Source organism: Gopherus flavomarginatus, chromosome 7, assembly GCF_025201925.1.
Source record: "Gopherus flavomarginatus isolate rGopFla2 chromosome 7, rGopFla2.mat.asm, whole genome shotgun sequence".
In the NCBI taxonomy this organism is placed as follows: Eukaryota; Metazoa; Chordata; order Testudines; family Testudinidae; genus Gopherus; species Gopherus flavomarginatus.
In genome coordinates, this window is record NC_066623.1 from 18,310,043 (window position 1) to 18,454,221 (window position 144,179).

The window sequence follows — 144,179 nt, forward strand, 5'->3', positions numbered from 1 at the left end:
CTCGCCCTATCTTTGAATTGGTTGTATTTTTCTTTCCGTTTTTATGATTGGCTGAGGTCAGTTCCGGTCTCCCCTCGGGTCACAGAACACGTGACATGGGTCGCCTGGGTCACTAAGGGGAGCGGGACGGCTTCTCGCAGCCAATCACAGCTTGCCTTACTTCCCCGTTCAAAGTCGGCGGGCGTGATGGCCAATGCTGGTTAGGTCCTGCCCATGCGCCTAGTGAGCGACGGTCCTGGCAGCCAATGACGTGGGGCGAGGCCTGGCGGCGGAGGTGGCGGCTTCGGCGGGGCTGGTGAGGCGGTGATGGCGGACCGAGGAGGCGGCGGCGGCGCTGGGGCTGGTGGCGGCGAGGGAGACGCGGGGGCGGCGGCGGCGGCGGCGGCGGAGCGGTACAATAATGAGATCAGGTAGCGCAGCCCGGCGTGGCTCCAGGGGCAGGGAAGAGCGGGGTTTCACAGGCCCCGCGCTGCGGCCTGGCCCTCGGGCCTCCCCCACCGACCGCAGGCTCCTCCCCCAGGGCCTTGTGGTCCCGCGCAGCCACCCTTCGCTCCCGGTGGTTTCGCAGCGTCTTCCGCTTCTCCCCCATAGCGCGCCGGGCAATCTCCCCGCCAGCCCTGGGTCCGGCAGCGCCTCCCCTCTCTGCCTCCCCCGGGCCCGCCATGCCTCTGTGCCCCCCTCCCCGCCCTCGGATCCTCCCCTCCCGCTCTCTCCGTGCTCCCCCCCTTTGGTTCTGCGCCCCGCGGACCCGGGCCCGGCGACTCGTTTGAGCCCCCTGCAGCATGCTGCCTGGGGAAGCGGGCGCTGCCTGTAGGCTAAGCACACCGGCGGCTCTGTGTCCCCTGGAGAGACGGACGGTGTCCAGAGCCTCAAGGGGCAAATGCAGCTGTGGCTGTCATGTTTGATTGTTCTCTGACTCGTGCTCTCCTTCCATGCATCCAGGGCAGATTGGCAGAGGCCCTGGAGGTTTTTCGCCTTCCTCTGCAGCGTGGGGCATGGGTCACTTGCTGGTGGATTCTCTGCAGCTTGAGGTCTTCAAACCACAATTTGAAGACTTCAATAACTCGGACATAGGTTAGGGGTTTGTTATAGAAGTGGATGGGTAGGGTTCTGTGGCCTGCTTTGTGCAGGAGGTCGGACTGGATGATCACATTGGTCCCTTCTGACCCTAAAGTCTATGAGTCTATGCATCCCGAACTGCAGAGTTGCCCCCGTGATAGTAACTGCATAAAAGCTATGAAGCTAGAACTAAAGCGTTCCATCCTTTGGGGTGAGAGTGGGGTCTTTGGGGCGGGGGGGTCATAACATCCAACACGCTGGTGAAATAAAAGTAACGCTCTCTGATGCCCGGTGCAACAGACAGGAACTAATGCCCACCTGAGTGGTAAAATAGCTTTCCTGGCCTTACTTAATTGGAACATGAGAACCTGCCATACGTTCAGACCAAAGGTCGGTCTAGCCCAGTATCCAGTCTTTTGACAGTGGCCAATGCCAGGTGCTTCAGAGGGAATGAACAGAACGAGTAATCATCAAATGATCCATCCCCTGTTGCCCATTCCTAGCTTCTGGCAAACAGAGGCTAGGGAAACAGCATGGCTCCTGGGAGCACATAACCTGGTGTTTTGGCGATAGGTGTTCTAAAAACTATAGTTCTGCTTTAACAGTACAGTTCATGGTGTTGCTGATAAAGCCCTATGCTGTTTGGGACCTTGCTCTCTCACTGTCATTTGCCTTGTTTCTGTCTCATCACCGTTAAGATTAGCTGGGATGCTGTTATGTCAGTTCCTAGGATGATGTGTTCCAGGCCTGACAGAAGAGTCTTCTCAGTAAAGAGTGCCCCTATGTTTAGAATTTCCTCCCTTTGGTGCTCCATCACTGTTAGACGTTGGTGATCTTTGGGCCATCATTCAAAGCACATTAATTTTGTTTTGCTCTTGGGCATTTCAGGGTTGGTAGCAATGGTCAGTTATGTACCACATAGTGGGTGGCCCCTATAATTTCCTTTTTTAAAACCTATGTAAAACAGCACCTGGTTTCTAAAACTGTAGGTGCTATATGAAACTTAAATCAGTAGACGTCTCTATAATCTGAGTGCTGAGTTGCATGTGTTTTGCCGTTCACCACCTTATAACCTTTGTTTTTTTCAATTTTGAGTCATCATGCCAACATTGGTATTGCACTGGCACTAAATGGTGGGCAAAATTGTTTTCCTGAGAGCATCAGAAGAGCGTTTGTTGGTTGCAAAGGTGAACGTTTTTTTCTATATATACACTTATTAAGCTGCCTGTGTAGTGGGCTGGGTGGCACATTGGGTTTAGTATATTAGCCTTTCATCATTGCAGATCAGAGTTCAAATCCTCCATTAGGTCATAAGTGAAAAGGATGCAGATGGTCTCATCCAAGTCCCTGGTGGACACTCATTCACATTATGAAATAACTAAAAACCTTGGCACAATCGGCAGCCATTGCTCGAGAGGCCTAAGATGTGACTATAGATAGACACGGTGATTCAGGTCATGTTTGAAGTGCTTTGGCAGAGCTGTGTGAGGGAAGCTTGCACAGTGCCTGTCTGTACTAAGATGATTCAGTCTAAAGGTCACTCATTTTCATGAGTGAAAAAAATCACATTCAGACTTCTAATGAATTGAAATTGTGAGGGGAGGAAAACCTATTAAAGTACTTGTATTTTTAATTTTATCTATTGAAACTTGACAAAATTTGTCACGTCCTTCTGCTTTTACTAGTTTCACTTTTTGTAACACAAATTAATCTATCCTGCAGCTAATCAGCAAACACAAATAGTTTTCTTCTGGCTTTACACACAGAATGGCTCAGCAGCAAGCACTGAGATTTCGTGGCCCAGCACCCCCACCAAACGCTGTCATGAGGGGTCCACCACCTCTCATGCGCCCACCTCCACCTTTCGGCATGATGAGAGGTCCACCTCCACCACCTCGTCCCCCCTTTGGACGTCCTCCATTTGATCCTAATATGCCTCCAATGCCACCTCCAGGAGGGATTCCTCCACCAATGGGGCCTCCACATCTACAGGTAAAGAGTGTATCGGTTTGCTTTTCTGTTTTTGGTGTGGATGGATGTAGTAAGAAGTCAGCAGCATTCAGAAGTGATTACAGCAGGAAAAGAAAAAAGTAAATTCTAAAAAAGGATAAGATCAAAACCCAATTAGTTTTATCACACTGCATGTTGTTCAAAAATATCTATAATAGAAGAACCTTCACATGGTTCCTAAAGGCAAACATAATGGAATCATGTGCACAGTTAAGATGAGTTCAGTAACAAAAAACTCCAGTAGTGCAGAGGTAAAATTCTCTGGTAGTGCCTTGTGTCCTTCCAGATCATCAAGTTCAACTGCACTCTAACATTCGGAAACCAGGTAATGAAGGGTAGAGCTAACACACATTTAAAACTTAGAAAACCATGAAAGTTAAGGTACATGCCACACCTGCAATATAACTGCTCCTTGGAGCTGGCCTTAGCCAGTTGAAATGGTTTAGTAAGGGTGGTGCTATAATAAGACATGAAGAATAAAAAGGAGACTGTCCCATTGTGGTGTGATCAACAGTTTTTAATTCCAACATTTATCTGCATGCGCTCTGGCTGCATTCCTTGAGTTAGATGTGGTTGTATTGAATGGTGGATCGATTAGTTGGAGCAGTTTGGAAGAGTTGTTACTGTAATATGAAAAGAGGTGCAAGGTGTGAGGGATCAAGCAAGCCTAATTTCAACATTGGTTCAGTAGAGGTGTGTCAGTAGTGGTGCACAGTGGTCTTGTCATATGGATTGTCACCAGTCTAGAGAAAGGATTGTAATATTTAGTAAATTTGGGTTGCTTGCTCTGCAGTGGGCTCAGTCTGTGTAGTTAGCTCCTGTTTGCTATGCCTGACTTAAACCAGAGTTTTGTCTTAGCAAAGAGGTGTACTTGTCCTATAGTGCTTGTAGGTGCAGTTCCCTGAGTGTTCTGCAGCATCTCCAAGGATAGAATGCTTATATGTGTGTTATGGGTGTGTTGCGGTATTGCTCGGAGAGAATGGAATTAAGATTGTGCTGTGGTGATGGCATATACCTTAACTGTGTATTTCCTGGTGTTTAGGAGAGTGAGCCTGGCACCTTTTCCCACTGCTGGAGGTAGCATGGGGAAGGTGGGGAGTTCTGGATTCTCAGGCTGGTGGAGGAGTCATGGGAAGGAATTGTAGGTGTATTTGTAAGGGATGGAGGAGGATTGTGCACGGATGATGCCACTTTTTTTCCCCTCCAAGCCTGTCACTGGAGGGGAAGGTGCCCAGCTGGCCACTCATTATGGTAATGTTCTGTTCATGCTTTTGAGCTGCCACAGAGCAAAGGTTTCAGAGGATGATCCCTTATTTGTTGAGGAATTCTAGAAAAAAAAATTTTTGGACCCCCTTTTTTTTTAATCAAAGCTTTAAGTTATCCAACTGGGTTTTCAAAAACATCGTGTTTGATCTCTTACACAAATAAGGGTCGGTATCTAGGGTGTTCTGGCCACTCAGTAACTGTGCCAGAGCACAACCCTGAGGGGCAGAGCCACCTTCTCACTCCCTCCCAACCCCCCATGGCACTACTCTGATTTATACACACACGTTCCATATTCCCTTGCTCTCCACCAAAAAAGTTCTAAGAATCAGAAGAAGTTATGATCAGTTCATGCTAGTGGAGCTGTGTATCAAGAACCCTTGACCAGATGACACGGGATATGCTTTCCTTTGATCGCATCAAGTTCCATTGTTCGAGAAAGGGTGAAGACCGAGTCATGATTACGTTACCCTAACCACTTACTGTCTTTCATCTTCACTCTCTTATTTTTAAGTTCTTGCCATTATTTTTAAAGTAAAAGCACAGTTTACATGTAGATTTCATAGCATTTTTAAAATACCACTTTTAAACCAGAAATTTGAACCTCGGGGTGGAATGTTCTAAAGAGCCCTGGAAAATGCAGGCAGAGAGCAAGGAACTTGCACAAAATGCATTTCCTGAAAACTGTCTAGGGTAAGCCTTAAACTCTCAGTGCCTGGGTGCAGCTAAGGTCCAGTGGTGACAGCATGTCCTCTTGAGCTACCTGTTCACTCTCACAGCAGGCTTCCTGCAGACCTGTTTTTACAGAGTCCCATGTCTCGCAGCATATATATGTTTAAATGCATCCATGATGCTTGTGCCAAGCTAGAGTTACAAATATTGCCCTCAATAACTCTTTCAGTATTGCTTCCTTTTTGGGGCGGGGGGGAAAGAGACACATGCTAAGATAAATCCTGAGTGACTAAGATCAGTCTGAGATGGATCAGAGCCTTAGTTTGAGTCCAGGTTTGCACAAAAAAAGTGGTCAAACCAGATGATTTTGTAAAATGCTGTGTTTTAGGGGGTCTGTATTTTGGGGAGCCCCTGGCTCAAATGACGCCAAATTTGAACTGCTTACACTATCTAACACAACAGATTTCAAAACAATCAGAATATACATATATTTGTTAGAATACTTAGAATAGTCAACCTTTAAACAGAAATGCTCAGTCTTACCAACAGGAGAGTTGTTGCTTTGCTATTAGGCTAAAACAGTGATACTCAGACTGAGGCTCGCAAGCCATGAGTGGCTCTTTAATGTGTCTCCTGCAGCTCTTTGCAACAAATGATATTAAAGCACTGTGATTCAATTAACAACCCATCAGGATGCTTTTATAATGTTAGCCAACTGTAATTGATAAAAATAATACCTGGTCAGTCATTTTTCTGTGAGATTAATATATAAACTAAATCAGGAGTTTTCAGAGTTTTGTATTGGTGACCCCTTTCACACAGCAAGCCTTTGAGTGTGACCCCACCCCTTATGCATTAAAAACACTTTTTTATATGTGCAACACCATTATAAATGCTGGAGGCAAAGCAGGGTTTGGGGTGGAGGGTGACAGCTCATAACCCCCCTGTAATAACCTCGCGACCTCCCTGAGGGGTCCCGACCCCTTGTTTGAGAACCCCTGAACTAAATATTTCCTCTGCATTACTGTTTAAATATGAATGTATAGTAAATGAAGCAATGAATTCACACTACTGAGGCTCTTTTGGGTAATGGTGATCTCTAGTTTGGCTCCTGAACCACTGAGGTCTGAGTATCACTATGTTAAAAGTTCACATACTGGGAGGGGGCATGCATGAACTAAGAATTTAGAATTATATTGAGGTGTATCAAATTAGTACTAAGCATTTTAAAATTAAGATTTTTTTGCTACTTTTGGACATTTTAGTAATAACTACCTAAGTTGAACTGATCCTCTGCTGCATCATCTGTTAAGTGCTTTACAAAAAAAAATTACAGCTGATACCTCTACTTTGTTGAATTTGTACACTTTTCCTTTAATGTCTTAATAGTAAAACATTAGCAGGTAGATAAATAAAAGGTATAATAGATTGTAATGAAATTGTCTGCTTCTGCCGTGGTACACCAGCTCATACCCCACTTTGTACATCTCATTGTATAATTGTCTTGTGGCTTTACATTGAATTCAAATGATTTCTAGCTATTGATACCTGGAAGACAGTTTTTCAGCACGTTCTCCCTCCTGTTTTCTTTCACTTGCATCTCCTGTAGGGATGTTTTATATTTCTCTCTTCAGTGAGGGGGGCATGATTCTTCTCTTTATACAGCCACTTCTTTGCTGCTTTGCATTTAGTTTATACCTCAGGCTTGAAGTATTTGTTAGAGCTGTTCTCTGTGCTATGGTTTGACTTGTCATAAGGTGTGGCCCTAGTCTTGGTATTGCTATTTGAGGCCATGGCTACCCTATGGGCACTACAGTGGCATAGCTGCGGTGCTGTAGCTCTGCCACTGTTAAACCTGTATTGCAGATGCAGACTGCAGCAGTGGAATGGGATTTTCTGTCACGGGAGGCATTCCACTTCCCTAAGCAACGGAGCTAGGTAGATGGAAGCATTCTTCCACAAGGTTGAGAATTTTTCATATCCCCTGAGTATGCTATGGGAATCTAAATTTTAAGTGTAGAACAGGCCAGAGATTGCAACGTTGTTTCGGTGGACTGTATTAGAATAGCACTGAACACTATTGCTACTTGTTTTCTTGCTGAGGCTGTGCAGTCAAGTGATACGGAATATGAACACAAACTGTATATGGCAGTCCTGTGACATTGTTACTGTTATATGAATTTACGCAGAGGCCGCCGTTCATGCCTCCTCCCATGGGTAGCATGCCACCACCTCCTGGTATGATGTTTCCTCCAGGGATGCCACCTGTCACTGCCCCTGGAACTCCAACTATGCCACCCACTGAAGAGATATGGGTAGAAAACAAGACTCCAGATGGCAAGGTAAGACTGGAACCAAATACAGCAAGGAGCTGTCAGGAACAGTGAGTGAATGTTACCACACGTGATCTTGTTTGCATTGGTGGTGGTGGTGTGTTGATCTTGGCCATCGAGGCTGCAGATTGAGTCTTTGTTTTTGTCATGCTGAATAGATACGCAAAACAGAGCAATTTCCTTTTATTAATACATATTCATATAGATATTAATTTCTGCCCTTCTAATTTAAGAAAGGGGGACTAGGCCATTCATTGTGAAAACATGCTATTGTTTGATAATGACTTTTCTACTCTATAGGTCTATTTCTATAATGCACGAACACGTGAGTCTGCATGGACCAAGCCAGATGGGGTAAAGGTTATTCAGCAATCAGAACTGACACCAATGCTTGCTGCCCAAGCGCAGGCACAGGCACAGGCTCAAGCCCAAGCGCAGGCACAGGCACAGGCACAAGCCCAGGCGCAGGCACAAGCCCAAGGTGCCTCCACACCAACAACCAGTAGTCCTGCATCTTCAGTGTCTCCATCAACATCATCAAGTACTCAGTCCTCCATGACCTCTACTACAACCACAGCCACTTCAATTTCACAGACCATTTCCAGTGAGTTACTGTGGGTTTCTTAGGCTTTGTGAGAGTGGGAAACAAATGCTACCTTAGAGGAAATACTGAGTGAAGTCTTAATATGACATGTGCCCCTCTTCTTTGCCAGGTATTTGTTATTCTGCTGCTGTTACCAATGTGTTCTCAAATAACTATTAAGTGTCTGTCTAGTTATTGATATACTTCCAGCAAAACTTGGGAATGCTTTATTAAGAAAAGGGCAGACATTATTTTGGAGGAAGGGGTTGTTCCACCAAGGTTTCCCATCTTACCTGTCTCCAGGATCCAACCTGCCCTTCTGGGTGAGGAGGTGGACATGTCAGTGCTGCCTCTGGAACAAGAAGAGTTGATTGTTGTAGAGCAGAACTTCTGCTTTTTCATTCTGCAGAGCATCCCAGTGCTTCACTTCCTTTGTTCACATGTACTGAGCCACTACAATGTTTCCAGCTCACAACAGCCCAAGGGAATAAGGGACTGACCTTGTGGAATGTATATATTTAGAGTGTAGCCATAGCAGATAATCTTACAGTTGACTCTTCATCTTGAGTCATATGTCATTATTTCACTAGATCTGGAAAGTGACTACCTAGCCTGTTCTCTTGATATATTTAAGTGTAGTGTGTAGGGCATTATTTTATTGGATGTGTAGCCATTTGTTAAATATGTAACTTTGGACAGGAATCAGACAAACGTTTAGGTTCCATTCCATATCAGCTTTGAGATCCATAGTTTACTCGCTGTAGTTTTCTCTGCTTTTGAGGCATATGTTTATACTGAGGCCCCTTTTATGTAACATTAATAGAATAATGTAAAAGTTGACTTGACTCTTGTCTGCCAAAAATGTAATTTGCTGAAACCAAGCACTAATGAATTTTGCCTTTGTTCTTAAGGAAGGTCTGTTAATGTTGATGCTTGTGGCCAGGTGCAAATGCTTGTGTTTTAAAAGATCAATTTTCTCAGCATTCAGAATCAGTCTGTAAAGTATTGGGGGTCAGAAGAGCGGGGTTCTAATTCTGACTGTGCCATTGATTTATTGTGTGACCTTGAGCAAATCATTTAATTGCTGCATGCCTCAGTTTCCCTCTCTTTAAAACAGGGATAACTCTCTCACTCTTTGAGAACTGCAGATGAGTATTATTAAATATATACTAAACATGAAGTATCTTTATATTGAAAAAGTGAGTTAATCACTTTATTAAATACTGGAGAAAATAATTTCCTTGCAATCTGTTTTTATGACATAAATTTAATATCTAAACATAATCACTTAGTACAAGAAAAGTGATATTTCTCCATCATTGCACTGTATCATCTTGTAAATTTATAACATTGCTTTCTAGAATAAAATAAATCAAAATGATGCCTAGTGTAAATTTAATTCTTGAAACGCATTGGCTGCCACTTTTTCTCCTTTTACCCCACACGTTCATATGCAACATTAACATCCTGTTGAAGGATAATTCGAATCATCCTGCAAGAAATGTTGAACTGAATGTTTAATATTCATTTACCCACTAGGAGGCACTGAAGGCTGCTAGAATTCTTCAAGACCATGACTGAGAGCATTTTCCTAAACTTTTCCTTGATTATATAAATTTTATGCGGATATTTCTCCACATTTGAATCACAGTTGCATGGCCACAATCTAAGAATATCACACTGTTGTCATGTACATGCACATGCAGAACTGCTGCCTTTATATTGTTTAAACAACAATATTCTTTGCGCATTAGTTCCTTCATTCAAGGTTTTGTACAACTTTCCCCTTCTAGTTGTCTCAATCTGAACAGAGGTTCAAATTTCACTTATCACCCAAACAGGTTATACTAGTTCTCTGGTAAACAAAGCAAAGAAACTTTTGCTACTGCCCTAGAGATTTGTTAGTTATATTATACAAACAAGGGGGCAAGGGAAATAAGAAATAGAAATTGACCTTTTTTTGGAATGATGTAATGTCACAGGGTGGAGGAAGGGATTTTTCTTTCCAGCGAGTGTCCTTTCCTTATGTGTGCATCAGTAAGAGATGAAATACTGTATAGTATGTGTAGGGAAATATTAGTAAGTGCTCATGTATTTACAGTTCACACGTATCATTTAAGAAAACTACAAGTTTTTTCTTCTCCTTTTCTATTTTTTTATCAGCACCGACAACACAAGACCAGACCACAAGTTCAGGTGTTTCAGTTGCTACATCTTCAGTTAGTGTTTCAACCTCCACTCCTTCTGCTACACCTGTGCAGACTGTACCCCAGCAAGTCCCACAGACGTTGCCTCCTGCAGTACCTCATGCAGTACCTCAGCCAACAGCAACAATTCCTGCTTTTCCACCTGTAATGGTACCTCCATTTCGTGTTCCCCTTCCTGGCATGCCTATTCCACTTCCAGGTAAATTGGTAGACTGTAGTTGTCTTGTCAACTATGTGTCCATGTTGTCAGTTTGTTTGCACTCATGTGTCTACTGTGTATGGAATTGCCTAAATCCTCTCTGTGTTTAGAATGTTTTCTGAAATAATTCAGGTTTAGTGGACAGACTTTTTAAGTAATAGTCACTTGAAACGCTTTTTTTACATATTTAATGTTCTGATACAATTATTAGAAAGTAGTTATTTAAACGTAAAATACTTGTTTTGGCTAATACAAATACATTAGAATTAGCATGCATGCACTGAAAATTGCATTTTATAAATGGATTTTTTTAAAGGGATCGTGCCTATACTCCAGTCCCATACAAAGTAATGAAGAGCTGGCTTAATTCTCTAAGTGACCCTGAGACTGTTAATCAATTGTAAAAATAGTTTATTGCCAGGATGTTCTAGCACTACATTTTTTTTCATATGGCAGAATTCATGGTTGGTATGTAATCATTGCTGTCACTTCATTACTTGGATTTAGAGCTTCAGTCTTATGCCCAAACATGCATTAGGAAATGAAATAAAACTAGAGAGGAGACTAAAAGTGAATTACATATTCTAGAGTCTCTCTGCTATCCGGGGACCGTCACGGCTACAACTACACTGCATACATATTCAGGAGCAGAAAGTATTACAATTCACTGATACCAAGTGTTCCCAAGCCTGATCACTTGCAGCCACCAGGCATAGTGTCGGAAAATGAGCAAAAAGACTTGAGCTGTAGGGGCTCATGTTGAAGCTTAGTCCACGTTCATAGATTCTAAGTGCAGAAGGGACCATTGTGATCTAGTGAGTCTGACTGCTCTATAACACATGCCATAGAACTTTCCCAAAGTAATTCCTAGAGTATATCTTCTAGAAAAACATCCAGTCGTGACTTCAAAATTGTCCATGATGGAGAATCCACAACCCTTGGCAAATTGTTGCAATGGTTAATTACTGTCCCGGTTAAAAATGTACACCTTATTTCTAGTCTGAATTTGTCTAGCTTCAACTTCCAGCCGTTGGATTGTGTTACACTTATGTCTGCCAGATTGATGAGCCCATTATTAAATACTTGTTCCCTGTGTACATACTTATAGACTCTAATTAAGTCACTCCTTAATTTTCTCTTTCTTAAGCTTAAATAGATTGAGCTCCTTGAGTCTATCACTGCAGGGCATGTTTTCTGATTCTTTAATCATTCTCATAGCTCTTTTCTGAACCCTTTCCAATTTATCAACATTCTTGAATTATGAGCACTAGAACTGGATCCAGTATTCCAGCAACAGTCACTCAGTGTCAAATGAAGAGGTAAAATAACCTCTCTACTCCTACTCGAGATTCCCCTGTTTATGCATCCCAGGATCACGTTAGCACTTTTGGCCGCAGCATTACACTGGGAGCTAATGTTCAGCTGATTATCCACCGTAACTGACCAGTCTTTTTCAGAGTTGTGATTAGAAAAAATCAACTTTGTAGGAGTGATGCAACACCACAATTTTGTTTTAAAAAGGAAGTTATAGGGAAGTCATCAGCTTAAACAAGACAAAATTATACCAGGTTGAGGACAGTACTCTGGTTGATACTGAATGTTAGGTAAGTAATTTAGAGGTCTGATTCTTTACTCTTGGTGGAATTCTGTGCCACTGCGCATGTGCAGAATTTGTATCTCTCTCTCCTCCCCCCCCCCGATTTCTTTGCTTCCCTGCAGAAAACTGACTTTCTGATGGGGAAGCAAAGGGAAGCCACAAGAGCATTCATGGGGCCCTCTCCAGCAGTATGTTTTGTGTGTCCAGGACAGCTGGCAGAGAGAGAAATCACTGTGCGACAGGGAACAGGACTGAGGAAGACTGGCTGGTGGCTCCTGCCCTGTGCCAGGGTCAGCTGTTTGTTTGACGGGATTTTCTCTTTCCCTGCACGGCATCTGGGGTCGGGTCAGACCCACAGCTAGATTTCTCCCCCAGCTGCAGGAAGCTTTGCAACCGCCCACCACACCCTCCTGGCTCCTTCACCCATCACTCCTCAGCTGCTGGGGGAGGGATCCCTGTACAGGGAGCTGCTCTCCCATCCGCCCAACCCCCATTTATCCAGACCTCCTCATACCCAGACCCTCCTGCTCACCCCCTGCAATCCAGACTCCCGTTGATGAACCCCATTCTCCTGTAGCCCCAACAAACCACCCGCACCTGGATCCCCACCCCACTGAGCCCCACTCCCCCAGCATCTGGACCCCACCTCAGACCCCTTCCCCCCTGCTGAGCCCCAATCACCTTCACCTGGACACCCCTGCAGAGTCCCATTACTGTTACACCCAGAACCCCCCAACAAGTCTCTGTGCATCCAGATCCCCCTGCATTCAGATCCCCCACTGAGCCACCCGCACCCAGATTGCCCCACACAGAACCCTCTCAACCCACACCTGGATCCCCCCACACTAATCGCCTCCACGCTTGGATCCTTCCTTGCTGAGCCTGCCTGCCCACACCTGGTGCACCTGGCATGGAGGGGCAGGGCCCTGAGGTGTTTCTGGAACAGGCCCGGTCCTTGCGCTCTGTCGGGGTTAGGTGCAGCCTCACCACTGAGTCTCTGTCCCGGGGGTAGCAGCTCAGTGATCTCCCGCCTTTGTGCAGCCCGTAGCCTGTGCTGCCCAATGCCAGGCTGGAGCCTCCACATTTATTTGACAGATAAAATGCAAAGAATTTTTATTTTTTTGGCACAGAATTTTTTTTTTGGTGCAGAATGCCCTCAGGAGTAGATTCTTACATATTTTGGGAAATTAAGGGAAAAGAATAACCAATTATTAAGTTTGAAAATGTGCAGCTTAAATCAGGATGAAGAAAGTTTGACTACTCTTAACTTCAATTCCTGCCTCCACCAGCAAATGATCAGTATAAGATGAAGGATCCAGTATTCTTCATGTAAAATGCATATTCAGCTATTCTTAAGTGTAAACTGGCAGGCAAAATTTGGATGATTAATGCAATAAGGAAACAATTTCAATATCCAAGAAACTGCCCATGAACAATGGACACCTGTATATTTTGTAAGTTTCCAGTGCAGAAACTCCCACACTGAACACTACACTGGAAAAGAAGAGAGAAGTGTGGAAAACAAACAAAAAACCATGGTTATCTGATGGAACGTTTTCCTCAAATTCTCTCAGAACATGAGTATAGTTTCTGAAGTTCTGGAAGACTTATACTTGACCCATTTTCCCTGGGAAATAACACATTGGATTGAACTGAGAGGACTCCGTGCCGTTTTGAATATGTTTTCTTTGATTGTTCTACATACACAATCTCTTTGATTACGGACCAAAACTATGTTTTGTTTTGTTTTTTAATTCAGCTAAATTTGGTTTGACTTGGTTGTACTTTTTTGGTGATGTTTCTAGAAAGCCTTGGAATATTCCCACCATAACTATAAAATGCCTGAAGAGATGAGTTTTTAAGAAACAAGCTAAAATGATCCAGTTAAAATATTAGCAGAATTTGAAAGACATATTGAGCATAAGTGTGTAGCTCTTTTGTGTTAGGCAGTGATGAGCATGAAGCCATCCAGAGAGATCACTTCATATTAAAAAAGAGCTGGGCAGTGCAATTGACAAGTGATCTTGACATTTAAAGTTCTGCAGCATATTGTGGCATGACACTAAATTAACTCTTCCATTGTGTTAATATTTTACGATATTAAATTTTAAAGTCGGTCTGCTTACTCTTAATTCATATATGAAAAGCTATCTATACATTTAAAAATGTGAAATTTGTCAGAGGAAACAGCTTTTTTGTTTTTTTGTTTTCTGTAGTTGCTAAGAAGTCTGTCTGCACTGCAGTAGAACCAATTTCAGTGATTGGACAGATGACATTATTTATCCTGATTTAGTTTTAGAACATACTGTAACTTCTTTAACAAAACAAATTTTTACATTCATTCAAAGGCTGTATCATAAAAACCCCCAACAAAACTAGACAAACACTTCATTCAGTACCGTTTGATTCAATGCTTCGGTATCCTGATCCATCCATACTACATAGAGCTATTCGAAATTTTAATAAAAGAACTCAAAACTAAAGAGCACTGAGATTTGGTCTTTTCTAAAAGATTTTTTTTTTTAAATAAATTGGCAGTATATTTAGTGTATTTTCTATATTAGATTTTTGATAAAGAAAATTAAAATTTATTTTGGTTATAAATACAAGGGTTTAATTTCATTTTGTGTTGTGGGAATTCCCACCTCTTTCATATGGTGGGAATGAAGCATTTTAAGTCTGGGGGTATATGTCTGAGTTTTTCAGTTAACAGTCTGAAAGTACTGGATTGATACTCAGAAATATTTTACAGTCATGACCCCTTCCCCCTAAAATGAACTGTCTTCTGGAATCCCTTTTTTCCTCCCTTTTTATTCTCACATCTTTCCTGTGATTTTTCATCTCACTGAAGGGGATTAGATGTCACAGTTTCCATACCTTTCAGTATCATTTCTTCAGTGAGCTAGAAAGCAGTCCATGGTGCTACCTCTCCTAAAGACTAAGTGTGCTGCCTTCAAAGCATTCCTAACCCATGCTGCTCCACAGACTGACAGAGCTAATACTTCCTACCACTGACCCACCAATGCAGCTTCTTTGTTTATGTATATTTCTTCACCCCTTCACAGCCTTTTCTTTTTGCCTCTTCTTTTTCAGCTTCAATGCCTTTCCCTAATGACCATCACCTCCTCTTTCCTTTCTGGTTGAAATTGTGCTTTCGCTGCTGCCGCTGCCACCATCACTCTCTCCCTTGTCTTAATTGATTAAAATTGTACCTCCACTGTTGCTCGCGCCTTCTTTCCAGCTGGGGTAGGAGCAGAATGAAACTGACAGGGACTGCATGAGTTTCTGTAGCTGCTTCTATTGGCGTCTTCTGGGCAAACGCTATGAGCAAAACTACCCTCAACACATTGTCCCACAGAGAGGGGTGAGATTCTACCCCACACTGAATTTAAACCCTTGAATCCTCTCTCAAACGTTTTTATAAAGTCCTAATGTATGTTACACTTTAAACTGCTAGTTCAATGTAAAACAGTAAATGTTGCTGTAACTTAGAACTAGTTTTATAGTTGATCTGGCACCACTTTTCATAATATATTGGAACAAAGAAGAATTTACATTTTCCTGCCTGGGATCTGTCTTTTCTATTGGAAAATGGCATTTTAAATTGTAGCAGGAAAATTCATATTATTCGGACTCCCAGTAATAGCCAACATACAATGGCAGCTTTCCAACATGCTTGCTTATCCATTTTACAGGTGTAGCAATGATGCAAATAGTCAGCTGCCCGTATGTAAAGACAGTCGCTACCACCAAGACGGGTAACTTTTAAAACCATCTTAGTTCATTTTGTCTGTAAGTTGGCATGGTAGTGAATGTTGTTGTTTATCTTTTATTTATTTATTTGCTTTCCCCAAGTGAGTGGATCTATATATTTTTATTTTCAAAAAAAGTCTAAATGAAAATATATTGGCCAGCAAATAACTTTCCTAATGAGTTGTTAGTGTTAGCCTATTTAGTACAAAAAAGCTACACAAACTCACATTATTTTAATCATTGATTTCTGCGATAAATGTGAACCTCCTCACGCCCATACTACTTAGTTCTATTTTTTGTGTGTGGGATATTTGTGTGTTTTCTATTTCCATTTGTACAGTGACATGACTGCTTGCATGTTAGTATGTATGTCGTGTATGCGTGTCTTAGTATAAATCTTCATTTCAAGGTTGTACATTGTTTGAAAATAAGCCATTTTCAGGAACAAATGTGTTTTCATACAAAAACCAATTACTTGTTTCTTCAATAATGTACTGTTTTGGTTTGGGTTTTTTTGTCTCAGGTTAAAAGACATTATAACTAGTACTTTATTATTAAACTGCTCTAAATAATGGCCACATTGTGTTGGTCCTATTTTCTTACTTGAAAGCAAATTTGCTTTCACTTTCCAAAAAACCTGGTTACCAGGCAAATGGTATAGTAATATACTGTACTGGCTCTTCATCTCTGGGTACTTGCTTGCCATTTTGCCTTAGGACATGAGCAAAATGGATTTGGTAGTCTGTCTCAAGTACTCCACAGAACCATCACCGCATAGTTCAGTATTACTCTTGTAAAAGCATTAAGTCATCAGACTTCATCTTGAACTAAAGTAGCAGGGATTTTGCTCTTGAAACACTGAAATTGAATGCCTAAAATGCTAACAACTTTTGTACTATGCAGAATTGGCTATTACTCTTTAGATCAGTGCATTTTACATAATTGTCCTTTGCCCAGTTGAATATAGATATTTGTGATTTAGAAACATGGTAGTACAATTAGTAACATCAGCTTCCAATTTTTTGGGGAAAAAACTTATTTTGAATCAGTTTACAGTAAACTATATGCTTAGTTGATTATCGTAAAACAGTATTTTGATGCTTTTTGTGTCAAAAAATGATACTTCATTGTCATTCACTCTTTTGTTTTTGTTTCTTACTGCTCCTTTATGTAGGTGTCTTGCCAGGAATGGCCCCTCCTATTGTACCTATGATCCATCCTCAGGTTGCTATTGCCGCTTCACCTGCTACTTTGGCTGGAGCAACAGCAGTCTCTGAATGGACAGAGTACAAAACAGCAGATGGGAAGACTTACTATTATAACAATAGGACTTTGGAATCTACATGGGAAAGACCCCAAGAACTAAAAGAGAAAGGTACAGCATTCGATTTTAGAGTCCAGCCACAACTAGGTATGATCACTTTTACGACTTAACATTATAAACATTGTTGGAAAATGTAAACGAGAATTACTTTAATCCTCTTCTCTCTTAATTAGGATTTCCAAAATGTGTTTCTAGTGCTAACTTTGAGTTGGGTATAGGTCTTAGAGTTAAAGCATATTTGTTTTCTGCTATCTTAATAGCTGTTCATTGCTGTCAAACCATGGAACACTTAGATGAACGATGCATTTATTTTCCAGTAGAAATAAGTTTTATTCTCATACTAGTATGCTTGAAAAGATCACTGTGAAAGGACAAAAAGTGGAAAGAATTTTTTAGTTTTTAAAATGTTTATATGTAATTTTACATCTTAGTGATAAACTCATTAAAGAATGGAAATCTGTGAAAGCACAAAGTTTAGAGTTTGGGATGGAGAGAAAGGGAGGGGATGAATAGGACAAAATTAAATTAGCAAAAAGAAAAGGTTATATTCCATAACCCCAAATTAATTTAACCCAAATTACATCCATGAGGAAGTCCTTTTCTCCCCCTACCTCCCACCCGGTGATCCAAATATAATGCCAAAAAGAAGACTAGAGAGTGAAAATCTCCTCAAACGTTCTATTCTAGTATCTACAAAATTTTTGCTAGTCTTCACCGGTCTAGTCAGGCACAAGTAGTTCTTCCTTTTCCCTCTTGGTTGAATTTTTTTTATATATACATACACATACCTGCTTAAAATAACTCTCAACCATGCTAGTTAAGACTGCTGCCCATGACCTTGTTGACAATTCAGTTTTCACTAACTCAGCTTACTTCTCTTGAAGTGAGAGGTCCTTAAGACAGAGAACGTCTGAATTAGGTTCCCTGAATAAAGAAGCATTTTCTAGATCCTCATAATATATAAAAATGTATTTTAAAGGAAAGTAATAGGTATAGAACAATGCTCAGAAAGCTGTCTCTCTGCAGTTGCATTGAACAGTTTTAGGCAAGAGCTGTCCATTCCGGAAACTGGACTGCACCATTCACTTGAGTATTCCATCCAAACTTCATGTATAAGATGTTCTCTAGTGGTTCGGGAACTCATGCAGAATGCTTGGTGTCCAAATGTGTGTCTGCTTAAAATTGCTTTCTTGTATTTCAGCCTCTTCTGTAATGTTCTTTAAAGTTCCAAAGTGCATTTTAAAACTTTCATTCTCAATTTTTAATATCTCTTGAATCTTGATAAATGTGTAGTTTATTCTAGAGAAGTTCAACAAACTGCAGGTTTTTTTGGAGCAAAAGTAACTAGCTGATCCTAGTTTATTTTGTAGCCCTTAATGCATCCAAAGAAACTGCAGACTTGTCATCTCCCTTCCCAAACCCATGGACTCCCTAACCAAATTTTAATGTCATGGTAGGGAAGGAAATAGACAGCAGCTGATCTTGCAGGAGACTCCTTTCTGAGACCTATTTTCACCAGACATAGTATCAAAAACAAACAAACAAACTAATCCAGAAAGCAAAGGCACCCTAGCAGTATATAAACAAGCTGTTTGTTAAAAAGGCAACAACCTTTAAGAAATAGCAAAGGAAGTCTATGCCAGGATGGTGTGCAGCTGATAGCAACCCTTCTGCATCATATAAGACCCACTAGAGCAGCCTGCAGTGCAAGTCACAGCATTCAAATAACTTCCTCTTCCCTCTCCCCAATAGTTTTGATTGGATTTTAGGTGGAGAAATGTTGGGACTAGAGAAATAACTCTTTCTATCACACACAATATTCTTTTATTAAAATTTAGTGCAACTTCAAGCATAATATTTGATGGTTAACATCCCTAACTATTCTTCCCAAATGACTTGTTTCTATTGATGTAACCTCCTTGTCTTATTTTTGACTTCTAATATTTCCTGCTGGCATTGGGGCTAAGTGTAAGAACAGACATGTAGGCTGCTAAAGGGCAGTTTTAATTACGATTGTGAAATCCTTGCGTGGAATCAGCTTTAAGAAATACGTGGAATCTAAGTTATAATTTATTCTACTAAACAAGGAATGTGCATGAGCACTTCAGGAAACTGGACTGAATTTGGAGCTCTTGTCACAGGAACACACCCTGAAAATCACATCTCTCTCTACTGTATTTACATGTAGCACTTAGAGTTGCTATAAAAGAAAAGTTGGGGGTGGGGCTGGGAATATTCTCTTACAGGTTGTTTACTTTGTGTGTTTAGCATTACTTTGCATTTGGTCTGTTTCCCCTGTATTGTCTGTGAGGTTCTTGTTTGCTGAAAAGGCCAGAATTTAAAATAAATAAATAAATAAATAATTCGGGGAATACACCTTAAAGAGTGTTCTGTCAGAAACTTACATTTTTAGAAATGAGCCAGTTTCCAAAATTAAAGTTGACTGTGTCACTTGAATCCTGTTAGGACTGTTATATGGGTAGCAAGGTGTTAGTAAGAGGGATTCCATTTAAATTATTTTTTACAGTGAATGGCCAGGATGCCTGCTTTTTGGGTCAGATTCTCTGCCCCGTTCCAGTTCCTTCACAACATCTAAACAACAGAGAGCAACAAGGATTTGACTTCAGCTGCAAAGTTGATAATTCTCTTCTGCCTTGGGGGCAGAGGGCATGGGGGTATGAGGGGGAAGAGTAGAGTCCACTACAACAATTCATACACCAACTGCCTTAAGTTAGGAAGACTAACTTACAATGGGGCTGGGATACTGTGAGATTAAGAGCCCTAACTGCCTCCCCTTTTCCCCATGTTGAGCAGATCCTGGCACAGGAGAGAATCTGGCCCTTTGAGAATGACACGTAATTCTCTGGAGAGAGAATAGTGCCAAATAAATAAAAGTACAACTTGAAAAACTACATTGATAAACTGAATCTGATGAGTTCAGTAAAAATGTTAAGTTACCGTAGGCAAACTTTAAAAAAAAATAAAATCCTTTTTCTTATAGAAAAAGTAGAAGAGAAGATTAAAGAACCTATTAAAGAACCTACAGAGGAGCCTTTGCCAATGGAAACAGAAGAAGAGGAACCCAAAGAAGAACCTATAAAATTGCTGATTAAAGAGGTAAAAGACCTTTCAACCAAATAAAATCTTTTTGTGTATAGATGTGGATGCAGGCATATTGATAAGAGATTATGGTTAGTAATTTGAGTTCTTAGATATTGGGGGTGATTTGAAAACAGTATTTTTTTCTCATGACATTTAGTAATTTTTTTATTTAAAAAAACTTTAAAAAGAAAAATAGAGAGAGATGAATTAGGTTGTAAGTTAGTAAGAACTTGAAAATGAAAACAGTCTTACCTCTAAATATATTCTGATTTATAAAAAGTCATTTCTCTCATTAAACTCGAAGTATTCAGCAGCTCAGTTTGCTCTGGATATCAGGATGTCTGAAATATTGAAAGAGAAGCATGTTTGCATATTTTCTTTATTTTTGTACTTTTGAGACAAAGGCAAAACTTCCTGTATACAATACAACCAATAAGTTTAGTTTGTCAGAAAGTCGTATCATAGAGAACCTCTGCAAAAGTAAAGTACATTTGTTTCCCTTAAATTACAATAACCAAACTAAAACTTTTCTTGTGTACAGTTTTTTTTGTTATGTAAGTAAGGTACAGTGATAAAAACACTAAGCTGCTCGACCAAAAATAACACTTTCTATACTGTTTGCTTACTAATCTGCTCTGTAGTTTTCTGGCAATAACATTAAAGCAAGTCATAATATACATACAGCAGTTTATAGTATTGGAAAGGCTACACATCCAATTTGTCATGCTTATTTTTGAAGTAGTCATTAATACTTTTTTGCTAGCTTGTTTGCTTTTTCCTATTGTAAAGGCAATTATATTTTATGTTCGGTACTTTATGTAAGCCAAATCTTGTCTATTCTGAAAGCTCAGTGACTTGAAAGACAACATTTCTTGAAATTTTTCTTTGTGGTAGATATCTCACCATAATCTTTTCATTTAGGCCCTGATTCGGGGAAACGTCCCAATTCAGGCAAGTGTTTAAGTATATTTAAATTCCATTGAAGTCAATGTTAACATGTGGCTTAAGGGCTTTCCTGAATCTGGGTTTTGACTTAAATAGAAACTAAAGCCTGTAGCATAATAATCAAAACATTGTTACATTTGAGAAGACAGATGAAAACTAAGAAGATACTAAGAAGGAGAGTTTTTTAAATCTACGAGGCACAAAAGAAAATCTTGCAATGTTATAGGCGCATTACTAGATGGAGATGGTAAAATTGTTAATGATTCAGGAAAGGCAGATGTGTTCAATAAATATTTCTGTTCATTATTTTGAAAGAAGCGAGATGTAGTCATATCAATTGAGGGTGAAGTATTTTCCAGTCCATTAGTAATTGAAGAGGATGTTAGATGACTTCTCTTACGAAGAAACATTTTTAAATCAGCAGGCCTGGATAATTTACTCCAAAGACTCGTAAAAGAGTTGACTGGGGAGATCTCTCACCCGCTTGTGTTAATTATTAATAAATCTTGAAATACTTTGGAAATTCTAGTCGATTCTAAAAGAATACTGCTGTTGTGCCATTATTCCAAAAGGGCAAGTGGGATGACCTGGGAAACAGGTCAGTTAGCCTGACTTCAGTCCCAAGCAAAATAATGGAAAAACTGATAGGGAACACAATAAAAAATTAAAGGACAGGAATATAATTAATGCCAGTCAAACCTGATTTCATTCTCTGAGGTATTACAAGTTTGATTGATAAACTTCAAAGAAGTAGTGTACTTACTTCTGTAAGATATTTGACTTAGTACTGCCTTATTATAGCTGTTTTGGTCCCAGGACATTAGAGAGGCCTGAGGAACATGAAAGCTTGTCTCTTTCACCAAGAGAAGTTAGTCCAATAAAAGATATTGCTTCACCCACATTGTGTCTTTAGTACTGCATTACATTTATAATTAGCACAATATATCAATGGAGCATATTAAATGGATTAAGAACTAGCTGACATATCTCAAAAAGTAGTCATCAGTGGGGAATCATCAGTCAATTGTGGTAATTCTAATAAGGTTCCAAAGTGCTTGGTACTTTGCCTGACACTACTTAGCATTTTAATCAGTGATCTGGAAGTAAATATAAAATCACTGCTGCTAAAATTTGCAGATGACACAGATAGGCAGAATAGATAATGATCATATGGACCAATCTGAATGGGCCCAGGTCACCAAGAAATCCAAACAAAATATGTTTTAATACAGTCAAATGCAAACTTACTCATCTAGGAATAAGGATACAGGCCATATCTACAGAATGGTGGACTATCCTGTGAAGGGGCGACTCTGAAAAGGATTTAAGGGTCATAGTGGACAATAACTCAGTGTAGCTAGCTCCCAGTGTGATGCTATGGCAAAAAGGGCTAATGCGATCCTTGGTTGTATAGACAGGGGAGTAGGGAGATATTTATATCAACATATAGCATTACTGAGAATGATAGAGGATTACTGTTTGATTCTGGTGTCCACATCTTAAAAAGGATATTGAAAAACTGAAGAGGATGCAGAACAGCTACAAAAATGATTTCAAGGGCTGGAGAAAATGCCCTACAGTGAGCGACTTTAAAGCGCTATCCTTTTTAGCTGATTGAGGTGACTTGGTTACTGTTCAAGTACCTTCACGGGAAGAAAGTACCAGGTACTAAAGTGCTCTTTAATCCAGCAGATAAAGAACTGGTGGCTGGAAGCTGCAGCCAGACAAATTGACATTTGAAATTAGGCACAAATTTTTAATAGTAAGAGTGATTAACCATTGGAACAAACTACCAAGGGAAGTGGTGGGTTCTCCATCTCTTGAAGTCTTCAAATCAAGACTGGATGTCTTTCTGTTAGACATGTTTTAGCAAAACAAAAGTTATATGTTAGTCAAAGACAAGTTATTGGGCTCAATATATGAGGAACTGGGTGAAAATTAGTGGCCTGTGAGAGAGAGAGAAAGAAAGAGGAGGTCAGACTAGGTGATCTAATAGATTCTTTCTACCTTAAACTCTGTGAATATAATTGAGGCTGTTGATTAACATTATTTTAAATAAATAAATAAATATGATTCCACATTACTGTCAATTGGATAGAAATGAAATAGCTGAACAGAGAACATGGGGTACTCTTACGACCTTTATTTTTTTTCCCTTCTAGGAGCCAAAAGAGGAAGAAATGACTGAAGAAGAAAAAGCAGCTCAGAAAGCAAAACCAGTTGCAACTACTCCTATTCCTGGAACCCCATGGTATGTAGTTAATTCTCAGCGCACACCTTTGGTATTCCAATTTCTTTCCCTGTAGTATGTTGCAGCAGACATCTTGTTGGTGAGGAGTGTTGGTCCGTTGTTGGAACAGGAAACTGGGAATCAGAACTCATGAATTCTTTCCTGTCTCTTTCACTGACTCTGTTTCCTAGAGCCAATTAGATAATTTGCTTTGTCTCTTAACTGTCTGTTAAATAGTTCCAACGCTGTACCTGCCTTACAAGGGGAATGGAGCTTAAGATTTGTAAAGTTGTTTTAAAATCCTAAAATGAAATATACTTCAAAGTAACATTAACAGTATTATTGCAAGATCTCTAAATTGAGGGAAATGATGCCGAATCTCTGGAAGCAAAAATAGGACTGTGAAGGACAAATCTCTGTAGATCTTAATGTTAATAGGAATTCTGGGAATATTGTTTGACATTTGGATGTGTATTTGTCAACCACATTGGAGCCCTTCAGTTTGGAATTGTTGCTGGTCAGTGTGCTAATATGAAAGTAATCATGCTGTGAAATAGTAGATCATTGAACCTATTGAACGAAAGAAAATCATGGGTACTTGGAAGGATCTGTCTGCCATTTACAAGAAATGTATACACAAGTATTCCGAAAGGGCTTCCTGATGTGATAAAAAAATATGGCAGATATACACAATACAGATTAGAAAATATGGTGGGAAAACCTCTGTACCTCTGCTTGGTTTTTTATTTTTTTTAAAACATTTTCTTTTTCAAATGGTTGTCCACAAGATTCCATTTTTGGTCCACATGCACTCAGTGCATGGGAGATCAGATTCTTTGGTGGCTTTTGAGACCGCCGCTACCCCCCAGGTGTCCAAGGAGATAAAGAGAAAAGTAGGCCCAAGCATGTCTCAGTTCCTTCTTATTGCCTGTGGCAGCAAGAGAGAACCCTTACAGAAGTCATGCTTCTGTACGACTTTGTTGTAGACAGTTAGTGGTGAGTTAGTGTAGTTGTTACATTGTTAACTTTTAGTTTGACTATTATTGTTTTTTGTATTTTTTACTAACTTTTTTCATTGATAGTAGGCTCAGAGCCACCAGGAGTTATTCCTTCAGAAACTACTTTTTGAGCAGGAGAAGGCATGGGTCTTAGAGGATATGTACACACTGAGGTTGGAGGGTCCCAGAGCTTGGGCTGCAGCCTGACTGGATGTCTACACTGCAGATAAACAGATTCTTAAGCTGAGCCCTGTGAATCAGTCAGCCGCAGGTATCTAATTGCAGTGTAGGTATGCCCACAGGGACAAGGCCCTCATTGTCCTCCTCTTGTGTCCACCAATGTTGTATCCATATGTAGAAGCGTCCTGTTGTATGCAACCATATTCCCACAAGACAACCTCCTCTATCCCCATTTCAAGGGGTTAGATCCTTTTCTCTTAAGAGAGAGGAAGATCAACAGGCAAAGGTGGAGGACCAGTTGATCTCACAAGCAATTTTGTCTTCTTCCCCTGATGAGGCAGTCATCTCACCTTGTCCAACAGTAACTTTAAGGCATTTTGACGTCCACTGAAAGGAGCAGTTCAACTGAAGTTCAGAACATTCTACAGGAAAGTCTCAACAAGATTGACTTAAAAGCTAAATGGAAGAGGTTTCCTATTTGGACATCTCAGCATCAGTTATGTCTCCTTCAGCAACACCCATTTCAGCAAAATTGGACTATTTACTATCTCTGAAACCATCTTGATTTTTTCAGGTAGTTCCATAAAGTGTTCATCTCGCAGCAGTATATGCACATCACTCTCCTATCTAGGACTGCACTGTATTTTCACACCCTAGAGTGGGTATATTTCTTAAGGGCCTTATTCATGTTTTTCACCCAGTTTGTGAGACATAAGTATAATACTAACGGTGTTGATGGGTCCCCCATGTGAGCCAATTGCAACCTGCTCCCTATACCACCTATCAGTGAAACCTTCTTTTTTAGAAGACCTTTCACAGACTCAAAGGGAGAGAAGATTCAGGCCCTCATGGAAGGTACCCCTTTATATAGTGTTTCATAAGGACAGGTTTACTTTCAGGCCTCATTCCAAATTCCTAGCCAGAGTTGCTTCAGAGTTCCATATGAACCAGTGTATTCTTCTCCTAGTCTTCTTCCCCAAGCCTCATTAACCCCAGGGGATGTCATATTCTTGATATAGTAAGGGCATTGCCCTGTTACCTTAACAGGACGGAAACATTTAGGAACACACCTAGATTGTTCGTGACTTTGATAGGTTTAAGAGCCAGGCAGTATACGCAACGAGATTATCAGAATGGGTCTCCAGCAGTTGTTTTAAGAATTTCTTACAAGCTAGCCAAGTGAGATCCATCTAGCCACATGAGAGTTCATTTCACTAGAGCCCAGGCAACTTTTTCTGCCTGTCTGAAGAATGTACCTATTTCTGAAATGTATAGAGCAACCGTGTGGAACTCAATCCACGCATTTACAAGAAACCATTCTTTAGTAGATGGTTCCAAAAATAATGCCCATTTTGGTAGCGCTGTCCTACAGTCGTTCTTTAAATAGGACTCCTAGTACCTACCTCCGAGCAAACAGACAACTGCTGGTTAGTCGCCAAGAGTGGAACTGTGATTCTTTCGAGATGTTATCCACCTTGATTCCATGATTCACCGTCCTGACCCCTCTACTATAGAGTACTGCTCCTCTGGCATTCTGTATTGGCAAAGGAACTTAGGGTTGTTTGGGCCTGCGCCACCATTTATGTTCTCAAGTATGGGGATGTGAATCCATCTAGAGCTCGGATATGGCCTCAAAGGACACTGCTGGCAAAATAATCTGATCCCATGAGCATTGGGTGCACATGCACCTAGAGTGGAATCCATCTGGATCAGTGATTCGCAAACTTTTTTTTTTGTGGACCACTTGAAAATTGCTGAGGGTCTCGGCGGACCGCTTAATGATCTTTCCAAATGTTGTTTGTACTGTTAGCTAACTACTGTAAAACGCTTTGAGTAAAAGTGCTATATTAAAAAAAAACCTTGATGATGATAAACTTTTTTTGTTCTACAAATAAAAGCACACAACTCATATTTTAATATCAATAGTCTTACCTTTCTAATGCGATGCATGTGCCCTCTCTACCCTGCTGCTGCAGCCCCTGAGCTGGGGCTGGGAAAGAGGGGGTCTCTCCCTTTCTCCCCCTCTTCAGCAGCACCCTAACTGGGGCTGGGAAGGAGGCGGGGGTCTCCCCCGCCATACATCTGAGGCTGGGCAGGAGGGCCGTCTCTCCCTGGCAGCTGCAGCCCTGGGGCTGAGTAAAGTCGCCTCTTTCTCTAGCTGCTGCAGCCCTGCATGTCCCAAATTCCCTCCGTGCCCTCTTCTCACTCCACTGCCCCCTTTCACCTACCCCATATTACCCCAAGGCCACCACCTCACCTTACATGTGCATCTTCTCCAGGGTCCAGGCACCTAATTAATGAAGCCACACCTGCACGGCTCCACTAATTAGGGAGGTGGCCCTTCATTCTCTTGTGTGCGGCTGCCTAGGCACACACCTTAGAGGGAACTATCCGGAGACCACCTGAATGGAGCTCGCGGACCACTGGTGGTCCATGGACCACAGTTTGAGAACCTCTGATCTAGATAACCTCTTGAAGATCCACAGTTACTGTTAGATAAGTAACCATTCTTTGTGTCTAAATAAAGGAGCCTAATAATGATGTCATTTCTTTGCAAGTCCAGTTTAACCATTGATGTCTCTTTAATACCTGGGTCTTAGAACAATTAAAGTCAAGTCTCTATCTAAAGCTACCTCTGTAACCACTAACATAGTAAAGCAGAAGTTTTAACTTCAAAGCATGGTCTGTAAATTTCGAACAGCAGTGTTAAGATTGAATTTTCCCATCTGATGACTTTTTATCAAGGTAGCAGAGAGAGAAGGTTCCTTAGTACTAATATCTGATTCAGACTTCTAGAGCGAATACTTTTCCAGAGTGGTATTGGATTTTCTATGTCTTTTGGTAAAAATATTGGTAAAATTGTATTTTTGAGCTTTGAAGCCTATTACATAAACTACTAGGGGAAAAAACAGTTCTTCAGTTCTCTTCAGGGAAAATAGATATATCTTGTAGTTATGTGTTAAATATAACCTAGACATGACTATGACCTACATTCTGGTATCCTGTCGAGTAGTAGCAGGTGATCTCACCAGAACAGAAAAATCAGTCACGTGAATGGGAGCTAGACCAAAATAATACAAGGCACATTATTTCCTAAATGGAGATGTAGTTCAGGCTAGACTTCTACACATTTGGTGGAAACAACAAAAGCAGGTTAGAGGACAGATGAACTCAGAAGTGGCTTCCGTTCTGTCCCACAGAACTCAACTCTTCCAGTCTGTTGGTGTGTGGGTTTTTTTAATGTCTTCTCCTGTGGATATTTCCTCATGCTTCTCTAATGCTGCATACCGTTTTAAGAAGCAGCAGCTGCAGAATGAAAATTGAATAGGATCCAGTCAGTTTTATTTCCCCCACAGGGTTCTGATCAGTAGCAGTGACACTTTAATATTTTCAGTTTTACTCTTTGCTGGTTGAGAAAGCAGTAGTATCAAATGCAGAATCACAGCTCTATTGCTGAGTGAGTAGGATGGTACTGTGTTGTTTCTCATTTGGAAGGTTAGCTCTGCAACATTATAAAGCTGGGTTTTTTAACAAAAGCTTATATTCCGCAGAAATTGAAAGTTTTAGGCCACTTCCCAGAGAAAGTTTTCTACTGATGATTGTTGAGTGTGTGGGGTTTTTTAACCTGTTGAACAGCAGTATCATTCATTTAGCATCTGTTTGTTTTCCTCTGTTTCTGTAAAGCGGATAGTGAATAGCTGGAAGAGATTAGAAATCTAAATTCTTTGCAGGACAACATTAGAAAGCATTGTCTTTTTTTTCTGGGTGACTAAATATTTTCAATTCTCATGGGTGATATAAAGTAGGCATATAAAATGAATATAGATAAAACTAAACTTGGTGCATATGCATTCTGTTTCAAAATTCTTAGGTGTGTGGTATGGACTGGTGATGAGCGGGTTTTTTTCTACAATCCAACCACTCGTCTCTCTATGTGGGACCGGCCAGAGGACTTAATTGGAAGAGCTGATGTGGACAAAATTATTCAGGAACCTCCTCACAAAAAAGGAATGGAAGAAGGAAAGAAACAAAGTAAGAGGAAAATCATCATTATCAGTCCCCATTCTCCCCATCACCACCTTTATAGGATTAATAGAGAGGCAACGAACAACTTTTCGCCCAAGCTCCATTTTGTGCTTATTTTCAAAACGAGCATAAAAAATAAGTGATAGAACTGTAAGCTGGCTTTGAAAAATGAGGTGTAATTATGAAAACTGAGACAACTAAGTTAAAAAGCTGACTGGGATAATAAATTGCAGATATATAAAGTGCTTTAAAACAAAGGTCCAAGAGAATAAAGGGGATGTTAATGGCAGGAGAAATGTTATGCCTGATAAAAGAAAATATGTATGAAAACAGACTAAGGAACAGACATTCTTTATTGAGAAGAAAGGGAGAAATGGTTAAAAAAAATTATAAGGAAAAGGAATAGATTTTCAGTCCAACAAAAAGCAGACAAAGATCTAATCACAAAGATAAGACCGTAAAATACTGGAGCATTGAAAGAAGGGAATTAAATTAATGTTGACTGAAAAAATTCTGCAGTGATCAGAAATTGTGTTTATTTCTGGGGGTTGGGCAGCATTATTTTCTTTAAGAAGCTACTGAAAGACTATTTTGGGCATAATTTCTAATAAATCATCCAAGAATGATAGACTTGCGCATTTAAGAGGAAAAGGCTTTTTTTGGGTGGGGAAGTATAAGGGAGATGATTTAATTCTGAAGACAGTAATGCAGAATATTACTTTGCAATTAGAAGATATAAATGGGCTCCATGAAGCATTTACAAAGGCACATTTTGGCCTCAATTTTTTTTGGAAATGTGAGTTAGGTGTTTAATTCCTTTAAAATACAAAACTGACCACAAATCAGGTAGTGTCGTGTTTCTCAAACTTTTTATGCAGGCGACCCATTTGGACTTAAAAGAAAAAAATCACTAACCCCCCTCCTCACTAGAAAAAAATTGCAACCTTCAGCTGCATTCAGGGCAGAGGGCTTGGGGCTTCGGCCAGGCTGGGAGCTTGGGGCTCCACCACCCCGTGGGTAGTTCCCGCTTGCAGCTTTCTGCCCTCGTGAACCCAGTGAAGTAGAGTGGTGACCCACTGTTTGATAACTGCTAATGTTGTGTTTTCTTCCAACGTACACTAAATTGCGTCCCAGTCTTACAGTCAGATCCATGGGGGGTGAGGAAAGTGGGCCACCTACACAGTCCCCTGGGCTTCTTGCTGGGTTTAGGGATGATAGTTTGATTACTTAATTTTACTGAAATGAATGAGCTCAGCATTTTGAGTTTGTATATTTATGGTTCTGTTCTATTTTCTGCGTGCAAGTGTATAAAACACAAATGAAAATAGAGTACTTAAATCTTGTTATGGGAAAAGGATTTTAAATGTAATTAGAGAGCAGATTTCATAAGAACTAATCCCTTCTGTTGAATGAATGGAAAACAGAATATGGAAGAGAATTGTTTTGTGGCTAATACAAAACCAGGGGATTGGCACTTGCTATAACAATCTGATTTATAGGGGCAATTAAAGATGGAGACTTAAGCATAATGCCATAGTGACAAACATTATCAAGCTCCGATGAGATTTCTCTAAAACTGAATGAAGAATTGCATCTAATTTCCTTCAAAATAATGGGTTAAAATTGTGATCGGGCAGCTTTATATGGTATGCAAGAGGCTTCAGGCATAAGTTGTGAACTTTTCTTCATCTAGAAGACTGTTAATGAAACTTATCTTACAGTTAAAGAAGATCATGAATCAGCAGAGGAAACAAATGATGATGAGCCTATTAAAACAAAGAAGCGAAAGTAAGTTATTCTTGAAAACACTTATATGGACTTAGTCTAGATATAGAAGGCTCTGTCCGGTCTCAGCGGCACTCATGCAACCCTGTTGAAGGCAATGGCATTGCCTGGGTATAACTGAACAGGATTACTTTAGATTTCTGCTACCTTTCTTGCTAATGTTACTTAGTTAGAGCTGGATAGAATTCATGTTGAGAGAGAATTCCATCTTCTGTGGAAGTCATAAATAATAAATGTGTGTTTGTGATAGAAGCTATCTGTGATAGCCTGATCTCCCTCAGGAGCATTTTGAGCTGTCTTTATGTTATACAGTTCTGTGGTATTAGCATATGCCACTCATTTGCCCAGCTTGTGTTCACTCTATTTGCACAAGTTTTTGTTGCCCAAAAAAGACAGTAGTATGGATTTTTGAGCTGGAGTTTTTTTCTATAAAAAGGCTGTTTTGACTGTGCCAAAACATCAAGAGTGATTGTTTTTGCTCTGTTTGGTTTGCAGAAAATCAGGGCAAATGTTATTGCTCCTAGAGCTATGTGCCTTGTTACAAGTATAACTACTCCCATCTTGGTATTTTGTGTCATTTGATGTAATCATGAATTAGATCCTGGTTATGACTGTGAGAATTTAGAATAATACTTCTGGGAACCAAGAATGTCTCAGTAAATATCCCTAGAGGAGCAATGTATTTTTAAAAAATGTCTTAACAAAGTGGATTATTTGGTGGTGTGGTTTTTTTTTTTCCCCCTTTGGCAGTTCTCCCTCTTAAACTCAATTTGATCTACATTATAAATGTTATGAACTTACTCAATCGTGTCCTTTTAACTCAATAAACAGAGCCTGGTGTTTTCAACAAAGAGGTAGAATGTAAAATAATATAAAACAAAAGATGGATTAAACCTACTTTTCTTTTTAGTGATTTTACATTTTCTTTTGATTTGCTTGATAATACTTAATCTGAATGCCTTGTTTGTGTTTGTTCACTCTGATGTTTCAGTCTTTGACAAACGTCTTGCAGTGGTTTGTACAAGCCTATATTTCTGGAATGAGCTAAAATTTATGTTCTATTTGTGATGCAGTTAGATATCTTAACTGCACTGTTAACATCACTTCTAAGAGGATACTGTATGTTTCATTTTTACAGGAAGGATGACAACAAAGACATTGATTCAGACAAGGAGGCTGCCATGGAAGCTGAAATTAAAGCTGCACGTGAGAGGGCCATTGTCCCACTGGAGGCTCGAATGAAACAGTTCAAGGATATGCTGCTAGAGAGAGGGGTTAGAGGAACTATCCTTTTGATAATAAAGTAGAACCTTGTTAATTCTTACTTTGCTAATTTGCAAGCCTAATAATTCTCATACACACAAAAGCAGTCTCATCCCACTTCTGAGGAAAGATTGAACACGAGTTGGGGCTGTGATTACTAAAATCATCACAGTTATCCTAAATAATTAAAACTGAACTACGTTGTCAGAATAAGTGAACCAAATATTCTGATGCATTATCTTTTCCTTTCATATCTCCTGATTCTTTAAACCACAATCAGTGTGAATTAGCATGATTTTGTTATATATTTAATTTTCCAATGTTAGTTTTCAAGTTTCAACAGTGTGCTGCTGATGTACAGGAAAGAGAAGGGGATAAATCCCTGCCCCGAAGACTTTTCTTTTAAAAAAAGGGTGTAGTATGTTGACAAGTCAGAACATAGATAGGGAGGTGGAGATTTTTCAGAGGCACAGAGGTCATATCAGGCACCCAGTATCCACTGAAAATCAGTGGGAATTGAGCATCTCATTCCTATTTGTTTTTTTAAAATCTTCCCATGATCACAACATGAAAGGAGAAAAACTTTCACCTCATCTTTCCTTAAACTATTCTGCTAACATTGAAAACTAGCCATTTCTTTTTTAATTAAACTGAGTTTGAGGCTTGTTCAATACTTATTGACTTTTATAGATGCACTGGCTTCCTAGAATGGTAGTAATGTTTATATGCAAAAGAGAAGAGGTTCCAAATTTGAAGTGATGCCTGTACATCTTTTGTTTTGATCCACAGCAGTGCCATTTTAGGGTTATTCCAAAAAAACTCAGTTGAAATCAGCTTACAGATAGGCATTTTTTCAATACAAAGATCCATTTGTGTATGAGAAACTTTTAATATAAAAACTCAGAACATTTTAGTGAAGGAACAGAGCAGTCATGGGAAATCAAAATGCAAAGCTTGAAGGTTCTCTTCTGATGTAGTGATTTTTAAATGCCACGCAGTAGTGGTTATTTTAATGAGTAATTAGATGTGTGTTACTTCTGTGTAATTATGTAGAAGTTTTCAGAGCCAATTAGTGTGGAAATTTGCCATGCTAACCTCCCACCGCTTGTCATCTATTAGTGATGAAAACTTCAGGATGGATTTTGGTTATGTCTTCTTTTTAACAGATGTCCTGTAGATTTCAAGCAAAATACACAACCTTTGTATCTTTGGGGGAACTTAATTACCAGGCAAAATCCAGTCTATTTTTTACTTTTTAAAGGTTTCTGCCTTTTCAACCTGGGAGAAGGAGCTGCACAAGATAGTTTTCGATCCTCGGTACTTACTTCTCAATCCTAAAGAAAGGAAACAGGTAATAGAAAAGGTTAATTAACTTCAAGACATACATATCATTAAAAATAATCTTTGAGTGGAAGTATAGTCCTTTTGGGACCTGTATTGCAAATGGGTTTTTTTTGTTTTTTTGTTTTATGCTTTATTTTCAACAAAGAGAGCAGGAGCTGTTACTTCTCTGGTGATAAGATTCATTTCATGCTGCAATGATAGATAGATATCCAGGAGGCTGCCAAAAAACAGGTGCAGCAGAGAGCATCTTCATTGTCACACCAAAATATTAATAGAATGAATAATGAACACATTAAAAATCTGAGCAATGAAAAATTCAAGCACAGGCTTTATTATAAGGCAGACTCAGTTCAGAAATCCTTTCCCCAGATGAAGGAAGAAAAGTGAAAAAGATTGAAAAGCTTAGGAGAGGAATAAGCCCCTTTCTCTTAACATTTTACCCAGAAATGGTTCAACTTTATTTTTGTATTACTATATTTAAATCCTCCAAGTAAGTCTCAGGTTAACAAACAAGTTATGGGAGGAAATGTTCATATGAGGACAAATCCTACTGTATTACACCACTTCCCATACATGCAGTGGGAATGGATTCTGAGTGTATTACAGAAGCTATTCCAATCTCTACATTACTGTTGCTATGCAAATATGTGAGTGTTGCATAAATGGATGGTCTCTGTTATAATGGTAATTAATCCCTTAGTGTAAGTATTCAGGATTATAAAATGTATCAGTTGTTTGGGGAAAGGAGAAGTTCTGTTCTCTTGTAAAGAGGTATCTAACAAGGGTGGATTAGTAATTCCTTCCAAAATAATGGGGTATTTGTATAAATATATAAGAATGAATGAGAGGGAAATGGTATTGGTTATTTTGGATATTTGAGTACTGCCAGGGTACATCTACTAGCAGAACTGGGAAGGTATGGTAAAATGGCTTCATTTGGAATTGTTCTGCAATTGGAGAATTAGATGTTGGGCCCGGGCCCCAGGGGGTCATACAGAGACCACCCATGAGTGTGAGATTTCTTCACTAATATGAGGTCAGATTTGCAGGTTTGCTAGGCCAAAGCAGGCATACTCTTCCACAGACTAGTTGGGTAAACTCTGCAAGTTGAAACACATGAAGTTTTCTTTCTCCATCTGCCTTTTCCTCATAGGGGATAATATGACTCCAAATTTGGACATCTTATGTCTTATTGGTATTTCTCTAGGTATTTGACCAGTATGTGAAGACCAGAGCAGAAGAAGAGCGCAAGGAAAAGAAAAACAAAATAATGCAGGCCAAGGAGGATTTCAAGAAAATGATGGAAGAAGCAAAGTTTAATCCAAGGTAGGTGGCTTATTTCACATTCACATGTGAAAGCTTTTGCCAGGTCAAAATACACTTTATTTTTCAGTGGGTAATTTAACCCCTCTTTTGCTCCTTTCAAAACTGTAAAAGAAGGGGGAAATGAACTCTGGGAAAATCTTGGGCCTGTTGAAATGTATTATTTTCTTCTGCATGTTTATAGGCTCCCTAACCAACAGAGTGCTGGAATTTGGGGGTTTTGATGTTTGATATATTATAATTCACTGGTTCAGAATGTGAAAAAATCCCCAGCACATGGCTGGATGATGAGAAAGGGCTCATTTTTTTTTTTTCAGTGAGTGTTCTCATGCAGCTCTTGTAGCCTTTGCAGATCATACTGGCCTGTGAGAAGTTTTCCTTATAACAGAAAATCACTGTGTACGTGTTTGGGTTTGTTTGTTTTTGTTTTTACCTTCAATGAAAAAGTGTATATCGTGTATTTGTGGATGTGTAGATATCCTACACAGTATTACAGAAAACACTAATTCTGCAGTATAAAAATCACAGTGAATCTATGCCATCCAGGGGTATCTATCACACTAAGTGTTTTGGTGTTTTTAGCATGGATACTAGATATTCAAGATTATGGTTCCAAGATGCCTGAATTGTTCATGTTCATAGTTCTCGCCCAAACAACTCATAGCCATCCTTATGTCACTTAATAGCTTATAAGGATTATATTTTACATTAAATGTATGTCAGTGTCACTTCTAACCTGGATCAGACAGGAATTCTTTTATGTTTAAACAACGGTTCATTTGATTCACTTCAACTTCATGGATTCAGCGACATACGCTGAAATGTGCTGGAAGCCAGCATGTGCAGGCTTTAGGCTAACCAGCATAATTGACTTCACATCTGTAAAAACAATCCTCAATCAGCAGTGTCTTTAGACATCCAGTAAGGGAAATTGTCAGGAAGATTACATTTTTGGCAGCTGTGAGATTTTGAGTATTTAAAATACATGAATGGGTGTGCTAAATATGTCCTTCAGAAGGATTGACTTTAGTACTTTGCAATCCAAGAAAAACTAAAACTCTTATCTCTGTGAGTGTTTGTTTATACCAAGACAAAAGCTGTTTTCGCATAGAAAAAATATAAAAATGGGAGAGAAGAATATGATCTCCAGGTGAGGGACTTCATGTTTTGTTTTAGCCTATCCTTCATCTTGTAGTGTCAGTTGTTTGTCTAAGGCATTGCTGCACTTCCATGTGTGTCAACTACTTTAAAAAAAAAAATCTATCCCAGTCTAACATGCTCAAGTTTGTATTCCACTTTTTTTATACAGCTCGTGTTCTTCAGTATAGCTGTACATTCACTTTCTAATCTTTTTGAACAAGCTATCAAATTTTCTTCTTTTTTTAATTTACCCTACAGCAACAGTAGGTGGGATTTTCCAAGTCTAATTATTTCCATGCTGTGATGAACACATTCGTATGATTATAAGTGTCTCACGTATTCTTGGGGCCAGATTTGCATCAGATCTTGGAAAAAGCACAGTAGTGTTTTTTTTCGAGGTAAGTGGCAGTACTATATTTACTGCACATCTGAGATTGGAATCTGGCCCTGGAGGTGAGAGAACTGTAAAGAAAATGCTACACAGATAATGGGTGGAAAGCCCTGCACTACTGCACCTGCTCAGTGTTAAAAATATCCCAACTCCTTATGTCATAAGGTTAAACTATATAATGTTCATTGCAGGAAAATTAATTTATCCAGTGTTCTACATTTACTAACACCAAATATTGAATTTCCCAGTGTCACTCTTAGCACAGTTTGGCTGCAAGTGAGTGCATGTAAATTTTAGATCGCACAGCCATGAAATATCTGGATAGGCTGCACTACAGTGTTAATCCCAAGAAGTTAAGGTGTTCTAGACAGTTGAATTAAGTAAATTTATTTTCGTTTGTTGCATTGTAATCTTTTTTCCCTAAACCTGCACACTTGCACGGATAATTTAAGTATAAGTCTTGAGCAATATTTTTCTTTGTGTCTTCTTAACCCAACTCCTCTCTGTAGTTTATTGATCAATTATCTGCATAGTGAGAAGAGAGTTTTTTTAATTGTATTTTGGCACGTGATCTAGCAGAAGAGATGGTTTTTCTGCTGAACCTACTTCACAGCAAAGATAGCTCGAACAAATCAGTTCACTTGCCATTTTGTTACAGAGCTACTTTTAGTGAATTTGCAGCCAAGCATGCTAAAGACTCGAGATTCAAGGCAATTGAAAAGATGAAAGATCGAGAGGCCTTGTTTAACGAGTTTGTCACAGCGGCAAGAAAGAAGGAGAAAGAAGATTCGAAGACCAGAGGTGAGAAGGTAAGGTGGTTTTAGTTCCAGTGGCGTGAGTGGTGGGGGCTTGAATGAGATGGGACAAAGCCAGTACTTGGTTTCCAGGGTTCTTTCACTGAGATTTTTATTCCCCAGCCTTACAGCTTTTAAAATACAAATACTTGACTACTCCTTGTTTTATGGCCTTTTAAATTAATCTTACTAATTTTGCAGGTATATCAACTTCTAGGCAATGCAAATACACTGATAATTCATTATATTTAAAATAAATAAATAAATAAACCCACAAGCCACATCATGCTGTTTTTAACTGGAATGATACTTGTCTTTTTTTAAAAAAAGGTGACATCCTGGAGGATGAAAAGGATGCTTGTCCTCTTTGGGTAGAAAATCTAGAACTGGCCATTCTCTCAGTGTTGGCAATAAGATTTCAGAATTCTTTGTAGACTAGTCCATTTAAATTTTAAAAAGCTGCTTTATCTTCTTTTCTACCTAAAAGGTAGCACTTTAGTGACTTTCTAATCTTTCAGTAAACATACCTTAAGTATAAATTACTGCTTATCAGAATTAAAGGTCGACTATTAAAGATTAATGAATTCCAAATGTCATTTGGCTGTGATGTCAATACTCAGGAGCAAGCGCTCACCACTGGGAAAACAGAGTGCTATGGAGGTGGCATCAATAGTGTTACTATCAGAATATGCAGCCACTTTCCTAAATGTCCCTGTGTGTTGTGTGAATGATGAAAAATAACCTCTGAAGCCTAATCATTTTTGACATTTAAAATCTCCAACATTTATTGTGTAAAACAGAGCTACTGTAAATTCCACTTATTAGGAAGCAGTGGTGAAAGAGTAGCACTTGTAGAAGATAAAATGCTGTGGCATACAAGAATTGGAATAGTTTAATAATTGAAATAGCAATTTTGGATAAATATTTCCAAAGTCAAGAATTTGATTCTTCTAATTAAATGCATTATTGGCTTTTAAATTACATTTATTCGATTGCTGATGTTTTCAATAAATGATTATGCTTTCAGAGAAAACGAATGAAATCTAATTGAAAACTATACCTAAACTTTTACATACTATATTTGAACCACAAATGTGGAATTTTAAAACACTGTTTTTGCACCATAGCAATAGTCTAGTTGAAAGTTTAAAGAGATGTAAATGCTTTTAGTTTTAATATTGCATGATTATTCTGAATTAGACAAGTTAAAAGAAGAAAGACTGTATTTCTTTTTGTACTTGAAACTAATGTTCTTTCTCCAAAAGCCTTTTGTAACCATTTTATGTATTCTGTTTTATAACAAGTGGATAGACTTTACAGTTATGTGCTGTGCGGCCTGTCAATCAGTTCAGTCTGACAGCTGTCAATCACTGACACGCAAAGTATTATGGGATTCCCTAGTGAGGAAAGAATTGGTATCTCTGTGTGGTGACTTTAGCCTCCCGCAGTTCCGGTACTTTACATTTTTTTAGCTTTTTCCTTGTGAAGTGATGAGAGTTGTGCCCAGAATTTGTTGACTGAAAAAAAAAAAATCTAAATACACCTGCAGTATTTTCAGCCTTATATTTGTTTGCTTTTAAAAAAAAAATGTAAAATAAAATAAGGCAGCTAAATTGTAAAGTGAAGCTTTCTCAGCCAGTATTAAAAATCCAAAGATTTTCTATAAAGAAGGTAAGCTCTTCACAGAAATCTTTAAAGTAAGAGTTTGAAATATTGTTTTGATTTCCTCAGTTGAGATTTATTATACTAAACAGTGCCATGGAAGCCTCTCTTTCAGATGGTCATATAGTCCTTTTTATCACTGTAATGAGTCAAATCTTGCCCACCTTTACTCATATGAGTAAGTGGAACTCCATAGGTACTATTCAAGTGAGTAAGGTGAGTGAGATTTGGCTCTGTGTGTGAATTTTCATGGTGAAGAAATCAAGGAATCAAGTGTAATATGGGCTGGTAACATGGAAGCTTTTCTGCAAGTTGTCGTCATACTGACCCAGAACACTTCCTATCTTCCTCTGGCCTCTCCTCAAAATAGACGTTGCAAGAAAACTAGCATAAAAGGCCAACAAACTCAATCTAAGCTGAAGTCTCAGCTATATGTATACTCACTTTGCCAAGATTATAAGGTTAGTGCATTAATTTTGTTCCCTCTAACCCTTATTAATAGCTTCCTACCTGCCATTCTGCTCTAGTTTAGGCATTGCACTCTGTTCTTTCTCAGTTCAAGACACTTAAGTTGGCAATACTTTAAGCCCTTACATAGGCAAGATGACAACATTTTGTCAAGTTATTGTTTTAATTAATAGCTTGTTAACATCCTGCCCCACCTACTGACTTGAGGCGGCCTGTCTTAGTGCACTGCCTTGTGCCATGTGCATATAACCAAGGATGTTTTTGGGTGCTGAAACAGTCTTATACTGTCCTCTGTGTTAAGACTGAAAATGGCATTGCGTTTTCTGAGGAAGAAAGCTACTGGCTACATGATCGCATTTACTACTAAACAGGCCAGTAGTAAAGTAACAGTCAGCTAAAACCATGTCTGTTCCTTCCTGGCTTAAGAAAAAGTATTAGGTTGTGAGATCATGCTGGCTTTAAAGAAGGAGAGGAGGGACGACAGCTAACTGTTTCTGTAGTAACACGGAAAAATGTTCTTTTGATTCTTGAGCTGGAGCTAGTGCCAGTGTATTACTATTTGCAGTTGTGCTTTGGTTGTGCAGTGTTTTAGTCTCCTTTCTCCATGTAAGAGGAACCACTGCATATTGTGGACTCTCACTCATCATGTTCTCAGGATGGATTAATGAATAGCCAGTGACTAGTGTAAAAAGGAAGCAGAAATACTGTCTCTGTCTCTGTGTAGATACATATTACAAAAGAGTGTTCCTGTTTACACTTTGACCAATAAGATACCCTTACTTTTATAGATTTCTGTAGTAACATTTTAAAACGCCTTGCTTTACATTTTAAATGTAAGTTCCTAATGCTCATGGCTTAGAAAGCTTCGTATCTTGATACTGCTTGCATGTTTTATTTAAGATCAATTCTGGAACAACATACAGCATTTTATAAAATAAGTAAAAGGTTTTGCTTTGCATCTTGTTCAACACCCTAAAGTAGAGTTACAGTGCTGTGGGTGAAGAGTTACAAACTTATTCACTGTAACATTAAGGAGTTGTTTCCTAATCTCTATTGTACTTGTCTCCTGTCTTGAGACAGCACAGGAAAAGTCTATAAAGTTTCTTACAAACTTAAGCAATAAAAACACTGTCAAGAGCCAAGTTCGTTAGTGGGGAAGCCTGCAGAATATTGGCTCTGATCTTCATTTTACCCTAATATATGGTAATAACTATATATGTCATTTTAAGAGACCTAGAAGGTTTCAGTTAGCTGATAAGGCACACACTTTGATAGCCTTACATTAGTCTTCAACTCCCATTGTTAACCTCTGTATGTGGGAGCTGAGACTTTTGGGGGAATGCAAAATATATAGCCAAGCCAGCCCTAGCTAGGTACTAGTATTATGCTACAGCAAAGGAACTACTTATGGTCTTGTTCCTGTGCCACCAGGGGTTGGTCGTGCTGTGAAGGCAGCATGCTTAACCCTGGGTAGAGAGTGCTTTGTGCTATTGAGTGGGCTCTAGCCCTTCAACAAGTGATGTCAACTGGCCTCTCAAGGGATGGCTTGTTCTCTTGATTGAGAAAGATGGTGGCTTAAATGCCAGGGCCTTGAGAGTTTGAAGTGGTTGGAATTAAAGAAAAAATCCTAAAATCCCAAAAGGGACATGGAGGAACATCCACCCCAGGGATAAAAATCTTTACTAACTGTATGGTAGCTGCCCTTGCAACTGCTGATGCAATGTTGTATCGCTAGTTTGGTTCTTCTGTCCTGAGGTCCAAAGTTAGCATTGGACCAGCTCTATTAGTCCTCCATAATGTTGTAGCTATGTACAGTGTTGAGGGGTTTATTATATGTAACATGCCATTTCCATTTTTTAAAAGAAGTAGCTACAAATATTTATTTATGCTTGAATAATATATTTTAAATTTAACTGCTGAATTACAGCATTTGGGCACCACTTTTGAATATATCTGTCTTAAGACTATAGACTTAAGCTCTATATATCTTTGTTCAGTTAAAAAAGTTTTAATGAAATGTAACAAATCCCATTATTGATCTTAAACAGGAGGTCTTTGTACTGTTTGCTGGTTAATCGCAGATTCAGTATATACCTCCATCCACTGTATTCTTGAGGCATGAACCCATGGGTATTTGTGCTGCCTAATTAGGGCTCTGCTTAAAATCTAACTAGCTTCTGTGTCATGGATGCCCTGTAATACTGGTTTGTGCAGTACAGAAGTTGGAGGGATTATATTTTAAAAGCTCAACGAGAAAGCTTAAATTAGAGTAGAGCAAGAAAACTAAGTGTGTGGATGAATATTTCTTTGATATACAGCTCATCTTAGACTTTGATAGTCTTCCTAGTGTTTCAGTTTTAATATATTTCACAAAAATTATACCTGAAGTGGATTTTAGAGATAATTAACTCTAAAATTCAATATACTTTTAGAGATTTTGATGTTCTAGTATGTAAAATTCATATAGTTCGCTTCGTTGAGGTAAGTCTGCCTCTTTTTCTATTAGCAAACATTCAGGAGTCCTGTTACTCATTAATTGTTTGTTTTTTCTTCTTCTGTCTAAAATATAGATTAAAATGGACTTCTTTGAACTACTGTCTAATCACCACTTGGACAGTCAGTCTCGCTGGAGCAAAGTGAAGGACAAAGTAGAGACTGACCCCCGTTACAAAGCAGTGGATAGCTCTTCACAGAGGGAAGACCTTTTTAAACAATACATTGAAAAAATAGCTAAGGTATGTGTGTAATAGTTAGGTGCTGCATACTACTTTCACTGTTATCTACACTGTTAATATATTTAAGCAATTTGAGAGACTTGTAATGCTGTCACTTTTGTAGTGATACACATGGAATGCAACCAGACCAGCAGAGGTTTCCTTCTTTCATGTGGTTTTCTTTCAGCTGAACTCCAGTTGGCTCATACGCAGTGCCTCCATCGCTTCTTCCACTTCTATTTCATGTTCCTACCTGCCTCTTCAAGGAGCTAATGCCATGAATGAGAAGTTAAAAATAGTCTAACTAGCAGTAATTTCCACAGCAGTTTGCAGTTGAGTTTGTCGCTACAGGGGGGAGCATGCTTCGTAGAGTGGCTGCTCTCTGATCTGTTTCCTTCCCCAACTCCCATCCAGTGAAGATCCAAACCTGCAATGGTCACTTAATAGCACTTAGTTATTATATAGAGGTTTTAATCCATAGATCTCAAAACACTTTATAAAGGAAGGATTATCTCCATTTTACATAAAGAGCAAAAAGGTGAAGTGACTTGTTCAGGATGTCACAGCAGTCCAGTGCACAGTCCATCAGACAACATCATTTTCCCCTCTCTTTCAGTTGTATTAGTTTTGAATATTTATTTTTACAAGATATTTCTGGGGGCTCAAAAGCAGTATACAATTCAGCTCCTTTGCTTTCATGTGCTTGAATGGAGGAGGGGAACATCTGTCCCAAATAGGTGGGATGGACACAAGATTTATCTGTCATACTTGAACTGAATAGCCTCATCATTCAGACAATCATTTTGAGGTTTGATTTCTCCTCCGTGGGATGGGTTGAGGCATGTCTCTTTAAGGCTGTAAATGGTTGAATTGTCTTTGACATTTTAAAGCACAGCATTTTTAATACTGCTGTTGAGCTTTTCCTCCACTTTAAGTTCACAAGATAAAATCTTTAGCAAGAATAGCTTTTAGTGTTGCCAGCCAGCACCCTGTCTACACTATGCCTCTCAACATTGCTAACATTGCCAGTAAGTCAGTGTTAGCAACAGAAGGAATTCTCTCAAAAATGCCCTAAGTGCAGACAGACCTTGGTAGTTCAGAAGTGGTGTATTTCATTTTTACCTATTTCATAAATGACAATCTGTTTAATGATACTCATCCTCTTGTTTCCATTAACTGTTAAACCTTTAAATTGTTTGACTTGCTAATCAAAATATGAAAGATGCTACCTCTTTATATGTTGTTAATGGGGAAATATTATGCTCTTGCTTCTGATTCAGAATTTAGACTCCGAAAAAGAAAAGGAGTTGGAAAGGCAGGCTCGCATTGAGGCAAGTTTGCGTGAACGAGAAAGGGAGGTTCAGAAAGCTCGTTCTGAGCAGACCAAGGAAATCGATAGAGAACGTGAACAGCACAAACGAGAAGAGGCTATCCAGAATTTCAAAGCGCTTCTATCTGATATGGTGAGGCTTGAACATTTCTCTCTCTCATTTGATTACTGTAGGACTTTATCTTTGCCAGAACAGTTCATCTAGTTGTTACGCTAATAAAGAAATAAGTTCCCTGATTACACAGCAGCACATTAGCACTTGTAGTGGTTAAACTTCTGTTTCCGTGATAATTTATTTTTTCAGGATTTTTGTCTTTCTGGGAAAAATGCTTCAGCCTTACAGTTGGTGCTTGAGGTTTCATCCAACTAGTGCATTCTTAGAATATTACCAAAAAAGGCAATTAAAATTGTAAATACTTTGTACTAGAAACTCTAATGCATATTTTGGAAATGGAGATTTATTGATTCAAGAACATTCTCCTCACCTCGTTTGTCTGCCCAGCTCATGCCCCCAGAATGGCAGAGCAGTCCAGATAGGATATATCTATCTCCATCTGAACTGATGCACAGTGAGACTCTGCAGCATGAGGTTGGCATTTGACAGTAGCTAACTGCATGAAAGCTGTCATTCTCTCTTACCCCTCTTACCAAATGCAGTTTTAATTCAGATAAAAGTTGATGATGAAGTATAAGCTAAGCGTTTGAAGCATTGTCTGATAATAAAACAGAGAAAGAACATAGTTTTTGTAAAATGTAAATTTTTGTATCAGGTGAGATCTTCAGATGTGTCATGGTCCGATACTCGGAGGACGCTCCGAAAAGATCATCGGTGGGAATCGGGCTCTCTGCTAGAAAGAGAAGAGAAAGAGAAGCTTTTTAATGAACACATTGAAGCACTTACCAAAAAGAAGAGGGAGCATTTTAGGCAACTTCTGGATGAAACTTCAGCGGTAATAGACTTGTGCATGAATGCCCAGTACAGCTGATGAAAACAAGTGTCTAGAAATGGAAATGACCACTTATGAGGTGGAAGAAAAACTTCAAAGCGTTTCTATCTGATATGGTGCTTCTCTCTGATAAGAGCTTAATGCCCTCAAATCAGGGGCACCATGAGATTGCTAGTCAAGTAGCAAGAATTTGTAATAAATACATGGGGGGGGAACCATAATACTGGAGAATAGTGTATTTTAAAGAGGAAAGAAAGGAATCTGGGCAATTACAGGCCTGTTAGTCTGACCTCCATAGTAAACAAGGTTTTAGAGCAAATTGTGAAGAGAAGAGTAATTAAATTTATAGAGTTAAATGATAACTGGGATGTAATGCAATATTGGCTTACAAAAGGTACAGCATACCAGCCTAACTAGATTTCCTTCTTCTGAGAGAATAACTGATTTTGTAGATAAGGGAAGCGCATCTGATCTGATATACATGGACTTCAGTAAAGCATTTGGCATGGTACCTTATGGGAAATGATTAGTTAAATTAGGGAAGATGCAGATCAGTACAAGTATTGTAAGATGAATAAGGAATTTGGCTAAAAGGAGAAGGCGGCAGCAACGAATTGTGCTGTAAGGTGAATGATCAGATTGGAGGGAAAATTCCAGTGGAGTTCCTCAAGGATCAGTCTTGGGACTGGTTTTATTCAATATTTTTATTAATGACCTTGGTACAGGAAGTAGGAGTGCTAATGAAACTTGCCGATGATACAAAGTTGGGAGTCAGTTGCCGACACAGAGGAGGGCCGGAATATTATACAGGAAAATCTGGATGACTTTGAAAACTAGAGTGACAAATGGGATGAAATTCAGTAGTACAAAGTGCAAGGTCTAATAAGAGTTTCTACTACAAGCTGGGGGCTGATTATTTGGAAGCAACAGAGGAGGAGAGACGTGGTGTGTGGGTCGATCGCAGACTATGAGACACAAATATGATGTGGCTTCGAAAAAGGCAAATGCGATCCTAGGGTGTATTGGGCCAGGCATTTGAAGATAGCAAAGTATTAATGCCATTATACGAGGCCCTGGTCAGACCTTATTTGGTCACCCATGTTCAAGAAAGATTAATTTCAACTAGAACAGGTGCAGAGAAGAGCTGCTAGGATGATCAAGGGAATGGAGGGCCTATCTGAGGAAATTGGCAGAACTTGGCTTATTTAGTCATGCAAAAAGAAGGCTGAGGGGGGATATGATTGTTCTCTGTAAATACAGAGGATAAATACCAAGGAGAGTGAAGAGCTGTTAAAGCTAAAGGACAATGTTGACACAAGAACAAATGGATATAAACTGGCTGTGAACAAATTCAGGCTGGAAATTAAAAGGTTTTTGACAATCCAAATGGTGAGGTTCTGGAACAGCCTCCCACTAGGAGTGGTAGGGACAAACAACTTACCGTATATACCCGATCATAAGTTGTGTTGTTTATAAGCCAATGCGCCAGACCAGGCGGCATGACCGCAGCATGTTCCAGTGGGATGGGCTGGATTGCACGGCTGCAGTGCGCTCTGGCGGACCGGGTGGTGTGGCCACAGCCTGCTCTAGGGGGTGGTGCCGAGCGGCACGGCTGCAGCCTGGCAGCCCCGGAGCTGCAGCTGCTTCGGAGGCTGGGGAGAGAGCAGCATGGCCAGAAGCAGAGACACTCTGGCCCTGCCTCCACCATTCTGGCTGTGCTGCCTCTCCTTGCTCCCTCCGTTGGGGGGAGGGGCTGTGTCCCACCTCTCCCTCTCTATACCTGTTCATAAGCCGACCCTTTTCTCTGCTGCTTCCCTTTTTTGCTACAAAAAAAAATTTGGCTTATGAGTGAGTATATACAGTAATAAGTTTTGAGAGAGCTGGACAAATTTATGAGTGCAGTTGTATAACAGGGTTGCTTGTGATGATACATTGGTATGTTTCCAAAGCTCATGTTTCAGGGTTTCAGCTGGCCACTGGCAAGGGTCCGAAGGGATTTTTTGTCCCCCAGTGTGTTCTGGGAGGGGTTTTTTATCTCCTTTCGTTGAAGCAGCAGGAATGATCACAGCTGGAGATGGGAATATTGGACAGGATGGGCCAGGGCTCTGAGGTGGCACCAAGTATTCTGTCTGTCAGGTGCTTGGCTGGTTGGTTCTTGCTCACGTGCTCAGGGTCTAACTGGTCATCATGTGTGGGTTTGGGAAGGAATTTCCTCCCAGGTCACACTAGCAGTGACCTTGAGGGGGTTTTGCTTTCTTCTGCAGTGTGTGGATACAGGATCCATGCCAGGATTATCTGGATAATATCTCATTTAATTATTTCTTTGCTATTGCGAGGTCCTTGTGCACTGGTCAGTCACAATGTATTAGAGGTCAGACTAGATGATCTAGTGGTCCCTTGTGGCCTTAAACTCTATGACTGACTTGCATCCTCTAGCTTTACCTTCTGTAGTTAAAGTTCTCAATAATAATTCTTCCCTAGGCTTTTTCTCCCGCACCAACTTTCCTTACTTCCCTAAAAAAGGGAATGCTGGAAAGACTAATCTTTTTCTCACCTAACCAGTTATACCACAGTAACCACCTTGAATGTTGTGGTCCATTTTCACATTCAGGCTTTTCACACGCTTGAACCTGGTTTCGTCTTTGTAGTCAGTGATCGTCATTAATTTTCCATTGGCTTTTCCACATTCTTTAGTGTTGCATTATTTGACACCTTCTAGTATCACACAGTTCCTTAGTATCTTGGGCATTTTAATCTTCTGTCTTTGTTCCTACCTACCCAATAACTTGTCTTAATGAATAGCAGTGGGCAGGCCTCCGGGATACTATCCTTCACCTTGTCTTTTTTATTTTAACTGCAAAATTCATTCTTAACTTTCAGTTCTGTACCGATATTATTTAAACCTCTCTCTCCTTTCTTTCTTTGTTGTTTTGTGACTTCCTGCCTCCCGTTTATCTCATTCTGGCTTCATCATAACTTTCTTCAAGTCTTTGGACGCAGTCTTATTAAATATTGGTTAGAGGAGTATCTAATATTCTAATCACTTTTCATATGGCAGACTGAAATTAAAATGATTAATATCTCACTTTGAGCTGGGGCTTCTATACATAGCTGTTTTTACGCATACAAACATGCTGTTGAAATTATTCAAATATGCATTAGGAAGAACTGTTTGAATTTAAACTATAAGAAACTGTCATAATTTTGTGAGGACTTTTCTCTTAAAATCCACCAGTTCACAGAAAACAAGAGTTGAAAAAGGAAAATTGTTACTATGTCCTTAATTTGCCCCCTTATGCTTGAGGATTTCAGGGCTCTCGGGAAAGTGATCATATGTACTGTATGCTTAGACTCTAAATATAATTTGCAATATTGAACTGTTTTTGCCTCTTTTGAAAGATTACTTTAACATCAACGTGGAAAGAAGTGAAAAAAATCATTAAAGAAGATCCCAGGTGCATTAAGTTCTCTTCCAGTGACAGGGTAAGAAATAGTCTTGCTTCATTGCTGCTAGCCTTCCCGCGATATCCAAAGCAAAAGCGAGTGAATGCTTGTTGAAATGGATTCCCTTTCACGTGAATATAACTAATCACTGTGTTAATCAGATATTTGCTTTTTTAAAAATCTTAATTAAAAACACTTTTCTGTAGTGATCTTTAAACTAATTATAATAAAATTTCTTACACACTATAAATTAATATGAAGTACTTTATAATCTACTGTCACATTTTCTATGGTATTGCTCTTTTTCTTCATGCAGAAAAAACAAAGGGAGTTTGAAGAGTACATCAGAGACAAATACATTACTGCCAAAGCTGACTTCAGGACACTATTGAAAGAGACCAAATTTATAACGTACAGGTGTGTGTCATAGTGTCTTAGAAGAGCAAAGACTTTTCTTTACTGTACCTTAAGTGTGTTGATTAACTGAATTTCACTTTCTCCTCCCATTTAACATTTATAGACCAGTGTCTGAGGAGCTTTAGTGCAAAAATTGAAGATTACTAGGCTGCCTGTGAAGTTGCATAGTAGTGAGAGGTCCATCACTGTATGTTGGCTTCTGCACTGATTACTATCAAGTGTTGGCAACTGTTCTATAGCAGGGGCTTTTTGGATTTTTGTTTTGCTGGAGAGCACTGTTTTGGGTATTTTGAATACATTGTCAAGCGATTCAGCTCATTCTGTAGTGAAGCCAAATTACCGTTTAATTAGGATCCTTGGTTCAGGCCTAAAAATTAGGGCTGAATACTCTGCTTAATATCCAGTTAAACTTCCAGTGATGTTAGTGGGAGTTTGGAGACAAGACAGAGGGTGAAACCCTACCCCCATTAAAATAAAAACAAATCTCCCATTGACTTCAGTGGGCTTTGAGTATTAGCTTTACAAGTAAGTTAATTGTTGAAGTTAGTCTGGTCTGGAGCCTACTGCAAAATGTTACTGTCCTAGGCAGATTCTCATTCCAGAAGCAAAAGAGCTCGAGGTAGAAGGGTGCTGACTAGTTTTATTAGATCCTAATCAGTTTCTTGTTTCCCTTTGCAGCCAGTGCTGTGTGTAAAGTATTGGAGCTCTATTTCAGTTGCTGCTGTTCTCAGTGGGCTGAATTGCAGTCTGAAATGGATGCGGTAGCCAGATTGATGCATCAATCAAACTGGGCTGCAACTGGGAGTTTAACGTCCATGTTTTAATAGTTTGCTGCTTCTTGAGTGCTTAATTTCAATTGTGATTATTTTTTTCTTATTTTTACATTTTTGTGGTTCATTTAATGCTGATAAATGGTTCTGGCGGCCATTAAGACTGAAGTCTTCTGTTTATCCACAGAACAGATACAGCACAGGCAGTGGCAGTGCAAGATTTTTTACACACGCATTCCTGCCAATGTGCCTCACCCCTGACCTGATGGGGCATCTGTATAGGTGAGAGGATAGCTCAGTCTCTATGCCCTTTCAGCGCTTGACCTATCTACTGACACTGTCAAGAGAGGTTCTAATGGTGCGGGTAGTTTTTTGTAATTTGGACATCTACCACCAGTAACTGGACTAAGATTCCCAATGCATTTTATGTAGGCTCCCAGACAGCTGCCCAGATGGTAACTGTTATACTTCATTTCAGATCCAAAAAGTTGATCCAAGAATCCGACCAGCACCTGAAAGATGTAGAAAAGATTTTACAGAATGACAAGCGTTATCTGGTACTTGACTGTGTGCCAGAGGAGAGGCGCAAGCTCATTGTATCCTATGTAGATGACCTGGACCGTCGCGGTCCCCCTCCACCTCCCACAGCTTCAGAGCCTACAAGACGAACAACAAAATAATTATAAAATATTCTCACAATGGGGTGTCTGTTAATTCAAAAGCTTGCATGAGCCATCTGTCCGGTTTTTACATCTACATTACCGTGAACCTATTGAAAACAACCTGAGGAGCAGAAGCAGCAGCATTTGTGAACGTAAAATGGTCTCTGAGCAAAGAGAACACTTAAGATATTTATGCTTTTCTTTGTGTGGCATGACTGACAAAAATCCCAACCATGCAGCCTGTGTCTAGTAATTTTAGATCTCAGAACAATGGAATATCTGTATATGAGGTGTGGATGTCAGTGATATTTGGAGGCATTCTTTTCAGCAGTGTTATATATGCAGGTCTTAAAAATGATTGATTGACATTTGTGGTTTGAACTAACTACACAAGTACCACAAATTTCCTCCTAATGGTTACCCAAGTTCAGCTGTTTTAACAGACAAAACACTGTCTCAAGTTAAACTATTGGGTGCTGAAGGCAACAGTAAAAAAAAAAAAAAAAAAATCTTAAATCTGAAAACAAAGGGTCTGATTCTCTATTTGCCTTGTGAATCAGAATTAAGTCTATAGAGTGACAGTGATGTGAGTAAAGAATTAGGCCCACAGAGACCAAATTAAACACCATTCTGAATTTGTTCACGAGTCTGCTTTATTTCTCCCCCCTCTCCCCACCCACTTTGAAGTACAGGCAAAATCAGGTTTCTTTTGCCCAAGTGAAGATTTGTCTGATGATTTTTTGCTCAAAATTGGAAACACAGTAAATAACAATGGTTCCCAGAACAGGACGGTTGTATAAACATATTTTTATTTACCATAAAGTGATCTTTACTGACTTCTGGATTAGACCATGAATTTCCCTTCTGGGTAATTCTTGTAAACTATACTCCTGTTATGAATGTTAAACTTGTGTTTCTAAAGTTTAATTTTGAAATGTTGGGATTGTTTAGTTTATGTATTTGAACTACAATAAACCAACCCTTTTTATATATGGATTGAACATGCTTAATAAGTTTGTTAAATCTCAAATGTCTCTTAAACAACAAAAAATCCAAACTAATACTAGCTATCCTGAAACAGACCATTTGCCTAGTGAGACAAAATGAGTTAGTGATAAATCACATAGACAAATGTAATTTTGATACTAGAACATCATATTCATGTGCAAATACAATACAGAATTTGAAAGAAAGCAAAAATCTCAAAATTTGTATATGTTTGCTTAGTCCCTCGATCCTTTTAGTGTTCATTGTACTTGAGATGTTGAAAGAGAGCGAGTATTCCTTCAGTACTTAATCTGTGTCTGTGTGTGGTGGGGGGGAAGGGGAGTACTACCTTTCTCATATGACACAGCTCTCTTCCATTTGGATCATCCTTCCTTTCTCCACAAAAATTTTTTTGGAATGAGATTAATCAATTTGTCATGAATTTTTGTTGGACTGCTGTTACGTGAGACTGCTCGTGCTTCAGGTCCCAAAAAATCAAGTGGCTAACTGCTTGCTAGCTAGGGGGTCTTGTTCACTAGAATATGATCTCAGCTTTCTGTAGTTTAAGAGTTGTATTACCCATGAAGTTTAGATAAAGGTGAAAATTCTCCTCTTACATATTAACATGTATTTTACAGTAGTACTAATAGGCCCTACCATCTTAGGCACTTTTCTCTCACACAAGCTGACATGATCTGGAGTCTCTTGAGTTCGTGGAATTTAGATCACAGCCAGATCTAAGAAAATTTTGCCCAAATTAACACTGCAAAAATGTGTTTAAGAAGTAAACATTAATCAGTTTTTCTATAAATGCACTAGGAATAAAACCTAAAAATCAAAAGCATAAAGTGACACATTCTCCCCAGCTCCTCAAGACACACAAACTATAGTGGGTCATAGGTAAGATCTTGTAAAATTTGACATCAAGCTACAACCGTAAGCACAGTGCTAATAGTCCACCCCACCCCTGTAAAATCTCTGTATTGGGTGTCTAAACCGGCATGTCTGGACAAAACCATCTGGGCCTTCCCGTCCCCTCTAACATCTCACTAAATGAGCAATGTATCATGTGCTGATGATTGACATCTCTAGCTCTATTGGACTGGGTAGGGACAGTGCCTGTCCCAGGGTTAAGGGCTCTCTAAGAATGACCTGCTTCTAGTCTACTCCCATGCAGATGTGGAATTTAGTGGTATGTGAATGTAAGATCTGCCAGAATGAAGCATGGGGAGTGAGGCAGCCTCTCAGGGTATGTCAACACAGCAAAGAAAAAACCATTGCTGGACCATGCCAGCCGACTTGGGCTGCAGAGCTATTCCATTGCCATGTAGACTTCTGGGCCCAGGCTGGAGACTGGGCTCTTGGACTATTCCAACCCCAGCTTCCAGAGGCTGGGTTCCAGCCCAAGCACAGATTTCTACACAGCAACAAAATAGCCCTGTGGCACAAGCCTGAATCAGCTGGCATGGGCCAGCTGTAGATTTTTCTTTGCTGTGTAGACATACCCTGAGATGCCAGGTATCCAAATCATGACAGACTTTATAGATCAGTACCTTGAATTGCACTCAATCCAACTGAAAGCCCATGCCTGCGTGGGCATAATGGTGCCTTATATTCCATGTGTGAAGCTAGTAAGAAAGCAGGTCTGCCAGATTATGCGCTAGCTGAAATTTGAGTGGACTTCAAGTGTAGCCCCAGTGTGGAAGTGGTAAAGTAGTCTAAACTGGAAGTACACAGCTAGGATAACTAGTGTATTGGAACAGTTGTGACCTACCCTTGCACAGATGAAACGCTGTCAACCATTGCTGCAGTCTTGATACTTAAACTCACTGGAAAGTTAATCAGAAAAATAAGGATGGAGCTCAAACTGCCTGACAACATTTGTCTCGAATTCAGAGATTCTAAGGCAAGACAAGATCAGATCATCTAGTCTGACCTGTATAGCACAGGCCACAGAACTTCCCCAAATTCCCAGATCAGATCTTGTAAAGAAACATCCAGGTAAGGCCTGGTCTACACTGGGGGGAATCAATCTAAGATATGCAGCTTCAGCTACGAGAATAGCATAGCTGAAGTTGACGTATCTTAGATCGACTTAAGACTCACTTTAAGTCCTCGCGGCACTGGATCGATGGCTGTTGCTCCCCCGTCAACTTTGCTTCTGCCTCTCACTGAGCTGCAGTTCAGCAGTCAATGGGAGAGCAATCAGGGATCAATTTATCCTGTCTACACGTAATAAATCAATCTCCAATAGATTGATTGCTACCTGCCAATCTGGCAGGTAGTATAGACATACCCTTAAAAATGGTCAGTGATGGATAATTCACCAGGACCCTTGGTTAAATTGTGCCAATGTTTAATTATTCTCACAGTTGAAAGCTTACACCTTATTTCCAGTTTGAATTTGTCTATCTTCAACTTCCAGCCATTGGATTGTGTTCTACTATTGTCTGCTAGATTGAAAATTTATTAAATATTTGTTCCCCATGTAGGTATTTATAGACTGTAATGAAGTTACCCCTTATCTTTCTCTTTAAGCTATACAACCGCAGTCATGTTAAGGTTTGCTCTTGTCTGTGATACATAATGGGCATGGTCTGGTGCTGAGAGAGTCTGGGCTGCTCCAATGAGTAGGATAGCTCCTATTTCCAAATACTTGGGGTAATTCACAAGGCAGGACTAATGGCTAAATTCACTACAGCTGGAGAGGTCTGAGGGTAGTATTTAGCAATAGTGAGAAATTCTCCCAACTCTACATTTTGTAATGTACACATAGGAACCAATCACCCTGTTAAGATACAAGGCTATTCTATTAATTCCTCTTGAATTTTACTGTCTTGCTGACCATATCAGTACAGCTTTATAAAACAGTCCCTTCACTGCTACTTAACTAGAAGAAATGTCTTCTTTGAATTTTCAGGGGGCTGAAGATAATGATTTTTGTATCTAAGAAAGGCAAACCAACTTCACTTTTTATTTATTCACAGTTGAAAACAAACTGACAAAGCATAAGAGTTGTCAATAAGTGCTTTACAAAATGGGCATGAAACATTTTCATTGAGGAAGGGAGAAATCATGTCTAGCTTAAAACAAGGTGCTTAAATATACCTTGATCTCTATAATGCACATTCAGAAAGAAGGGATTATTTTTTTGGTTCTGAAAGACAGCTCTGGCCTGTTAGCAAACCTCACCTACCTTTTCAGACCTCAGTGCATGTTTGAAGTTGTCTCAAAAAATATTTCTGAAAATATTTCAGCTGCAGTAGTCAAATTCTGCATTGTCACTCCATGCAACTATACTAAATTCCACAGAAGTCATTGCAGCACTTAACCCAGAAAATTCAAAAAGGGAAATAATCTGCACTGTATGTATTCTGTAAATACTAATGTTTTACCTTTCTGACGTTTAGACAGATGCTGAAATTCAGCTCACCAGTTTGTCCTTGCTTGTTAAGAAGAACTACTTCGTTAGGTTTGTGTCAGTTCTCCTTATTTCTGGTCTCTGAATTCAGTGTGTCTCAAAACACCTTTTAAAAAAAACTGTAGTTTGGCTACTGAAGTGCTAAACAAATATTTCAGAGAAGACACTCTACCAAAATCTTTGAGTCAGGATTTGAACTATAAATGCATTGCCCTGATATACACACATACACACACCCCAATATTGTGGGTGAGGTGATACTTTTTACAGGACCAACTTCTGTTGGTGAAAGAGCCAAGCTTTGGCGTTTACAGAGCTCTTCAAGTCTGCAATATCCAGGGACCAACAGGGCTACAATAATACTGCAAGTATGAATATTGTAACAGATTAGGAAACCAAACATTTAATGAGCACAGGCAATGGTAAGAATTTCATCAAAGTAACATTATTTGCATGTTTTCAGGATCCGCTTAAGCACACTGGTAAGTAACAAAACTATACTGACAAGACCCTTCCTCTGGTTAAAACTTGTGTAGTTTTCTAATCTCCGACCACCTTATTGATTACAGCCTGCTGTCTCTTGCTCTTCATGCTCCCAAGGAATAGGGTCATTGTCTTGAGCATCAGGGGCTGCTTCTCGGTCATGCCAGAATTGCTCTACATCTGGAAAGACGGGCATCTCCTTCTTTTCCGGGCTTTCTAAGGCCTGAGGGGCAGCTGGGAGTTCTCTCTCTTGCTCAGCAATCACTGGCTCTGGAGAAGGGACCGAATCAGGGAGAACCTCAGAGTTAGCAGCTGGGATTTCCTGGTTGTCTATGGCAGGGAGAGACTTTTTCAGGGTCAGCCTTTTCCACAAGCCCTTAAAGCCCTCTCTGAATTCCTCAGACATCACCAGGAAGATGAGAGGGTTGGCTGAAGAGATGGTGAACATAAGGGCTTGGGTCAGAGCCAGGAAGCCTTCAGGGGGAGAAGGACCTGCTGGCTTTAGGTGCCAAACCCACAGCCAGGATATCCATTCCGGCAGCCACATCACGGCCAAGGTGACAGTGACGCTCAGCAGCATGATTGTAAGGCGCCTGGATCTGATCTGGTTCCTCAGGTTCTGGGTCTTGGTCCCCCTGCGCTGGCACCTGCCATAAGCGCGCCAGAAATAAAGGAAGGCGCAGAGCAGGGGCGCGCAGAACACGAGCAGGGGGTAGAGCTTGACAAAGGCAGCCATGAACTCCCGGGCGGGGGCTGGCACGGCCACGAGGCACGCGGGCGAGCCCGCCGCGAGCTCCCGAAGGGCGCTGAAGAGCCAGAGCGGCAGGGAGCTCACCAGGGCCACCAGCCACGTGGCCAGCAGCATGGCGCAGATCGTGCGGGTCTCAATACTCACTTGCTTGGCCGGGTTGCTGGCGTACATGAAGCAAGCCTTGGCCACCACGGCGGTCGTCAGGCTCTTGGCGGCCATGCACGTGTGGAGGAACCCGTCGGAGGTTTTGCAGACGAACCAGCCCAGGGTCCAGGCGCCGCGGGAGTAAGCGGCTGCCCGCAGGGGCGCAGCGAAGAGCAGGAGGAGCAGATCCGCCGAGCTGAGGTTGAGGATCAGGGAGTGGATCAGGGAGGGTTTCCCTCGCCTGGCGTTGTAGAGCAGGATGCCGATGACACACGCGTTCCCCGCCAAGCCCGCCAGGCAGATGACGCCCAGCAAAGCGGGGATCACCGCCTTCCACTCCCGCGAGTCGTGGGGCTGAGAGCCGCCCGCGAAATGCACCTGCGGAGCCAGGGAGCTGTTCATGGTGCTGCAGCCGGGGGGCCGGGAGCTTCTCCCGCGGGAGTCACGCCGGGCGCCAAGCGGGCTCGCACCCCTGCTGCCCGGATCGCCCCCGCCTGAACTGACCCAGCAAGCGCGAGAAGGAAGCCGAAGCCGGCGGGCCGGGCCCAGCGCTATATACCTGCCGCGGCTGGGACTGACACGCCCCGGCGGGAGCGCATTGGCCGCGGCTCGGCAGCGCCTGGACCCCCGCCAGGCAGCCCCGAAGCGCCGCCCCGCCCCAGAAGGCGGGAACCGGGCTGCCATGGAGCCCCTCGGCGGGCGGCCGCTGGCTGTGCCCCTCGGCTGGCAGAGCGGGCGCGGAGGGAGCCCGCAGCTCAGCCTGGCAGCCCCACGTTCCCCCCACAGACCTGGCCCCAGAGGACGTTTGAACTCAGCCCCCGGCCAGGCTCGCTGCAGCCGCGGGGGGACGGGCTAGAAAGGAGCGGAGCGTTGTCGCCTTGCAGCGGCCCCTCGCCTGCAGGCCGGCTAAGCCCTCCCCCTCCCCCCCCCCCGCCTCAGGCTGTGTGTGACCAGCAGTTCGCTAACACAAGCCGCGCGGGGCCAATGTCGCGCATCGGGAAACTGAGTCCGCCGTGGTGCCGCCGCCGAGCGGCGCCGTCCGGCTAGTTGACGTGCTCCAGGGTGCGGGCAGCCGGGGTCCGTTTGAGCCTCGCTGGGGGCCGTCTGCGCGCTACAGTTCCCGAGGCAGCGGGTGAGGCGGAGAGGGGCTGGGACAGGAGTCGGTTGCTCAGCTAGTGTAACAAGCGCTCCGCGTTTACACTGCCCGGTTCCAGCTTGCGGCGCGATCCTCCCCGTAATCTCCAGCAGTGACCTGTGTAGCGAACTGACTCGAATTTAGCCTTGGCTGTACAGCTCCGAGAAGGACGCTGTCTAAGGTACATTGCTATGAAGCATGACAAAGTGGCTGGTATCAGAGGGGTAGCCCTGTTAGTCTGGAGCTGTAAAAGCAGCAAAGAGTCCTGTGGCAATTTATAGACTAACAGACCTATTGGAGCATGAGCTTTTGTGCCAGAATACCCACTGCATCAGATGCATGTAGTGGAAATTTCCAGGGGCAGGTATATATGCAAGCAAGAAGCAGGCTAGAGCTAAGAAAGTGGCTATACTTGCACAGGGAAGTGTCTCAATGCTTTTAGCAAACCAACTCCATTTCATTTCCACCTATTGGTCTGAGTCAATAAATTCTAGCTAGACATTATTACCTGTCATGCAATCTGAAAAAGCACATTCACCAGGCCCCAAAACAGGGATGCTATTGACACTCCCCTGCTTGTCCTTGTTAGATGCTGATTGATTAGTCTGTTATTATTTACAGTTTGGTTTACCTTGCAGACTGTTGATCAGCTTAGTCTCTCTCACAGGTAACTGAGCAGCTGTTTGGGCCCCAGCATGCTCCTCTTGAGTTCAGTGGCACAGACTACAGCCCAATATGATTATAAAATAATGTTTACATCAGATGCAGCTGAGGTAATGTAGTTTCAGTACAATAGCCTTATCCTCCTTAATTACTTCCTTTACTCCTTACTAGTCCAACAGACCTGCCGGTTCTCTCACAGGCTTCCTGCTACTGCTATACTTAGATAATATCTTCTTTGTTTGTGGGTGCTTCACTCTTTGCTCTTCAGATTCCACCTCCCTGCTCCATTTCCATCTTCTCTTTTAAATGTCATAGTTTATGTTTCTTTCCATTGGCTTCACTAGGAATTCCATTTACTGAAGGACTGGGTGGTAACCTCTTGTTCATGTGACTCTATTAGGGTTGCTTGAGTAGCCTCCAGGCTGAGTGTAAGAATTTTAACCTCCTTACTTTTGAATGTAGGGTCCTTATGACTGGCATTGTCCCTCACTCTTCCAAGCTCTCACTTTTTAAAAAATCACCCTTTCGAAAGATTAGTGTCAAGGTGCTAGTTCGGTTGCTATTATTTAGTGGCTCAGCCATTGCTAGCTCTTCAATCAGCTTCTGGGTAACGTAGCTCTATATTGATATTAGCCTCGTCACTGTGTGCTCTAGTTAGAGACAATTATTTAAGGTACTGAGAAATGGCTCCCTAACCTCTGGCATTGACCAAGCAGTTGAAGCCATCCATTTTATTAGCACATTGATAGTGCACCTAATTTTATGTAACACATTAGTTTTTCTGCCCAGTTTATTTTTCCAGGGCTGTGGACATGGGCACTGTAAAAAAATGTAAAGCAATAAACACACATACACTGTCATCAGTGGGCAGAGGCAATTGCTGCCACTCTTCAGCTGCCAATGTAGTTCTCCTGACTGCAGCACCAGTAAACAGGAGAAAAATCTCCCTGCAAAGGTATGCCCCGAATTATGCCCCGAGGTTGCCTAACCTGAGCTCTGACGGCCCATGAGTAGGAGTAAATTTCATAGTCATGATACTTTTACTTGTTTTAGCAAGTCCCCATGAGTTGGTCAGCCCTAAACACTGACAACATCCCAACTGTACCAATAGGGCATCACTAAGAGGCAAATTCTAACACAGCCATGTTTAGTGATTCTCAAACTTTTGTACTGGTAATCCCTTTCACATAGCAAGCCTCTGAGTGTGATCCCCCCCTTTATGAGTTAAAAACACTTTTTAATAGAGTTAACACCATTATAACTGCTCAAGGGAAAGCAGGCTGGGGGATAAATACCAATAGGGATAGATCAGCGGTTTGTGTATTAGCTTGCTAACTCTAGGGCTGCAAGTTCAATTCTTGAGGGGCCCGCTTAGGGATGTGGGGCAAAAATCAGTACTTGGTCCTGCTAGTGAAGGCAGGGTGCTGGACTCCATGACCTTTTGGGGTCCCTTCCAGCTCTATGAGATAGGATAGGTATATCTTGTGACCCCCTCCACATAATAACTTCATGACCCCCAGTTTGAGAACCCTTGTCTTAGACTATTTAAGGTTTTATATATTGTATCTAGCAAATTGAACTGCATTCTCTGTTCTAATGATATTCCTGCTTGGGTAGAATACTTGCCTACATCAGAAGCTGGTTGTAAATCTTAATTAATGCCTGTAAATCACTTCAGAATCCTCAAATGAAAGGCTTACATGCAAAGGAAAAAGTCTTATTTTTCTTAATTCCGTCATTACTGTATTTTCACTGGCTTTTGAATTGGTGCAGATCTTAATTGTATTTCTTCTAAATTGTTTTCAGCTGTCTCAAGCCCCAGCTAACTTTCTCACGGAGCCAAGCAACTGGCACATTTTCTGCCAGTGGTGAGTGTAAGTTTGCATTTGCTTTACTTGTGCTACATTTTTTCTACCCATTGGGCATGCTTTATCAAGGGCATAAAGTCTGATGGAACATTGTTTAACAGTGAGATGTGCATGGTACAAATGAAATAATAAAGATACATAGAGCATTTTTCACAAGCAGATCTCAAAGCACTTTACGAAGGTCCCTACTCTAATGAGTTTACAATTGATACTAGACTTTATAGAGAAAGGGATGACAATAAACAGTGGTGAAGGGCAGATGGGAGAATGAAGGTCACAACAATGAAAGATCATGAAATATGCTTGAAGTTAGTTTCATGTCAGATCCCAGATTAAAAAAAACAAAAAAAGCTTAGGCTGTCTAACTCTATGATCTCGCAGAAGTCTCTTAATTTTTTTATGCCTCAGTTTTCCCAACATAAAAGAGGATTTTTTTTGAAAGACAAGGTAGAGGAAGCAGTATCTTTTTTGGGATCAACTTCTGTTGGTTAGAGAGAGAGGCTTTTCCAGTTAAATATATTACCTCACGCACCTTGTCTCTCTGATATCTTGGGACAGAGACAGCTACAACAAAAATGCAGATTTTTTTGAAGAACTTTGAAACCCTTGGATGAAAGGCACTTGTGTTATAAATACAAAGTATTATTGCTCTTAGTATAACAAATTTTTTTTAATTCTGGCATACCAGTTTGTCACTTAGCTGTTTCTGAATTTTAAAGGGTGGGTTTCACAAAACAAAACAAAGAGCTCAGGAAAATAAACATTCCAAATGGCGGACACCCCATTGCTGGTTTTTTTGTTGTTGTGGTTGCAGTTTTGGAATCATTTCAATTTGGCTCTGAATTAAACTTCATTATTAAATAGGAAAATAAAGGTACAGAAAATAAAACTTTGATCAACGCTGTCCCCATTAAATTAATAGGTTTGGAAGTTGTTGCCTTAATGCTGCTGAGGTGTGTTCATAGTCACCCCTCAGCCTTTCCTGGTAACACCCAGAGATGGATTCTTTTTGTTTGTGATCCAGACAAAAGCTAAAGTGAATAGTCTGTTTATTATTCAGTTTCTGCTCGCCAGCTGGAATTACAAATGAGCCACTTCTTTAGGTGACAATGGAAATTATTCTTATTGCAACGTATTATTATTTGTAGAATTAAGTTCTTGCTACAAAGTCTAGGTAGCACTAGCTGCTACTCATTGCTGTATGTCCTTGCTAGAGTTGATGATTGATCTCCTGTGATGAAGGCAACACAAACTTGTGAAGGCAGTGTGGTCTGGCAGATAGAGCACAGGTCCTTAGATTGTGGTCTCAGCTCTGCTACTGACGTACTGCATGATCTTAGGCAAGCCAATTAGGGCTAGATCCACAAAGGAGTGCTGCAATGATTACCTAACTCTTAGGCACCGTGCCAGGTAATGGAATTCACAGTCCTTAGTTAGGTGCCCAAACTCCCCATGCATCTATGAGAGAGTTAAGTGACTAAGCAAAGGACTTACAGAAGCCAGCAAGCTGAGTGGGGGAGCCACTCCTGGAGTTAGGACTGACACAATTATGCCAGCTAAAAAAAACTTTTAAATGTCAGCCAGGCCTGAGACTCCCAAGAATCAAATAGCTAGCAGATGGTAAGGTTTCTAATTGATATACATTATTTTAGATGCAAAAAGTTGATCCACAAATCCATCCGGCATCTGAAAGAAACAGAAAAGATTGTATAGAATGACAAATGTCATCTTCAGAGGCGAGTAAATGATTCTTAATCATTTGTTCAACAATTTTGGCCTTTTTTTCCTCTGTGCAATTTGTTGATGAACAGAGTGCAAATTCCTTCAACAAACAGTTCTTGCGCTGCATATTGTTTCCATTAAATATTGTCAATGTCATAACTGAGAACACAATTTGTAATTCACAGTATAACTGATGCTTCCAATTTATATAATTAAAAACTAACTTCACTAACCAGAGCCCTGATCCTGCAACTGAATCGGCATGGGCAGAACTTTGGAGTCCTATTGATTAATGATAGATCCAAAGGGCTTTGCCTAAGAGGATGGGTCCACACACAAAAAGCTTCTTGCAGGGTTAGTTGCAAAGACAATATGTCTCTTCCATGGTATTGTTTGTAATTTACAATTTATATTGTTTTGGTTAGTTAGAAACATCAGCCAATTAGGAAGCAGAAAAATATCACATGGACTTTATTAATAATCTACATAAATTGCAAATTTTATAGATGAATCTACAATTTGAAGCTTGGTTTTGGGGAGATGAGTATCAGAGCTGAAAAAGCTCAAGAGTTTAAATGTTTACAGAAAGTGATTTCAAAAGGGTAACAAAAAGAATTGTAATGAATTTCACTTTTAAATTCAAATACACATTCTTAGAATTTTTTTCCCCTGGTTCATTCACTCCAACATATCTCGAGCCTGATCATTCAAGTCATTGAATCAATAGAAAAATTTCTACTGATTTCAATAGGCTTTGGATTGGGCCTCTGGTCCTTGACTGTGCCAGAAGAAAGATACAATTTCATCATGTCCTACGCAGATGACCTGGATCACCAACTCCCCTTCTGCCTCCCACAGTTTCAGAGATTATAAGACAAATAACCAAATAATTATGAAACACTCTCACGCAAGGGTATCTGTTAATTCAAAAGCTTGCATGAGCCATCTGTCAGGTTTTAACATCTACATTATCATGAATCTATTTCAAAACATCTGAGGAGCAGAGGAAGAAGCAGCGTTGTGAACATAAAATGGTCTCTGTGCAAAGAGAACATTTGAAATCTCGATGCTTTTCCTTGTGCAAGATGACTGACAAAAATATCAGCTTTGCAGGCTGTGTCTAGTAATGTTAGCATTTCAAAACAAAAGAATAACTATGCATCAGATATGGTGAACTGTGATATTTGGAGGCATAATTTCCAGTGGAGTTATGTATTTTCATAGCAAGGATTGTCTTGTGGTTAAAGCCAGTGATGAGCTGCCAAAATATTAACAACAGGTTCCCTCCTCCTCACCCCACGAGGGGGTCATGGCCATCCCCCCACCAGGCCTCCTGCCCCATCCAAGCCCCCACATTCTTTGACGCCCCCCCTCAGGACCCCTGCCCCATCCACCCCTCTTCCCTGATCCCTGATTACCCCCTGCTGCCCCATCCAACCCCTCCTCTCATTCCTGATTGCCCCCCGAAACCCCTGCCCCATCCAACCACCTCTTCTTCCTGTCCCCTGACCACCCCTGGAATCCCTGTCCCTGACTGCCCCCCACCACTCCATTCAACCCCTGCTCCTTCCTGACTGCCCCCCCTCGGACCCTTGCCCCCATTCAATCCCCCTGTTCCCTGCCCTCTGACTGCCCCACCCCATCCACCCCCCCATAACCCACTAAACTCCCTTGCCCTCTTCCAACACCCCCTCCCTGCTCCCTGCCCCCTCACAGCGCTGCCTGGAGCCGCTCCGCCAGGACCAGCACCGGCGCCATGGGGCCCGAGCCGGGCTGGGCTGGGTCAGGCCGGAGCCACAACTGCGAGGCTGGGACCAGCACCGGCGCCGAAGCTGGGGGCACTTGGCGGGGGCCGAGACTGGGCTGGGGCTGAGGGTGCTTAGCCGGGGGGTACCAGGCTGGAGGGAGCCACACTCCGGGACCAGGAGCTGTGCTGGAGGGAGCCACTGAGCCAGCCGCACCGCCCCTCCCCTCCCCCCCTGCGCCCCAGCTTACCTGCGTCCCTGCTGCTTGTTCAGGCTTCCCGCAAACATCTGATTCGCGGGAAGTAGGGGACGGGGAGGAGAAGGGGGGTGGAGCAGGAGAGGAAGGGGAAGTGAGCTTGGGCCGGAGCTTTTGTTGAATAAAGCCCTTATAGAACCGGTTGTCCTGGAACAAGAAGTTCTAAAAGGCCTGCTAAATTTAACAACCGGTTCCTGTGAACCGGTGCGAACCAGCTCAAGCTCACCACTGGTTAAAGCATTGGATGGGGACTCAGGTGATCTTGTTTCAGCTCCCAGTTCCCCCACAGATTCACTGTATGACTGCAGGCAAATCACTTCATCTGCTTGTGCCTCAGTTCCACAGCTGTAAAATGGGGATAATATTTCCTAACCTTGCAAGGGTGCTATGAGGATATATTCATTAATGCTTGTGAGAAGTTCACATACTGTGACATAGGGACCATAGAAGTAGATAGACAGACCTGTGTTATGCAGTAGCTGATCATAATGATCCCACTGGCCCTGAAATCTGTGAAACCACCCAGTATTCTGATGCAGGATCTGTTTGCAATTTGCACTGTGAATCCTTTTCCGGTTTTTATAAAAGCCTTATATTCGGGTTGCCAATTTTCAGTCTTTTTTTTCTTCCTTAACTCGGCTATTTTTGGATTGCTTGGCCAGGCACTGTTACCTTCTCTATCTTCCTTCTTCCTTTTTTACGATTCAGCTGTAAGCAACTTTTTTGAAATAGTAGACTATTGCAGTTATGTAACTTTCATTGCAGACCATAGTAATTGGGCCAAGTTCCCCAGGTTATAAAAGTAGAGCTGGGTGACACTTGTTGCATGTAACTTTCTTCCAGTAATGAATGGACACTGAAATATTTTACAAATTTGCTTTGATGTCAACAAATAGTTTTGGGCAGAAAAAGACAAATAAATAAACCCAAAAATATCAACACATTTTGTTTTGATATTTTTAAAATGAAATGTTTTGAAAAGTCACTTTGAATTGAAAGAGCATTTCAGAATTTCCTTACATCTTATTTAAAAAACAATAAGAAACATTTTAACATGGTCAGACTTGAAACAAAACATTGGCCAGACTTGAAACAAAACAACTTCCCGACTTCTTAATTAGCCAAAACGTTAAAAAAAATTGGTTTTGGTTTGACCCAAAATGTGATTTCCCCCAGAATTGCCAGAGATCTGATTGGCTGTTTGCCAGTTCCATATAAAAGGTTCTGAATTCTAAGAGAACCATAACTCTGTGTTTACAAACCTCAGGCGAGCCATTGAGTTGAAATCGTCCAAACCAGTGCTCTTCTGTTATCAAATGTTTCCACTAGATGGTGCAGCATCTTCGTCTATCAAAGGACAAAAAGGAGACTGAAAAGTAGCAATGAGAGGAGCTTCCATTCTCCATTCCATTCCATAATCCGATCATCAGTGGCAGTTTCTGTGGAGAAGGTAAGGACAATGAGACCAAAGTCTGCTGTCTTTGGCAGAGGTAGTTCCTGTCAGGCAGGGCTGAGCACATCAGAGGGGCAGTGTGGGAAAATTCTTTTCAGATGCTTTGTTACTAAAGTTCCAAGGTGCAGTACGAAAATATATATAAATGAGTCAATGAAAAAGAGAAGCTCTGAGACCTATACGGAATTGCTGTAGTATCACCTGCCTGAAATCCTGACAGAATTTATTACATTAGGAGAACAAAAGGATTATTTGGAAAAGCTGGACACAAGAATATTACTAGGCTCTGCTCCTTATGGATTATTGAAGGAAGCCAGACAAAAAAGGAAAAGGGGGAATGAAATTTCAATTTAAACCCACACTCATCCTAACCCAGAAAAGAAGGGATGGAACTCAGTTACAGCAGGACTCAGCATTTGCCTACTATCTGGTGAGATGCTCTGCTGTCTTAGCCTCCATTTGCACCTGTTGTTTGGCTTCAGATGCTCACCTTAGTAGCTGAGGCCTAGATCCACAAAGGTATTTAGGCTTCTAATTTGTTCTGAATTCAGTGGAAGTTAGGAGCCTAAATATTTTTGTGGATATGGGCCTGTATGTCTAAGCACCTGATAAGGAGTACAAATCAAGCATCCAGCATATAGTCAAGAGAAAGAAATGAGGCAAATTGTCCCCATAAACAGAGAGGCTCCAATTGGAAAAGGAGTTATGGAGCTAATGGTTTTTGGAGCTTTTGGTCCCTCAGGGGAAACCAACACAGTCCAGGATAAATCAGTAGATATCAAATGAAGGGTTCTAAAGGAGTCTAAGGGCAGGCTGACACTGCAATGTAAGCCCAGGGTTAATAGAACTTGAATTAGCAGAACCTGGCTTTCTTAAGCTATGGCTTGAGCATCTACACTCGTTACCCCATGTTAGGAATTGTTGAATCCTGGGTCCCAACCTGAAGTTCCAGCATCTTCACTGCATTATGCAGGCCTGAGTCCAACCACCCATATCCCAGACTTCTTTGCGCCTGTCATAAACAGATAGCTAAGGGTTAATGTCTCTTTCACCTGAAGCACCTGACCAGAGGACCAATCAGGAAACCGGATTTTTTCAACTTTGGGTGGAGGGAATTTTGTGTCTAAGATCTTTGTTTTCTGTCTGCCTGCTTTCTCTGAGCTTTGGAGAAGTAGTTTCTACTTTCTAGTCTTCTGTTTCTAAGTGTAAGGACAAAGAGATCAGATAGTAAGTTATATGGTTTCTTTTCTTTGGTATTTGCATGAATATAAGTGCTGGAGTGCTTTAATTTGTATTCTTTTTGAATAAGGCTGTTTATTCAATATTCTTTTAAGCAATTGACCCTGTATTTTGTCACCTTAATACAGAGAGACCATTTGTATGTATTTTTTCTTTCTTTTTTATATAAAGCTTTCTTTTAAGACCTGTTGGAGTTTTCTTTTCTGGGAAATTTCAGGGAAATTGAGTCTGTACTCACCAGGGAATTGGTGGGAGGAAGAAATCAGGGGGAAATCTGTGTGTGTTGAATTTGCTAGCCTGATTTTGCATTCCCTCTGGGTGAAGAGGAAAGTGCTTTTTGTTTCCAGGACTGGGAACGGAGAGGGGGAGTCACTCTGTTTGGATTCACAGAGCTTGTGTCTGTGTATCTCTCCAGGAGCACCTGGAGGGGGGAAGGGAAAAAGGATTATTTCCCTTTGTTGTGAGACTCAAGGGATTTGGGTCTTGGGGTCCCCAGGGAAGGTTTTTCAGGGGGACCAGAGTGCCCCAAAACACTCTAATTTTTTGGGTGGTGGCAGCAAGTACCAGGTCCAAGCTGGTAACTAAGCTTGGAGGTTTTCATGCTAACCCCCATATTTTGGACGCTAAGGTCCAAATCTGGGACTAAGGTTATGATATGAGTAGCAGCGGTGGGATGATAGACAGAATCCAGAAGCCAGTAGGAATATTATATTTTTCTTTTCTCTGCTAAGGGCTTTTTAGCAGAGAGAAACAGTTGGTTTTAAAAGGGAACCAGAGAGAATTTTTTTTCTGCTCTCTCTGGCAGTGTGTGGCTTGCATGTTAAGCAAGAAGCCATTACCAGACTGTTAAGGGTCTTTTGTCACACAATAGCACTCCCATTGAGAGTCAGTACCAGCACTATATGCATGCAAATAAAGTGGTTTTTCAGGTTTACTTAACATTGAAAATTAGCTAAAGGCACTGTTGCTAGGCAGACTTCAGGAGGCAACAGAGAACCTGCAGTTCAGAAGATAAACACCGGAGGGCACCCCAACACAAGAAAACAGGAATCATGACTTCTAAGGCAAAAATTGAGGCCGAAGAACAAATCAAAGAAGCTGAACACAGGCGACAACTGGAAATAAAACAAAAAGAGATGGAGATGAAAGAAAGAGAAGAACAAATCAAACTGGCAGCCTACCAAAGAGAACAGGCAGCCAAAGAGGCAGCACACAAAAGAAAACTAGAAGAAGAAGAGGTGGCCCACTGAAGGAAACAAGCAGAAGAAGAGTTGGCCCACAGAAGGAAGCAAGAAGAAGAAGAGGTGGCCCACCGCCGAGAAATGGAAAAACAACAAAAAGAAAATGAAGAGAAGGAAAAACAGAGAAAACATGAACTGGACTTGGCAAAAGCTGGGCTGCATGTGCCAGCCAACCCTAACAACCCGGCGCCAATTATTGCTCCACAGCACAGGAAATTTCCCACCTACAAGGCAGGTGATGACACCGAGGCCTTCTTGGAAAATTTTGAAAGAGCCTGTCTTGGGTACAGCATCCCCGAAGACCAGTACATGGTAGAATTAAGGTCACAGCTCAGTGGACCTTTAGCAGAGGTGGCAGCTGAAATGCCTAAGCAGCAAATGAATGACTATAAACTTTTTCAAACCAAGGCCAGATACAGAATGGGGATAACCCCAGATCATGCCCGTCGGCGCTTCAGAACCCAAAAGTGGAAACCAGAGGTGTCATTTCCCAAACACGCCTACTACGTTGCAAAAAACTATGAGGCCTGGATAACAGGAAACAACGTTCAAACCTTGGAAGAACTGCACCTCCTCATACAAATGGAGCAGTTCTTGGATGGTGTTCCTGAAGACATCACACGGTACATACAAGATGGAAAACCCAAAGATCTCGCTGAGGCGGGGGAGATTGGAGCCAAATGGATGGAACTGGCAGAAAGCAAGAAAGCTACGGTCAAGGGGAACGAATACCCCAGGGGGCACACAGACCATAAACCCTACAACCGAGGACAGCCAAAGACCCCACATACCACCCAAGTAAAGCCACAGACACCCTACTCTTCCACCTCACCAGTCTCCAGTAACTCACCTCGGCCCAGTGACCCATCAGATGGAAGATGCTTTAAGTGTAATGAACTGGGACATATCAAGGCCAACTGTCCCAAGAACACCATGCGAGTGCAATTCATTACACCACCATCACACCAAAGATCCCCAGGCCCAGATGCCTCTCAAATACCCTTGGAGCGAAGGGAAAATTTGAGAGTGGGCGGAAAGAAGGTTACTGCGTGGAGAGACATGGGGGCACAAGTGTCAGCTATCCACCAATCCTTCGTTGACCCCAAATTCATCAACCCAAAGGCCAAAGTTACAATTTACCCCTTCATGTCACAAGCTGTAGACTTGCCTACAGCTCAACTGCCTGTCCAGTACAAAGGCTGGTCAGGAATGTGGACTTTTGCAGTCTATGACAATTATCCTATCCCCATGCTACTGGGGGAAGACTTGGCCAACCAGGTGAGGCGGGCCAAGAGAGTGGGAATGGTTACATGTAGCCAAACCAGGCAAGCTTCCAGACCCATTCCTGTTCCTGAACCGTCCACAGACGCCCCGTCTGGGTAACCAGAGACCCAGACAGAGGTAGTGGACCCAGATTCCATGCCAACCACTGAAACAGCCACAGCACCTCCAGTCCCAGGCCCGGAACTGGAACAGCAACCAGCACCAGCGATTGCAACCCCATCTTCAAACTCAACGCCAGTGGGCGCCAGCGAGCCACAACTGGCAGAAGCAACAGACAGCCATACCCAAAAGGCTCAGCCAGAGCCTGAAATACCCTCAGGTGCACCAGCGGAGAGCGGTTCACCAGCAACGGAAACAACCCCATCACCTACATCGCTTCCAGAGGGACCAAGCCCAAGTCCACAGTCTGAGGAAGAACTGGTGACCCCAGCCTCAAGGGAACAGTTCCAGACTGAGCAGAAAGCAGATGACAGCCTTCAGAAAGCGTGGGCGGCGGCACGGAGCACCCCACCGCCTCTCAGCTCTTCTAATCGATCCCGGTTTGTTATAGACCAAGGACTTTTATACAAGAAAATTCTTTCTGGTGGACACCGGGAAGAATGGCAGCCGCAAAAACAGTTGGTGGTTCCAACTAAGTACCGGGGGAGGCTCTTAAGCTTAGCCCATGATCATCCCAGTGGCCATGCTGGGGTGAACAGAACCAAGGACCGGTTGGGGAAGTCCTTCCACTGGGAGGGGATGGGCAAGGACGTTGCCAAGTATGTCCGGTCTTGTGAGGTATGCCAAAGAGTGGGAAAGCCTCAAGACCAGGTCAAGGCCCCTCTCCAGCCACTCCCCATAATTGAGGTCCCATTTCAGCGAGTAGCTGTGGATATTCTGGGTCCTTTCCCAAAAAAGACACCCAGAGGAAAGCAGTACGTACTGACTTTAGTGGACTTTGCTACCCGATGGCCAGAAGCAGTAGCTCTAGGCAACACCAGGGCTAACACTGTGTGCCTGGCCCTAACAGACATCTTTGCCAGGGTAGGTTGGTCCTCTGACATCCTTACAGATTCAGGGTCTAATTTCCTGGCAGGGACCATGGAAAAACTGTGGGAAACTCATGGGGTGAATCACTTGGTTGCCACCCCGTACCACCATCAAACCAATGGCCTGGTGGAAAGGTTCAATGGAACTTTGGGGGCCATGATACGAAAATTCATCAACGAATTCTCCAATAATTGGGACCTAGTGTTGCAGCAGTTGCTGTTTGCCTACAGGGCTGTACCACATCCCAGTTTAGGGTTTTCACCGTTTGAACTTGTGTATGGTCACGAGGTTAAGGGGCCATTACAGTTGGTGAAGCAGCAATGGGAGGGGTTTACGCCTTCTCCAGGAACTAACATTCTGGACTTTGTAAGCAATCTGCAAAGCACCCTCCGACACTCTTTAGCCCTTGCTAGAGAGAATCTAAAGGATGCTCAGGAAGAGCAAAAGGCCTGGTATGACAGACATGCCAGAGAACATTCCTTCAAGGTAGGAGACCAGGTTATGGTCTTGAAGGCGCAACAGGCCCATAAGATGGAAGCATCATGGGAAGGGCCATTCACGGTCCAAGAGCGCCTGGGAACTGTAAATTACCTCATAGCATTTCCCAATTCCTCACTAAAACCTAGAGTTTACCATGTTAATTCTCTCAAGCCTTTCTATTCCAGAGACTTACAGGTTTGTCAGTTTACAGTCCAGGGAGATGATGCTGAATGGCCTGACGGTGTCTACTACGATGGGAAAAAAGACGGTGGCGTGGAAGAGGTGAACCTCTCAACCACCCTGGAACGTCTGCAGTGGCGACAAATCAAGGAGCTGTGCACTAGCTTCGCCCCATTGTTCTCAGCCACCCCAGGACGGACTGAAAGGGCATACCACTCCATTGATACAGGTAATGCTCACCCAATCAGAACCCCACCCTACCGGGTGTCTCCTCATGCCCAAGCTGCTATAGAACGGGAGATCCAGAACATGCTACAGATGGGTATAATCCGCTCATCTACCAGTGCATGGGCATCTCCAGTGGTTCTGGTACCCAAACCAGATGGGGAAATATGCTTTTGCGTGGACTACCGTAAGCTAAATGCTGTAACTCATCCGGACAACTATCCAATGCCACGCACCGATGAGCTATTGGAGAAGTTGGGACGTGCCCAGTTCATCTCTACAATAGACTTAACCAAGGGGTACTGGCAAGTACCGCTAGATGAACCTGCCAAGGAGAGGTCAGCATTCGTCACCCATGCGGGGGTGTATGAATTCAATGTCCTTCCTTTCGGCCTTCGAAATGCACCCGCCACCTTCCAGAGGCTGGTAGATGGTCTACTAGCTGGACTGGGAGAATTTGCAGTTGCCTACCTCGATGATGTGGCCATTTTTTCAGACTCCTGGCCCGAACACCTACTACACCTGGAAAAGGTCTTTGAGCGCATCAGGCAGGCAGGACTAACTGTTAAGGCCAAAAAGTGTCAAATGGGCCAAAACAGAGTGACTTACCTGGGGCACCAGGTGGGTCGAGGAACCATAAACCCCCTACAGGCCAAGGTGGATGCTATCCAAAAGTGGCCTGTCCCACGGTCCAAGAAGCAGGTCCAATCCTTCTTAGGCTTGGCCGGATACTACAGGCGATTTGTACCACACTACAGCCAAATCGCTGCCCCATTAACCGACCTGACCAAAAAGACCCAGCCAAATGCCGTTAAGTGGACTGATGAGTGTCAAAAGGCCTTTACTCAGCTTAAGGCGATGCTCATGTCTGACCCTGTGCTCAGGGCCCCGGACTTTGACAAGCCATTCCTAGTAACCACAGATGCATCTGAGCGTGGTATAGGAGCAGTGCTCATGCAGGAAGCAACAGATCACAACTTCCATCCTGTCGTGTTTCTCAGCAAGAAACTGTCTGAGAGGGAAAGTCACTGGTCAGTCAGTGAAAAGGAATGCTATGCCATTGTGTACGCCCTGGAAAAGCTACGCCCATATGTTTGGGGACGGCGGTTCCAACTACAAACTGACCATGCTGCACTAAAGTGGCTTCATACTGCCAAGAGGAACAACAAGAAACTTCTTCGTTGGAGTTTAGCTCTCCAAGATTTTGATTTTAAAATTCAACACATCACAGGAGCTTCTAACAAAGTAGCTGATGCACTCTCCCGTGAGAGTTTCCCAGAATTCAGTAGTTAAAAAGTGTTCTTAAAATGCAGAAGTCTGTTAGTTATATATTTAGTAGTATATGTAAAGGTGCATGTGTTGTAGTAATCTGTTTATTTTAAAGTTCTAGAAGGAAATCGCCGCCAGTGAGCTTCCCCACTGTCTGCAATTTGGGGGGTGTGTCATAAACAGATAGCTAAGGGTTAATGTCTCTTTCACCTGAAGCACCTGACCAGAGGACCAATCAGGAAACCGGATTTTTTCAACTTTGGGTGGAGGGAATTTTGTGTCTAAGGTCTTTGTTTTCTGTCTGCCTGCTTTCTCTGAGCTTTGGAGAAGTAGTTTCTACTTTCTAGTCTTCTGTTTCTAAGTGTAAAGACAAAGAGATCAGATAGTAAGTTATATGGTTTCTTTTCTTTGGTATTTGCATGAATATAAGTGCTGGAGTGCTTTAATTTGTATTCTTTTTGAATAAGGCTGTTTATTCAATATTCTTTTAAGCAATTGACCCTGTATCTTGTCACCTTAATACAGAGAGACCATTTGTATGTATTTTTTCTTTCTTTTTTATATAAAGCTTTCTTTTAAGACCTGTTGGAGTTTTCTTTTCTGGGAAATTTCAGGGAAATTGAGTCTGTACTCACCAGGGAATTGGTGGGAGGAAGAAATCAGGGGGAAATCTGTGTGTGTTGAATTTGCTAGCCTGATTTTGCATTCCCTCTGGGTGAAGAGGAAAGTGCTTTTTGTTTCCAGGACTGGGAACGGAGAGGGGGAGTCACTCTGTTTGGATTCACAGAGCTTGTGTCTGTGTATCTCTCCAGGAGCACCTGGAGGGGGGAAGGGAAAAAGGATTATTTCCCTTTGTTGTGAGACTCAAGGGATTTGGGTCTTGGGGTCCCCAGGGAAGGTTTTTCAGGGGGACCAGAGTGCCCCAAAACACTCTAATTTTTTGGGTGGTGGCAGCAAGTACCAGGTCCAAGCTGGTAACTAAGCTTGGAGGTTTTCATGCTAACCCCCATATTTTGGACGCTAAGGTCCAAATCTGGGACTAAGGTTATGATAGCGCCCTCCTAAAATATGGCTGCTCTATCCCTTTGTTCATGGTGCAGTGTGAGAAAACATGAGTGTCGAGAAGACAAAGAAAGTTGGCCCTTGAGATTGTGGAATACTTTTGGTGTACTCAAAGGGCATGCCTACCCTGCAGTTAAGCACCCATTACTGGCCTGTGTCAGCTGACTTGGGCTTTCAGGGCTCAGGCTACGGGAATGTTTAATTTTAGCTTAGACCTTTGGGCTCAGACTGGAGCCTGAGTTCTGGTACCCCATGCGGGGTGGGATATCCCAGAACCTGTGCTCCAGCCTAAGCCTGAATGTCTGTACTGCAGTTAAGCAGCCCCGTAGCCTGAGCCCTGCCAGCCAAAGTCAGCTGACACGAGCCAGTTACAAGTGCTTAATGGCAGTGTAGACATACCCTTTCTGGTCTGGAGAGCACTGAGCTGCTGCTTACCGTAAGCATGGGGCCATTTCTGCCACAGCTCTCAGCAGAGGGCAGCACGTGCGCCCAGCGTGTTCTTTCATTCTGAAAAACTTCCATGAGACAAACAAAGATTTCAAGGCATAATTGAAACCTGAGGGCCAGATCCTCTCAGGGTCACCTCAGTTCAGCTCTTTTGTGCCATTCTTTTCAAATGCCAAAAGGGCTGGAAAGTGGCCTAAATGACTTCCTGGGATTCTCCCAACATAGAGGAAACCCTGAATGAAACAGGGCCAGTGGAGCCAGTTTATACCTCATGATTTCTCACAGCTCCTGCTGTAGGGGACATGCTAGTGTCAGGGAAAGAACACTGGGCACTAAGGTGATCTGTGGCTGCTAGAGCAATCCCGTGGCATCTGGGTGTAATTTAGAGCAGCCTTGTGGTATAACCCTTGGCCCCACTGCCCCCAACTGAGCACAGTTTGGCGGCCATATTGAAGATAAAACATGGGATTGTATTTGGATACGGTAATGGTACAAAATATACTCAGCACATCCCTAATATAACTAAGTTATTATTCGGTAGTCTTATATTCTTTCACAGGTATCTGCCATAGCTGTCACCAGCCTTGCTACATGCTAGCCAACTCTTGTTTTATAGCACAGAAAGGTGAAATGAAAAAGGTTAATCTATAATCTGCAAATTTCAATATAAAATATTTTCTGTAAATCACCCACTCAGCATCTATTAGAATGATGCACTTATCATTCTTCAGTGGTTTGAACATTAAGGACCATATCCTCAGTGGGTGTAAATCAGTAGCGTTCCATTTCCACAGAGATTAACCCCATCTGAAATTCATTATTATTTGCAACTCTTCCCTGAGGATCTGGCCTGATGAATGTATCTGTTAAATTAATAATTGTAAGGACTATCAAGTAAGCAGAGAAGTTATTCAGTATAAATGGGAACTGAATGGAAACAGATTTTCCAAGCTAATTTTGCTTAAAACATCAATACCCTTCTCCTGATTTCCCCCTTCAGGCTCTTAACTCTATGTTTTAATTGCATTTATGTTCACTAGGCATGCCCTGTTCAGTGTAATCTGTAGTGTGGCTACACGGAACAAGTGGCCTTGTAATCATTTTGTCCAGCTGTGCACTTGGAGATAACTAGGCTGCTATTTTGCATGCTTTTGCAGTGGCTGCTACCAGTTATTTTGAATGTATAGAATTTAGCACAATGCTCGGTGATCAAAGTATCCCACTTCATTGATGTTATGTTTTATCCTCCACAAAGAAAGAGGAGATGGAAGGAAGTAGAAGTGAAATGTCTGTAATCGAATTTCTGCGCTTAAAAAGAAACTGTCAAGTAGTTTAAGCCTCCGGTTGACCTACAATAATGGTTCTAGTTAAGGTGGGGGAGACTGTGGGGGGGGGGGCGGGGGACTCTGCAGATTTTAAATATCTCTTTCTCTCTCAGTTTTTTTAAAACACAGCACTTTGTTATCCACATTGCCAATACCAATTGTGCAATTGGCACTAATCGGCCACATTGCTGGGAGCTCCAGCAGAGAAGTTGTCACGGAGTGACTGGGCAGTTCTCTGGAACTACTCCATGTGAAGCCAGTCAGGACTCTGGGGGAGCCTTCTCTCTCTGAGCATACAATTGCCAGGGCAAGAAGCTTACACAGCTTTGACTTTCCTGGATCTGACCTTGGAGCATTCAGCATTAAGTAGTCATGGGATAAGAGGGAAGGTCCTTTCATGGATTGAGAACTGGTTACAAGACAGGGAACAAAAGGTAGGAATAAATGGTAAATTCTCAGAATGGAGAGGGGTAACAAGTGGTGTCCCCCAACGGTCAGTCCTCGGATCAATCCTATTCAACTTATTCATAAATGATCTGGAGAAAGGGGTAAAAAGTGAAGGGGCAAAGTTTGCAGGAGATACTAAACTGGTCAAGATAGTTAAGACCAAAGCAGACTGTGAAGAACTTCAAAAAGATCTCACAAAACTACGTGATTGGGCAACATAATGGCAAATGAAATTTAATGTGGATAAATGTAAAGTAATGCACATTGGAAGAAATAACCCCAACTATACATACGATGTGATAGGGGCTAACTTAGCTACAACGAAATCAGAAAAAAGATCTTGGAGTCACTGTGGATAGTTCTCTGAAGATATTCACATAGTGTGCAGCGATGGTCAAAAAAGCAAACAGGATGTTAGGAATCATTAAAAAGGGGATAGAAAATAAGACGAGTCTCTTATTGCCCTTATATAAATCCATGGTACACCCACACCTTAAATACTGTGTATAGATGTGGTCTCCTCATCTCAAAAAAGATATACTGGCCTTAGAAAAGGTTCAGAGAAGGGCATCTAAAATGATTAGGGGTTTGGAACGGGTCCCATATGAGGAGAGATTAAAGAGGCTAGGACTTTTCAGCTTGAAAAAGTGGAGACTAAGGGGGGATATGATGATAGAGGTATATAAAATCATGAGTGATGTAGAGAAAGCAAATAAGGAAAAGTTATTTACTTGTTCCCATAATACAAGAACTAGGGGCCACCAAATGAAATTAATAGGCAGCAGGTTTAAAACAAATAAAAGGAGGTTCTTCTTCACACAGCACACAGTCAACTTGCGGAACTCCTTGCCTAAGAAGGTTGTGAAGGCTAGGACTATAACAACGTTTAAAAGACAACTGGATAAATTCATGGACATTAAGTTTGTTAATGGATATTAGTCAGGATGGGTACGGAAGGGTGTCCCTAGCCTCTGTTTGTCAGAGGATGGAGATGGATGGCAGGAGAGAGATCACTTTATCATTGCCAGTTGGGTTCACTCCCTCTAGGGAACCTGGCATTGGCCACTCCCACTGGGGGTCCGAGGGGCCTGACCCCAGGGGAGTACACGCAGACATATATGCTGGGGCCAAGAGTGAGAGCCAGTCTGTTACCCCACCCATCTGGCTAAATAGCTCTATGGCCTTGGGACCCGGGAAGGGGGCTAGACACCAGAGCCTTTTCCGAGGGCCAGCCTGGTTCCAATCGTAAGCCTTCCCAAAGGCCGCGAGACAAACCTCTATTTCTCCCCCCTTCCTTAACTTGGGGCAGCAATTTAGTGTTGAGGTTCCCTGAGAAATTGGCACCCTGGGGTCCATCCCTACTCACCCCTGGACAGGTCCTTCTGCCTCTCAGCTCAGCCATTGCCAGTTCCTTATGCCACTGTCTCTCCTGATGTTCTGCTTCATGCCTTCCCTGTCTCTCATGCCGCTGACTCCTTCAATCTCAGCTCCAATTCCATCCATCTCAGATCCACCAGCAGGGAACCCGGTGGAGACCCCTTGCTGGTCGGGGACATGGGTCTCCGGGACGCCCGGCTGCTCCCAGCCAGGGACGGCTCCAGGCCCCAGCACACCAAGTGTGTGCTTGGGGCGGCAGGCCGCGGGCGGGACTCTGCCAGTCGCCAGGAGGGCGGCAGGCGGCTCCAGTGGACTTCCTGCAGGCGTGCATGCGGAGGGTTCGCTGGTCCGACCAAAGGGACTCTTGGCACTTCTAGGGGGAGCTCAGCACCTTGCAGGTTCAGGGCTTCCATCCACAGGGCTGTCAGCACACCATCTTTCAGAGGCACCACACTCACAGAGTTTGAACCACTATTATTAAGAAGTGAAAAGATGAGCCTGCAGCAGCCACCTTTCCTGACTGATTCTTCTGTAAGGCTGAGCTGTTTAATATTGTGCCCAAGAAGGTTCTCAGGGTATGAGAGGGGAACTACTAGGTTAGACACAGTGTGGGCCAATGGAGATGGCACTGGCCTCACACTCAGGAGATTTGGGGACTAGTGCTAGCTGTGCCAATGACTTGCTGCATGACTGAGTAAGTCACTTTCCCTCTCTGTGTCTTTAGCATCTCAGGGCAGGGACTGTCTCATACTTTAGGTCCCTGATCTTGGTAGCATTACCACAATAAAATATTTATTAATAGTAATAGATATCTAACTGTACAACTGACTTACCGGTGTGATTTGAATTGTTGCTATGGGATAATATGGGAAGGATAATATATTTGTGTAACTTCAGGAGAGAAAGATCACAAAATATAACGGCAGTTTTCTTCCCCCCTTTCAAACTGGGAATATTTTACTGTATTTTGGTTCTATTTACCCATATCACCAGCAGAGGGAACCTATTCTCAGAGCTCAGCTCCTGCACAGCCATGGGAGCAAAGGAACACAATTAAGCACAATACAGGGAAGAAAGAAATAGTATTTCCATCAGGGATAGGCAACCTATGGCACGTGTGCCAAAGGCGGCACGCGAGCTGATTTTCAGTAGCACTCACACTGCCTGAGTCCTGGCCACCGGTCTGGGGGGCTCTGCATTTTAATTTAATTTTAAATGAACCTTCTTAAACATTTTAAAAACCTTATTTACTTTACATACAACAATAGTTTAGTTATATGTTATAGATTTATAGATAGAGACCTTATAAAAACGTTAAACTGTATTACTGGCACGTGAAACCTTAAATTAAAGTGAATAAATGAAGACTCGGCACATCACTTCTGAAAGGTTGCTTACCCCTGATTTACATGGAAGCTTGACTAGATAGCAGGCAAGATTAGTAGTGGGCTGGGGAGACTTTCACCTCTAGGTTACCAGTTTGAAATCAGTGATAACTGAAAATTGTTACCATCTGACCCCTGCTGGGTGGCCTCAGTTTGGTGGATCTTCTTCCAGTTTTTAGTGGAAAGTTCTCCATACCACACAACTTACCATCACTGACGACCTCTTTGCTGGTATGCTCATCAAGAGACCAAGGACCAGATGTGGAAACTGACCGTCTCATTCCTTGAGATGCTTCCTTCAGGTTGTGTTTGAAATACTTTGGTGGTGGGAGTGCTTGGAAGTAGTCACATGTGGATTCGATGTACAGAGGGGAATCAAGGCTCACTTATAGGTCAGCACTGAGTGCAGCGATGGAGGTGGGCCACAGACTCTGTGACTACATCTGTCCAGTGGCCCCAATACCTAGTACAAGTGGAGCTAAAGGGCTATTGCTGCTATTCCAGCACATGGGCTAGAGAAATAGCCACAGAATAACAATGCTACTGTCCTGCAGCTTGGCCTCAGCTTGGATCTAATCTTTCTGCCCTTCACCTGCTTAAAACCAGATTGCTCTGCCTCAGGGTGGGTGGTAGGGGGAGTCAATTTCATCCTATCTGGATAACAATAAATACACATATTCATTCTTTATGGACAGTCTGCTCAACGGGGGAGGGGCGGAGGAAGGGACTGCACATTTGGTTTTATTACCATATTGGTTGACACCCTAAAACCTTTCCTAAATGTGACCCTGCAGTGCAGCCTGTCTGGCTGCAGTGCTCACATGCTACAGTGCTCACTAATAATAGAACATGAAGTAAAAGGCTTTACTGACACCCCCTTTAGCTGAGGAATAAAGTGACCGGGAACTTAGGCTTTGGCTTAAAGGCTCAAGTATTGTGATCATTTGTGTGAAATGCAGAATCAGGCCATGCTTTGGCTGCAATTACTCAATAGTGTGGATGATTTATAAGCCTGATTCTGATCACATTTACACTGGTTTTTATACCGGGTAACATCATTGATTTCATGAGAGTTACTCCAGATTGAAAGCAGAGTAAGTGAGGTCAGAATCCGTCACTATATCTATATTTGCACATAGTTAGTTTCTAATGGTTAACTGCTCACTGTCTGAAAAGTTTATTAAATCCCCAAACTTACTTTTATTCCTTCCTTAACTCCCCCTTAATCAGGTTGCTTGAAACCTCTTGTGGTTCACTTGCAGAAAAACAAAAACTTCAAATCCAACCGAACTCTCAGTTTCAGTCTTTATTCTTTCTCCTATCAAACACTGCAAATTCCTGAATCTCTTTCTCTCTCTCCCCATCAAATCTTGACATGCATTAGGAGAAATCTTAGTTTAGTGCACACAGTATAGTCCGTTGGCTGATTTTCAGAATGCTTCCCTTACTCAGTATGCCTAGCAGAGATATTTTACCTGTAGTATATCAATCATAATCTAGTTGATTTACATGCTCTTAGCATTCTCCATGCCTTACTTAATTTGTCATCATCACCCCCTTTTGTTTCATAGGCATTATTTTCATTGCCTTCCCTTTATAACTCTTAATTAATAATCTTCCATTTTGCTTATGCTAAAAGAAATTTCTTCCTCAGTTCCTGCATTTCTCCAATGATCCAATTGTGATCTGATTATTATTGGACAAACAGAAAGGTTACATATTGAAGTACACTGGTTTATGGGCAAACCAATTAATTTGTTAACAGCCATAGGAAAGTTATATTGCTGGTAGGTGGTTTAAGCAGCTTCAAGTACTTCTAAAATGATGGGCTACTAGACAAACGGCGCAGTTCATTTCAATGTTCAGTACCCACTGACGAAACCTAGTGGCTTGTATGCTGGAACCAGAGTGGTATTCCTCTGTTTAAACTATGGTGCTAACTTCTGGTCTCCAGTATCTGTTCAGATGGACATTAGCTATCTTACAGCAATCTCTGAAAAGATCCGGGGATATCTTTAGTGCTCTGACCAGCAGATCCTAATATCTGAGGAGGTGTGTTAGTGCTTGTTGAGTGGCTGCCTTTGACTGAATAGTTGCTTCACTCCCAGAATCTAACTCATTGGTCTAATTTCAGAGATAAGTGATAGTAAATTCAAAGGAATAAGAATGTGACTCACACTAGCAGAGAGCGGATCTTTATCTTCCTGCATCTGAAGAAGTGGTTTTTTTACCCACGAAAGCTTATGCCCAAATAGATCTGTTAGTCTTTAAGGTGCCACCTGACTCCTTGTTGTTTTTGTGGATACAAACTAACATGGCTACCCCTAGATACTGTCTTCCTCTAGTGGCTGGTTCACATAAATGGAAGTCAGCTACTACTGCCAACTAGGAGCCTTAGAAGTTATTTACAATGGGGAATTGCCTCTGTTATAGCCATCAATGTAGCTGCACCAGTGCAGAAGAGCAAAGTCACCATTTGCACCAGTGGAGCTAAGCATATCCCAGCACCCCGACACAGCTGGACTCACACCCACTTACCAATGTCTAATTTACACGTATGCCTTACTCATCACCTGTGAATTTGTCACACTGAACCAAATCTTGATCCCTAGTCTTCGTGCTTAGTGCTTCTCAGCAGCACAAAGCTGGTTTAAGTGGCTGATTGGAGATTATCCTGGTGTAGGGAAATCCACAGGTGACATAGAGTCCCGCATAGCAAAATCTGCTCTTCCCTTCTTCTGCCCTTTGCATGGGGACATGTTGGGGACTGGATATTCCTGGAGTTCTGGTGCACATTCTAGTGATTCCTGGCTTCCAGAGTAGCCCCTTTCTGAGCCCAATTTATAGAAATTACTGTTGTGCACAGGCAAAGCTGGAATTAGCCCAGGTATATAGATGGATAAGTGCCAGATTTTCAAAGGTATCCAGGTTCCTAAAGATGCAGATAGGTGGCTAATGAGTTTTAGAAAAGCACCTACATATCCATTAATTTCAATAGGTGTTAGGTCACTTTGTTTAGGGCTTTTTAAATACCACTAAACATCTATCTGCATCGTTAGGTGCCCCAATAACCCCAGTGCCTTCTGTTACAAGAGCTGAGGTGTATTTGGGGGAAATTTACATTGTTACTACCTACATTGAACAGTGGACTACAGTCTCTGGGGCTGTCAATACTACACCTTCACTAGCACAAACCAAGAATAAAACAACAGCTTTCTCTCTTCTTTAGATCTGGTCTCTCGTAGTCCCGAGAGATCAAAATGATGTAACAAAGAGTTTACCTCGTTTTCTGGATGCAATAAGCAAAGCTTTTGTCAAAATGCCTTCTCTTCATCAAGCCACTAGGTAGCCCTGGTCTGCAACTAAATGAATTCCTTTTGCTTAGCTTAGCACATCGCTGCAGGAAGTCATGCATATTTTATGCTGCTGTCTTTAAAATATGGTTAACTTGTTCATTAAATGAAAAAGATTATTGTTAATTGTAATTTATCTTTTTTATTGAAACCAGCTGTTCGTTAAAATTTATTTATCTGCTTATTTTGTGGCTAAACTAATTACATAGGATATGCCATGTTTCACGTGCATTGTAATTCTGGTCTATAGGTCCACAAGCAGGGGAGTGAAATTCAGTGATGGGAATATCATGATCCCTCTCTGTCCGGGGTAGGGGATGTGATAGGGTATACAAACCCCACACTGGGCTCAAAGGGGTTAAAGGGCAATCCTGGGCCCAGGTAGCCCCACCCCTCTAGGCCTGCCAAGCATGCTCCAACTGGAGCAGTGGATTAAAAAAGAGCTCAGAAGACCGGGCAAAGGCTGGTGGACAGGCTGCAGGAGAGAGGAAATTTCTCCAGGATGCAAGTCAGAAGGTTGAGCCTGAGAGGGGATCACTGCAGGCAAGACCCTTGGGCAGAGCCTTCTCCAACCACCACCCCTTTGAAAACTAGCAAGTCTTGCTCCTTTGGACTCTGTTGTTTGTTGAGTGACTGACTGAAGTGGAGGCGCCATGCCCCAAACTGAAGGGAGTTGCTGGTAGGATGAAGGCCAGGGATTCAAACTTAGACTTGTTGCAGGGAGGACCTTACTGGTGTTGCTGCCCATGGAGTCCAGGACTGGAACCGAGTGCAGAGGGTGGGGCTGGGTCTGTCTATCATACCCTGATAAGGACTGAGGCCCACAGGTGGTTGGAAAGTTGAAAATTCCTGGCTTAATGCCAGGAACAGGCTCACAAGAAGCAATGGGCTTAAACTGCAGCAAGGGAGATTTAGGTTGGACATTAGGAAAAATTTCCTAACTGTCAGGGTAGTTAAACACTGGAATAGATTGCCTAGGGAAGTTGTGGAATCTCCATCTCTGGAGATATTTAAGAGTAAGTTAGATAAATGTCTATCAGGGATGGTCTAGACAGTATTTGGTCCTGCCATGAGGGCAGGGGACTGGACTCAATGACCTCTCGAGGTCCCTTCCAGTCCTAGAGTCTATGAGTCTATCTACCGCCCTGACAGAGAGGCAAAGTTCTGAAAGCCTCATGTGCTAACCAGTATATAGCACATCCCTCTGAGCCCCCTATCAGAGGGGCATTATGGTGGTTTGGGTTTGGAGTTTTTCTCTCTGAGGCTCCCATTCTGTCCCTCTTTCCCACTCAGGCTGCGTATGGATTAAGCTGCTACATGAGCAGGAAAAGCTGGGCCCTGAGTTAATGTGGAGCCAATGTCTCAAACTGATGTCAAAGGGCCCTGTGTTTCTACAGGTAGCATCTTCTGGATGAGAAGGACAAGTTGTACTGGAGGATGGCATTGATCCTGCTCATGATGCTATATAAGCTTCACTGGGGTAGAGATGCCAGTCAAAGATGCAGTTAGATAAGTGGTTTATATAACCTTGAAGATTTAATCTCTTCCCTGATAGTGATTCTGTGCCAATTATCTTCCTAACTATCTCATTGTGTCAGAATGAGGAAATATTAGGCAGAAAAATCTTGACTTTTTTTTGTCCATGCTTTTCCTTCTTCTGTCTGGTGTATGGATTTGCAAGATGGTAATATGGCAATGTGGTGCATGCACAAAATATAATCTTTCTGTCACTCAGCTGGTCCATCTAATCATGCTTGGAGGAAGATTCTTTTGCTATATCTTTGGAGACAGTATTTTCTTGAATGACATGTTCTGTGTTCCAAATAGATATTGTATAATCTAAATTCCCCCTGAAGGGAGCTAACTCTGACAGCATGTTCCTTGAATCATGAGTATTATTTACTGTTGAAGCTGTCAAAATGGTCCAATAGATTAGAATTTAAATTGAAAACTGTTTAGAAAAGAAGAGACCTAAATTTTGAAAAACAAGCTCATTTTTCAAGGTGACCAGAGAGGATTTGATCATAGGTAGGAAATTCTGAATTCCACTTATCTGTAGTTCAAAATTCCACTTAGTTTGTGGTGTTAATTTTCAGATGTTTATACAGAGTAGCTTAGTCTATGAGACATTTTTCCCAGTTCACTAATCAGTTTCATCAAACAATCTGATATGAAACCTTGAAATATATCTTGCTGATCTATACTTGTAACTTTTACTATTTTAACCATAATAGTAATTTTCTTTATTCTGTAAAAACTGAAGGGTAATATTTTTTACTAGTGTTAAACTACTGAGTAGTTTAATTTCATCTTTCTCTTCCTTCCCATGCAACCTTAACTCTGCATCCTGGAGCAAATACACTATATTTCAATCTTTAATGAAAGATCTTATACTTTTTCCACTACTTTAGATTCAAATGTATGAATCTGTTAAGCCCTACGTGTTTTGCAGCCTTCCACACCACAGTTAAGACCAGCTGTGGTCTACAGTTGAACATCTGTGCCTGAAGGTATGGCATTTGGAGAGTTTGTGGTGGCTCTTGAATCTGCTTGCTCCACAGATCCAAATGAGACCAAGTTTATTGGCTATCAGGGTGCAAAGACTTGAGGCAGGTGAATAGGCGGAATGCATGTAGTTGTGGGATGGGTCTATTGCTAACATTGATCAATTAGTTCTCTGTGTTATTTTCCAAATATCCCCAAGGACTATGTGATGGAAACATTTTATACATTTTGAAATAAATTCCTTAAATTATTTTAAATCAAAATACTCAACCTTTCTGAAACTAAAGCATCCAGCACTCTTGGCTTTTTCCTCCTCCTACCCCAGCCCCCCGTGTGATCAGCAGACTAGTCCCCTCTACACTCTTGTAGCTGCATGTCATCTTTTAACTATCTGCATTTGTTTAATGGTGTTGGACTTATCCATCTGTCCCCCGTTCTCGCCTGCTGTGAGAAATGTGAGACGGCAGGCAGCTATTGATCAAACTGGAAGTAGATAAAGCTTGAGCAAGTTTTGATAAGTCAGATTAATGGACTACTATGCCAATGGCACATTTTTGATAGAGCCCAGAAGGAAACTGTCTGAGAGGCTCTTTGCATAGAGTCCCAACAAAGCTACCAACTCAAATTGGCTAGACACCTAGGACTGGATCCTGGACTGGGCCAGCTCACACTTATTCTAGATGGGGGTGAGTGTGGGAGGCAAGGGTGACTCTAAGTCATCTCTTCACTTTCACTGGAGTCTGGAGAAAGCTGGCATGGAGAAAACTGGCCTCAACTGTAAGTTAGAGAACCTACAGGGCTGCTCTAATTTATGTTGGCTGGAACAGTCACCTATGGACCGTTTCACTGACTTCTAGTCACTGAAGAAGATTGTGCTCCAGCTTCACCCCTTTCCACATCTCACTATATTCTCTAATAAGTCCCCCTTTTCATGCTGGAGTGGTGCAAAGGGGACTTAACCAGGGCTGAACTTCTGGCTATTAATGTTAAGTCTAGTCTAGGGAAAGCTTGCACAAGGGTGTTGCTGCCTAGGGAAAGGATTGATTTGTTACCGTATCTTTCATCCCTTTGTTGACTCTCCCCCTTTCCAGTCCATTAGAATAGGCAACTCACCTTCTGTTTACCCAGGTTTCTGCTACAGCCCATGCTGCTATGGATGAGGTTCCAGAACACAGAGTTTTCTGGTCTGCCCCTTCTGGAATCTTGCACTCTGAACTTGTAGTGTGGAGTCTTCTGGTTATTCATCTTGCTACAGTGGGTGGTGCCATCTGTAACATGGCATTTAGGAAGGCAAAATATAACTATCCCAGGTAGAACTTTGCCCCAGTTACAGGCTGATATCCCTACCCCTGGAGAAAGAATTGAGAGGGTCTGTACTGATTAAAGACACTGTGGATCTTGGGTCTACATCTCATCTGAAAGATGGCACCTTTACCAGCAATACATCTCCTAGCATCATGCCAGGACGCTGCATCAGGACTGCATCAGCACTGACTCAGAGGGCAATGTGTCACCTGTTCAATCACCACCACTACTTTCTGTGGCACCTTTTGTTTTCCTGGAAGGCTTCCTATCTAGGTGTAAAATGACTTCTGAGTAGGGTTATTGTTTTAATTTGAAATACACCAGAAAGTCACTTCGTCCCAAAACCACTGACCAAGATTTAGCAATGGTCTGTCACAGTGGTGGAATAATTTACACAGGTGTGTGTGTGTGTGTGTGTGTGTGTGTGTGTGTGTGTGTTACACCACGATAAAAGATTGTTTAATGGTAGACAAGATAATACAACTAGTTGTCAAAACAAAGCAGGTATTTTATTTAAACCAGAGGGGATCTGGATTCCACCTACCTACAATATCATTAGATATATGACATATGTATATAATAAAAATAACTATTTGAATATATACTACAACTGACTATGAAGTAAATATAACTCTCTAAATAAAAATCACTCTATCTCTCTCTCCTAGTATGCACAGGCTATTATCTTATAGGTGGTGGTGGTGGTGACGATGATTATTTTAGTTCAAGAGTCCGCTTTCGCCAGATCTCTCACTGAGTGCTGTTTAATGCCCAAGTCAGTCTTTGCATCTCAAGCGTCTCTCGAGACATCCTGAAGAGATGGATTTGACTCCAGAGGTGCTTGGGGTTGTGGGGATGCACATTAGGCCAGACCCAGTGGATCTGGAGGACCTTTGGTTTTCCTGTTTCAGATCTCCAGGACAACATGAATCAATGACAGGCGACAATCAGGAACATACAAAAACGGATCCTCAGGAACATGCCATCACACTGGGACTGACTTGCCCAGACACCTTTAAATTAACAATAGCCAGTTCTGCATGTCTGTCTGTCCTGCCCAGTATCAGCCTTGCCGCTTACTCTGGGTTTCTCTCAGTCCTAGTTTACCTCTGGCTGTCCTCTGCCCTCCCATTATTTCTCTCCATTTACTCTCAGACACTCTCTCTGTTTTTCTCACAGGCTGCCCACCTCTCTCCCTCCACTGTCCCCCTCCCTTCCACAGAACAATGACAGTGCATTCACTCTGAAAACATGTGAACCTAAATCCTATATTCCCATTCAGTCTCGAGGGCCTTTACCATATTTACACAAGCACCGATGAGGTGCCGCCCTACTTAGCTCTTAGCTTGTACCACCCACTAGAGCAATGTGACAGCAGATGAAATCACATTGCCCTGGTGGGTGGTATGGTAGGGGTACAGGTATAGCATGGCTCAGAGAGCAGGTCTTATTCCAAAACTCCCCTACCACCTGGGCACTGCAAGAGCCTTAGTTCCTGGAGCAAGAATAAATGGCACTGGTGGGATCTGACTATGAACTTTGAATGCTTTTCAAGTTTTAGGATGCTTTCAGTTAAATCTCATGCTCGCTGATGTTTTGTATTGTGGTCTTTTTGTAGGGGTATTAAAAACAATACACAGAATATGAATAGTATCAACTGCCACCCCAGGCTGCATTTCATGCAGTTACATTGTGCTAACATTTACCCACAGCAGTATTTTTTAATGCACAGATGCGTTGTCTTTAATAAAAAGGCTTCAACTGCTGAATTAACATTAGCGTGACCTTAGATACAGCTCTACCATTGGTATCTAAAGCCATTTCATTGAAAGCTCCTTGCATGATACCATCTGGCGTCTGTTCAGTGATCTGTGTGAAATGAGTTAGTGGTTCAGTCCACATCCTAGGTGAAATGTGTCCATATCTGCAAAGCCACCAGCATCATAATACTCCTCACTTCCATGGATCTCAGCATGAGTCACAAGCATTGCTAAATTATACCTCATGACCATCTCCCCATCTCAGGAGGTGGGTATGATTATTTCCATTCTACAGGTGGGGAAACTGAGGCACAGAGAGTGGCTTCCCTAAGACCACCCAGCAAGTCAACAGCACCCAGGAAGTAGCTTGCAGATCTGATTACGAATCCTATGCTTGAACTGGTGGAACAATCCTTAAAGGATTGTTCCAGTCAGGATTAGTTAGAGCGGCATTGTGGTTGCTCTAACTTGCATTAGTAGCCAGTTTGGCCTCTCCCAAATCCAGAGAATGCAGAATGGCTTAGGTGCACTACGTGCGAATTGGCACTGCCCAAGAATCCAGCCCTAGGGGTTTAACCAACTGTCATTTCTCTGCCAAAGCTATTGACAGCAGCCCAGGCTTATTGGGATGGGTGAGACTAACCTACCTTGTCATTCACTGAAGAGAGGTGGGCAGTGGAGGAAGCTTGCTCTTTGGTGCACCTGTTCAGTAGATAACACAGACCATCAAGCTACCATGTCAGACAACAGAGCTCTTCAGCACAAGACTCCAGTCCCTTTGCTGCCTCTTCATTATCACATGTGCCCCAGGTCGGTTTGGTAGTCACATTTTTACAGAATTTGAGCTGATTGAGGTGCATGAGTGATTTTTAATTAAATCCCAGTTGTTTGTTTTCTCCAAATATAGTACCCTAATTAAAAGACAAACAGTATAGAACTTCAAGCGCTATGACAGGGAACAGCAGTAAAATGCTAACATCCAGAAAACAAATTAGAACCATTTATCAGCAAATGAAGCAGTATATGCAGATAGTCTCCAGCAGGCAAACACAAGGTGGGGTGCAGAATTGCAAAAGAGCTCCAGCATGGACCAAATGGAAGGTATGGGATATGATTGCTGCATGGGAGACGACGCCGTGCTATCAGAACTCCGACCCAAAAGACAAAATGCCAGAATATTTGAAAAAATCTCCAAGGGCATGAAGGGTAGAGGCTATAACAGGGACCCACAGCAGTGCCGTGTGAAACTTAAGGCGCTCAGGCAAGCCTACCAAAGAACCAGAGAGGCAAACGGCCGCTCTGGGTCAGAGCCCCAAACATGCCGCTTCGATGATGAGCTGCATGAGCTGCATTCTAGGGGGTGCTCCTACAACTACCCCACCCCTGTGTGTGGACTCCATCAATGGATTCTCACGCAACAGGGATGTGGATTTTGGGGACAAGGAAGATGAGGAGGAGGAGGTTGAAGATAGCACACAGTAAGCAAGCAGAGGACCATTTTCCCTGACAGCCAGGAATTGTTTTTCACCCTGGATCTAGTACCCTCCCAACCCACCCAAGGTGGGCTCCCGGACCTTGAAGGCAGAAAAGGGACCTCTGGTGAGTGTACATTTGTAAATATAATTCATGGTTTAAAAGCAGGCGTGTTTAATGATTAATTTGCCCTGAAGACTTGGGATGCATTGGCAGCCAATACAGCTACTGGAAAAGTCTTTTAATATGTATGAGGATGGAGCAGAAATAGGGTGACCAGACAGCAAGTGTGAAAAATTGGGATGGGGCGGGGGGTAATAGGAGCCTATATAAGAAAAAGCCCCAGATATCAGGACTGTCCCTATAAAATCGGGACATCTGGTCACCCTGAGCGGAAATCCTCCAGGGACATCTCAGTGAAGCTCTCCTGGATGTACTCCCAGGGTCACTTGGTTGAAATAGAGGAATTTTATTAAGGGGACATTCAGAGGTGGCCATTCCTGGTGGGCTGTTTGCCTGTGGCTGAACAGAAATCATCCCCGCTGTTAGCCATGTGGTGGGGGGAGGGGTGAAGCAATCATCCCAGAGAGTTGTGTGTGTGTGTGGGGGGGGGGGGTTAGTTGGGTTTGTGCTGCACGTTAACCCGAAAACTGCAGCCCTTCCTTTTAAATGGCCAACCGAATGCTTGGGTGCTTGGTATGGGAAATGAGGGCTCTGCTGTTTGAAACCATTCCCACATGTTATGAAGGTTAAAGAAGCCAAAAGACTGTGGCTTACCATATTTGCCTGCAAGCCGAATTCTGTTGCCCGCTGGCCCTGGGTGTGTGATCTCTCACACCAAACCGGCATGCCCTCAATATAAGAGGCAAAATGCGAACTTGTAAAGAAAGCACACATGCTATGTAATGTTAACAGCTTGGTTCACCGTGAAAGAGTCTGCCCATTGTTCTCTAAAATGTGTCGCTTTAAATACTACTCTCCCTTTTTTTTCCTCCCGCAGCTTCAAATGTTTCAGCGCTCCCCGTATCATCTCCGTCCCAGAGGCTAGCGAAGATTAGAAGGCGAAAAAAATGTACTCACGATAAAATGTTCTCTGAGCTCATGCAGTCCTCCCATGCTGAATGCCTGGAGGCAGATGCTGTCAGAGTGCAGGAAAGCACAAAATGAACATGAGGACAGGTGACAGGAGTAAGAGGAGAGATGGCTGGATCAAGATGATCAATGGCATCAGCGTGATGAGAAGAGGCAGGAAGCAATGCTTAGGCTGCTGGAGGATCAAATTGATATTCTCCGGCATATTGCTGAGGTGCAGAAAAGGCAGCAGGAGCACAGACCGCCGCTGCAGCCCCTGTGTAACCAACCACCCTCCTCCCCAAGTTCCATAGCCTCCTCACCGAGATGCCCAAGAATGCGGTGGGGGGGGCCCCTAGCCACCCAACCCCCTCCACCCCAGAGGACTGCCCAAGCAACCTAAAGTTGGCATTCAATAAGTTTTGAAGTGCAGTGTGGCCTTGTCCTTCCCTCTTCCCCTGCTCCGCCACCCCACCCGGTGCTTCCCTCCTCCCCCACCCCTCCTGGGCTACGTTGGCAGTTATCCCCCCATTTGTGTGATGAATTAATAAAGAATCCATGAATTTGAAACAACAATGACTTTATTGCCTCTGCAAGCAGAGATCAAAGGAGGGAGAGGAGGACAGTTGGCTTACAGGGAAGTAGAGTGAACCAAGGGGATGGGTTTTCATCAAAGAGAAACAAACAGAACATTCACACCGTAGCCTGGCCAATCAGGAAACTGGTTTTCAAAGCTTCTCTGATGCACAGCGCGCCCTACTGTGCTCTTCTAACTGCCCTGGTGTCTGGCTGCGCATAATCAGCAGCCAGGCGATTTGCCTCAACCTCCCACCCTGCCATAAATATCTCCCCCTTACTCTCACAGATATTGTGGAGCACACAGCAAGCAGTAATAATGATGGGAATACTGGTTTCGCTGAGGTCTAACCAAGTTAGTAAACTGTGCCAGCGCACTTTTAAACGTCCAAATGCACATTCTACCACCATTCTGCACTTACTCAGCCTATAGTTGAACAGCTCCTGACTACTGTCCAGAGTGCCTGTGTACGACTTCATGAGCCATGGCATTAAGGGGTAGGCTGGATCCCCAAGGATAACTACAGGCATTTCAACATCCCCAATGGTTATTTTCTGGTCTGGAAAGTAAGGCCCTTGCTGCAGCCGTTCACACAGACCAGAGTTCCTAAAGATGCGAGCATCATGTACCTTTCCCGGCTATCCCGCGTTGATGCTGGTGAAACGTCCCTTGTGATCCACCAGTGCTTGCAGCACCACTGAAAAGTACCCCTTGTGGTTTATGTACTGGCTACCTTGGTGGTCCGGTCCCAAGATAGGGATATGGGTTCCGTCTATCGCCCCACCACAGTTAGGGAATCCCATTGCAGCAAAGCCATCCTCTATGACCTGCACATTTCCCTGAGTCACTCCCCTTGATAACAGCAGCTTAGTGATTGCATTGGCTACTTGGATCACAGCAGCCCCCACGGTAGATTTGCCCACTCCAAATTGATTCCCGACTGACTGGTAGCTGTCTGGCATTGCAAGCTTCCAGAGGGCTATTGCCACTCGCTTCTCAACTGTGAGGGCTGCTCTCATCTTTGTATTCTGGCACTTCAGGGCAGGGGAAAGCAAGTCACAAAGTTCCATGAAAGTGCCCTTACGCATGCGAAAGTTTCGCAGCCACTGGGAATGGTCCCACACCTTCAACACTATGCGGTCCCACCAGTCTGCGCTTGTTTCCTGGGCCCAGAATTGGTGTTCTATGGCATGAATCTGCCCCATTAGCACCATGATGTCCAAATTGCCAGGACCCGTGCTTTGAGAGAACTCTGTGTCCATGTCCTCGTCACTCTCGTCACCACGCTGCCATCACCTCCTCCCTGGTTTTGAAGTTTCTGGTGCTGCATATATTGCAGGATAATGCACATGGTGTTTACAGTGCTCATAACTGCTGCGGTGAGCTGAGTGGGCTCTATGCTTGCCGTGGTATGTCGTCTGCAGAAAAAAAGGCGCGAAATGATTGTCTGCCATTGCTCTCACAGAGGGAGGGGCAACTCATTACATGGCTTACAGGGTTGGCTTATAGGGAATTAAAATCAACAAAGGGTGCGGGTTTGCATCAAAGAGAAGCACACACAACTGTCACACTGAAGCCTGGCCAGTCATGAAACTGGTTTTCAAAGCCTCTGTGATGTGCAGCGCGCCTTGCTGTGCTCTTCTAATCTAATCGTAAACAGCCTAGTCGGCAAACAGTGCCAGCGAGCTTTTAAACATCCAAAGGCACATGCTACCACCATTCTGCACTTGTTCAGCCTACAGTTGAATTGCTTCTTACAGCTGTCCTGGCTTCATGAGCCATGGGACCAAGGGGTAGGCTGGGGTAGGTGTGGCCGGCTGGGAGAGCAGCCTGAGGCAGAAGCCTCCAGCTGCCATGATATTCCAGGCAGGACTGAATCTCCATTAGACAAAACTTGAAGAAGAGAATGACCTGGAGACATTTCCATTTTTGTCTAGGCGCCCCCGAATGACCTCACCAAGGTCGGCCAGGAGCACCCATGTCTGCCCAGGTGCCCCTGACCGACATCACCAAGGTTGGCCAGGAGCAACCAGGAGATGGCAGCAGATGGTGCAGTACGACTGCTAACTGTCTTTGCTAACTTGCAAAGGCAAGAAGCTGCTGCTGCTGCTGTGTAGCAATGCACTACCGCGTCTGTCAGCAGCACCCAGGAGATGTATTGTGATGTGAGCTGAGCAGGCTCCATGCTTGCTGTGGTATGTCGTCTGCATGAGTAACCCAGGAAAAAAGGTGAGAAATGATTTTTTGCCATTGCTTTCATGGAGGGAGAGAGGGAGGGAGCAGGGCCTGATGACGTACCACCTACGACAATGTTTTTGCCCCATCAGGCATTGGGAGCTCAACCCAGAATTCCTATGGGCAGCGGAGACTGTGCGAACTGTGGGATAGCTACCCACACCGCAACGCTCCAAAAGTCGACTCTAGCCTCCGTACTGTGGACTTAATGCACTTAGGGGGGACACACACGGTCAACTGTATAAAATCGATTTCTAAAAAAATGACTTCTATAAAATCGACCTTATTTCATAGTATAGACATACCCTAAAGTGTAAAGAGTGAGGAATTGCTCTCAGGTGATGGTTGCAGGGAAAAGAAGCGTATGAAAACAGGTTGGCTGATGCCATTTGAGTGCTTGCTCATGTCAATTCCATTCTATGTGTGTGTGTGCGTGCCCTCAAGTGCGTGGCCGTCGGAGATTTTTGCCTTAGCGGTGTCTGTAGGGCCAGCTGTGGCACCCTCTTGAGTGCTGTGCTCATGCGTCAGTATATCAGGCACCACCGGCCCAACGCCCTCTCAGTTCCTTCTTACCGCCTGTGGTGGTTAGTTGGAGCTCTTTTCCTTGCATAGCAAAGGCTAGCAGTTTCATCTTTTCTGACTACAAGCTTTACGATCTTGTAAATAGTTTGTTTATAGTCGTTAGAGTTAAGTATAGTTAGAACAGGGGTTCTCAAACTGGGGGATGGGCCTCCTTGGGGGGTCATGAGAGTATTACATGGGGGGTCACGAGCTGTCAACCTCCACCCCAAAACCTGCTTTGCCTCCAGCATTTATAATGGTGTTAAATATGTAAAAAAGTGTTTTTAATGTATAAGGGGGGGTCACACACAGAGGCTTGCTGTGTGAAAGGGGTCACCAGTACAAAAGTTTGAGAATCACTGAGTTAGAAGTTAGAGTCCCAGCGGGGACTTTGCCCCAGGAGGGGCATGTCCCAGTATCCAGGATTTAAGCCCTGCATGGACTATAACAGGCCTATGCCTGTAAGTGACCTACCACAGTAGCTGCCTCAAGTGTTTGGGGGAATCACATGTGACGGACAAGAGTTGTATTGGTAAAAAATTTCAACCCAGGGCTCAGAAAGAGCAGGATATTCATTTGTGGGCTCTCCTCCTGGAGGCTGCCCTTCCTCTGGCTTCCACGTCATCCTGCCAAGACTCACCTAATGCCTTGGCCTCGGAGCGCAGCATACGCCCTGCACTGGACTCCACCCAGCCAGTGTCCAAAAAGAAAACAAAGATGCATGATTCCCAGCACTGCACAAGACGGGCTAAGGGACATAAAGTAAAGGACCCAGTTTGGGCAGCACAGCCACTCCAGTGCAATGTGTACGTGCCTCCTCGATCAGGGCCCTTAGCCTTCTTAAAGGATCCACCACCGACTGCTGGGAGCGATAAGGGACCCAAACTCCTGATGGCATCGACTCCGTCCAAAGGTCCACTGACACCGAGAGAACAAAGGTCCTCGCCCATGCCACCGGCACTGTGCGTGCTTCAGGAAATGGCAAAGGCTCCCTATGAGGGCAAGCCAGCCGATAAGACCCCTTCAGGGGGCAGTAGAGGGGGCAGTAGAGCACTGCTGATCCCCCAAGACAAGGCAGCACTCTCCACCTCTGTGCCACAGATCTCTGGAGTTGCAGCCCAGATCCTCTGGGGCTCACCCTCAGTCACCGACACCGCGATCATGGTGCCTGCTGTCTTGACGCGAATCGCCTAGGCGGAGGCACCTGTCTCCATATTACCGCACCATTGGCTCTCCCGCCGGTCATCCTCTCGGTGCAGATCCAGGTTGCCTGCTCTGTGGGAGCGTTCCCCATCATGACTCTGGTCCCCCTGTCCCCTCAATACTGGCACCAATCCGCTCACTCCAGGAACTGGTCCCTGGCGGCAATGGTCAGCAGGCAGATGCAGGTGTTGACGGCTCCACCATGGTCACTGGAAGGGGATTCCTCCAGCATGGAAGGGCAGTTCAGCCCCTAGCCCAGGCTCCACCGGTGCGATTGGGCACCCGAGGCTGCTCGGCATTGATGGCGCCACCTTGACAGCATGGCCAGTGGCAGGTGCAGTGGCCTTATTGGAGTGCGTGGAGCATGCCAGTCATGACAATGCCCCCTTCCCACCACTCATCTGCTGCTGCCTCAGAGCAAGTTGGCAGCACCAAACGCACCAGGCTTGGTGCATAAGTCACGCTCAGAGGTCAGGGTAGAGGAGACTGCACTCACCCCTAAACCTCCCTCCCCCATTGGGGACAATGCCCCGGGGCCATTTCTGGTGGTACAGTCATTGTCTTCATCCCCGGACGAGGCAGTTGTGGGACCCTTGAGGGCCAGCCTGCTGGATGATTTTAAAGAACACCAGACCCTGCTTCGATGGGTGGCTGAGAACTTCGGTCTTGAGGTGGAGGAGATGGCTGAGCAGGTGGACACCTTGTTCAAGGTCATCTCAGCCTCTACCCCTACCTGTGTTGCACTATCAATGCATGACAGGGTCCTCAAAATTGCCAAGGCCCTCTGGCAAATCCCATCATCCATCCCTCCCACCTCCAAAAGGGCTGCAAAGTACTTTGTCCCAGCCAAAGGGTTAGAGTACCTTTATACCCACCCACCTCTGGGCTCGCTGGTTGTCTCTGTGGCCAACAAAAAAGACAAGCAGGGGCACACCAACTGAACTCCCCCCAAAAAAGAGGCCAAAAGACTGGACCTTTTGGGGAGAAAAATGTATTCAACTGCCAGCCTGCAATTCCGGGTGGCAAACCATTAGGTCCTTTCTGGCAGATACAATTTTAACTTATGGGACTCCCTCCATAAGTTCAAGGATTCCCTCCCACAGGGTTTAGTCCAAGAATTCAGCACCTTGGTAGAGGAGGACACTGCAACAGCTAGGTGCTCCCTCCAAATGACGTGGGATGCAGCAAACTTGGCAGCTACTATGGTCGCGCCGGTGGTGCTTATGAGGCGCAGCTCCTGGCTTCAGCCCACTGGCCTTTCCCAAGAGATGCAGACCTCAATCCAGGACCTCTCATTCAATGGGAGTGGTCTCTTTTCCGAACAGATGGCTGTGAGGATACATGGGTTAAAAGACACACGGCCACCATTTGCTCGCTGGGCATGCATATGCCGGAGTCTGCATGGAACCAGTTCTGGTCACTTACCAGGCCTTGGTAGCCTTGTCAGGGCTCTGCAAAGAGAAGAGATAGAGACACGAGTTTCAGTCATTGCTGCCCTTCCTCCTCCCTTTCACCCGTGCAGCCCGGTCCAGTGAAACATTCTGGGGCCAGAAGCGCTCATTTTGGAGGTACGCTGCCCCAGTCAACTCCCCAGATCCACCCTGTCCTTTCCTCAACCGTCTTAGTACCTACCGTTTGGCTTGGTTTCGGGTCACCTCGGACCGCTGGATGCTGGACATAGTATCTCAGGGCTATATCCTGAAATTTTCAGCCACCCCTACCTCGCACTCCCCACTTTCCCCGTCCCTCTTCAGAGACCCTTCTCACGAGCAACTCCTCGTTCAAGAGGTTGAGAACCTCCTGTGCCTGGGGGCAGTGGAGGAGGTCCCTCGGGACATGAAAGGCAAGGAGTTCTATTCCCGCTTCTTCCTAATCCCAAAGGCAAAAGGGAGCCTCAGACCCATCCTGGACCTGTGTCACCTCAACAAATCTCTCAAGAAGTTGAAGTTTTGCATGGTCTCCCTGGCCTCCATCATCCCCTTCCTGGATCCAGGAGACAGGTAGGCTGCCCTCAATCTGAAGGATGCCTTTTTCCATATCTCCATCATCCAAGGTCACAGACAATTCCTCTGTTTTGTGGTGGGCGGGTGCCATTTCCAGTTCACAGAGCTGCCTTTTAGCTTCTCATTCACTCCAGGGTGTTTACAAAATGTATGGCGCCAGTGGCTGCTTACCTGGGACATCGAGGGGTCCAGGTCTTCCCATATCTTGACGACTGGCTCATCAATGGCAGGTCTCGAGAGCAAGTGCAGAGGAGCCTCAATCTGGAACATTCCACCTGCCGTGACCTAGGCCTGTTAATAAAAGAAAAAATCCACCTTAACGCAGGTCCAGCGAATAGAGTTCATTGAGGAGGTTCTCAACTCCATGTGAGCTATAGCCTTCCTTCTGGAAGCACGTTTTGAGGCCACGCCGGATCTGATCTCCCACGTAAAGAACCACCTGCTCACCATGGCTCACACCTGCCTGCGGCTGTTAGGCCACATCTGTGTGTACATAGGTGATCAGACATGCTCGACTCCCTCTCCAGGGTGGCTGGCGTCAGTCTAGATTCCCAACAGGCATGATCTGGACCGGGTAGTCAAGGTTACGGACCACATCAGGTCATCCTTGGATTGGTGGCTGGGCTCTGGGTCAGTGTTGGAGGGAGTCCCCTTCGCAATGCCATCTCTGTCGCTGATGCTGGTCTCCGATGCTTTGGACCTGGGTTAGATAGCCCATCTGGGTGAGCTGAGCACCCAGAACCGCTGGTTGTGGGACAATCTGACCCTCCATATCAACGTCAGGGAGCTCAAAGCAGTTTGCTTGGCCTGCCAGGCTTCTTGCCCTATCTGCAGGGCCTGATGGACAATACCACTGCGATGTATTACATCAACAAGCAGGGTGGTGCCACGCCTTCTGCCCTTTGTCAAGAAGCTCTCTGCCTTTGCGATTTTTATGTGCGGCATGCCATTCATCTGATAGCCGCGCACCTGCCTGGAACCAGGAACGCCCTGGTGGATCACCTCAGCAGGACTGTCTCATCTCGCCATGAGTGGTCGCTCCATACGGAGGTGGTCAGCATAATCTTCCAGAGACAGAGGTCTCCCCAGGTGGACCTGTTCGCATCCAGGCAGAACAGAAAATGCCACACGTTCTGTTCGATCCAGGAATGGACAAGGGTTCCCTGTCAGACGCCTTTCTCATTCCATGGTTGGGGGCACTGATATATGCCTTCCTGCCAGTGCTGTTGATTTACAGGGTCCTTGTGAAGATCAAGCAAGACAGGGTGAAAATTATCGTAATAGCTCCCAGTGGCCTCGCCAGCAGTGGTTTGGCATGTTGCTAAGCCTTTTGGTAGCCTTCCTGCTGCAGCTGCCCCTCTTGCCAGATCTGCTGTCCCAGAACCATCGCAGTATTTTGCATCTGAACCTGGCAGCGCTGCACTTGACAGCTTGGCTACTGCATGGCTAAGCATGGCTAAACAGGCATGCTCAGCCCGTGTCCAGCAGGTCTTGCTGTGTAGCAGGAAACCCTCCACCAGAGCAACTTACCTAGACAAATGGAAGAGATTTACCTGTTGGGCCTTGGAATGGCATATTTGGGCTGAGCAGGCCCCCTGCAGGAGATTCTGGATTATCTGCTGCACGTCAAACTCCAAGGTTTGTCCCTATCATTGATCAAGGTCCACCTGGCTGATATCTTGGATTCCCATCCTCAGTTCCAAGGCAGGTCCATCTTTGCTCACAACATGACAGCATGATTTTTGAAAGGTCTGGAGCGTCTCTACCCACACGTCTGGGATCTCATCCCTCCCTGAGACCTGAATCTCATGCTGTCAAAGCTCATGGGGTCTCCCTTTAAGCCTCTGGCTTCCTGCTGTATCCTGCTTCTCTCTTGGAAGGTCTCATTCTTGGTCGTGATAACGTCGGCCCATATGGTGTCTGAGATTAGGGCACTTACTTCAGAGCCACCCTATACACTCTTCTACAAGGATACGGTCCAGCTGCAACCTCACCCAGCATTTCTGCCCAAGGTCATTTCCTTGTTTCATACTGACCAGGACATATACTTACCCGTCTTTCCAAAGCCTCATGGATCAGATGAGGAGCACAGGCTACATAACCTGGACATCAGGAGGGCGCTGGCCTTCTGTATAAATAGAACAAAGCCATTCTGTAAGTCAATGCAATTGTTCGTTGCGGTGGCAGACAGAATGAAAGGTCACCCAGTGTCTGCTCAGAGGATTTCATCCTGGATCACGGCCTGCATCCACTACTGTTATGAGCTGGTGAATGGAAGTGCCTCCACCAGTGATCGTGACGGCACAGTCAACTAGGGCAAAAGTGTAGTCAGTGGCCTTCCTGGCCAGGTACCAGTCCAAGAGATCTGTAGGGCCACTCCCTGGTCGTCTGTCCACATGTTCACATCTCATTATGCGCTTACTCAGCAAGCTCAAGACGATGCTGGCCTTTGGCAGAGCAGTGCTGGAAGACCATGAACTCCAAGCTCACTTCCCTTGATACTGCTTGTGAGTCACCTAGAAAGGAATTGATATGAGCAAGCACTCAAAGAAGAAAAAACTTTATCCACATTTTTTGTAACAATTGTTCTTCGAGATGTGTTGCTCATGTCCATTCCATTAGCAGCCCTCCTGCCCCTCTGTCGGAGTTGTCGGCAAGAAGGAACTGAGAGGGCGTAGGGCCGGTGGTGCCTGATATATCGATGCATCAGCATGGCACTCAAGGGGGTGCCATAGCTGGCCCTACAGATACCACTAAGGCAAAAATCTTGGATGACTGCAAACCTAGGCGTGCACACACCTACAACGGAATGGACATGAGCAACACATCGTGAAGAACAACAGTTATGAAAAAGGTGGGTAACATTTTTTTTGTTTTCCAAACTCACCTGCATGGAATTTGGGATAGGTAAAATATCAGCTTGGTTGGATGGGGAAGATGGCTTTCAACTTTCTTTTTAGGGAAAACTGAATTGTAACTTCATAATATTATAACTATTACTAGGATTATTTGTCATTTTTATCTAGAGAAATTAGCAATTTAGGGGGGCTGGTTTAGTGAGATCTGGTGCTATCTGATGGCTCCTTGGTGACCTACATCAAATAATGGCTTGATCAACAGAAAGGGCCTGATCCGTCTTATGTACAGGTCTCAGTCCAGTTTTCAGTGGGCATCTTGTGCTCTTTGCCGAAATTACTGCACTAATTGACAGTGGCAGAGAGTACAAGGCTGAACTACTTTTCAGTCCTAGACAGGATTTCTCCTGTTCAGAATGTGGGCAGTTTGTAAAGCAGCTGCCCGTTGTTCCTGTTCGGTGTCTGGGAGTGTCAAAATGACACCTGCCCCAAGCACTTGAATGTTAACCAAAGATAAAGGAGCCTAAATCCTCCTTTCTGAAAGTCAAATAATTTTTTTAACCATCTTTCCAATAGTGAACAGTTTCAGAGGACTTTAAAAAAGAACATCAAAGAGGTCTGTAAATAAAACTGAACCATCCCTGCCCAGGCTAAACAGTGGCAAACTAGGGCCCTCCAATCTGTCATTTTTCTAGTAGAGCAAGAAGATGACCAAGAAATAAAGGTGCAGGGGGAGAACACAGAGATCATTGTGTGAAGCATTACAGCCTGATATCTGATTCCCTTGGGCATCCTGACAAGTCAAAACTCCATGGGAAATGAGTTGGATAACATTGCATTCTGATGAGGCTCGTTTGTTCCCCTAGGCTCTGGAAGATCCTCATATTCTTGAACCCATTTTCTTAATCCTTTTTGAGAATGGGGTTTGGTGAGAGTGGGGAGGGTCATTAAAATTGACAGACTGCTAGCCTGATAACAATACAGAGCTTAATACCAGTCATATGTTTCGTTACTTATCACTCTGCAAGGAATATTACTGCAGTGATATATATTAAAGAGAGGCGAGAAAGCCAAAGCACATTAATGAAAAAAAAACAAACCACAGTGCTTGCGGCTCCTGTGCTGTGTGATAGAACACCTTGGCTTCTGGGGAGGGTGTCAAATGCAGCAGAGCCAGCAGGCTTTCACATTGGATTATGTTCTAATCCTGGAATCAGTGGCAGCCTGGAGCTCTGGAACTGAAGACAGCATTCATGCAAAGCAAACGGCAACTGCAGAAAGCATCAGAATTGAACTTACAATATCAGGCTACTTTTACACAGTTGTACCACTGGGTTTTGATTGATGGGATGCTTCCCTCTTTGATCCTTATTTTCTCCATCTTCAGCCGGTCCTCCATGCCCCTTTAAGAATCCACACTTCCATTTTATTTCTCTCTTCTCTCTGAAGGAGTTAGGAGGAAAGATAGGCTAATATTGAGTGCTTCTGAAAATTCCACCTTAAATGGTTCACTAGAGGTTAGTATTTGTGTGGACAGGGTGGAGCACAACATTTTAGGGTCCACTGATGTTCACTGTTTGATCTGGCTGTTGTCCTATGAGAACCAAGATTGTTTTCAAGGAGAAAAAGGAAAACCAGTTTCCAAGTCTGCATCTTTAGATGCAGAAGTTAGCTGGTATGTGCTGCCTGTTTGCATCTACATGAAAAAGGATTTACCTCCATTATCATAAAAAGCATCCCTTAGAGTTTAAATAACTTACTGCACTGCACAAAAATATAACTAGACCACAACAACTGTGGATTAAAAATATCACAGAGTGGGGTTTGCCACCCTGGCTCAATCAGCATTGGTCCAGTTAGTCCAGTAGCCTGTCTCCATCAGTGGTATACCTGACATGTAAAAGCAGGGGTCGGCAACCTTTCAGAAGTGGTGTGCCGAGTCCTCATTTATTCACTCTGATTTAAGGTTTCGTGTGCCAGCAATACATTTTAAAGTTTTTAGAAGGTCTCTTTCTCTAAGTCTATAATATATAACTAAACTATTATTGTATGTAAAGTAAATAAGGTTTTTAAAATGTTTAAGATTAAATTAAAATGCAGAGCCCTTCAGACCAGTGGCCAGGACCCATGCAGTGTGAGTGCCACTGAAAATCAGCTTGCGTGCTGCCTTCGGCACCTGTGCCATAGGTTGCCTACCCCTGCTTAGAAGGAAGGTAACATCCTCAGCCATAATGTACTTGTAAAATGCTGTACTGCATGGTGGAGATTGGAGAAGGAAATATGCTTGTGAATCCTACAGTATTCGTTTTTTGCAGTCTTTTTAGCCTGTAAAGCAGTGGTCTCCAAACCTTCTAGTGGGGTGTGGAGGAATGTTCAGGCCTTAAAAAAGCTATGAACATATTACTCTTTTTGTGAGGGGCATACAGCGCTCAGCCATAGCATTGAGATCCCAACAGTGTTGACTGGAGCGATAGATAGATTAGACTTGATAAAATAGTTTGTTTTTTTAAAAAATCCAAACCAAACTACTCTACTTTCATTGGCTTAAGGACAGCTTTTGCATATTTTCTTGTTTCTGTTGCTTTCACCTGGCACAACATCCCAGAGTAAATTAATGGCATAATTTCATCTTTAATTATATCAGGTTAGAGGTACGCATGTACGGTTATGTTGGACACATGCCTACAGGTTTAAACATATCAATTAGCCAAATTAGCCTTTAAACATTAGCTGTAGCTATGTGTAGTACAGAAAAATAGAGCTGCCTGAGAATTTTTCAACATTGTCTTTTGGTTGAAAAATACCAACTTTGCTGAAACTAAAACTTTTTGTGGAAAAAGGGTCAATATCAATTTCTTGACTTGAAATAGTTTTCAAAAAAGTTGAAAAGTTGTCAGCATCCCATTCCATTTTTCCATTTTGAAAACACTTTTTGGTTTAAAAACTTAAGCTATTTAGCATTAAAAAATAATGGTTGAAGGCGACATAAACATTTTGCAATTATCAAAACAAAAATGTTTCAGATGTCCTAACTCTCTTTTGGGTCACAAACATTTTCCACGATTTTTTACTTTTAATCCTGAGCCAAAATGGGAAAATTTTTGAACCCTTGAAAATTTTCATGGGACAGGAAAACCAGTTCCTACCATGCTGAAAACATGTGTGCACAAGCATGTTCATAGTTTGTTATGGGTATAGCAGATAAAAAATTTTTACAGCCCCCCCCCCCCAAGATTTATTAAAACACCATATTTCTAACCCACAAATAGTGGATGCCTGAAATTAGAACATTAATTAATGTAATAATCAAAAATAAAATTTTGTAGCTTTATATGGATCAAAGAGGGGAAGCATCTAATGAAGGCCAGGGGATGCCACAGAAGGCCAGGCCAGGCGCTTTGAAGATGTCTCTGATTCAGACACAACCTTAGGCTACTACTGACTGGCTGTTTGAAATGATGTGTACTCCTGAGGACTATTTACAATTAGCGCACATTCAATTTTGTGGAGTTCATTCATTAGCATTAATTCTGAGCCTGGTCAGTCACCCAGTAAGAGCTCCCAGAAGATCCTGCCCTTGTTAAACAAATACACGTTCCTCCATGCACTATGCAATGTATTCTCTGTCATTAGACACACTTTGAGGCTGCCCCACCTCTGTGTTGTATTATATAGAGACTCCACTGTGACTCAGGCTTAAAAACAAGCACAGGGACCCCTTGAATATGTGTGGTAATGGTACCTCATCTTTCGAGGGGGCTTTAGTGAGCAAGGTAACAGTTGATAGGATCACTTCGTATTCCTCCAAGAGCTGGTAGCATCAGCACCAACTTTGAAGACCTTATACTTTGCAGTAAGACAGTGGCCCTATGGTGTGCCCCTGCCAGTCCATCAGCAGTTATGTGTGTTCTGTTAGTTGAATGTATTGTGTGTGACAGAATATGCCAGAACCTGAACATGAAGCCCTGACTCCAGTCTCATGCTAGGGATTGTTACCTGCCTTTGCATTGCACGTGCTGTAGGAGGTAGACTATAGATTTGCATGCACTGGGAGCCCTGCACAGAATGTAGCCACCCCCCCCAGCTCTTGGATGAGGTAGCGTTTGCTCTTGACTAATGGGATTTTGCAGGCACTAAAGTGTGCATGCAAATCTGAGGGTGCAAATTTAGGGGCTAAACTATGGGCCAGTTTCAAAAGATTTTCTTCCCTCCCCTACCTTCCATCTGTGGGAAGAAACACATAAAGAACACAATAGCTGGTGCTGCCCAGAGATAGCAGGTGCTCCTCTGACAGCAAACTGATCATGCTTTTAAAATCAGGAATTCAATGAATTTCTGTGTCCTAAACATATTAAGGAGCCTTGAATTAATATACTAAGGGCCAATTTGAGCTCTGCAGTAAGTGGCTATGACTCCATTAATATCAAATGGACTTGCACCTGCTATCATTCGTCCTTAGTTTGGCCTAAAAAAAGTACTACTTTTAACTTAAAAGAACTGGTAGCTCTGCTGAATAAACTCACTGGTTCTGCACGTACTTATAGGACTCTGATGTCAATGTCCTGCCTGTCTCAGCATGTATTGAGTGGGCTACAAAATATGAGACAGCTTTTTCCATGTGGCTCTTAGTTATGCACATAGTCCTGGTGAGCAGTATGAAGTGGCTTCTCACAGGATATAATAGGAATTTATAAGTCTTTATTGCCTTTCACCAGAGGCTTTCAAAGTGCTTTACAAGTATTAATAACTTAAGCTTACAACAGCCCTATGAGGTACGCATTAGCCCTGTTTTACAGATGGGGAAACAGAGTCAAGGAGCGATCAAGTGTTTCACTCACTGTCACTTGGGATTAAAGCTCATCACTCCTGATTCCCAGTTACATCTTCATCACTGGAAAAGTAGGCCATGTCCCTTACCTAGCAACAGTAGATTTTTAAATGGCGTTTTTTGTTACCCACTAATTTGTAGTTATCCAAAAAATAATTTGAATAATGCAGCATTTGTGAAATATCAATATAAATCCTACTGAATTAGATTTGTCCAATACGTGTGTCTTTTTGATTTTCTACCATATCATGTATATGCTCCAGCTCTGCAGAAATCATGCATACTGGATCTCTTCAGGAAGGCATATAGTTTAGGGCAAATGTTTAAAATGCTTTACTCAAAATAGCAGTAATTGTAAATGCAAATGACCACCTGGCCTGGCTTAAGATGAATAATTGGCCATTTGCCTGTGCAAATGGTGCACAATTGAATACACATTTTTGTGCCTGCTCCAGATCTTGCATTTTTCAAAAAACTATGGCCCTTGGAATTTGGAACGAAATAATTTTACTGTAAATTTGGACAAAGTCACAAGGGGTAACCTATATCATGTTAAGCATGGCTCATTGATTTATTATTCTGATGATAGGATGGATACAGACTGAGTCGTCAATTGATTCAATTTAGCAGATGAGCAACTTCCAACCACGTGTCTCTAGAGCTCCATAAGCAATGCAGGCAAAGATTCTTCATTTATTGTAGTGTAAGATTCAGCCATTCTGATGGCTGTGGCTTTAAATGTATTTGGACTTCTTCTAGTTCCCTTGCTCATGTTAGTGTTTTCAGATCAACTGCTCAATGCTAAGAGTCAGGCTATGTCTACACTACCACGGTAAGTCGACTTATTGTATGGAACTCCAGCCACGTGAATAACTTTATAGTTGGAGTCGACGTACCTTAGGTCGCGTTACCGCAGGCTCTACACCGCAGGGAGTTGGCGGGAGACACTCTCCCGTCAACTTACCTTACTCTTCTGTTTGGGGTAGAGTACAGGGGTCGATTGGAGAGCGATCTGCTGTCAATTTGGTGGGTCTTTAATAGACCCATTAAATCAACTGCTGGTGGATTGATCTCAGAGCGATCCCGGCTGTAGTGTAGACCTACCCTCAGTGTTATTCAGATGTGATGTCTGTAGCTACCAGAATAACAACTGCAGTCAGGACTGGGAATGCATTTAATGGAAACAAATGCAAAGAAACAAATAAATGTCTGGACAGAAGCAGTCAGGCTGGGGAAAATGTAATTGCTAGTTTGCATGTTCAAAAATATAAGTGAATTAAGATCAGGAAACTAGCCAGCAGACTCTCTAGATAGATACTTTATGTGCACATGACACTTGAAGCATCAGAAGCATTGCCATATAGATAATGTAGCAGTTCAGTGAATAAGTTTTGGTGTGCTGCATGTGCAAAGTGAGTGATTTTCCATTCGAATGGAATAGCTCTCCATTCTAATGCAGATGTGGAAACTCCAGGATCTGCTCAAATGCAAACCCCAGAGAAGAACGATGACTTCTGTCTTTTGAAAATATTAAGAAAACAGCCTGTCATGTTGGTGGGGGTGGTGATTCAGAAAAAATGGGAAGAAATTACTTAAAATAAATAGTCTTGATTGATTGGTTAGTACCTGAATGGAAAAGATCTTTGCCCTAAGGCCGCCTCATTACCACCAGCCTACACCAGATGTTAGCTGACTAGCTCGATTGCTGTTCAACTTGTTTAAATCAATGCAATTTGTACATTTCACAGTTTTCATGAGACATTTCTGAACCATTACCTGTCACTGCCATGGGGAAACAATGTCAGATGACCTTAATAACAGTTGAACCATTAGTTTTGTGACTGTGCCTTGTGCATAAATAGCCTTCATCTGTCCGCAAAGCAAATATTCTCTTGGTAGAGTACTCAGCCTCTATTATTATTTTGTAACAGCAAACGGACATTAATTTGGCATTGGAAGGACCATTTCATGCTGCTTTTCCTCATATTCGTCTGAACAATGCCTTAGAAATGACTTTTTTCCATTGGTGTATTAGATTAGTGACCTTTATTGGACTGCTTTCCAGTGATGGACGTTACTGTAGTTGAGCTGTACTGGCATTAACTCAATGATTTTCTTGGCAGTGTGCTAATCTCTTACACAGCACGACTATTCAAGAAGGGAGACTATCTGTATATATTGTAGTGAACTGGCCAGTGTGTAGCTATGAGTACATAACTGACAATAAAACAATAGATCATCCCCTTTTTGCGATTTTCTGGAATGTAATCAATATCCAAAACTATTCAACAATTTTATTATGTTTGTAAATTTATTTTAATTCATTGCTTGATTGCAACCAGTGACCTGTGACTGTTTGACTGTTGCTGTGTTGGTTAATTGTGATTTGTCACATAAGCCAGTGCTATTCTTTCCCTTCCTTGATTGGAGGAGTGCATAAGAACTTCCAGCACAAATAATCACATGCTAATTTAAAATTAATTTCCCACTAATATGCATGCATGCGGCTGTAAATTTGCTTTATTTGAAAAGTCGTTGCAGTGATACTTGATTGCATGAATATGAAGTGAACACACCTTGTTTGGATGGAGTCAGATCAGCCCAGCTCAGGTCATAACTTTTAACTGTTAGCAACTAATGGAGATCTAAAGCTCCAATTTTTGCAAATATGAAATATAACAAAGCATATAAAATGAAATTTTCAAAAATCTCATCCTACAGCAGGGCTCCTGCTGCCTGCATTGTGACCTGGTTCACACAGGGTTGCCAACTTTCTAATTGCACAAAGCCGAACATCCTCCACCCGTTCTCTGAGGCCCCACCCCAACCCAGCCCTTTCCCAGAGGCCTTGCCCCCTCCCGCCATTGCTCAGTGGCAGGCGGTTGGAATGTGGGAGTGGGCTCAGGGCTGGGTCAGGGTGTTGGAGTGAGGGGATAGGGTGCAGGCTCCAGCTGAGGGTGTGGGCTTTGGGGTGCAGGAAGGGGCTCAGGGCTGGGGCAGGAGGTTGGAGTGTGGGAGGGGAATCAGGGCACAGGCTCCAGCTGGGCAGTGCTTACCTCAGGCAGCTCCTGGTTGACGTTGCAGTGCTAACCTAAGGCAGCTCCCAGAAGCAACCAGCATGTCCCTGTGGACCCTAGGTGGAGGGGCCAGGGGACTCTTGCAGGCATGGGCAGCACACAGAGCCACTCCCACACCTCTTAATGGCTGTGTTTCCTGGCCAACTGGTGCCGCAGAGCCAGCGCTGGGGGGGAGGGGGCGGGGGCAGTATGCAGCGTTTCCCTGATCACTCCTCCACCTAGGGTCCACAGGGACATGCAGGATACCTGGCAATTCCAGGTGCACTTGGTTGCAACACCACTCACTCAATTTGGCCCAGCAGCCTCTCCATCATGACAGCCCATGAGCCAGGTCACAATGTGTGGAGTGGGGAACCATCCCTAGTTTAGCAGAACAGGAGCTGCCACTGGGAGGTGAATGGGAAGCAGACTCACTCTGCACCCCACCCCACCCAGGCCTCCAACCCTCCACAGGCAGGGCTTGACCTTTTCCCCTCCTTCCCAGATGGATAAAATAAAACAACATGAAATTCACAACAAATAAAATTACAAAGAATTTCCTAGGTCTCTAGAGATCCCCCTCCAGGTCACGTGCCAATGGTCACTGTGAAGTTTCAGATGGCTGTGGTGTCGAGCAGGAAGTTCTAGGAGCCACAGGTTGGTTATGGCATAAGATACTCTCCTAGCCCTATCAAAGCCTCATAAGAGTTTTCTGGCACTACCTATACTTTCATCTGTTGAAATCAGATCAAAACAGGCTCCTGGAAACTAGTAGCAAACCCGCAAAAGAGACGAGTCAGATATACAATTTCGCTCTGTTCTCTTCAACAGTCATCTGTGTGGGCTAGCATTTCATAAATAGCCTGCACTAGCTGGGTCGTATTTTTGTAGCCTGATGATTTTTCCAGCAATAATGAACAAGAGTTCCATTGATGAGGAAAAGACACATTCTTTGAATGTATACTATAAAGTTCTCGAGTAGTATATGCCCAGCATACCCTTTGCTCTATGTCTATATCATATACAAATAACATGAGATACTGATCTCAGTTTTAGGCACTGCTGAGCTAGCTTAGTGCCATGTAAGATTGGGCCCTGAATATCAGCCTCCTAGCATTTTCTGTTGCATCAAATCAGGAACTGTATCCTTTCAGGCATGTGCTTTGGTTTGGCTTCTGTCTACAAACCCTGTTCAATATGACATAGCAAATATTGTTCTTGCACAAACAGAGTGAGTGAACACGATGGAGAGATTATTTTTGATTCATTCACTGTTTAATGAAAAAGCTGGTTCTTCTGGTTGTTCTCCTACCTGGACTGGCTGAGGATGGGGCTAAGGTTTTAATCTTATTTTACAGTGGTGTTTTAAGTGAACACTATTTTTTGATCTAAAGCAGGATGAAGCTACATCTATACTCCCCACATTAAAGAGTAGACCAGGAGATGCTTGCTAGGGTTGCCACCTTTTTAAAAGCTGCTAACCAGACCCCCGAGGCCCCGCCTACTTTTCCGCCTCTTCCCCTCAAGGTCCTACCCCCATCACTCGTGCCTCGCTTAATGGATTGTCTCAAGGAGTCTGCCTGCAAGTAGGCGACAGCCCTGGATGAGGAGGGGCTGGCACCTTCCTCCTGCCACACAGAAACTGGACCTTTGGTTCAGGTGCCATTTGGGGTTGCCAGGTCCCCTTTCCACCAGACTTTCCAGTTGAAAACTGGGCATCTGGCAACACTAAATGGCACCTGGATGCAGAAGCCAAAAACCAGACTGTCCGGGTAAAACCTGGATGGGTGGCAACCTTAATGCTTCCTGAAGAACCACAGGGCTAAATCCTGAAAAAGGTGCTTGACACCTTTATGAATTTGGCCTTATGAGAGTTCAGGCCCTCAGAGGACTAGGCCCAGAAGTATGCACTGCATCATACATGCCAATATAAGGCCTGCTACTCCACTGCTTTATACTTTGTGTTACCATTAAAGGCCTAGTGCAACCCTCATGAAGCCAATAGGGGTATAGCTACTAGAGTTGCCAGGTTTTTGGTTTTTGACCAGAACACTCGGTAGAAAAGGGACCCTGGTGGTACTGGGCAGCACAGATGACCAGACCGTTAAAAGCTCAGTTGGCAGGTCCGGCTCCTAGGAGAAGAAGTTATTTTTATATTTAGTTCTCAAAGTAGGCAGGCAAGCGGTCATACTTACTACTCGCAGGAACTAGTTCCATAGTCTAGGTCTGACTCCTGTTGTCCAAGGCTATGTCTACACTGCAAATGTGGTTGTGAATGTAGCTCATATTGATGCACCTGTTAATCGAGGTAGCATGACTAAAAAATAGCAGAGAGGACATAGCAGCACAGGCTCCAACTGTACAAGCCCACCTGCCCCCATACTCACAGTGGTAGCCAGTGCTGCCACTTCCTCACTGCTATTTTCAGTGAGCTGGCTAGATTAAAGCAACTGTGGGTATGTCCCCATGAATTGCAAATTATATCCAGGGTGACAGTATGACCTCAGGTGTGTGAGCTCTACTGTTCCAGCTGGACTGAGTATCCCAATGGAGTAAGCCCATCTTAGTTTGGGCTCACTTTTAACCAACTCCCACATCCTGAATCACATTTAGAAGCCAGCAGCAGCTAGCACAGATTATAGAGCCCAAGTGTAATGTGCTCAAGGTGGCTATCAGTACTTTCTGCAGTAGGTGAAGTTTTCACTTGATTTTTAAGAGGAGCCTCAAGAAGATGGCACTGCAGGTCATGAAGGGTATACAATGATGGTTGAATGGTGTATTTGACTTGCACCCGTATAATGTTAAAATCACCCAATCAAATTTCAGTTTGATTTCTAAACATTAAAATATCCATAGAGAACTTAAAATTGCCATTTCTTGAGCACTGAAGTATCAGAGGGTAGCCGTGTTAGTCTGGATCTGTAAAAGCAGCAAAGAATCCTGTGGCACCTTATAGACTAACAGACGTTTTGGAGCATGAGCTTTCGTGGGTGAATACCCACTTCCTCGGTTGCATGTAATGGAAATATCCAGGGGCAGGTATATATATGTGTGCTAGCAAGCAAGCTAGAGATAACGAGGTCAGTTCAATCAGGGAGGATGAGGCCCTGTTCTAGCAGTTGAGGTGTGAAAACCAAGAGAGGAGAAACTGGTTCTGTAATTGGCAAGCCATTCACAGTCTTTGTTCAATCCTGAGCTGATGGTGTCAAATTTGCAAGACAAACCCAAGAGAGAAACCAACAGGACTCCACTGGCCATCACATACAGCCCCCAGCTAAAACCCCTCCAACGCATCATCAAGGATCTACAACCCATCCTGGACAATGATCCCACACTTTCACAGGCCTTGGGTGGCAGGCCAATCCTTGCCCACAGACAACCTGCCAACCTGAAACATATTCTCACCAGTGACTGCACACCACACCATAATAACTCTAGCTCAGGAACCAATCCATGCAACAAACCTCGATGCCAACTCTGCCCACATATCTACACCAGCGACACCATCACAGGACCTAACCAGGTCAGCCACACCATCACTGGTTCATTCACCTGCACATCCACCAATGTAATATACGCCATCATATGCCAGCAATGCCCCTCTGCTATGTACATCGGCCAAACTGGACAGTCTCTACGGAAAAGGATAAATGGACACAAATCAGACATTAGGAATGGCAATATACAAAAACCTGTAGGAGAGCACTTCAACCTCCCTGGCCACACTATAGCAGACCTTAAGGTGGCCATCCTGCAGCAAAAAAACTTCAGGACCAGACTTCAAAGAGAAACTGCTGAGCTTCAGTTCATCTGCAAATTTGACACCATCAGCTCAGGATTGAACAAAGACTGTGAATGGCTTGCAAATTACAGAACCAGTTTCTCCTCTCTTGGTTTTCACACCTCAACTGCTAGAACAGGGCCTCATCCTCCCTGATTGAACTGACCTCGTTATCTCTAGCTTGCTTGCTAGCACACATATATATACCTGCCCCTGGATATTTCCATTACATGCATCTGAGGAAGTGGGTATTCACCCACGAAAGCTCATGCTCCAAAATGTCTGTTAGTCTATAAGGTGCCACAGGATTCTTTGCTGCTTGAGCACTGAAGAATCTGCTCGGAATCCAATGCCATGTGAAGGATCACGAAGTCTGGAATTGTTCTTGTATCTTGTACTTAGCAGGTCTTGTCACATTAATCTGGTGGAGTCAATCAAGTTGGAGTGCATTACTAAGAGAGAAGGGAAACCTGAACCTCCTTCTATCATCAGCAGTCTTTACAGGGCAGGGTAACACACTGCAAGCCTTCCCCTTATCACCATTATGATCAACTGAATGTCAATTTCGATAGTTTTATTGGCATGATGAGGTCTACAAGTGCTGCCAAAGTTGACATCAAAACAATCATTTAGGTGGAGTGTTTAATCACTAAAGCTTCAGACTCCCTTTACAATATCATGGGTTTGTGTTTCTTTAACTTTTATTGGAGTGTTTCATCAGAGTAACATGCAAGCTGAGGTGCTCTGTTTGTATTGCATATAAAATCCCTTGTAAATAAAACAGGAATATATTTATAGTAATAGTAATACTTTGAGTTTATTCACTGACTTTCATGTGAGGATCTAAAATGATTTTAAAAGGTGGGCAACTCTTTTTAATCTCCCATTTTACAGAAGGGGAACTGAGGAACATAGAAGTGAAATGACTTGTGCAGGTCCACACAGGTTCATGGGCTTGGTCAGAAGTAGAATGCAGGTCTCCTGACTGCCAGTTCTATTGCTCTAACCACTCAGAAATGTTGCCTCATGACACACAGTGGTCTTTACAAAAAAAAAAAAAATCTTCTAAACATTATTGTGCATTTGTCTCTAGAAAAGCCCTGAAGTAAAACACACTATCATAATTGAATCACATTCAATGTCACAGATCCCTATCCCTATAGTCACAGGCTGTAGCAAATTTGTATTGTAGAATCAATATATTCTTTACAATCAGAGCCTGTGCTGAGTCTCTAATATTAGAGACAGCCTTCATGAAATATTACATTGATTACACTCCAGAAGTTGAGGACAAAATAATAACCCCCCACTGGGAGAACTAGGTTAATTTATTAGAATAAGTGTCTTCAATACAATAAAATCCAAGTTTCATCCCTTAAAACACCATTATAAATATGAAAAAAATGCATTTCGCCTCCCATCGACCAAGCTGCAATGGCTCATGCTATACTGAGCCCTGACGAAAGGGGAATGCCAATCGTTTTCCTTCTTATCTTGCTGTATTAAGTACTTGTCTAACTCCTGAGATGGGATTATGATGGGGTCTGAATCATCTCTCCCTAATAAAATCCAATGCAAGATTTTGGCAGCTCTGCTGTTCAGAGAGGGTAAACTGTAAGGTTAAGAATAATAGCCCTTGTCACTTCATATAGCCTTGTTATTAGAGATATTTAGTACTGAGGCTGGGCTGTAGGGGTAACCGCTAGGATGCGATGATGTTGCTTCCTGCATCAGCGAGCACAATATTGATTGTAAGCTGTCATCCCTTGTGCATGCTTTGTGGTATTCCAATAGTCTCAAACAGACCACAATGCATCAAGCGAGTGTCTCACGTGCTGTATTAACCAACACCACTATAAAATCGTGGTTACCATCCCTTAATACATCTCTAGAACATCCTGCCACCACTTCTCTGGTTGTGGCAAGCATTCAAAAATCAAGTTGGATGGGTCTTCACATTGGAGCATCAAGGGCTAAATAAAATAATGCAGGGTGCAAATCCTTCACTGGTTGTTTCAGGGCCTTCGGCAGGCCAAGTATCAGTATCTCCCATTGTAGAGTTGCTGGTACTCAGCACATCTCAGGGTCAGGCCAATAGTTTTGTGCATTGATCCTGGTTTCTGTAAATGGCCATAAACAACAATGCCCAGAGAAATGCCCATAAAACTAGGGAACCGTTTGCTGCACTAGAGAACAAGAGAGGTGAATTAATCTGTTAACAGGTAGTGCAGGAAAATAAACCAGAAAGCTGTACATTTCACCGTGTACCCACTGTATTTATAGTTGTAGTGGTAGGGGCTGCTCAGGGTGGGCATAATAGACATTGCCTGGTTGCATGGTACTGTAAATAGGTTCAGAGCATGTGCTCATTCGTCACTTTCACCTGTGCCTTTTCTGAAGTTGCCAGTCTCCACTCACCTGTACTTTGGGGCTTCTCTAAAAAATACCATTCACCAGTTAGACCAGGGCTGTACTGATCCTCACAGACAGCCATGAGCATAGTTACTTTTCCTTCATAGGGAGAAAACTTGATAAGTCCTATGGTATGACTGTCATGGCTGTGGAACTTCATCACAAAGGGGTGTGTGTGTGTGTGTGTGTGTGTGTGTGTGTGTGTGTGTGTGTGTGTGTGTGTGTGTGTGTGTGTGTGTGTGTGTGTGTGTGTGTGTGTGTGTGTGTGTGTGTGTGTGTGTGTGTGTGTGTGTGTGTGTGTGTGTGAGTGAGAGAGAGAGAGAGAGAGAGAGAGAGAGAGAGAGAGAGATTGGGTCCAATTCTTTTCTCACTCCATATGAACAGCTACCATTGATTTCAATGGGTACTGCAGCTCATCGGTGAATCAGGCCCCTGTAATTAGCAGACCCTTTTGAAAGTGTGGTTGTACAGGTTTCCAGGAGTTTTAGAAGCCTCAAACAGAGCCACATGCTGGCAGTCAATAAGTGCTCTGTGCTTTGTCTCTCACCAACACGCCTCTCTTGGGTGCTTACTAAAGGTTAATGGCAATCATGCCAAGACAGAAGCAGACTCACAGGGAGCTTGATATGATCAAGTTCTGTCAAATCTTCTTGAGGATGGTTTGTTTTTCAGCGTTCACCTCATTCCCTGGCTGGTCTTGAAGCCTACAGGTGTGATTAGACTGTAAGGGATGGCTTTCCCCACTGATATGCCATCTTGGTTTAGGATTCCCTGCATCCTAGAGGGAGCAAGCTAAGAATGGCTGCCATATTTAGTACCACTGTGTTGTGGTGCAGCTGCCCTGCCTACCCTTCTACTTGCAACCAGTGAGCATAAGGGAATTTGGTGGCAGTGGGGGGAGGGGCATCTTTTTGATGAATGCACTTCCATTGCAGTTGTGGTGCCATGCCTTGACTCCACCCATCACCACATCCCTTCTGCCCTCTCTGAGCTCGCTTCTGCTATATGGTTGGCACATTAGCTAAGCTTTTTGCACTGGATGCAACTGGGTCACCACACTACTCAGCACTGTTGTGGATCCCATCCATGCAGTAGCACAACCCCTTGTGCCACTGGCAGGATCAAGCCTGTACTGATCTGGGATAGAGACCAACCAGCAAATTGGAGGTGAAAGGCTCTATTTCCCACTACCACTCTCCAAGCCACCCTGCCACCGAATTACTCACACATTCACTAAGACAGGGGGATTTATTAGGTCCCTCTGACATGTCTAGCAGCACTTCCAACAGCATGATCAGAGAGTGACAGACAGCTGATTTTGAGTCTCCCCAGGAACAATCCTGGCATTAAAAGTTTAAGCTCATGCAGCATTTAGAAATCACATCAATCAGTGAAACCACACCAAAACACATTCGAGACAATTTTACTTCTGATGCCAGAGTGCAGGCTCTCTTTACAGGATTTTTTTTAAAAAAAAAAAGACGTTTACTTTTGCTATTTTTTAATCACTTCATTTTAAAAAACAGGTTACTCCTGAAAGCCATTTTTTGTAATAAATTTACAAGCCAGCATATTTTTTTTCCTTGTAATCATTCCTTTAAACAAGGCAAACTTATCTGTTCCTATCCTGAGCAGTCTCATGAACAGTAGACAGGGTATTAAGTAGTTAAATAATAATTAGAAGCTTGGTTCCAAGTACTTCAACAGTGACTTCCTCCTGCCCCAGAGATATTAAGTGAAGGTCCCCAGTACCTATACAGTTTGTGTAACTTCCTTATGGTATTTATGTCCCTTGAGTAAGTGGCAAGTCAGTCTTTCTCGTAAGGTATAAGACTTGGTAAGTCTTGCAGGACATGCTGGAAATCCAACTCATGCCTTATAAAAGAGGCTTTAAAGAGTATGCTTTGCCTTTAAAAAAATCTACTAAATTTCACTGCAACAATCACAGCTGTTGTCTCTTTTGCCCACTGTTCACAAGCTGCAAGAATGCACAGCACATTGACCACCATGTAGCCACCTACAGATTGAATAAAATTTCAGTTTTATATTGTACAATTGCTCAGATAAAGAAGGGACCTGAGTAATCCTTAGGGGCAGCCTTGCCATGCAAAGAGGAAGAGCTCTGATTTATTACTATTATACCACAGAACCATGGACACCCTCTCTTCAAAGCAGTCAGGTGCAGAAAGCAGTATGTGATGGTGGTTGTATTTTTTTTTCACAATGCCATAAATTAGTAACTTAGATTTTGTCATTCAAATATAAATAAATACTTTTTTTTTAAAAAAAGGAAAAGCGAGACTCAGTCATAACATGCAAGAGATTAAAACAGAACAATTAAAAATGACCAAAGCAAAACACAGGAAATGCAAATGAAAAGCCCAGATTCATTTTGGATTGCAATAGATGCATTTTGGAAGCATTATTTATAAAGGTATGTCATATACCAAAAAAGGCACCACAGTATCTGCAGAGCCAAATCCTTAAGAGTTTCTGTGGGATGTGAAGAAGGAAGGTAGCAGCCTTGATTAGAGTGTACAGTTCATCTTTCTCTCCTACCTTCCCCTCCCCAACAATCTTAAACCTGTCCACTGCAAATCTGATCTTTCCATTTTATGTTTGGTTTCACTGTCTCCACGGTGGGGGGAAAAGAGAAACGTAGGAATAAAAAGGCAAATTTAAAAAAAAACATTGGCAAGGGCATCATCATTCTGCAAGTGGAATATCTCAAATGATACTAAAAGAACCCTGGAGTTGCTTAATTAGAAACAAAACACAAACACACACACCTTCTTTTCTGACCTTAATTGCATTTTTAAATACCATACTACAGTAATAACCTCAATTTAAACCAGCAGACGTCTAGAACCAAACAACACTAGGAACCACCAAAGAGTACTGGATGTAATAAAAACATCAGAAATCCAAGCCAGCTATTGAAGGGATCATTACATCTGTTAGCTCTCAACTCTTTTAAAAAAAATAAATAAACAAAACCATGATACCAGTACCTACTGGGTTTGCCAACCCATTGCTTTAAGGTGAGTGGGAGGTAGGGGATATTGGAATCTATTTGCATGCCTCTACACATTATTTGCAGAGGAATAATTAAACAAATGAACAGGGAGGAGGTAAAAGAAAAGAAACATTTTAAAACTTGTGTTTACTAATATTCTGTACATGAGATTCCTAAAGAATAACTTGTCCTCCTAGTTAACCTTGTCCTGGAATATATACAGGTTATTTGTTGCAGCCACTGCAATGATATTTTCTGAAGGATGCCAAGCTGTATGCAAGATCTTTTTGCTGAAATCCAGACTGTCCACACTAATTTCATCTTTCCTCCGTTTGCCCCCAACACACACTTTGCGGGGCTTGAGTATGGCCCGAGGTTTGCTGTTTTCCCTAGAGGCCTCCAGGGTTACGTCACGCTTGGTGTTGCGGTCAAACATTCTGAAGAAATTGTTGTAGGAGCCAGTCATTATGACACTGTGAAGCAAGTGGAAAGAACAGATGAGAGTTAATTATGCCATACGAGGATGGCACAGCAGCTAGAGTTTAGGGCCTCTCAAGCTTCTCTGTCTTACTCTCCCTTCCCCTCTTGATGCATCAGATCAGATTCACTATCCTTCTGGACAATAAGGACACGATGAGAGACAATGTCACTCCTGAATTAGCCATAGTGGTTTGAGAGAGATTGACCTCAAGATGGCGGCCTTCCTCCTTCCCCAAGGGGTAGGAATGACTTTGTTAACTCTCCTTTGAGTTTTTAATTTTTTTTCATGCCTCTATATTTATTGGGCTTGGATGAGTGAGAAGTCCATTGATAAAGGCTATTCTTGCAGGACTTCCAACCAGCCAGTATCAGCAAGTTCTGGAGAACTCCATTCCTTTTATCAGACCAAAGATCTTTGGATATATTTAAATAAGCCCACACATCTCATCAAGTCTTTTCTCGTTACTTATGCAAGGAGAATTCCCATGGAAGTCAGTGAGTTCTTCCAGAGTACAGACTGAATAAGAATCTCATAGTTCAACATGAGTTTTTTCTGACCTGTACTCTGAATTTCACCCATCATTAAAGGCAAAAAAGCACAACCTTTTAAATTACTGATGGGGCCAGGAGGCATTGTTTGGAACCAGATTATATATGGGATTTGGGCTCAAGGCCCAATTAATCCTGGGTTTATGTTCTGAGGGTGCTGAATTTGCATAAGATTTTGGCCCACCATTGCAGAAATCATACAAGATCAGGTAATCCTACTTGATTCCTGCCACCTTGAATGGTGTGACTAATGCAAGAATTTCTGCAATTTTGGGCCAAGCTATATCATCATCTTCTTGAGCCAAAACCTCCACGTGAACAAGTCGTCTCCTGAGATTTCAACCACATCCAAACCAGGACCAGAAAGTTTGGATGATGTGGTACCAAAACTTCAGGCATAGATTCACATAGAATGATTTGTATCTGACAGCACTGCCCCACCCCCAATAATGACTGAAATTTGGAGGAGTTTGAACATGTGGTTCTGGTTTAGGCCAGTCTCTGTTTCTATCCATATATTTATTAAAAGAACTCCAAACTGTGCACCAAACATTCATGTCACCCACAAAGCAGTCAGTGAAAGAACTACAGAGCAGAAGGGAGAGAAGAGCCAATAGTATTATGCACATACTAGTTGTGGTTAAGATTGCGTTACATTTTGCACTTAATACAGGAATTCAAATTCTCTGCCATGTAAGAAAAATAAAGCATACCCTCCACTAACAGCACATGTTGAGTGCAGAACGAATAATACAATGGGTGGTTTGGGGAACCATCAGAGAAAAATCCCCTCTTATAATTCATGATGATGCATCTCACCTGTCAGACCCATTCCACACACATTCAAATTTATCGAAGATGCAGTCATTCTCATAGAGCGAGCACAGCTTGCTTCGGAGATAATCGTGTACCTAACAGCAAAGACACAAGGCGGTGGAATGAAAACAAGACTGTGCTTTGTGGAAGTTCTGCTAGAACCTGAAGTCATAGAGTCATAGACTTTAAGGTCAGAAGGGACAATCGTGATCGTCTAGTCTGACCTTCTGCACAATGCAGACCACAGAATCTCACCCACCCACTCCTGCAACGAACCCCATACCTATGTCTGAGCTAGTGAAGTCCTCAAATCATGGCTTAAAGACTTCAAGGTGCAAAGAATCTTCCAGCAAGTGACCCGCGCCCCACGCTGGAGAGGAAGGCAAAAAAAACCCAGGGCCTCTGCCAATCTGCTCTGGAGGAAAATTCCTTCCCGACCCCAAATATGGTAATCAGCTAAACCCTAAGCATGTGAGCAAGACTCACCTGCCAGGAAAGAATTCTCTGTAATAACTCAGATCCCACCCCATCTAAGATCCCATCACAGGCCATTGGGCACATGTACCTCTAACAATCAAAGATCCAAAACGCATAAAAAGCATAGCCAGTTTGTCAGCATTGCACCTTCAACATCTACTCACTGCTTGTTAGTTCTGCATTTCACCTATATAGCCCAGTGCCTTACAAATGTGAGGTTTGTTCCTCCTGCAGTACTTAATATATCCTCAAACAAAGGCACTGAGGGATATATTGACTGGTTCACTGTGTTCTCTAAATGGAGTTGGACGGAGTGTTTAAGTGTGTTCTGTTGTATATGCACGTTCAATCACTTTACAGTCCAGCCTATGAAAAATGAATGTTACCATTTTAAAGATGGCGCAAGTCCCCAGTGGGCTGAAGTACAGTGACAGGTCTGTGTTAAGGGACTCAGCATTGGAATGGTATCTGGTGCTGCAGGTCTGAATTAAGGAAGGTCTGCTGGGGCACTCTGCACAACACCTGTCCAAAATATGCCTGAAAATCAGTTCCTCACCTTCACCAAATTAGTTTTACCAATCCATCCAAAATCATAAAAGGGAAAAAAAATCAAGAAGGTTATCATTTATCAAGTCACTCAAGCTCATATTTTATAGATATGCTTCCACTGAAATCACAGGCAAAACTTCTGTGGGAGCAGGGGCAGGTTCTTATACTTTGTATGTTTACCCTAATCCTTTCTATCACAAACTTGTGCACCCATCACTGAAAGGTGAAATCTGGTCCTTTCCCATTTATTCCAAATCCCTACAACTGTTCCTATTTAGTTTTAAATGTCTCTTGCCCATCAGCCTTGAAGATGAAATACCTGGTATGTCTCAATAGGCCTGTTCTCCATGTTCAGGTCCCATACTTTGACAGTGAGATAGTCCCTGGTCATGATATACCTTCCACTGTGACTGAATTTAACATCAGAAATTGAGGAGATGATCTCAGAAAAAAATGATCTGTTACTTGGGTCTTCAGGCTCTTCAAAAACTGCAGAACGAAAGAAAAACAGCAACATAAAACATGCTGTAAGCTGAATCAATACGATCTTAGAGGAAGACTGTTCATGCAGCACTGGGGCCCCAAATCAAGAAAGCATGTAAGCATGTGATTAAACTTAAGTGCTTTCCTGAATCAGGGCTTGGGCTAACAAGGCCAGTTGGAATGATCTAATGTGTCTGTTTGGACAGTATTTAGTGGCAAATCAGTGACTGTACCTGTATAGAAAGGACTGTAACAAAAGAATAGGAACATAGGAATTGCCATTCTACATCAGACCTGAGGTTCATCTAACCCAGTAAACTGTTTGTGACAGTGGCCGGCACCTGATGCCTCAGAGGGAGGTGCAAGAAATCCCATAATGGATATTCATTTAACCAACCAGCCCACAGGGTAAGTTTCTTCTGATATCGGTATCTGAATATGCAACATTAAAATATCGAGAGAAAGAAGGGAAATCTGAGCCAACTCAGTTTTGTCCCTACTTTTTCCTAAGAACCCTTCAGCATTTGAGCCGGATCCTTGATGTTGGTGTCAGTGCGACACTAAAACCTTGCATATTTGGCTCTTTTTTGAGGTGAAACTTCATTTTTTCCCTTGAGTTCTGCCTCTTTACATCATGATAAGGAAAAGCTGGCGTTGGTGTTCTGAGATCTTAGAGAGACATTTTCAGCACAAAGGTCTAGCACCGAAATGCAATGACCAGTGAGACTGTCATGCTTTCTCACCATTTAATTTTGTCTGACAGTTTTGAACTATTTAGTTGCATTTCATCATTCACGTGTAAGGCACCCTACAGTGCAATCATTATAAATCATGCACTATAAAATATTAATTTCCTAAATTAAAATGCAGCATTACAAAATGAGGCATCACTTTGACTGCACAGCTGGAAGGAATCCAAAAGGTGGAGAACACCAGAATTGCAGGGCCAAAAATGGCTCTGCTATAAGCAGATGCAACTCGATTGGAGTCAGTGGAATTGCATCCCCATTTATACTGGATCTGGATTAGACATAAAGTAGGCAAAATGCCCATATTTGAAGGATTTTAACCTGCATAGTTGAAGCTACTTCACCTTTAATAAGTGCAATGAGCAAGAAGGACCATAGGAGATCAGTGTATCAACAATGCAACCCTAGCCCAAAAACGTAAAGCCTTACACACCATTCCTGCTTGCTGAAAACCAAAGTGATAAGCAACTGGATGTCAATGTAAAATTTCACAGCTACTGCAAAAATACAAATTAATCTTGTTACTCCCGGAATACATCACAATTTGAGCAGTTTACAAAGACGACCAATGAAATTCAGCAATTTGGGGCCCATTTATAAAATTAAATTTCTAATTGTCATCAGCAGAACATGTGTCTCTCTCAAAACCACCTGAACTAGTGGCCCTCATCACATATGGATTCTTGTTGGTGGCATCAACAGAGGCTGAGGACTGAGTGGGCCATCTATCAGGTCTGATCCATCTCTACAGATGGTCACTACAGGTTTGGGTTGAGGCAGGGTGTCACGGTGCAAGTTTGTATTGCTGTTGCACGGGCTACCCTTGTGCCGTGGTTGAAGAGAGGACTTCAGTCTCCATCCAGTCCCTTTCACTAGCACTGCTTTTGTTTTGTTTTTATAAAAACCCCTCCACTGCTGTTCCATCGACAGCTGGGCTAACATTCAGACCCACCTTCAGTCTAGAAAATAAGTGGCTTAGCCTGGCTGTTTCATGTACCACAAAAAGTGCTGCCAGAGATTGACTTTCAGAAGACCATACTAAGTGCAAACATTTGTTCAATGTTATTATCCCCTATCTGAGTGCTGGGCTGCGAGCTCCTGAGTTCTGGAGTAGGATGGGGGGGGGGCGGGGAAATCACCTGAAGTGCCAGAATAAATGATCTCTCTACAAATCAGAAATGGTGTAGCTCACAGCAGGATCCAAGTTGGGCTCCTTTAATCGCCAGCAGGAATTCTGCTGACCTGCAGGTTTTTTTAAATAAATAAATAAAAAACCAACACCCAAACAACAACAGAAAATAAAAGATCTGAGCTGGTCTGCAGAGAGCTCATGTCTTTGGTGTAATAATTACGGGTTTGCTCGCATCAGGTGGGCTGACTTCATGAGGCTCTCTTTAATGGCTGCATCACTTCCATTCAGCGTGTACATACGTGTATGAGCTTGTGTCAATGCTGGAAGTATTAAATCTATAGCACACAAGCAGGAGGAATTATTGCTGATGCTGTAGAACTGGGAAAGGTCAAAAACTACAAACAGCAACAACGAAAAAGCCCTGGAATATCTGAAGAATACTATGAATGAATGGGAAATACCAGCAAGAACAAGACAATGGTGATGTTAAAAAATAAGGCAAATTTTTTATACATTTCACCAGGAACTGAATATTCCACAGGCTATTGTTCTTGGGAGTCAGATTCCCCCTCGCCTGAATGTCAAAATCTACTTCATTGCTTTTCCCCATGCTCTTTTTGTACAGGTTGTTACTGTTATTACATTTGCCTTTTTTACTGCTCATCTTTTTAACCCCAATCTTCAACAGCCATTGTATATGCTGTGCCAACCTTGCCCTCATTCCAGAGGTCTGAAGTCAGATGAAAAGCTGCTGCCAGGGGGAAAAGTGCACTTCAGAGCAGCCCAAGGAAGTGACAGGCGTCTACTTCTCCCGAATGCCCTAATGAGCGTCCCAGAAAATGGGAGCCTCAGAAGCAGGGAGGACTGTTACTTTCACAGATGTCTCCATCACCTTCCACCATGGGGCACATCCATGCTGAAGAATGAGGAAATGTGCACGTGGGGCAAAGGAAGTGTCCAGTCATGTTTACAAGAGAGGCCATAATTCCCAAATGTCTTGAATCAAGTATGGACCAAATTTTTTTATGTAAAACAAGTCCCTATGTCTGCAACATTGAGACCCTGTCACTTCTCAGATAGGCTGGAAAACCAGAACTGCAAGAAGCAGGAAAAGATTTAGAGATGGGCCTGAATGAAAATTCTGGGGCCAAAAGACCCCTGAACTCTGGATCTTTGCTGAAATTCAGCCGATCTCCAGTAAGATCCTGTTGCAAGGCGGCTTCAAACCCACTACTTGGACTGAGGTTTACTCATCAATAAATAAGATCAGCACCAACAGAGGACTTTGTTATGCTCTTTTCTCCATTTAAACTTTAACCACAATAAATAACCAATGCTGACTGGAAACGTAGAAGTCTATGAATCCCATGGTTACCAGAGACCACAGGAGGCCTTGCCACTCAGCACAGCCTCACAGTTTCTGATTCCATACTGCCACAACAATTGGCTTCCTTGGCGATTCCATTGGCAATTACTAATTCAAGCCTGTCCCAGCATATCTGGTGCAATGTCACCCCTCAGTGCAGATGTAACAAAGGAGTCCCATTGGAGACAACTGATTTCCATTCAGGTAAAAGATTTCATCACAGCAAGTAAAGACAGAGGAGAGGCAACATCTGGAAATGCTAAACATTTTCTGTGCTGTGAAAAGAAGCCAGGATGGTGCAAGAGGCTGTTTCTTTTAAATAGACAGGACAGATGCAGGGAAGGGGAAGGACTGGAATGCACAGGCACAGTGAACAGTGTGATGGCAGCAAATGGCATGTTTCTTCCATGATTGTTTGGGGAAGGGGGAGAAGAGTTAGTTAGAAGGGCATGTGAAGGCCATAGGGCAGGGAGAAGGCAGCAAGAGGGACAGGTGTGGAGTGAAACTTGGTGGAAGAGGAGGGGGACGGTTGACCCAAACGGCCAATCATGACGGCACGGAAAGTCCAGTCAAAACTGTTTCTCCTCCTCTGGAGATTCTGCACAAGGGGCTAGTTAATTGTCTCCTTGAGGTCTTGTTGGCCTATTATTCTGGTCAACAGGAGCTCATTCTATATTACGTAGAGGGACTGGGAAAGGTTCACAGCTCAGGAGAGAAATACTGATTGCTCATAGTATAATTCTGAAACAGCTAAGGGATCTCAATTCATGTTAAAATTCAAGGAAAAGGACAGCTCTCAGGGCCAGATTTTAAAGGTATTTAGGCCCCTAAAAATGCAGGTAGGTGCCTAGTTGGATTTTCAAAAGCATCTAAGTGCTGATGTACATGGCTTAATACATATAAGAAATACATTAGAGTGACAGTGGTTCAATACTGCACTCTCTAACTGCCAGCTGGAGAGGGCTGCTTAAGGCCTGGTCAGCGATCAGCTCAGCTCTCGTTTGAGCTGCATCGAAGACACTGCCCACGTGAAGCCTTGTCTAAATGGGAAATACTGCTGGACGATTCCCTCCTTGGGGAAAATGACTGAGTGAGTATCTATGGAGAAATTGTCAGATGCATCTCTTCATGGGAGTGCGCTGCCTCTCCACGGGAAAATTGTTGCCTTGTGTCTCTCCAAAGGAAAATTGTCACCTGCTTTGCTCTACAGGAAAATTGCCAGTTTTGTCCCATTATGGTGGAAATTGTCAATCATGTCTCTATATGAGGGGAAAATATCAGTTGTCTCTCTGTAGGGCAGAAATATAGGCAGCCTAGGAAAGAGATTAACAAATCTCCATACAATTCCCCATCCCTTTATACACTTCCTAGAAGGCTGAGGCTATACATTGTTCTCACTGTGCCTTTTCTACTTGGCATCCAGCTTTCGCAGTATTTCAGATTCATTAGGATGCCACAGTCCAGCTTTTGTAACACCATCAGCACTGCATAAGATGCATGAGTTATCCACCATGCACAGACCAGTCAAGGAGAGTCTGACTGGAAAGGAAATGCAGATAAAGCACATAATTGCTCGATGAAGTCTGGGTAATCATAGAAACATAGATGATTAGGGATTGAAGAGACCTCAGGAGGACATATAGTCCAACCCCCTGCTCAAAGCACGACCAACCCCAACTAAATCATCCCAGCCAGGACTTTGTCTTCTAGGGCCATATAGTCTCTTACATGGGCTACTCACAGTTTCCTTTGCACTCGTCCCTTGAGGGGCTCATGGGTGCCCTACCACTCATTCACACAGAAATACTGTCCTAGTGCTCCCAGTGGCTCCCTGGTGATCCATATGTTACTTGTGGGCCTGTGCACCAATCCCCTCTCATTCCTTGGCGGAAGAGACTCTTAAGAGTTTCTCTTCCAAGCCGAAAGATCTTTCATCCTGCTAATGGTAAAACTTCCCTAGGTAAAGAGTTCTTAGAGTAAAGGGAACAGTTCATTTTATCAGTCTTGGTTGCTGATAAGTTTAACTAGTCTACCTCTGTATTAGCCCCTGTGGGAGTGCATGGATGAGATGCTGCCGATTGTAGCAAATACAGCAGGAAGAATGGGTAGGACCTTTCTTGGGAGGGAAGAAGTCATGAAGAGAGGACAGGGTTCAGTCTGTGAAGGCTTTAAGAGCACTAATGCTGGAAATGTAAGAGCTGATGCACACTGTGAAAAACCTGGACAAACCCTCAACAGAGAGCCTCATACAAAGAGGAAAATGATATAAAGCTGATATTGATCCCTTTGAGTTCCTGGTACTGTAGGGCAAGTGCTTACAAGCCATCATGCGTCCCACCAGGTGATCATGAGAGGTCTGATCAGAGTTAATGCATTCATTCCATGGTGCGCTTGCTATGCTGAGAATATTTTAACTCCACCATCAGAGGTATTTTGACAGCTAAACAGTCATATAGAGTCTGAGGCCATTAAAAGTGGAAAAGTGAAGAAGGGAGGCGAGGTGGATTTCTCCACCCTTTGCAGCTGAGAACATTTCAGGAGGGATGGAAATAGATAGATATACATGCATGTGCGCGTGCGTACACACGCACACACACTCTCACCACTGAAATAAACTTCTCTCTTCTTCCACTGCTAGCGCACTAGGCATTCTGGTCACCAGTTGTATTGGATGTGGCAAGGAGTTATTCACTCCAATGACTCTGTGACCTCTGCACTACCCTTAGTTTCAAAGTATCCACAGTTTGATAAACTGGTTCAGTCTCTCCCGCTTTCTCTCCCCTCCCGCCCTTCACTTCTCTCTCTCTCATGTCAACAATTTAAAGTCATACTGCAGAAAGGATGACCAGCTGCATTAAGCAATCTGCTAGAGGAAAGGACTTTGAGGCAATCAAACTGAATCCTACTTGAGTGGGGAAATCATATAATATAGTTATTACCCACTGAGCTTTCCAAAGGGCAGTTTGAGAGTGTCCCTTGCTAAACAGCATAGTGGGGTTTAATTGGCAATTATGTTTAAACACAGGTCTATAATCAGCAGGGTTTGAAACATCAAAGGTTATCCACAAGGGGATGGTTAAAGGTAACCACAGGATAGCATGCAGGGTGTCATCCTTGCAAGGTCTTCCATTAATGCTCTTGCTACAATGTACAATTAAGGCTAAGATTTAGCCATGAGTACTTTTAGTAAAAGTCATGGACAGGTCACAAGGCAGTAAACAAAAATTCACAGCCCATAATCAGTCCACGACTTGTACTATATACCCCTGACTAAATCTTGGTCTGGAGGGGGGGCTCTGGTGGCACTGTGGGCTCACTGGGGAGGGGGGCAGCCCAGGGGTGCCACTCATGCTCTGAGGTGGCCTGGGAACTCTGTTGGTGCAGGGGGTAGCAGCGTGCTGACTGGGACTGCTGCTGGTGTTGGGGGGGAGGGGAGAAAGTGGCGCATGGCTTGGGACCACCATGGACGGGGGAAGGACGCGGCCCAGGGCCTTTGCTGGTGCTGAGAGGGGCAGCGTGCAGACTGATACTATCGCTGCTGCTCAAAAGGAAGGCGGCGGCGGCGGGGAGGGGGCATGTCCTGAGACCATCCCTGCTGCTCGGAGGTGGTGAGGGGTGGCACAGAATCTGTGACAGACTCGAAGCCTTAATTATAATTTACATTGTAGTAGCACCCTAAATGTGCTAGGCATTGTATATACACACAGGGAGACACAATGAGATCTTATTTTCCTCTCACAGCACTATAACTCCATTGACTTTGTGTGAGTTACTCCTGGCTCGCCCCAATGTAAGTGTGAGGAAAATCAGGGAGTAGGATAGAGGCTGTGAGACCTGGTAGTACTTGCTGCAAACAGCTGGAATCAGGAGAGCCTTGTGTTCTCATATGAATAATCCATTCGCTGTTCGGCCTCAGGCAAATAATTTGAATCTCAGTCAGCTCACCTGTAAAGCTAGGGAATATACATGACCCCAGTGAAAACCAGATGTAACAGCAGAGCAGAGTTTTCATGGACAAATTATCCCTCTGCTCCACCCCTTTCTTCATAAACAAAAAGTCATACTTCAGTCAAAGCACAAAATTCAACACAAAGATAATACAGACAGTATTAACATAATATATAGGGGACTAATTCTCCTTTATCCTGGAAAATAAACTTTACAGTCTGGTCCAGCCCTGATATAGGCATGCGAGACCCAGGTATGTCTTGGCCACAGAACTAGACAGCAGGAACTCCTGAACGCTGATCCCAGTTGACCACGGACAAGACACTTAACCTTTCTACTTTTGCTTTCCTGCTCCGTAAGACAGGCATACCACCACTTACTTCTTTCTTTCTCTCTCTTTCCTTCCCCTCCGCCCCCCATGAGGCAGAGAGAGGAGGAGGAGAGAGAGAGAGAAAGAAGATTAATAAGGTAATTTTGGTAACATACTTGGAGGGAGAAATGCACCAGTGCTAATTACGATTGCAATATGTAGTTAACCAGGACCAAGTGAACCAAATTCATCTGCAACGTAGGGTCACTGAAAGGTGTACAGTTTCAGCCACAGCCCTGAGGGCAGGGCAGGGCCACTTTATCCAAAGGGGAGCTCTCCCCGTAGTACGCGGGATGGTCAACAAGCACATGCCTCATAGACTCATAGGTCAGAAGGGACCAATATGATCATCTAGTCTGACCTCCTGCACAAGGCAGGCCACAGAACCCCACCCATCCACTTTTATAACAACCCCTAACCCAGGACCGAGTTATTGAAATCCTCAAAATTGGTTTGAAGACCTCAAGCTGCAGAGAATCCACCAGCAAGCGACCCGTGCCCCACGCTGCAGGGGAAGGCGAAAAACCTCCAGGGCCCCTGCCAATCCGCCCTGGAGGAAAATTCCTTCCCGACCCCAAATATGGCGATCAGCTAAACCCTGAGCATGTGGGCAAGACTCACCAGCCAGCACCCAAGAAGGAATTCTCTGCAGTAACTCAGTTCCCATCCCATCCAACATCTCCCCGCAGACCACTGAGCAGACCTATCTGGTGATAATCCAAGATCAATTGCCCAAATTAACGATCCTATCATAACATCCCCTCCATATACTTATCAAGCTTTGTCTTAAAGCCAGAAAAGTCTTTTGCCCCCACTATTTCCCTTGGAAGGCTGTTCCAGAACTTCACTCCCCTAATGGTTAGAAACCTTCGTCTAATTTCAAGTCTAAACTTCCTAATATCCAGTTTATACCCATTCGTCCTCGTGCCTACATTTAGTAAGGTGCAGTCCCTCCCCCCGGATGCCCCGACAGCTCTGCCTGGCACTATGGCGGAGCAGGAGGATTATGGCCTGCCCTTCCCCCACTCTTTTTGGAGTGGTTTGCATCTTCAGAGGCTCTATGAGGGAGCTCAGGAGACCAGCAAGATTATGAAGTTGCAGGAGTAAGAAAAGTGCACCCTAGTCCTCTGACCTACCGGCACAGAGATGTGGCCCTTGACCTGTCCTGTACAAACATGGCTACAGGTACAATGCATCACAAATTGCAAATCACAAATGAAATTGCCACCTGCAGTGATATGCTGCTCAGAGGGAAATAGTTCTGTTCCACCATATGCAGTAACTGTTCCCAGTACAAGCAATGCGGATTTCTTCACTCGGACTTACATTCACGTTTAAAGGAAATGGAGTTTGCTATCTATTCAACATTACCTGGGTTGGGCTCAGACAGCCCTGTGGAAAGGGAAAAGAAGGGCAAGTTCATGGAATGGAAAGCTGCTTTTTTGGCTTTAAGCAGCAACAACAGCACTTCAGCTACCTTCAAGAACCGAGCATGAAACTCCTTCCAGGTGCTATGTGTGATCCTTGCCACAGCCCTGCACCTGCTCAGCCAGGGTACAGCTCTGTATAAAAGGTGGACTCACAGAGTGGCATCAAATTCTGATGGAGGAGTATCAGCTCAGAAACTAATAAACCTCAGAGTCTTCCTGAAAACCCAGTCACATGACTCCAGTGTGAAAACAGGTGTAATGAATAAAAAAGGTAAATGAGTGATGGAGTTGGCTGGGGGTGAACAGAGTTAGTTGCGCTTCTTAGATGGAAGCTTGCACGGGGTTTTTCTATGTGCTGCAGAAGCAGATACTGGCTGCTGAGCTCAAAGAGAGGATTTCTTGGGCGCTCTTCAGCTAATTCCATGTTACATAACAAATCTATTTTCTCTTTCACTGAGTGGTGGTATTCTGTCTCCATCCATATGTCCTCCCAAAACACAGGGTGGGAAAAATCTATTTAAATGCTGAGCGTTTCTCTGCTTTTAATACAAATGAATCTTCACTGGCATCTCCTCCATCAATTCTAAGGACAAAGCAAAAATCTCAGAGGTAGTAGGAACTACTGCAAATGTAATGCCAGCTGATGGAACCTTTGACATTAGATGGACCGAGATGTAGAGTCCAGAACAGGATAGAGATACACATCCAAACTTCCCCAAAGTTCAGCAGAGTTTGGAACTGGGAATTTTAGTGGAGAGATGGGGTCAGCTGCAAAGATCATTTCCAACTCCCAATTCTGAATCTTTATAGATGTTTGGAGGTCTGGTTTTAGTTTGGACCCCATGAGAAATGTAGTGAATGATCACAGACTCTTGGTGAAAGCTTTTACTCAGATCTTTATTAACTTGTTTACTTATAAAACTCAAACAAAAGATTAACGTTACCCAGATCTTCCTGGTGCAGGTCTGTGAAATCTTAAAATCCATTATTGATTAATGTAGGGCAGGTGCTTTCTTTCAGCTGGGAAGAAAATGTAACCAGAAGCACAAGTTACATGTCTGGTCCCCTTGAAAGGAAATGTTATTGGTGATTAGATCGGAAGAACAAGGATCTTGGATTCCATTTCTACTAACTTCCTGGGTAACCTTGGGCAAGTTACTTGACCTCTCTACACATTAGTTTATTGACATACTTACCTACCTCACAGTGGTATTATGAGTCTTAATTAATACTGAAACATCCAGATAGCAGGCTTTATATAAATGTAAGGTAGTATTCTCTCCTTCATGCACAAAGGCAACTACAAACTACCTTGCACGGAAAGAGGTAGTGGCTTAACAGAGCTTTGACTACAAAAGAGCAAGTATGCTGTAAAAATAGAAACACATATGTTAAAGCTGACCCTAGGCAGTGTGTTGCACCCAAATATTTATCAAAAAGTTAATAGATATGACTGGATGTACATTGATATAGTCTGCATTTTGATTACACACGGGCAGTTATTAAATATTTCCTTTAGAGAATTCATCTCCAAAAGCCATTGTTGCTTTTTCATTTTGAACTTTGATGAACTGTCTCAATTCCGACTCTCACATCTGCTGAGCTCCAATTGACTGAAGACCGATGTTTCTGAAGGACAGAGGAAAATCAATATGAAATGTCAAGGGAGAGCTCAATTTGAACTGGTTTTTGCAGTTGGCTTGTATTCGTGTTGAGAACTAAAAGGACATGAACAAAGGAGGGTTTCTGCTGCTGAAAAGTCAAGAAACTGAATTTTGTTTGCTTCTTAATTGTATTAATCTCAGGTGGGAGCTGATCCCACAGTGAGATAGTGCAAAGAAACAATGGAATTTAGGGAAACCGCTGTTCAAAAACTTAAGCCCTCCACATAGAAATAGTTTTCTTCCCAATCTGCTTTTTTTTTTTAACCTAACAATATGTTGTAGATATGAGGCTATAATCATGCAATAGCAAGATCAAAAGCATTAGTTTGCACTTTATTTCTCATCACCTCCGGGAGATTAGATCATGAAATATGCTGAGAAAGTACTGTCTGGATCTAGTTTATTATGGTTAGGACTCAATGGCACCAAGTCTGTGCAATTTGTTCTTGCAATAATCTCACATCTTGGATGCTAGAAATCTCCTGAGATTCTTGTAAGATATGGAACTGGAAAACAGGCCCCCCTCAGAACCAAATCTACACAGAGAGCTGATTCAGATCTAGATTTTCAAAGAGGTTTGAATTCCAATTTACGGCCTGTCTCCAATAACAGTTTTGTTGTGTTTTATTAGTCAATGGAAGCACATGTGAGCTTCTCAGGTCACTAAGAATTACAGTACAATATTAACCTGCTTTACGTTGTCTTCCAACAACAATAAACCACAAAACACTTGGTTTTAGATTCAAATAACCCTTTAACCCACATATGTTAGAATAACCTTTGGGATATGTGAATTCAAAAGGCCTAATACATAAATCCAAGAGGCTCTAAAAGGTGATGAATTCTAATCACCAGCAACTGGGTAGGATATTGGGAGATATTATGATTTGAGCAATAGAATGCATATTAAATCTACTGAAAGAAGATATGTGCACTTACAACTTCCAGTCTAGTCCTTTTGAGTATACTGGGAGAGGATGCTCATCCTTTGAAATCTCTCTAAACTTATTAATAAATGAGATGCCACAACATATCAGCATTATGGGTCTATAATATATGTTTGGAGTGGTGTGAAAACCGCAAAAACATTTTTGCAAAAATTCTTGTGGATAAAACACACCGATTTGCTTCGGTAGTGTTTATGACTCCTTATATTTCCATATCCACAAACATCCCAGTCAGCAAGTTCTCAATTAATTGTGGGAATTGAATACTAGCCAGATATATATTTTGAGTGTCCTTCCACCAGAAATGCTCCCCTGTCCATTTTGAAAAGCTCCAATTGTTTGCACAATAGCAATATCGACAGATTATAAATGTTTGCAGAGAATAAAATTGTAGGGCATCCAATCCAGGAAGAAGAAAAAAAACATCATGGGAGTCAGGTGACCAATCATAGAGCATGAATAACCAACCCTGAATCTACTGGGCTAACTCTTCTCTTAAATGTAAACTCCTTTAGGCAGGGACTGTATTTGTTATATGTTTGTACAGTGCCTCACGCAGTAGGGCCCTGTCCCTTAAGACTGGGCCGCTGCTTGTTCAGCCAATCGCAGCTCTCACAGGAAGCAGCGCAGGCTGAGGGATGTGCTGGCCACCCTTCCAGCAGCCCCCATTGGCCTGGAGCGGTGAACCGCGGCCAGTGGGAGCCGCAATCGGCCGAACCTGCGAACGCGGCAGGTAAACAAACCAACTCGGCCTGCCAGGGGCTTTCGCCGAACAAATGGCGGCCCAAGCTTGAGAACCACTGCCCTAAGACACTACCACAATACAAATAACAATAACAATGTGTGTACCGATCCATTTGTAAACAAAGTATTCGCTCACACAAACTATTCGTTGAACAATAGTTAATAATGAACAAATTCCTAACAGTTGCATAGACTTTAAGGCCAGAAGGGATCATTATGGCGACCTAATCTGACTTCTTGCACATCACAGTCACAACTTGTTTGTAAATAAACAGTGAACAGAGAACTAGCATCAATTAGCTGGATACATTATTAGCAATTAATAATTCCACCAGCTCTGCTGAGGTGAAATGTGGCCCCTGAAATCTGAGATTTGAGAAGAAGATGGGATATAAGAAAATAAGAATGGCCATACTGGGTCAGACCAAAGGTCCATCTAAAGCAGTATCCTGTCTTCCGACAGTGGCCAATGCCAGGTGTTTCAGAGGAATGAATGGAACAGGAAATCATCAAGTGATCCATTCCCTGTTGTTCATTCCCAGCTTCTGGCAAACAGAGGCTAGGGACACCATTCCTGCCAATCCGGGCTGATCGTCATTGATGGAGATATCCTCCATTAATTTATCTAGTTCTTTTTTGAACCCTTTATAGTCTTGGCCTTCAAAACATCCTCTGACAAAGAATTCCACAGGTTGACTGTGCGTTATGTGAAGAAATACTTCCTTTTGTTTGTATAAACTCTCATGGTCCAGGGCATAACCAACCATTAACTTGGGGAGAAGGGCGTGAGGAACAAATTTCCCATGTGATCTACTTATTCCAAATTGTCCATTACAGGGTTTGTTTTTCTTGCTGTTTTGCACCACCTTTTGAGACAGCATACTGGCCTCATTGGACAAGAGGTCTGAACTAGATCAGGACGAGTAACAGATTTTTGGTTAATTGGCCATTTCAAAAAGTCTAAAAAAAATCATTTTGGGTTGGACTAACATTCTGTTTTGATAAAATCAAAATGTTTTGTTTGGATTCTGACCACTTTTAAATGCTACTGAATTTTTAGAAACAAAACAAAATATAAATAAGAAGCAATTTCAAATTGGTTTTTTTTTTTTAAACTTTATTTTTTTGGTACTTTTCTCTAAAAGAAAAATTCAGTGAAATTGTCATCAATTAACAAAACGTTTCAATGTTGCCAAATCTGCGTTTTGTGCTGGAAAAAGATTTGGCCAAATTTTTTTTGTCCAGCTCTCATCTGAACCAGTATAGCAATTTCTATGTTCCCAGATATCTGGGATTGATAAACATTGCACCCTAGGGCCTCAATGCAATAAATCTGATGCAGTACTGTCAAAGCAGCACAAATAATTTTTCACGGCCTACCATCTGTCCCCTCACTACTCCCAAAGTCTGCAGCGCTGGGTTTCAGCGAGAGGGCCTTCTTGCTTGCAGAGCTGCCAAAGATATGCATGATGCTGGAGCAAGACAGTGCAGGACTGGAGAAAGATGTGGATTTTGTTCCCTCTGGTTTGGGCATTCATTTCATATCAACCACAACAAAAACAAAGACATCAGTACTGAGGGAAGGGATCAGTATATGACCTCACCACTTCTCTACAAAGGCCAGAAAGACCCAATGAAATGATCATTCTTCACTTTACCCTATGAAAAGCAGTGTTGGGAAAATACCACAGTGAGAAGCGACCTGACCTGAAGCCTGTTTCTCAACACCCAGACCGGAATCTGAATTTTCAAATGGCTCCTAGTTTTATAGCAGGCTGAAACAGACCCCTTAGATGCCAATTCTCCAGAACTTTGGGGAATTCGAAGGTTGGATCTGAGCCTGAATTCTGAGCCTGATTCAAAACTGTCCCATTCGCATTTAACCACATTTTTTATTTCTTTCATTGGGTTTTTTGGGGCTTTTTTAGCTGGCATTTAGTGACCTGGCACTACTGAGCCCTAGGTCTGGTAGAAATGAGATCCTATAATCCGAGTTCTCCTTCCTTTATTTACTCTCTCGCCTCCCCCCCTGCCCATCACCAAACACCCCTATGCCACAACCTTGGTGTGGTGCTGGAAGTACTCACATTTGGAGTGTCGGTCACAAAGGGCAGATGCTCGCATGTCACATAGCCTTATTGTCCCTTTGCTGCTACTGTACACAAAGGTGTTGCAATGGTGTGGATGGAATTCTGCCGCAGTGATCACCTCTGTTAGCTCCTCCATGTTGGCTGGCTTTATATCTACGATATCTGAAACAGGCAAGTTAAGGAAAAAACAACAGCGGGAGCCAGTGCTGTCAACAGGCAGCCCCGGTGGTTATCAATCACTTCTGGCTTTCTTTATTATGCATCGTTTAACTGGAGCACTTTGTTTTTTGACAGCGAGTATGAAGACAGTGTTCAAATCTTTGCTGTTTTAATCCTGAGTGATAAAGTTTTGCACAAGGAACTCTCAGCAAAGCCATGTATTCTAGCACTAGAATGGATTTTCTGTTCTCTTTCTCTGTATTTCTGAATGGCTGTGGCTCCATGTTAGATCATATGTAAACAAGCAGCACTTGGGCGCTATGCTAATACACACGTCATCATCCGAAGATATCAATGGCATCATTATCCATTTTACAGATGGGAAAACTGAGGCTTAGAGAAGCAAAGTGACTTGCATCAGGCCTCACCATGAGTGCCAGGTCTACAGTAATCTGTCTACAGCAGTGGTTTCAACCAGGGGTACCGTATCCCTGGGGATACACAGAGGTTTTCCAGAGGGTACATCAACTCATCTAGATATTTGCCTTTTTACAACAGGCTACATAAAAAGCACTAGTGGAGTCGGGACAAACTACAATTTCATACAATGACTTGTTTATACTGCTCTATATACTATACGCTGAAATGTAAGTACAATATTTTCATTCCAATTGATTTACTTTATAATTATATGGTAAAAATGAGAAAACAAGGTGACACTTTTGTATTTTTATGTCTGATTTTGTAAGCAAGTAGTTTTTAAGTGAGGTGAAATTTGAGGTGAACTCAAGACAAATCAGAGTCCTGAAAGGGAGACAGTAATCTGAAAAGGTTGAGAGTCACTAGTCTACAGTATTGATCTAACCAGTAAAACATACTCCCTCTCCCTAGGCAGATTCAACCAGGCAAGTAGTATCTTGGTTGCTTTGATCACTACAGTTACTTTCTTATTTCTTTACCACTTGGCAAACATTTTCTTTTAGCATATGTTTGTTCTGTGCTGTATTGTACCACATACTGTACCTGCTCATGGCCTTAGAATTTAAGCTGTTTAGGGCCCGGACAATATCTACCCAAAACATTTTAGCACTAGGTACCCTTGATGATGCATATAAATTACGTAACAATAAGAGATCAAGAATACCAGTATATACATTCCCACTCCTCTTACACACATTCAGAATGCAGTGAGATACTGCTTCCAAAAGCACTGTTCTCAAGAGACACACGCTGTTACTGGAAATAAAACAGATCAAGAACTACGTCTGGATTTTCAAAATGGCCTAAAGGAGTTAGATGCCCAAATCCCATTCAATGCAAGTTAGGCATCTCACTCCCTTAGACTCCTTTAAAAATCTCAGCCTACATTAACTGTCTTTAGCGTGAATCTGGCTTTGACTGACATTGTTCTTCATGTTTCATCATTCAAATGAGATCAATGAACACACAGACTGAAAGAAACTAATGCACTAAAGACAAATCCCATCTTGTGTTACATTATCTATTTACCTAGAGGCTGTAGCTGCTTGTAACACACACTGTATTGCCCCCTCTGTTCAAAAAAACCGCAAGATTCAACTCTGGCAAATTTGTCATGGGGCAGAATAAACAGCTCTTATTACAGTTGCTGGAAAAAGAAAATAACCCCATGTGATGTAACAATGCAAGAAAAATAAAACATGACTAACAGAAAACGATTGCTGTAACAGGAAGATTTTTCATCTCAAGAAAGTTCTGCAAGTTTAGACTTAGTAAAGTCCTAGACTAAAATTAAATCATCCTGACATTCAAGTTGAGCTTGAAATATCTGTAGTCAGACACACCAGATGGAGGGAGTCAGAAAGGAACCATGTCAATCACAAAGAGCCTCCTAGTGGTACAGATGAGCCTTTGATGATTGTCTCTATCAATCCGGCCCTGACACTGACTTAGTGGTCACTGGTGGCAAGCGGCTTTAGATTTCACAGTCCAATCAAAATACCCAGCATGGGACAATTTACTGACTGTGCAGGGGGAGAGGGGGATTGCACCATTACTTTTATCACCCCATGGCAAGCACATTAAGGTCCTGCTGTAAAAAGCAAATTTCCAGAGAGAGAGAGAAGAGGAAAAAAAATAAAATCAGATGTGAACTTCACAGGCCTGTGGGGATTACTTCAAAACCTGCTGCAAGAAAAGTCCTTTCCTCAGTGCGGCATGGTGAGTGGGAGGGTTTAGAGAGATGACATTTTTCGGGGGGGGGGGGAAAATGGGTGAATGTTGTGCTCAGAGACAGGAAGGGCCAATAGCACTGGCTATAAATCAGTCAGGTACTCTGCCATCCATCCTCAGCTCTGCCAGCGCACTTCAGTACTAATCTGTAATACTTCTGCTGTTAGACTCTTTTGGAATGAAGGATGGTCATGAGGTTAAAGTACAAACTAGGAATCAAGAGAAATCTCAGCTCAGCTACAGATTTCCTGTGTTACTATTATTTGCATTTCAATAGAATGGGGACGTCACCTTCTCTCTCCATGTCTCAGTCTCCGTGTCTGTGAAATCAGAATACTTTGCTCTTTGCCCACTACTTTTCACGTACAAAGTGCTTTATATGAAGGCAAATATTAGTACTTCCACTGTACAGATGGGGCAGCTGAGACAGAGAGAGGCAAACTGACTTGCACACGGTCACGCTGCAGTTCAGTGGCAGAACTGGAATTATAACGTCAGCCAGTGCCCTATGCCCTGGATTGCACAAAGGGATACTTAGCGTCCTCCCTGACGGCCGTGAGGTTAGATTTCGTAACGTTTGTGAAGCACCACGATGGTCCAAGATGAAAAGTGATATAGAAACATGTGTCAGAGGGGTAGCCGTGTTTGCTGCTTTTCCAGATCCAGACTAAGAGTCCTGTGGCACCTTATAGATTAACATTCTAGTTAGTCTATAAGGTGCCACAGGACTCTTTGCTGCTTTTATAGAAACACATGGTATTATCATATTTCTGAACCCTCTCACAGCTTTGCCAATGTCTTTCAATTCCGATCTCCAACCCTTGCTATTACTGCCCTGGTCCCTACTAAGCAGTGCCTTCGAATCATGTCAAATTGCACAATGGCTTTGTGATGTGCACAAAATCAGAACTGGAATGAGACCCCCCCCCCAACTCATTTTCACATATGACTTAAGTAGGATTTGAGCTTAGGTCTCTAGTGGTGAAAAGCTAGCATATTAATCCTGTGCATGCTGTTATCTCCAGGGATTTTTAGACCTTATTAAACTGCACTGTACTTCGTGGAACGGGACATGGTGCATCTCTAAGTCTGCTTTTTTAAACTAAACAATTTCTCTGGTTTTTTAAGAATATACAGCGACTGAGTTTTGAGACTGGCAGTTGTTGGAGCAGCTCCAAAAACAATTGTTACTGAGAGGCCAGCAGTGTTAAAAACTATTTTAAAATGCTGAGGGCCCAACTGAAGTCAATGGGGTTGTGTCAGTAACTGAGAGAAGAGTTTGGCCCTGGAAATCTGCTGGCAAACTAAACTTTGCGGAGTAGTGTAATGTAATGAGGGGCCTAACATACCCAACAAAGAGCTCAGATTGCTCCAGATCAAATGGAAAACCAAGTACTGGGTTGCCAGAATGCACCACAGAGTTTGGGGATGGAGGTCTGGTTGGGTTGAGCTCCTTGCTCAGGGCGTTCCAACCTGGCATTGGGTCTGGGGGTAGCTTTAGTTTATAAATGGGTCCTGATCCCAGGAAAGTTGAGAACCACTGCTCTAGGGGGCTAACTTTAGACAAGTAAAAAGCCAACCTCATGAGTTATGTAAAAGATAAAAATAAAAGCACTTTAAAAGCCAGTTCCAAGACTGTGCAGACTCCACGACAGTAACGCATGATTGCAAACTGAGGTAACAAGGAGACATCAATAGCCCTCCATAATCTATTAGTCACCCATTGACATTATTTTCTCACAATGATGACTATTTGATTAAATGGAAACTTGTGAAAAATCTGTTTTCACTGACATTTGGGTGGCGAGGGAGGTAGAACTGAAATCTGGAAATGTTTTGTTTTCCAGTGAAAACTTTGATTTTATTGAGATTTTACACAGGGGGAAATAATAATTTCCCAACCAACCCTACAATTTACTAAATTATCATCTTTTCCTTTCTTTAGGATTAAAACCCCAAAATCTTTATTCACCCAGTCCTAAAGCGCTGCTGGTTTGTCTCATCTCACCACGACTCCTTGCTGTAACCTGTAAGATTACTCCCACCACACTAGTTCTTCTGCATAGTGGGAATCTTTATGCAATCTTGTGAAACCTCCACATAGTTTTCCCAGATGGTGACAGAAGTCTTGTTCCACAGGCAACAGCTTTATCTCCATTTCTTCCTCAGAGTGGATGACCACAGCTAAGCAGGCTATCCTCAGTGTGGGAGACCTGAATTTCTGAGGAGTCTTTTGCTTTGGCCAGTGCCTCTCAAGGAGGCCTTGTAGATGATGTGCTTTGGGCTTGGAGAGGTGGCCATGAGTATCACTTGTTAGGTGTCCAGCGGAGCTTTGCTCAATGGCCTGTGAAGCCATGAAAGAACCCACCTGCCTACCCTAACGGCCCAAGGAGGAAGGCTATTCAAGGAAAACTCTACTCATTTTCCAGAGCTCAAGTATCAGGCATGCCCGGGATATACAGAGCCAACAGCATCATTTTTAGAGCCACTATTATGACTACAAGTACCCTTCAAAGATATCTTTTGAAACTTATCACAGATCTGTGCGCTGAAGACCATATAAAACTAGAGGACGGAGCGTTCACCAGGAAAAAAACCCACTGTGGAATGAATAAATGTGGGATCCTTAAGACTGTCTTACCAGCTTTCAATTGGGATTCAAGAATGGGAAGGGAAAACCTCAGGCATGCTCATATATCTGAGTGGGATATGCCCAACACCAAAACCAAACAATAAAATGAAAAAACCCAACTGCAAAATTTTCTACTTGTTTCCTAAAGGAAGAATCATTGTAACTGCTCTTCTCCACCCTTTTAAGAGTGTCAGCTCCAGCTGCCCCTGGAGCTGACTTCAGAAATAAGGATGTGTGACATCCAAAGCACTGTGATCAGGAAGAATTCTAGGAAACCGCTTTCAGGGGATGGGATGGGATGTGTCACATGCTGCCATGCTGTACTAATGACTCAGTGACATCTCAGAAGGACTGCTTCACTTATGAAATGCCAGCTGAGTACAGATCAGTGAATGCAATCCCCCTGGCAGAATGCATGGGAATTTAGCAGGAGACTTCTTGTTCTGTGCTGAAGTCCTGCCTGCAAATTTCCCAGGGAACTTTTTCTGAATGGATCAGAGACATGTGGGTAGTTGAGAATGAACAGATCAACTGCAACAAGAAAAATGGGATAATGGTAGAGAAGAGAGCAAGGCATCCACATTGCCAACCAAACAGCCACCTGCATTATCCAAATTTCTTTGGCTCTTCACAGCTGTGAACAGAACCAATGATCTCTGGATATGACAAGAGTCCATTATCCAAAGGACTAACCTTCCCCTTACTGGTCTGAACTGCTGCTTCTATGATGGAGCCATAACCCTATAGACTGTGACCCGGCCAGACTTATTAAGCTAAGCAGAATGCCAAGGAGAACTCGGATGGCTACGAGAATTATTAGCGGTGATACATCAAGGGGCACTCTTTTCTCTTGGTCAGGACTGTACCAATACACCAGCATGGTGCTAAGGAGCAATTTGCTGCTGGGGATACCTTGTTGGAATGAGATATACCACTCAGTTCCTGGCGAGTTGTGTCAATTAAAATTCACCTGGCACTTTAGGAACAGTAGACTATCAGCCCTGGTATCTTGACTAAATTTGACTGGGACAACTACATTCTGTCCATCTGAATTCTCTGTAGCTTTGTCTCAATATGGCACTTGGCACTTTCGGTTCTAAACCATAATATACAGTTGCCGCATGTAGTTCAAACACAAGCACTTTCCACCCCCGAGTGGCTGAATTTCAGTGATTGCCAAAATGATCCTCAGCTGGTAAAGTTTGCTGTGTGCTTTGGGGATTTCTCAGTGGAAAGCACTATACAAGTATGAGTGATTAACATCATCCCTGTTGTTATTATTTCTGATGTGGCTGTTATAGGGGTGACTGGCACGGTCTCATTTGTATGTCTGCAACTGGCAACCTGTCACACACTACAGTTTATAATGCAAACTACACTATTAATATTTCCTCTCCTTATTTCCCCCAAGGCATCTGTCTTCTAAATCACCTAAGAAAATTCCCCTCCCCCACTTACATACACTCCGCAGGCAAAATTCAACACGTCACCCAAACTGGAAAACAGCAGCTTGTAATGATGCCCAGCTGAGCTGTGTTCAATCTTATGGCTCTTGGAATCAGACAAAACATCGTAGTGGTCAAAAAAAAAAAAAAAAAAGAGATTGAGACCTTCTCAGTGCCAGCTGCTATGGTAACACTTTGCATCCACAGCAAGAACAGAAATAACAAGAAAAAGGAGGTCTTAGCACTTACATTTACACACTGTCCAGACTGACACACACGAACTGTAACCATAACACAGCACCAATAATAGCTGGAATTTAGGTAGCACCTTTTATCTGAGGATCTCAGAGCACTTTGCTGACACTGAAGACCAGTAATGGCCTCCCAACACTTAGGGCAGGGCTAACACTTAAAAAGCTGCAGCAGCACAGCTGCAGCACTTCACTGAAGATGGCACTACACCCACGGAAAAACTGCTCCCGTCAGCCTAGTTAATCCACCTCTGCAAGAGGCAGTGGCTAAGTTGACGAAAGAAGCCCTCCCATCACCACAGCACTGTCTACACCAGCTGTTAGATCAATATTACTATTTCATTCAGGGGTGTGCATTTTTCACACCTAGGAGCAATATAATTATACCCAATGTAAGTTTGTAGTGTAGACCTGGCTTGAGTAAACTCTGCACCCACCCACACATGCGGGACCAGATGGGTGTATCAATAAAGAAGCTGTATTATCATCTCTTACCACTAGAACTGATGCATACTAGCACAGGCCACTGAGTGAGAGAAGCTGGCACTACTGCTTTCTTGCCGGTAGACAAAGCTGTCAACCCTCCCTGAGCAGTGGGCATTGTCCAGGGTTCTCTGCTTGATGTCTCTCTCTGGATGCTTTGCTTTGACCCTGTGACCTAGACCCCCATCCCTGCTTTTCATTTGTTTTCCCTTGTGATCTGATGACACTTGGGTTGTGGCTCTTACCTCACCTGAGAGGAGGGCCTTCCATTGCTTTGGTGAGCTCCCCTCTCTCCTCCCCCCGACATATCAGATAGTTTTCAGATAGGCCACCCCTTTTTACTCTGGGGCTCTCTGCTCAGTGTTCAGCATTTTTGTCTCCACTCCTGGCCTTACCTCTTTGTTTACTTTCTCCCCCTTAACTGTCTTCTGTATCTTTGTGGCCCCTTCCCTCTCCCCATGAGGGAAATGCCATTGTGCTTTCAGGTCCCTTACAGAGGTCAAATAGGCTCACCCTTTTCACCAGTACTAAACTCACATCAGAAAAACAGCAGCAGCTGCTTTCATGTCACATCTAAGCCAGAGAACCAGTCTGACCCTACGCTAGTGTGAAATACAATATGTGCATCTATGGTTTGTCTGTATAGGGCCAAGCCTGGAGGTCCTCACTCAGTTTACATGCGGATAGAATTTCCACAGAAGCAAGGAACAAGGCTGCCTTTGGAATTCTCTCTCCTTGGAGGAGTCTCAGAATACAAGTCTAGCAACATTCATGATATATTGCAAGATACGTGTATTCCATTTAGCTGTTCATGAACAGTTTGTTGTGTTCCTACTTTACACTTTAATCTGTGTATGAAAAAAACCTACTAACATAGGGTAACTGAATGGGGCAATCTGTAGTAATAAAAACAGAATTAAAATTATTATTATTAACATCCTGTTGTAAAGCAAATCAGAATGGGCTAAATCCTGAAGACCTCCCTCAGTTCTTATTCAGTCCTTCCTTAGCAAAGTTTCCATGGGCTTCATTGGAAATTTTGCCTGAATAAGGAATGAATAAAACCTGCATAAGGACGTCAGCATCTGATTGACTGTGTATACACAATCATGCACAAACAACAAGATATTTGTCTAATAGTTAAATAAGAGAAACCCTAATTCAAATATAAGAAGGATTTGTAGACAACGAAAAAGAAATCCTCCAAAAGATGTAAACTCAAGGTTCAGATGAGCTCATTCTTCTAAAGTCTGGGTTCTACAAGAACCTTTCCTGATTGGACAATAACTCCAGCTGGATTTATGAATCAAAGGATACTAAAACTTTGATTGATTATTTCAAAGTTCCATAAGTTTATCCTCAGGTCGTCAGCTGACATGTAGGTTTCATAGTCACTGTTTACGGATATGGAGTTGATGTGATATGTGTGCGCATTGGCAAATACTCTTCGGGGAGTGGCCTCCACCATTAGATCCATGGGCCTTAGTACAGGGACCTGGCAATAGAAGGAACAAAAACAAGGCGTTAGGGGAACAAAATAGTTTCAGAATTAAAAGCAATGTCATTGCAACCTACAGCTGAGTTAATCCAGGGCACCGTACATTTATGGGGAGACCGGATTGTTCAGTGACATGAATTAGTATTTGCCTCTAGGCTGGTTTTTTCTTCTAGAAATGAATCTGGTCTAGATCAGAGCTGTATGATAGTTCCCATCTGATGGTTGTTTGGTGGTCTCAGTCCAGTTCGTAGTGGACAATTGTGTGCATCACATAAACCACCAATTCAACAGGCACTAACTGGCACTCTTGTGTTATCTTTAGTCCCCAGGGATTTAATCCTGCCCTTTTCCGAACACAAATTCATTTAAGCCCCCGTCTCTCACAATTTTATATATTAATATATGCAATAGAAAGACTGAACCGTAGGAAAATCAGATGTAGAAATCCCTTATATTTGGAGGCAAGGTATTGTTAGGTTTGGGCACAGCACTGAAAGTCACGTACCCTTGAATTCTGATCCCCACTCTGGCAATGATTCCCTCTTCGGCCTTAGTCAAGTTATTTAACCTTTCTGCCTCAGTTTCCCCATTTGAAAAATTGAGATATGAACACTTACTAATTAACAGGGTCATTGTGATGATTAATAAATGTTTTGAACACCAATGGTCTAGCATAACTGCTATGTTGTTTCTTCTTTTAAAAAAATTGTATCTAAGTGCAGTACTTGGAACAGCACATTAAGGCCCCAATCCTGCTATCAAATCCACATGGATGGACTCCTGCCCTGCAGTTCAGTGCTGGCACAGGGGCCCATCTGTACAGACGTGTTTGCAGGCTCAGAGCTTCAAATATTAACATTTTCTTCCAAACTACTGCTAGATTGCTGCTAAAGCCAAGCTCTTATTCTTATTGCAAAATGCAAATACATAGAAAGGCAAAAAATAAAGAAAATCACTGGAGATATTTTTGTTATTGGTTGACTAAACTTTCCCTTCCTTCAATCAGCAATTCCTTCATTCTTTGTTTTTAATATATATACACACTAAAGGAAACCCATGTCAGCATACATTCCTGCCCCTCTCCCCACTCTATGGTAAAATAATGGAATTAGGAGATGGGAAGAGAGAGGAAAATAGGAAGAACATTGGAGCAGATGGGGAAAAAACTAACTGATCTACTTTTCCTTGTATGTTTATTAACCATAACCCACGTAAGCCATCAATGGATGAATAGATACAGCCAAAAATATATAATTAATATATTTAGATATAACACTCTTAAGGCAACTTAATACAATAGAAAGGTGTCAGTCTATGCTTCCTTTTGCCAATAACCCATTCCCTCAAGCTACTTCATTACTGTGTGCATTATCTGTACGCTGCCCAAAGAGATTTCCCATGGCTGCTGAGGTGAGGATAGGGGTATGACAGCCAGGATCAAGTGACACAAGAACATAGGAACTGCCAGCTCAGAGCCTGAGCTTAATGTGATGAGCCTGCTTTCTAATTCAGCCTGACATATTCAATGATGCATCATTTGCTGTTGAAGGACTTTGCTCAGCCATCTGGGGACATAGTCGAGCATGTTGCCCAAAGACTGCAGGAAGCAGGCTGTCATTCAGACTGTCAGAAACATGATGGTTTGCAAAGGGACAGCGTTCAACTGTTACACCAGACGTCTCTGGAAACAAAAGTAAATAAATAAATAAAAGGCTTTGGCATAAGATTTCACTCAAAACAACACTGATATGCAGTACGGCCACGTCTTGACTGTCATGCCACCCGCTCAAGCCACATACAGGTTCCTATCCCCAAGCCTGCAGTAATCACTGCAATGCTAGCATTGGTAGGTATAGGTCTATTTTATATGGCAGCTTTTTTAAAAGAAATCAGTTTTCTTGCACCCTGAGAGTGAAGTTAACAGTATCTGCAGCCAATAAACCTCTCTGTTTTCTAGTACAGAGCCATATTCAGTTTTTACTCAGGGTATGTCTACACTAAAAACTTAAGTCAACCTATATTACAGCCACTGCAGTACTTACTGTGGTGGTGCATGTCCACACTACCCTCCTTGGGTTGGTGATGCGTGTCCTCACCAGGAGCGCTTCCACTGATCTAAAAGGGGCAGTGTGGGGAATTGAGAGCCTGTTCTCTCAGCTCCATTGGTAGCTCCCTGCTGGGAGCCTGGCTCCCTCACAGGCTCCTGGGAAGCTGCTTCCCACCCCTCAGCTCCCCATTCCCCTGTGGGAGCAGGGGGGAGGGAGACCCACTCTGGGCTTCTCACCTCCCTGTTTCCTGCTGGGAGTGGGGGGGAAAGCAGCCTGGGCCCCTTGCCCTGGCTCCCAGTTGGGAGTGGGGTCTAGCTGCCCTGGCTCCCAGCCAGGAGTCCAGCTGCACAGCTCTCCAGGGGCACCGGGGGCAGCTGGGCTCTAGCTGCCTGGCTTTCTTGTCAATTTCACATCTCTGCTGGAGTGGTGAAATTGACACGAGTGCTAACAACTGATGTAAGTAACAGTGTCTACACAGACACTGCATCACCCTAACTACACCAACATAAGCCCTATGCCTCTCGTGGAGATGGAGATACGTCATCGGGAGCAAGGTTGTAGTGTAGACACTGACATAATTAGGTCAACGTACGCTGCCTCATGTCGACCTAACTATGCAGGATAGACCTTCAGCAGGCTGTTGTCAAGGTCTTGGTGTACCGTAGTGACTATTACATTTTGTGTAAGGACGGGGTAGGCAACCTATGGCACGTGTGCCAAAGGTGGTATTTGAACTGATTTTCAGTGGCACTCACACTGCCCGGGTCCTGGCTACCGGTCCAAGGGGCTCTTCATTTTAATTTAATTTTAAATGAAACTTCTTAAACATTTTAAAAACCTTATTTACTCTACACAGAACAATAGTTTAGTTATATATTATAGACTTATAGAAAGACCTTCTAAAAAGTTAAAATGTATTACTGGCACGCGAAACCTTAAATTAAAGTGAATAAATGAAGACTCGGCACACTACTTCTGAAAGGTTGCCGATATCTGGTGTAAGGGATACAAGATCTGACAGACAGGATGAAGGCAGTTTTTTCAGCTGTTACAACTGCAAGAATCTGCATCTGAACATGCAAAGGTGTAACTGCCCATGCACATGCAATTC

The 144,179-nt window shown here is 42.9% G+C and overlaps 3 protein-coding genes across 10 annotated transcripts in view; 1 reads left to right on the top strand and 2 right to left on the bottom strand.

Moving 5' to 3' along the window:
- Positions 1-298: 298 nt before the first annotated feature.
- Positions 299-49,931, top strand: TCERG1 (transcription elongation regulator 1). Of its 6 annotated transcripts, XM_050962567.1 has the most exons (23): positions 299-410; positions 2,826-3,051; positions 7,194-7,346; positions 7,638-7,941; positions 10,084-10,326; positions 15,619-15,681; positions 16,851-17,087; positions 20,002-20,117; positions 21,024-21,053; positions 23,210-23,298; positions 28,327-28,487; positions 30,203-30,269; positions 31,405-31,540; positions 32,791-32,880; positions 34,081-34,199; positions 36,386-36,536; positions 41,222-41,386; positions 42,646-42,828; positions 43,466-43,645; positions 47,042-47,125; positions 47,403-47,503; positions 48,461-48,555; positions 48,752-48,850. In XM_050962567.1, the coding sequence occupies exons 1-22, from the start codon at positions 307-309 to the stop codon at positions 48,537-48,539; spliced, it is 3,081 nt and encodes a 1,026-aa protein (XP_050818524.1). In that variant the 5' UTR covers positions 299-306; the 3' UTR covers positions 48,540-48,555; positions 48,752-48,850. The 6 variants fall into 6 exon arrangements, with proteins under 6 accessions (XP_050818524.1, XP_050818519.1, XP_050818520.1 ...); XM_050962562.1 differs by lacking the exon at positions 48,461-48,555 and having other exon boundaries at positions 48,752-49,931; XM_050962563.1 differs by lacking the exon at positions 48,461-48,555 and having other exon boundaries at positions 16,851-17,051; positions 48,752-49,931.
- A 3,638-nt stretch (positions 49,932-53,569) lies between these two features.
- On the bottom strand, positions 53,570-55,176 carry GPR151 (G protein-coupled receptor 151). The gene has a single exon (XM_050962757.1). It carries the CDS (start codon positions 55,121-55,123, stop codon positions 53,900-53,902), a length of 1,224 nt encoding a protein of 407 aa, XP_050818714.1. The 5' UTR covers positions 55,124-55,176; the 3' UTR covers positions 53,570-53,899.
- Positions 55,177-112,938: 57,762 nt separating this feature from the next.
- The window catches only part of PPP2R2B (protein phosphatase 2 regulatory subunit Bbeta), a 254,358-nt gene continuing 223,117 nt past the window's right edge, over positions 112,939-144,179 (bottom strand). For all 3 annotated transcript variants that reach the window (XM_050962745.1, XM_050962746.1, XM_050962747.1), the window contains 5 exons: positions 140,840-141,017; positions 132,339-132,503; positions 117,738-117,907; positions 116,396-116,487; positions 112,939-115,020 (listed from right to left, as the gene is read on the bottom strand). In XM_050962745.1, coding sequence (XP_050818702.1) covers positions 114,741-115,020; positions 116,396-116,487; positions 117,738-117,907; positions 132,339-132,503; positions 140,840-141,017 — 885 coding nt within the window. In that variant the 3' untranslated portion in view covers positions 112,939-114,740. The remainder of the gene's footprint in view (positions 115,021-116,395; positions 116,488-117,737; positions 117,908-132,338; positions 132,504-140,839; positions 141,018-144,179) is intronic.

Bases quoted from the DNA above. Each gene is read 5' to 3' on its own strand.
- TCERG1 (XM_050962562.1), top strand. From the start codon at position 307: ATGGCGGACCGAGGAGGCGGCGGCGGCGCTGGGGCTGGTGGCGGCGAG. The intron at 7,347-7,637 runs GTAAGACTGGAA...TCTACTCTATAG, and splicing joins ACAAGACTCCAGATGGCAAG to GTCTATTTCTATAATGCACG. The intron at 15,682-16,850 runs GTAACTTTTAAA...TCCTTTATGTAG, and splicing joins AGTCGCTACCACCAAGACGG to GTGTCTTGCCAGGAATGGCC.
- GPR151 (XM_050962757.1), bottom strand. From the start codon at position 55,123: ATGAACAGCTCCCTGGCTCCGCAGGTGCATTTCGCGGGCGGCTCTCAG.